The sequence below is a fragment of the Scyliorhinus canicula genome, chromosome 21, assembly GCF_902713615.1.
Source record: "Scyliorhinus canicula chromosome 21, sScyCan1.1, whole genome shotgun sequence".
NCBI classification, from domain to species: domain Eukaryota; kingdom Metazoa; phylum Chordata; class Chondrichthyes; order Carcharhiniformes; family Scyliorhinidae; genus Scyliorhinus; species Scyliorhinus canicula.
In genome coordinates, this window is record NC_052166.1 from 10,263,010 (window position 1) to 10,407,188 (window position 144,179).

At 49.5% G+C, this 144,179-nt stretch overlaps 3 protein-coding genes across 6 annotated transcripts; 1 reads left to right on the forward strand and 2 right to left on the reverse strand.

Annotated features, from left to right (window-relative positions):
* Positions 1-5,209: 5,209 nt before the first annotated feature.
* Positions 5,210-47,977, reverse strand: LOC119955555 (O-sialoglycoprotein endopeptidase). 4 transcript variants are annotated; one of them, XM_038781847.1, is made up of 12 exons: positions 47,826-47,977; positions 41,764-41,887; positions 40,802-40,921; positions 29,088-29,263; positions 22,849-22,944; positions 18,508-18,557; positions 16,642-16,720; positions 15,591-15,656; positions 14,996-15,086; positions 13,019-13,094; positions 11,098-11,196; positions 5,212-5,438 (listed from the first exon to the last, which is right to left on the reverse strand). In XM_038781847.1, exons 2-12 carry the CDS (start codon positions 41,876-41,878, stop codon positions 5,399-5,401), a joined length of 1,008 nt encoding a protein of 335 aa, XP_038637775.1. In that variant the 5' UTR covers positions 41,879-41,887; positions 47,826-47,977; the 3' UTR covers positions 5,212-5,398. The 4 variants fall into 4 exon arrangements, 1 of the variants encoding a protein (XP_038637775.1); XR_005458490.1 differs by lacking the exon at positions 47,826-47,977 and having other exon boundaries at positions 5,210-5,438; positions 11,098-11,222; XR_005458491.1 differs by lacking the exon at positions 47,826-47,977 and having other exon boundaries at positions 5,210-5,438; positions 13,019-13,089; positions 14,992-15,086.
* Positions 47,978-48,053: 76 nt separating this feature from the next.
* On the forward strand, positions 48,054-74,450 carry apex1 (APEX nuclease (multifunctional DNA repair enzyme) 1). Its single transcript, XM_038781846.1, has 4 exons — positions 48,054-48,338; positions 65,320-65,522; positions 65,668-65,860; positions 73,100-74,450. Exons 1-4 carry the CDS (start codon positions 48,284-48,286, stop codon positions 73,612-73,614), a joined length of 966 nt encoding a protein of 321 aa, XP_038637774.1. The 5' UTR covers positions 48,054-48,283; the 3' UTR covers positions 73,615-74,450.
* A 6,343-nt stretch (positions 74,451-80,793) lies between these two features.
* Positions 80,794-100,403, reverse strand: LOC119955921 (adiponectin-like). Its single transcript, XM_038782578.1, has 2 exons — positions 100,280-100,403; positions 80,794-81,471 (listed from the first exon to the last, which is right to left on the reverse strand). The coding sequence occupies exons 1-2, from the start codon at positions 100,401-100,403 to the stop codon at positions 81,071-81,073; spliced, it is 525 nt and encodes a 174-aa protein (XP_038638506.1). The 3' UTR covers positions 80,794-81,070.
* Between the last annotated feature and the right edge of the window lie 43,776 nt (positions 100,404-144,179).

Below are 144,179 nucleotides of genomic sequence, written 5' to 3' on the forward strand. Positions count from 1 at the left end.
GAATTGGACATATATCCACGTTCCTTTACTGTTGCAGGGTCAAAATCCTGGAACTTCCTAACTAACAGCACTGTGGTGGAGCTACACTACAGGCACTGCAATGGTTCAAGAAGGCAGCTCACCACCAGCTTCTGAAAGGAAACTAGGGATGACAAATAAATGCTGGTATAGCCAGCAACGCCCACATCCCATAAATAACTAAAAGCAAGTTGCACAGTGCTTGAAGTGTGACAAGGCAGCAGATAGCGCCAAAATTCATAAAAAACCTGGAGCCCTGAGCTCTTTCCTGGTTGACTCAGTTTTGCATATTCCAAAGAAATGGTGGACAGCAAAAGTTATCATCATAGCAAAACTCAGAAAAGAGCCTTGTATGCTTCCATACTTGAGAGTAGTACTGTGAGCAGGTCTGGGCACGCCACCATAGGAAGGATATTTTAGCCTTGGAGGAAGTGCAACATGGGTTTCCAGGAATGATATCTGGATTACATTATGAGGAGAGATTATATAAATTAGGCCTGTGTTCTATAGAATTTAGAAGGATAATAGGTGATCTGATTGAAGGCTTCAAGATATTAACAGAGAAAAACAGGATAGATAAAGATATGTGTTTGCAGTGGTTCGAGACTCTGGAATGAGGGGGCATAATCCAGATCATTCAGGGGAGATGTTCGGAAGCACTGACATAAAACATACAGTGCAGGAGGCCATTCAGCCCATCAAGTCTGCACTGACCCACTTAAGCCCTCCCTTCCACCCTATCCCTGTAACCCAATAACTCCTCCTAACCTTTTTTGGGGCACTAAGGGCAATTTATCATGGCCAATCCACCTAACCTGCACGTCTTTGGACTGTGGGAGGAAACCGGAGCACCCGGAGGAAACCCACGCAGACACGGGGAGAACGTGCAGAGTCCGCACAGACAGTGACCCAGTCGGGAATTGAACCTGGGACCCTGGTGCTGTGAAGCCACAGTGCTATCCACTTGTGCTACCCTGCTGCCCACTTCTGCACACAAAGGGCAGTAGACATTTGGAACTCGTGTTCACAAACGTTAATTGAGCATGGATGAGTTGTTAACTTTAAATTGAGATAAACATTTGTTAAGAAAAGATGTTAAGGGATAATGGGACAAAGGCAGGTATACTGAGTAAGGCCACAGATCAGCTATGATGTAGCAGGCTCCAGGGGCTGAATGGCCTATGCCTGTTGCTATGTTCCTATCTATTCCTTAAGATTCACAGCAGTGGAGAAAATCATTGTTCTTTTTCTCCACCCTAAATAAAAAGGAAGTCCCTCTTAACTGCGCCTGGTACCAGGTGTGCAACTCCTCCTCCTCCCGTTGCGAGGTCCGAATCTTCCGTTCAAGGAGGTGCACTTGTCCAGTGAGGCCTGCCCAGTAGTGGGTATTATAAACCCAATCCTGGACATACATATACTTACTATCCATTCACAATGAAAAGATGGTCCGAATTGCACTGACTAAACAAGTCAAATTCTCCTCTAATTACTAACTACTGTGATTCTGATCAGATATTTGAATCTCACAATTTTCTAGCTCAGGAATCCATTTACCAAGCGTACCATAGCCATCGCTCAATAAGCTATCCATCTATTGAGATCGATTAACATGCCATCAGAGGCCATGTTCTTCCCCAACCGTTAAAATTTGGAAATGTTCCAATCTTCCAAGAACAAGTCACAGCAAACTCGAGATCAGAGAAAAGGGCTGGTTTATTTCACCCACGAGTTGCAGAAAAGGGGTGAAACAAAGTCAGCCACTTTTGCATTAATACAATAAAAGAGGGATAAGAGAAAGAGCTCAGGAGCAGATCACAATAATACAATTATGGTTATTCATGAGTCCAGAATCAACAGTCTAAGCAAGAGCTCCTTCCAATGTTAGGCTGGTTGACTGTCGCAGGGTGAGCCATCTATTTCAGAAGTGAGACTTCCACGAGGTTAACATGTAAAGTTAAAATAGACTTCAAGGCACCAGTTCCAATGTTCCCCAAGTTCAGAGTACAGATGAAGGTCAGGCAATTGAATCTGGATGGAGCGCTTTCTGCTGTTATCTGTTTGATGGTAAGGTGGTGGTTATCAGTTTGCCAGGTTTACCATTTCTGTCGTAGATCAAAAATGCACAGAAGATAAGATACATGGTAGCACGGTAGCACAAGTGGATGGCACTGTGGCTTCGCAGCGCCAGGGTCCCAGGTTCGATTCCCCACTGGGTCACTGTCTGTGCGGAGTCTGCATGATCTCCCCATGTCTGTGTGGGTTTCCCCTGGGTGCTTCAGTTTCCTCCAGACTACTTAGAACTTGTGTGTGGGTTATTGTAGGGTTATACTAGCGATAAATTAGGTTAGTACAGGCTTACAAATATGAAAATTATTGATCGTAGATGATCAATAACCGGTCCAAAGATGTGCAGGTTAGGTGGATTGGCCATGATAAATTGTCCAAAAAGGTTAGGAGTGGTTATTGGGTTACGGGTTAATGTGGGTCACTCGATGGGCGGAATTGGCCTCCTTCTGCACTGTATGTTACCCAACCGCTTATTAATTTAAAGGAATTCAAACAGCTGAAGTTTGGGTCATGTGACAGAGTGGTTTCAGCTTGACTCACGGGGTTTCACAGCAGGTAATGGTCAGGCCATTAACCCCACATTCGATTTTAGGAGTCACAAACAGCCTTTGACATCAGGGACATGGGGCCTCTGGTGGCCAGAATTCTTCAGAAATGAAAAGAAACTTCACGCAGCTCCAGGAAGGGGCATTAGCGCTTAAGAAAATATATCGAGACTCTGTTGGTTTGTCAGGTTTGAAATACCACTGGTCAGAGTCATGGCTCGCCAGCATAAAACCTAGCACATTTTTAAGAATAAAAATGAGTACTTTACAGAGCAGCCTCGATTTATTGACCTTTATTTATTGGATTTTCCTTCTTGTTTCAATCAAGACACTCAAGTTTTTTTATTGTTTCCACCTCGGCAAGCCTTGTTTTGACTATGAATCATATTTTGGAATTAATTTTGGGGATGGTGCCGTTTCTGGCTCAGCCAGCATTTGTTGCTGTAGTCCGTCAGGTGTAGGCACACCCAAATTGCTGTTAGGGAGTGCAAGGGTCCTTCCTGTTTATTCTCTTATTTCCCATTTCTTTATTTTTGCCATTATCATTTTTGATCCATGAATGCTTGATTGGCAGCAGGGTAGCACAGTGGTTAGAACAATTGCTTCACAGCTCCAGGGTCCCAGGTTCGTTTCCCCACTGGGTCACTGTGTGTGCGGAGTGTGCACGTTCTCCCCGTGTCTGCGTGGGTTTCCTCTGGGAGCTCCGGATTCCCCCCACAGTCCAAAGACGTACAGGATAGGTGGATTGGCCATGATAAATTGCCCTTAGTGACCAAAAAGGTTAGAAGGGGTCATTGGGTTATGGGGATAGGGTGGAAGTGAGGGCTTAATTGGGTCGGTGCGGACTTGATGGGCCGAATGGCCTCCTTCCGCATTGTGTGTTCTATGTTCCATTAATGGACATTAATCCATTCAGTCAAGCAGCAGAGACAATGAGGAATTCAGAAGTTACGGGAGGGAACACTCTGCTAGTCTGAACAGGAAATTCTAAGCATTCGGCACCAGAGACAGATGGGGTGGGACTTGGCTTGATTGACTGATTGATTGGTGGCGAATGAAAAGGCCGTACTTTGCTTAGTAACATGTGGCAATTGCATCCTATCCCAGAGGGATGGTTCTCAGGGACCGGAGGGAGCAGTTGAGTAGCAACACCAAGATAAGGACCTGCTTTGTCTGCCTCTCCAGAAAGGATGTGAGTACTGTGTTACTGAAGCTGCAGAGATTGAATAAATCTACATGGAAACAATTACAGTCTGCAAACAGGGACAGTAACCTGCTCTTTATCTCTCCAGAAAGGCTGAGTGTGCTGTATTCCTGAAACTACAGAGACCTGAATTAGTCTAAGCCTCAAATTGAAAAAAAGGTTTGTGGATCAGTTAGATGCTAAAACCCACCATCGGAAACAAAAACTCTTATTTTTCCTTTCACTTATCAATTTTTACCCTTTTCTCCCCATCTGTTTGTCTGTCTTATGTGATTGGGTGCGTGTAGGGGAAACTTGGGGCAAGTTAAAACAAAGAATTAGGAATTAGATGATAGTTAACCAGTTGTATTTGCTGCATATTTAATTACAGTTCATGTTTACATTTACAACCCTGGTGACTGCAATTATTGGGCAGACAAGGACCAAAGATTTGGGGTATTTTTATAAGTATTATTGGTCACCACTTGTGTTGTGACTCTGGGCCAAGTGGGTCTGGAGTTGGACCGCACACTAGCCCAGGGTATTGTAACAGGGAGGGAATTCCAGGATTCTGACCCAGCGACAGTGAAGGGACAGCGATATAGATCCAAGTCAGGAAACCTCCAGGTGTGTTATCCCCATGTATCTGCTGCCCTTGTCCTTCTAGATGGCACCCCTCCCTCTCCAGTAGCCCAACAGCCCTCCCCATCGCTGTAACCTGCTTCAGCCCCGCCAACTCTCCCCATCTCTGTAACCAACCACAACCCGACAACCCTATTTTTGTAACCTCCTCCAGCCCTACAACCCTCCCTATTTCTGTAACCTTCTCTAGCCTCCACAGCCCACCTATCTCTGTAATCTCCTCCAGCCCTGAGAACCCTCCCTATCTTTGCATTCTCCTCAAGCCCCTACAGCCCTTCCTATCTCTGTAACCCCGCCTATCGCGTGCACCCTTCCCTATCTCGGCAACCTCCTCCAGCCCCTATGACCCTTCCCATCTCTAACCCCTTCCATCCCTCCCTGTCTCTATAACCTTCCCTATCTGTACTTACTCCAGTCCCTACCACTGTAACCTCTTCCAACCACCACAACCCTCCCAACCTCTGTAAACTCCTCCAGGCCCTACAACCTTCCCCATATTCCTCCAGCTCCTAAAAACCTTTCTTGTTTGTAATGCCATCCATCCCCTGCACCCCTCCCTATCGCTTCTGCACCTACAACCATCCCCATCTTTGCAACTACCTCCAGCCCCTACAACCCTCCCTACCCCTGTAACACAGTAAGAAGTCTTACAACAGGTTACCTCTGTAACCTCATCCAATCCCTACGACAGACAAGACAGCTGTGATTGACTGAATCCACAGTCAGTCAAGAAACTTTGCACTTATCTCATGGATCTGTCCTTCAAACTAAAACCTTGTTTTATTCATTGTTAAAAGTTCCACGGTTTGATTTTGAGTTGTTTGCTAAGAATCAGTCTGTGCCCACACGTGGAGAAGGTTAGGAAAATAAAGGTTTAAATCTTGGCGTCACTCCCAGACACTGCTGTTTTACAGGTTGACCCCTTGACCCTGGAGATCATCCTTTAACTCCGCCATGTAACCTCCACCTCATCTGTCCGGTACCTGCCGGTAAAGAACATGGGCAATCACTCATTGATGTAATTTATTATCATTAACACAAGGCTGATATCAGTACTGCTATTTTATCTTATCTGCTATGCCGACTGGATCTGGCCTACGTGATATTTAACTGTCCGCTGGAATGGCACAGCAAGTCACTCAGTTATATCAACCCCTACAAAAAAATTTAATATGAATTAAACAGTGCACATCACCCTAGGTACAAGAAAGAACAGCAGTAAACCCAGCATGCATTGCAATGTCCCAGACACCACTATCACCATTCCTGGGTATGTCCAGTCTCACTGGCAGGGCAGACCCAGCAGAGGAGCATCACAGTAGTATACAATCGGGAGGAAGTGTCTCTGGGTGTCCTGAACATTGACTCTGGGCCCCATGAAGTTTCAGGTTAAACATGGCCAATGATACCTCCTACTGGTTACCACGTACTGGCCACCCTCAGCTGATGAATCAGTTCTCCTCCATCACTGAGGGTGGCAAGAGCACAGACTATACTCTGGGCGGATGATTAAATGTTCATCGCCAAGAGTGGCTCAGTAGTGCCACCACAGACCAAGCTGGCTGGGTCCTGAAGGACATAGCTACCATTGGAACTGCAGCAGGTAGCGATAGAACTGACTAGAGGGAAAAACATACTTGACCTCATCCTCACCAAGCTGCGTGCCACAGATACATTGGCGAAAGGACTAATCACCGCACAGTCCTTGTGAAGTCAAAGTTCTCTCCTCACATTGAGAATATCCTCTATCGTGTTGTGTGGCACTACCATCATGCCAAATAGGATAGACTTTGAACAGATCTGGAAACTCAAGACTGGACATCCATGAAGTCCGTGGGCCATCAGCAGCAACAGAATTGTACTCAACCACAATCTGTAACCTCATGACCCGCCATATCCTGAACTTTACCATTACCACCAAGCCAGAGGATCAACCCTGATTCAATGCAGGAGGGCATGTCAGGAGCAACATCAGGCACACTGAAAAATGAGGTGTCAACCTGGTGAAGCTGCAATACAAGATTACTTATGTGTCAAACGGTATCAGCAGCAAGTGATTGATTGTCACACGTACCGAAGTACAGTGAAAAGTATTTTTCTGCGGCCAAGGGAACGTACACAGTAGACAAAAGAATAATCAACAGAGAACATTGATAAATGGTACATCAACAAATAGTGATTGGTTAGTGCGGAACAAGAGCCAAACAAAGTAAATATATGAGGAAGAGCAGCATAGGGCGTTGTGAATAGTGTTCTTCCAGGGAGAGTCATTGAGGAGTTTAGTAGCTGTGGGGGAAAAGCTGTTCACATCCTGTCTGGATGTGTGGGTCTTCAGACTTCTGTATCTTCTGCCTGATTGAAGGATCTGGAAGAGGGCAAAGCCTGGGAGGGAGGGGTATCTGACAATGCTGTCTGCCTTCCTGAAACAGCGAGAGGTATATACAGAATCAATGGGAAGCTGGCAAGCTTGTGTGGTGCATTGGGCTGAGTTCACCATACTCTGCAGTTTCTTGCGATTTTGGGCCAAGATATGATCCACCACAGTCGTATCATCTGCAAACCTATAGATCAAATTGGAGTTAAATCGTGCTACAGTCGTGAATATATAAGGAATACAGTCGAGGATTGAGCACAAATCCTTACAGGGCCCCGGTGTTGAGGACTATTGTGGAGGAGGTACTGAGGTACTGTTACCTATCCTGACAGATTACGGTTTGTTAGTGAGGAAGTCAAAGATCCAGCTACACAGGAAGGGGTCAAATCCAAGATTGCAGAGTTTGGTTATTAGTTTTGTCGGGATAATGGTGTTGAAGGCGGAGCTGTAGTCTATGCCCAGCAGTCTCACGTAGAATTCCTTGTTGTCGAGGTGTTCGAGTGTTGATTGTAAAGCCAGGGAAATAACATCTGCTAGGGACCATTTGCGGCATTAGGCGAACTGCAATGGATCGTCTTTGAGGCTGACGTTGATCCGTCTCATGACTAGCCACTCAAAGCATTTCACGATAACAGACATCAGGGTCACCTGTCGGTAGTAATTGAGGCACGCAACCTTGTTCTTTGGGTCTGGTATTATGGTGGTCTTCTTGAAGGAGGTGGGGACCTCAGAGCGGAGAAGTGAGTATTGAAGATATCTGCGAATACACTCGCCAACTGGTCTGCGCAGGCTCCAAGTGCTCACCCAGAGACTCCGCCGGGGCCCGTCGCTTTCTGCGGATTCACTTTCAAGAAGGCAGCTCTAACCTCTGAGGCTGTAATATATAACCATCCTCAGAATACTAGCATGTTGGTGTTATTTATTAATATAACCATCCTCAGCATATTAGAGTATGTCAATACAATTTATTAATAGAACCATCCTCAGAATATTAGCACGTGTTAATGTGATTTATTTATATAACCATCCTCAGAATATTAGCATCTGTTCATGTGATTTTTTAATATAACCATCTTCATTAGCACGTGTCAGTGTGATTTATTAATAAAACCATCCTAATTAGCATGTGTCAGTGTGATTTATTAATAAAACCATCCTCAGAATATTAGTGTGTCAATGTTATTTATTAATATAACCATCCTCAGAATACTAGCATGTTTGTGTTATTTATTAATATAACCATCCTCAGCATATTAGTGTGTCAATGTAATTTATTAATAGAACCATCCTCAGAATATTAGCGTGTGTTAATGTGATTTGTTTATAACCATCCTCAGAATATTCGCATGTTAAAATGTGATTTATTAGTATAATATACCAACGAATATTAGCGTGTGTTAATGCAATTTATTATTATAACCATATTCAGAATATTAGCGTGTTGATGTGATTTATTAATTTAACCATCCTCAGAATATTAGTGTCTGTTAATATAATTTATTAATATAGCTATCCTCAGAATACCAGCATGTTTTAGTGTTGCTTATTAATATAACCATCCTCAGAATATTAGCATGTGTTGTGATTTATTAACATACCCATTCTCAGAATATTAGCGTCTGTTAATGAAATTTTTTAAGATAACGATCCTTGGAATATTAGCATGTGTCAGTGTGATATATTAATAAAACCATCCTCAGAATATGAGCATGTTGATGTGATTTATTAATACAACCATGCTCAGAATATTAACGTGTTTTAATGTGATTTAGGGGCCTCACGGTAGCATGGTGGTTAGCATCAATGCTTCACAGCTCCAGGGTCCCAGGTTCGATTCCCGGCTGGGTCACTGTCTGTGTGGAGTCTGCACGTCCTCCCCGTGTGTGCGTGGGTTTCCTCCGGGTGCTACGGTTTCCTCCCACAGTCCAAAGATGTGCGGGTTAGGTGGATTGGCCATGCTAAATTGCACGTAGTGTAAGGTTAATGGGGGGATTGTTGGGTTACGGGTATACGGGTTACGTGGGTTTAAGTAGGGTGATCATTGCTCGGCACAACATCGAGGGCCGAAGGGCCTGTTCTGTGCTGTACTGTTCTATGTTCTATGATTTATCAATAAAACCATCCTCAGAATATTAGTGTGTCAATGTAATTTATTAATATAACCATCCTCAGAATATTAGCGTATGTTAATGTGATTTATTAATATAACCATCCAGAATATAAGGGTGTTAATGCGATTTATTAATATAACCATGCTCAGAATATTAGGGTGTTAATGTGATTTTTTCGGATAATAAACCACCGAATATTAGCATGTGTTAATGTGATTTATTAATATAACCATCCTCAGAATTTGAGCGTGACTTTATGGGATTTATTGATATAAGCAATCGTGGAATATTAGGATATGTTAATGTGATTTATTAAAATAACCATCCTCAGAATATTAGTGTCTGTTAATATAATTTATTAATATAACCATCCTCAGAATACCAGCATGTTTCAGTGTTATTTATTAATATAACCATCCTCAGAATATTAGTGTCTGTTAATATAATTTAATATAACCATCCTCAGAATATTAGTGTTGTGATTTATTAACATAACCATCCTCAGAATATTAGCGTCTGTTAATGTGATTTGTTAATATAACCATCCGCAGAATATTAGTGTGTCAATGTAATTTAACCATCCTCAGAATATTAGCGTATTAATGTGATTTTTTAATATAATGATCCTCAGAATGTTAGCGTGCGTTAATGTGATTTATTCATAGAACCATCCTCAGAATATTAGTGTGATAATGTGATTTATTAATAAAACCATCTTTAAAATATTAGCGTATGTTAATATGATTTATTAATATAACCATCTCAGAATATTAGTGTGTGTTAATCTGATTTATTAGTATAATATGCCAAGGAATTTAAGCGTGTGTTAATGTGATTTATTAATGTAACCATCCTCAGAATACTAGTGTGTGTTGATATGATTTATTAATATAACCATCCGCAGAACATTAGTGTATGTTAATGAGATTTATTCAGATAACCATCCTCAAAAAACTAGTGTCTGTTAATATAATTTCTTAATATAACCATCCTCAGAATACTAGCATATTTATTAATATAACCATCCTCAGAATATTAGCATGTGTTGTGATTTATTAACATAACCATCCTCAGAATATTAGCGTGTGTTGATGTGATTTATTAATATAACCATCCGCAGAATATTAGTGTGTGTTAATGTGATTTAATATAATATACCACTGAATAGTATTGTAACATGATTGATCAATATAACAATCCTCCGAATAATTGTGTTAATATGACTTATTAATACAATAATTCTCAGCATAATAATAAGTGTTAATTTGATATATGGATCAAATAAAGCTCTGAATAATGGCATGTGTTAATCTGAATCAATATAATATCGCTCAGGATATTAGAGTCAATAATTTATTAATGGTATCATCTGCCAAATATTAGATTGTTAGTATGATTTTTTAATATAATAATTCTCAGGATATTAGTGGGTGTGAATATAATTGGTAAATATAATAACCTTTGCGATATTAATGTCTTAATATGATTCATTAACATTATGATCCTCTGAATATTAGCGTGTTTAAGATTTATTCATATAGACATAGAATTTACAGTGCAGGAGGCCATTCGGCCCATCTGCACCGGCTCTTGGAAAGAGCACCCTACCCAAGATCAGCACCTCCACCCTATCCCCATAACCCAGTGACCCCACCCAACACTAAGGGCAATTTTGGACACTAAGGGCAATTTATCATGGCCAATCCACCTTTTTTTTTTAGAACAGTGCAGCACAGAACAGGCCCTTCGGCCCTCAATGTTGTGCCGAGCAATGATCACCCTACTCAAGCCCACCCTATACCAGTAACCCAACAACCCCCATTAACATTATTTTTTTAGGACACTAAGGGCAATTTAGCCTGGTCAATCCACCTAACCCGCACATCTTTGGACTGTGGGGGGAAACCGGAGCACCCGGAGGAAACCCACGCACACACGGGGAGGACGTGCAGACTCCGCACAGACAGTGACCCAGCCGGGAATCGAACCTGGGACCCTGGAGCTGTGAAGCATTGATGCTAACCACCATGCTACCGTGCTGCACATCTTTGGCATCAGAATATTAAGAGTGTTAATATGATTTAATTGAATTATCATCTATTCAGACGTTCTGTGGATCTCAGACAAGTTTTCAATGAAAGAGAATTGTATCGTTACCTCTGAGTGATCCACGAATCTTCCAGTGCAGTCACATGTCCTGCTCGGAACATCTCCCATCCAGCCTGTGCGATCATAGCGCCATTATCAATACAGAATCTGGGAATGAGTAGAGCTTTGGTCAGCTGGGGTGATAAGAAAGATATTAGAAGATGGGCATTTACACTTATCCAGGTTTATACAATTGAGGGAGGACATGTCAGCAGCACCAGGCATATTTAAAATATGAGGTTGAACTGATGAAGTGACAACACAGATTACTTGCATGTCGAAAAGCATAAGCAACAGGTAATAGGCAGGATTAAGCAATTACACAACTATCAGATCAGATCTAAGCTCTGCACTCCTGCCACATCTAGTAGTGGTAAACCACTAAACAATTCACTGGAGGAGGATCCACAAATAGCCCCATCCGTAACAATTGTGGAGCCCAACACATCAGTGCAAAAGATAAGGCTGAAGCATTTGCAACAATCGTCACCAGAAAGTGCTGAGTGGATCATTCATCTCAGCTTCCCCAGAGTCTCTCAAGCTGCTCAGCTCCTGACATTACAGCCTTGGTTCAAACATGGACAACAAAAACTCAACTCCAGAGGTGAGGTGAGAGATGCCTTTGACATCAAGGCAGCTTTTGACCGAGGACGGCAGCAAGGAGCCCTAACTAAACTGGAGTCAATGGGAATCGGGGAAAACTCTCCACCGGTTGGAGTCAGACCTGACACAAAGGGTTGTGGTGGTTGGAGGTCAGTTATTTCAGTTTCAGGACATCACTGCAGGAGTTTTTCAGGCCCAACCATCTTCAGCTGCTTCATCAATGACCTTGTTTCCATTATAAGGTCAGAAGTGGCGCTCATTGTTGATTGCACAATGTTGAGCATCATTCACGACTCCTCAGATAATCAAGCAGTCCATGTCTAAATGCAACAAGACCTAGACAATATCCAGGCTTGGCTAAAGTAGCAAGTAACATTCGTGCCACACAAGTGCCAGGCAATGGTTATATCCAACAAGAGAGAATCAAACCATCGCTTCTTATATTCAATGGCTTTATTATCGCTGAATCACCAACTATGAACATCTTGTGGGTTACAATTTACCAGAAACTGAACTGGACCCAAGCATATAAATATTATGGTTAGCAGAGCAAGTCAGAAGCTGGGAATCCTGCACGTCCTGACTCCCCAAAGCCTGTCCACCACCAACAGGACACAAGCCAGGCGTGGAATAGAATACTCCCCACTTGTCTTGATGAGTGCGGCTCCAACAACACTCAGGAAGCTCAGCATCATCGAGGACAAAGCAGCCCACTTGATTGGCACACCACATATCACCTTAAACAGTCACTCCCAAACCACCGACGCACAGTCGCAGCCGTGTGTACCATCTACAAAATGTACTGCAGCAACTCACCAAGGGTTGTTAGGCAGCACTTTCCAAACCCACGACCACTACAATGTAGAAGGACAAGAGGAGCAAATACCTGGGAACGCCACCTGTGAAGTTCCCCGCCAAGTCACTCACATCCTAACTTGGAAATATATTGGCCATTTCTTCACTGTCGCTGGGTCAACATCCTAGAACTCCCTCCCTAACAGCATGGTGAGTGTATCTACACCACATGGACTGCCGCAGTTCAAGGAGGCAGCTTCGCAAAGGGCAATTAGGGATGGGTAATAAATGCTAGCCTAGCCCGCGACGTCCACATCCCATGAATACATTTTAAAAACACACCGCATATACCGTCTTTCTTCACAGGCCTAAAATGTTTGCAATCCTGCACAGAGAAAAGTTACTGACACCCCAACTCAGGAACGAAGAAAAAAACAAAATCAAACATTAGAATCGTGGGTTGTAAGTGAGGAAAGTGTGCGGGAAAAAGGTTGACTGTCAGAATAAAATCGATGAAGACAATCAAACTGACCTTTCATCTGTGGCAAAGAGTTTGGCTCCTCGTGCGTCACACATTGCCGCCATCATTTCTTGCAAGCGCAGATTACCTAAAACAAGACACAGAACACTGTTATTCATCAGGATCACAGCCAATGGCAACTCCCAAATTTAATGCCTCTTCGCATGCTAATGGCTATGGTAAACAAATTCCTGTCCACCTCCCATTCATCATCCTGAGCATCAGTGAAAACACTCCCTATCCCTCTCTTCACTCTGTAAAAGCACCTTCAATATGTTGGTATTGTGCAAATCTGTGTCCAAATTTGCTATTCCACTTCTCAATGTCTACAGTCACCATCTCCAACCAGTGTCTGACTAATTACTGCCTGTTAGTAACACTGCACAGCTCAATCTATCTCTACAGAGATTAGTAAATAGCTTATACTCTCTCACTCTCATACTGCACCGACCAATCTATCTCTACACAGTTTGGGGACATTTTAAAATTATTTTTTAATTCATTTTACGGGATGTGGGCGTCGCAGGTTAGGCCAGCATTTATTGCCCATCCCCAATTGCCCTTCAGAACGTGGAGGTGGGTTGCCTTCTTGAACCGCTGCCATCCTTGAGGCCGAGGTACATGCCGGGTGGTCGGTCCAGTTTCATTTCTTTTTTGTGTTTTCATGGTGTTTGAATATAACTGAGTGGCTTGCTGGGCCATTTCAGAGGGCATTTAAGAGTCAACTACATTGCTGTGGGTCTGGAGTCACATGTAGGCCAGACCAGGTAAGGACGGCAGATTTCCTTCCCTAAACGACATTAGTGAAAGATGGGTTTTTGTTACAATCGACAATGGTTTCATGGTCATCATTAGACTTATAATTTCAGATATTTTATTGTTTAAATTTCATCACCTGGTGTGATGGGATTTAAACCCGATCCCCAGATCATTATCCTGGGTCTCTGCATTACTAGTTCAGCGACAATGCCACTATGCCACAGCCTCCCGCAGTCAACACTCTCGCACACTAACACTGCTCTAACCCATCAATCTATGTATGGAAATGGTCAACACCCACACTCACACTGCACTAACCCCATCAATCTCTATAGTGTTTGGAAATGGTCCACACTCTCCCACGCTCACACTGCACTAACCCCATCAATCTCTACAGCGTTTGGAAATGGTCCACACTCTCCCACACTCACACTGCACTAACCCCATCAATCTCTACAGAGTTTGGGAAATGGTCCACATCTCCCACGCTCACACTGCACTAACCCCATCAATCTCTACAGCGTTTGGGAAATGGTCTACATCTCCCACATTCACACTGCGCTAACCCCATCAATCTCTACAGAGTTTGGAAATGGTCTTCACTCTCCCACACTCACATTCTAATGTTGTCCAGTTTTCTGCCATTGATCTCGGAAATCTAAATCCTGAAGATCAGATCGTAAATAGAGAAATTCGAACATTCACATCCCGTCACCCCTGAACTCACCATGTCCTCTGGCGCAAATCCAATAAATCACCTTCACCTTGAAGTCTCTCCATTAATTCCATTTGACCCCAAGCCACATCACTAACGTTATTGCAGAGCAACCTCTCACCTGAATGAGCCCTCTGATCTGTGACCCATCCCCGACACGACAAACCTCCGCATACTCTGCCCGTCCAACTCTCCTCCCATCTCCAGCCATCGTATCAGATCCTCTGCCTCATCTACAAATATGGACAAATTTCCTCAGACCCTCACCCTCCACTGCATCCCTGACACACCACCCAACTCTCAAACTTCAGCCCTGCCCTTCAAATTCAGAACCTCCCCCCACTATCACCCCAAGAACTTTCCACCGACAAACTCTCCCTTTGCCACACAGCCAGACAAATATCCCCAACCCCCATGCCCAGAAATACCGGCCCACCTCATGCTCAGTACAACTTTCAACCGCACGCTCTAACCCCACCCCACACCCTCATCTGAAGCCCCTCCAATGTACATACATCCGACCCCTCCGACAATCATCACTTCTTCAGATGCACAATGTGCTATTGCCCGTTCTGTGGTCTCCACCAACATGGCAAACAGGGTTTCCTAGAAAGAAAGAGAGAGTCAATCAGCAGACTGGTATATCCTTCCATGAAGCTAGATGCTTACAAAGGATGATGGGTGTCATTCTGGACTCTTTGTATTCCCTGTGTATATCTCTCTCTCTGATATCTCTCTCTGTATTCCCTGTGTATATCTCTAACTCTCTTATCTCTCTCTGTATTCCCTGTGTATATCTCTCTCTAACTCTCTGATCTCTCTCTGTATACCCTGTGTATATCTCTCTCTAACTCTCTGATCTCTCTCTGTATTCCCTGTGTATATCTCTCGCTAACTCTCTGATCTCTCTCTGTATTCCCTGTGTATATCTCTCTCTAACTCTGTGATCTCTCTCTGTATGTGCTGTGTATATCTCTGATTGTGCGGATATTCTCCATCGTGGAATGGCCAGATTGAACTGTGAACTATTTTGATGTTCACACCATTTCCGTCTATAAGTAACACGGAACTGCGGAAAAGATGATTCTGGACGTTTCAAAGTTGGATTACCTGCAGCGAGAAGCAGAGGTCTTCAGGAGTGCATTCTTCAGCTGACAACATGCGATGTGCAACTTCCTAAAGAATATAAAAGATGCAAGACTAAACAAAACAGGGAGAATGATCAATCGGACACAGTCTGAGGGGGTCCGTTAATGGACACAGTCTGAGGGGGTCCGTCAATGGGACACAGTCGGAGGGTGTCCGTCAATGGGACACAGTCGGAGGGTGTCCGTCAATGGGACAGAGTCGGAGGGGGTCCGTCAATGGGACAGTCGGAGGGAGTCCGTCAATGGGACAGAGCCGGAGAGGGTCCGTCAATGGGACACAGTCGGAGGGGGTCCGTCAATGGGACACAGTCGGAGGGGGTCCGTCAATGGGACACAGTCGGAGGGGGTCTGTCAAAGGGACACAGTCGGAAAGGGTCCGTCAAAGGGACACAGTCGGAGGGGGTCCGTCAATGGGACAGAGCCGGAGAGGGTCCGTCAATGGGACAGAGTCGGAGGGGGTCCGTCAATGGGACAGTCGGAGGGGGTCCGTCAATGAGACACAGTCGGAGGTGGTCCGTCAATGGGACACAGTCGGAGGTGGTCCGTCAATGGGACACAGTCGGAGGGGGTCCATCACTGGGACACAGTCGGAGGGGGTCCGTCAATGGGACACAGTCGGGAGGAGTCCGTCAATGGGACACAGTCGGGAGGAGTCCGTCAATGGGACACAGTCGGAGGGGGTCCGTCAATGGGACACAGTCGGAGGGGGTCCGTCAAAGGGACACAGTCGGGAGGGGTCCGTCAATGGGACACAGTCAGAGGGGGTCCGTCAAAGGGACACATTCGGAAGGGGTCCGTCAAAGGGACACAGTCGGAGGGGGTCCATCAATGGACACAGTCGGAGGGAGTCCTTCAATGGGACACCGTTGGAGGGGGTCTGTCAATGGGACACAGTCTGAGTCTGTGGGGTAATGAGACGAAACACTGTTTGGATGAAACTGGCATGGTGACAGATGTGATGGCCTCTTGTGCTCTTCCTCTGCACATGGCACCAATTCATACCCTGCCCTCACCTCAATATAGGAGAGAATTCCGGAAAAGGAGACATCCATTCCTTTCACTGTGTAGGGCAAATCCACCAACTTACTTCCCCTAAAAGAAAGCGGTGAAGAGTTAGTGAGAATCGCAGCCTGTCCGTCAGAACGAGAAAGACAGGAGACAATCAGCCCGGTATAAACCTGGTGGAAACAGCGCGGTTATTCTCCAATACAGAAACCAGAATTACGACAGTACAGCGACTGGACATTTGCTGCATTCCAGTCCTGGTTCGGTGGATCCCCACCCAACTTGTCACTCCCATGACCATCACCATTCCCCTTTGTCCTCCCTCCCTGCTCACACTCACACTCCCTCCTGCTCCCCCTCACAGGCCCTCCCTGCTCCCCCTCACAGGCCTCCCTGCTCCCCCTCACAGGCCCGCCCTGCTCCCCCTCACAGGCCCGCCCTGCTCCCCCCACAGGCCCGCCCTGCTCCCCCTTACAGGCCCTACCTGCTCCCCCTCACAGGCCTCCCTGCTCCCCCTCACAGGCCTTCCCTGCTCCCCCTCACAGGCCTTACCTGCTCCCCCTCACAGGCCCTCCCTGCTCCCCCTCACAGGCCCGCCCTGCTCCCCCTCACAGGCCCGCCCTGCTCCCCCTCACAGGCCCGCCCTGCAGCCCTCACAGGCCCTCCCTGCTCCCCCTCACAGGCCCTCCCTGCTCCCCCTCACAGGCCCTCCTGCTCCCCCTCACAGGCCCGCCCTGTTCCCCCTCACAGGCCCTCCCTGCTCCCCCTCACAGGCCCTCCCTGCTCCCCCTCACAGGCCCTCCCTGCTCCCCCTCACAGGCCCTCCCTGCTCCCCCTCACAGGCCCTCCCTGCTCCCCCTCACAGGCCCTCCCTGCTCCCCCTCACAGGCCCTCCCTGCTCCCCCTCACAGGCCCTCCCTGCTCCCCCTCACAGGCCCTCCTGCTCCCCCTCACAGGCCCTCCCTGCTCCCCATCACAGACCCTCCCTGCTCCCCCTCACAGACCCTCCCTGCTCCCCCTCACAGACCCTCCCTGCTCCCCCTCACAGGCCCTCCCTGCTCCCCAACACAGACCCTCCCTGTTCCCCCTCACAGGACCTCCCTGCTCCCCCTCACAGGCCCCCGCACCCTCCCTCCGCGCTCCCCCTCTCAGGCCCTCCCTGCTCCCCCTCACAGGCCCTCCTGCTCCCCCTCACAGGCCCTCCCTGTTCCCCCTCACAGGCCCGCCCTGCTCCCCCTCACAGGCCCTCCCTGCTCCTTCTCGCCCTCCCTGCTCCTCCTCGCCCTTCCTCCCTGCTCCCCCTCGCCATCACCACTCCCCCTCCCTCCCCGCTCCCCCTCCCTCCCCGCTCCCCCTCCCCGCTCCCCCTCAACCTCCCTCCTCTTCGCCCTGCCTCCCTGCTCCCCCTCACCCTCCCCGCTCCTCCTCTCCCTCCCTGCTTCTCCTCGCGCCCTCCCTCCCCGCTCCTCCTCGCGCCCTCCCTCCCCGCGCCCTCCCTCCCCGCTCCTCCTCGCGCCCTCCCTCCCCGCTCCTCCTCGCGCACTCCCTCCCTGCTCCCCCTGCCCCCCCCTCCCAATCTCTCGCCCCACTCACAATTTCGCCCCACTCACAATTTCGCCCCACTCACAATTTCGCCCCACTCACAATTTCGCCCCACTCACAATTTCGCCCCACTCACAATTTCGCCCCACTCACAATTTCGCCCCACTCACAATTTCGCCCCACTCCCCCTCACAATCTCTTTCTGCTCCCCGCCACTCTTTCCCCATTCCTCTTCACCATCTCATCCAGTTCACCATCAGTCTGTCCCTGTTCCCAATCGCTGCCCTTCATGCTGGTGTCCTGTTAGACTCTCACCCTGTCCAATGGCTCACCTCTTAGCCATTTGTTCAATGTTGAAGCCAGGGCTGGGGTCATTGGAAATCTAATAGAAAATAAATCAGACATCAGAAAATGGCAGAAATCTGTCTGCCCCACTCCTCCTGACCAATATCTCAATATTGCCATTCTCTGTCTACGCGTGTCCCACTCCACATCATGTGCCGGTCACGTCTGTCCCTCTTCATAACCAGTCCCTGTCCCCCTTGTCCCTCTTCACATCCTGTCCCTGTGTCTGTCTCCGTACCTTGTCCCTGTCTCCCCCTGTCCCGCTCCACATCCTGTCTGTGTTACGTTCCACGTCCTGTCCAAGTCGCCCCTGTCCCTCTCCACATCCTGTCCCGGTCACCTCTCATCCCTCTCCCCATCTTGTCCCTGGCTCTCTCCACGTTCTCTCCCTTTGTCCCTCTCCACATCCTGTCTCCCCTTGTCGCTCTCCACATCCTGTCCCCGACTCCCCTGTCCCTCTCCACATCCGGTCCCTACCCCTCTCCACGCCCTCTCCTCTCTCCCCCCCCCCCCCCTCCCCCCGTCACTCTCCAAATCCTGTTCCTGTCTGCCCCTGCCCACATCGTATCCCTGTCTCCCCCGTCCCTCTCCACATCCAGTCCCTGTCCCTCTCCACGTTGACGGATTCATATTTATTGTCACATGTACCAAAGTACAGTGACAATTATTTTTCTGCAGCCAAGGGAACGTACACAATACGTACATAGGAGACAAATAAAAAATAATAATGCTAAAAAGTACATTGACAAATGATACATCAACAAATACTGATTGGAGAGCAGCAGAGGGAGTCATGAATAGTGGGCAAGATTCTCCGCAAATGGGGAGAATCGTAAAGGCTGCCGTGGGACAGGCCGTGACCCACGGCAGCCTTCACGCCCACTTCTGGGGCCGATACTCCCCTCCCGGGCGGGGCTAGGAGCGCGGCCCCGTGCGTCACGGCGGCGCGGCCTTGATGACGGTGGTCAAGGCCGCACATCAAGCGTCACGCCGGCTGATGCGGCCGATGACGTCGGTCGCGCATGCGCAGGTTGGACAACGCCAACCCGCGCATGCGCAGTTGTCGTCTTTTCCCTCAGCCGCCCCGCAAGACGTGGCAGCTTGATCTTGCGGGGCGGTGGAGGGAAAAGAGTGCATCCGTTACAGTGGGCACCGATCGCGGGCCTATGCCCCCCTTGGCATGGCCGTGGTACTGCCGTGCCAATCGGGCCCCCAGATGCCCTAAACGGGCATCTGGCACCCGTTTCACGACGGCAGCGAGCAGGTGTGTTTGCTGCCATATTGAAACGGACGTGAAGGCCCGGCCGCTCGGCCCATCGGCCTCGGAGAATCGCCGCTCATCTTAAAAAACGGCGAGCGCCGATTCGTGGCGTGGGTCGGGCGTGGGGGGGGGGAATAGCGGGAGGGCGTGAAAAATGTGGGGAGGCCCTCCCGCTATTCTCCCACCCGGCGTGGCGGGCGGAGAATCGCGTCCAGTGTTCTTACAAGGAACAGATCAGTCTGAGGGGGGAGTTGTTGAGGTGTCTAAGTAGCTGTGGGGAAGAAGCTGTTTCTATGTCTGGATGTGTTGGTCTTCAGACTTCTGTATCTTCTGCCTGATGGAAGGGTCTGGAAGAGGGGCCTCACGGTAGCATGGTGGTTAGCATCAATGCTTCACAGCTCCAGGGTCCCAGGTTCGATTCCCGGCTGGGTCACTGTCTGTGTGGAGTCTGCACGTCCTCCCCGTGTGTGCGTGGGTTTCCTCCGGGTGCTCCGGTTTCCTCCCACAGTCCAAAGATGTGCGGGTTAGGTGGATTGGCCATGCTAAAATTGCCCGTAGTGTAAGGTTAATGGGGGAATTGTTGGGTTACGGGTATACAGGTTACGTGGGTTTAAGTAGGGTGATCATTGCTCGGCTGTGCTGTACTGTTCTATGTTCTATGAAACGTGGGACGTTAAAAAAAAAAAAAAAAGGTCAAAGCCTGGGTGTGAGGGGTCTCTGACAATGCTGTCTGCCTTCCTGAGGCAGCAGGAGGTGTAGACAGAATCAATGGGAGGGTGGCAAGCTTGTGTGATGCGTTAGGCTGAGTTCATCATACTCTTTGCGATCTTGGGATGAGCAATTGCTATACCAGGCTGTGATGTAGCCGGATAGGATGCTCTCTATGGCACATCTGTAGACATTTGTGAGTGTTGATGCACACATGCCAAATGTCTTTAGATTCTGTAGGCAATAGAGACGTTGTTGGGCTTTCTTGACTGTTGCATCAGCGTGAGAGAACCAGCAGTCTACATCCCACCCCAGACAAAAGTGAAGAAAGCACTTGACGAACTACAATCCACCATCAACAACCACAAAACAGGGGCAGCACGGTGGCACAGTGGTTAGCATTGCTGCCTACGGCGCTGAGGACCCGGGTTCGAATCCCGGCCCTGGGTCACTGCCCGTGTGGAGTTTGCACATTCTCCCCGTGTCTGCATGGGTTTCACCCCCACAACCCAAAGATGTGCAGGATAGGTAGATTGGCCATTCCAAATTGCCCCTTAATTGGACAAAATAATTGGGTACTCTAAATTTTTAAAAAAAACAACCACAAAACAAATCACCCTAAAGCCCTGACAATCGTGGCTGGAGACTTCAACCTGGCCAACCTCAGGAAGGTCCTACCAAAACGCCATCAACGTATCTCCTGCCCCACCAGAGGTGCAAACACCCTGGACCACTGCTACCCGAGCATCATTCCCCAACAACACTTCAGAAAATCCAACCACAAGTCGTTCTCCTACTTCCGGCTCACAAACAGCAACTCAAGCGTGCTGAGCTAGTTAAGAAAACCGAGGAATCTGAGGATGTCCTCCGCGACTGCTTAGATTGGTCCATATTCAGGGCCGCAGCTGCTAACCTGGAGGAGTATGCAACCACCGTTACAGACTTTTTAATATCTGAGTGATGTGAGCTACTCTCCAATCTGCAGGACAGTTCCAGAGTCTATATCCCGGAAGATGACCACCAATGCATCCACTATTTCCAGAGCCACCTCCTTAAGCATTCTGGGATGCAGATTCTCAGGCCCTGGGGATGTATCTGCCTTCAACCCCATCAGTTTTCCCAGCACCATTTCTCTACTAATGTCGATCTCCCTCAGTTCTTCTCTCTCACTAAACCTTTCATTCTCCAACATTGCTGGGATCTGATTTGTGTCCTCATTTGTGAACACAGTAAGAACAACACCAGGTTAAAGTCCAACAGGTGTGTTTCAAACACGAGCTTTCGGAGCACTGCTCCTTCCTCAGGTGAATGGAGAGGTATGTTCCAGAAACATTTATATAGACAAAGTCAGAGATGCTGGACAATGCTTGGAATGCGAGCATTTGCAGGTAATCAATTCATTACAGATTTGTAAAGACAGAACCAAAGTATGTATTCAATTGCTCAGCCATTTCTTTGTCCCTTATTATGCATTCCCTTATTTCTGTCTGTAGGGGGCTTACATTTCTCTTTACCAATCTCTTTCTCTTCACATATAGAAACTCTTAGTGTCAGTCTTTATGTTCCTTGCAAGCTTCCTTTCGTACTGTACTTTCCCCTTCTTAATCAATCCCTTCTGAATTCCTTGCTGAATTCTAAACTGCTCCCAATCCTCAGACCTTGGTAAATCTGTATGCTTCTTCCTTGTATTGGATACTATTTTTAATTTCCTTTGTAATCCATGGATTGGCTCTATTACCCCCTTTGCTTTTGTGCCAGACAAGAATGAACAGTTGCTGTAGTTCCCCCATGCGTTCCTTGAATGTTTGCCATTGTGTATCCACTGTAATCCTTTTAAATCACTCTCCCCAATTTCCCTGTCCCTGTCTCCCCCTGGCCCTCTCCACATCCTATCCCTGTCTCCTCTGTCCCCTTCCATATCCTGTCTCCCCATTCCTCTCCACATCCTGTCCCTGTCTCCCCATCCTGTCCCTGTCTCCTCCTGGCCCTGCCCATATCCTGTCCTTGTCTTCCCATCCTGTCCCCAGGTCCGCCTGCCTGTGTAGAATGAGCTGTGGAATGTCAGCAAGTAGTTTCCCAGAAAGTGTTCCTGGTGGGAGTGACGCCCCAATCCATGTCAATGAGACAGGGGTGACGGATTGATCAAGTCTAGTGGGTTTCTGTGGTGAATGCTAACTCCGTAATTAATGCAAAGAAACTGAATAGTATAACTCCACAATTGCAATGATAATTGCTGCAGGTCACTTGCGAAGGCTCAGTATCGTTCACCTGACAACGAGATCGGCAAGGACAGCACAAATCAGGTAGTAAGGCTACATTAACAGCAACTACAAACTGGTCCTACAAAATACGTTCATACCTTCAGGACACGGGCAAATCGATCCAAACAATTTCCCACCGCAATGTCGATAGTTTCACCAAATATTCGATAACGATGTTCGGAATACGCAATCACCTGTGACAAACCAAACTTTGATCAGCGCATGAGTAAGATATCCTCTACACTGTCCTCAGGACAGGTACAGCACGGGGTTAGATACAGAGCAAAGCTCCCTCTACACCGTCCCCATCAAACACTCCCATGACAGGTACAGCACGGGGTTAGATACAGAGTAAAGCTCCTTCTACACTGTCCCCATCAAACACTCCCAGGACAGGTACAGCACGGGGTTAGATACAGAGTAAAGCTCCCACTACACTGTCCCCATCAAACACTCCCATGACAGTTACAGCACGGGGTTAGATACAGACTGAAGCTCCCTCTACACAGTCCCCATCAAACACTCCCAGGACAGGTACAGCACGGGGTTAGATACAGAGTAAAGCTCCCTCTACACTGTCTCCATCAAACACTCCCAGGACAGGTACAGCACAGGGTTAGATACAGAGTAAAACTCCCTCTACACTGTCCCCATCAAACACTCCCAGGACAGGTACAGCACGGGGTTAGATACAGAGTAAAGCTTCCTCTACACTGTCCCCATCAAACACTCCCAGGACAGGTACAGCACGGGGTTAGATACAGAGTAAAGCTCCCTCTACACTGTCCCCATCAAACACTCCCAGGACAGGTACAGCACGGGGTTAGATACAGAGTAAAGCTCCCTCTACACTGTTCCCATCCAACACTCCCAGGGCAGGTATAGCACGATGTAAGATACAGAGTAAAGCTCCCTCTACACTGTCTCCATCAAACACTCCCAGGACATGTAGAGCATGGGGTGGGCTGCAGTGTGCTTCTCCTGACATACAGTACTGTAGGGCTAACTGTATCTGTGTGTTTCTCTCATTGACATACAGTAATGTAGGGTTAACTGTATGTGTGTTTCTCACTGATATACAGTACTGTAGGGTTAACTGTATCTGTGTTTCTCTCACTGACATACTGTAGGGTTAACTGTATCTGTGTGTTTCTCACTGACATACAGTAATGTAGGGTTAACTGTATCTGTGTGTTTCTCACTGATATACAGTACTGTAGGGTTAACTGTATCTGTGTTTCTCACTGACATACTGTACTGTAGGGTTAACTGTATCTGTGTGTTTCTCACTGATATACAGTACTGTAGGGTTAACTGTATCTGTGTTTCTCACTGACATACAGTACTGTAGGGTTAACTGTATCTGTGTTTCTCTCACTGACATACAGTACTGTAGGGTTAACTGTATCTGTGTGTTTCTCACTGACATACAGTACTGTAGGGTTAACTGTATCTGTGTGTTTCTCTCACTGACATACAGTACTGTAGGGTTAACTGTATCTGTGTTTCTCGCTGACATATAGTACTATAGGGTTAACTGTATCTGTGTGTTTCGTTCACTGACATACAGTACTGTAGGGTTAACTGTATCTGTGTGTTTCTCACTGACATATAGTACTGTAGGGTTAACTGTATCGCTGTTTCTCACTGACATACAGTACTGTAGGGTTAACTGTGTCTGTGTTTCTCACTGATATACAGTACTGTAGGGTTAACTGTATCTGTGTGTTTCGTTCACTGACATACAGTACTGTAGGGTTAACTGTCTGTGTTTCTCACTGATATACAGTACAGTAGGGTTAACTGTATCTGTGTGTTTCTCACTGACATACAGTACTGTAGGGTTAACTGTATCTGTGTTTCTCTCACTGACATACAGTACTGTAGGGTTAACTGTATCTGTGTGTTTTTCACTGACATACAGTACTGTAGGGTTAACTGTATCTGTGTTTCTCGCTGACATATAGTACTATAGGGTTAACTGTATCTGTGTGTTTTTCACTGACATACAGTACTGTAGGGTTAACTGTATCTGTGTTTCTCGCTGATATATAGTACTATAGGGTTAACTGTATCTGTGTGTTTCGTTCACTGACATACAGTACTGTAGGGTTAACTGTATCTGTGTGTTTCTCACTGACATACAGTACTGTAGGGTTAACTGTATCGCTGTTTCTCACTGACATACAGTACTGTAGGGTTAACTGTATCTGTGTTTCTCACTCACATACAGTACTGTAGGGTTAACTGTATCGCTGTTTCTCACTGACATACAGTACTGTAGGGTTAACTGTATCTGTGTTTCTCACTGACATACAGTACTGTAGGGTTAACTGTGTCTGTGTTTCTCACTGACATATAGTACTGTAGGGTTAACTGTGTCTGTGTGTTTCTCACTGACATATAGTACTTTAGGGTTAACTGTATCTGTGTGTTTCTCACTGACATACAGTACTGTAGGGTTAACTGTATCGCTGTTTCTCACTGACATACAGTACTGTAGGGTTAACTGTATCTGTGTTTCTCACTCACATACAGTACTGTAGGGTTAACTGTATCGCTGTTTCTCACTGACATACAGTACTGTAGGGTTAACTGTATCTGTGTTTCTCACTGACATATAGTACTGTAGGGTTAACTGTGTCTGTGTGTTTCTCACTGACATATAGTACTTTAGGGTTAACTGTATCTGTGTGTTTCTCACTGACATAGTACTTTAGGGTTAACTGTATCTGTGTGTTTCTCACTGACATACAATACTGTAGGGTTAACTGTATCTGTGTGTTTCTCACTGACATATAGTACTTTAGGGTTAACTGTATCTGTGTGTTTCTCTCACTGACATACAGTACTGTAGGGTTAACTGTATCTGTGTGTTTCTCTCACTGACATACTGTACTGTAGGGTTAACTGTGTCTGTGTTTCTCACTGACATATAGTACTGTCGGGTTAACTGTATCTGTGTTTCTCGCTGACATACAGTACTGTAGGGTTAACTGTATCTGTGTGTTTCTCACTGACATATAGTACTGTAGGGTTAACTGTATCTGTGTGTTTCTCTCACTGACATACAGTACTGTAGGGTTAACTGCATCTGTGTGTTTCTCTCACTGACATACAGTACTGTAGGGTTAACTGTATCTGTGTGTTTCTCTCACTGACATACAGTACTGTAGGGTTAACTGTATCTGTGTGTTTCTCACTGACATATAGTACTGTAGGGTTAACTGTATCTGTGTTTCTCACTGACGTACAGTACTGTAGGGTTAACTGTATCTGTGTTTCTCACTGATATACAGTACTGTAGGGTTAACTGTATCTGTGTGTTTCTCTCACTGACATACAGTACTGTAGGGTTAACTGCATCTGTGTGTTTCTCTCACTGACATACAGTACTGTAGGGTTAACTGTATCTGTGTGTTTCGCACTGACATACAGTACTGTAGGGTTAACTGTATCTGTGTGTTTCTCACTGACATACAGTACTGTAGGGTTAACTGTAACTGTGTTTCTCGCTGACATATAATACTATAGGGTTAACTGTATCTGTGTGTTTCGTTCACTGACATACAGTACTGTAGGATTAACTGATTCTGTGTTTCTCTCACTGACATATAGTACTGTAGGGTTAACTGTATCGCTGTTTCTCACTGACATACAGTACTGTAGGGTTAACTGTATCTGTGTGTTTCGCACTGACATACAGTACTGTAGGGTTAACTGTATCTGTGTTTCTCACTGACATACAGTACTGTAGGGTTAACTGTATCTGTGTTTCTCACTGACATACTGTACTGTAGGGTTAACTGTGTCTGTGTTTTTCACTGACATACAGTACTGTAGGGTTAACTGTATCTGTGTTTCTCACTGACATATAGTACTGTAGGGTTAACTGTATCTGTGTGTTTCTCACTGACATACAGTACTGTAGGGTTAACTGTATCTGTGTGTTTCTCTCACTGACATACAGTACTGTAGGGTTAACTGTATGTGTGTTTCTCACTGACATATAGTACTGTCGGGTTAACTGTATCTGTGTGTTTCTCACTGACATACAGTACTGTAGGGTTAACTGTATCTGTGTGTTTCTCACTGACATATAGTACTGTAGGGTTAACTGTATCTGTGTTTCTCTCACTGACATACAGTACTGTAGGGTTAACTGTATCTGTGTGTTTCTCACTGACATACAGTACTGTAGGGTTAACTGTATCTGTGTTTCTCTCACTGACATACAGTACTGCAGGGTTAACTGTATCTGTGTGTTTCTCTCACTGACATACAGTACTGTAGGGTTAACTGTATCTGTGTGTTTCTCTCACTGGCATAAAGTACTGTCGGGTTAATTCTCCAGGGTCTAATAATCTTCATCCCAGAGTACTTAAGGAAGTGGCCCTAGAAATAGTGAATCAATTGGTGGTCATTTTCCATAATTCTGGAGAGTCTGGAATGGTTCCTAGGGATTGAAGGGCAGTGAATGTAGCCCTGCAATTCAAAAAGGGAGATAGAGAGGAAACAGGAAACTATAGACCAGTGTGCCTAACGTTGGTTGCAGTGAAGTTGCTGGAGACCATTATCAAGCATTTCATAACAGATCATTTGGAAGCAAATGAAAATCAGGCAAAGTCAGTATGGATTTATGAAAGGGAAATCATGCTTGACAAATCATAGAATCCTAGAATTTACAGTGCAGAAAGAGGCCATTTGGTCCATAGGGTCTGCACCAACCCTTGGAAAGAGCACCATACACCCCCGCCCTATCCCCATCACCCAACAGCCCCATCTAACCTTTGGAAACTAACGGGGAAATTTAGCATGGCCAATCCATCTAACAGGCACATCTTTGGACTGTGGGAGGAAACCAGAGCACCTGGAGTAAACCCATGAAGACACGGGGAGGAAGTGCAAACTCCACACAGTCACCTGAGGCCAGAATTGAACCTGGGTCCTTGGAACTGTGAAGCAGCAGTGCTAACCACTGTGCCACTGTGCGCCCCAAAATCTACGAGAATTCTTTGAAGATATAACTAGTAGACTTGGCCAGGGAAAACCGGTAGATGTGTTTTAATTAGAACATAGAACATACAATGTAGAAGGAAGCCATTCGGCCCATCGAGTCTGCACCGACCCACTTAAGACCTCACTTCTATCTCCGCAACCCAACAGCCCCTCCTAAACTTTGGTAGCAAAAATAGGGAAGGCAAATTATTATTGGAATGAGTGCAAATTGAGAGTGGTGGGTACTCAGCGGGGTGTCCTCGTGCATCAGTCACTGAAAGTAAGCGTGCAGGTACTGCAGACAGTAAAGAAGGAAAATAATGTTGGCCTTCGTAGCGAGAGGATTTGAGTATGGGAATGGAGATAGAACATAGAACATAGAACAGTACAGCACAGAACAGGCCCTTTGGCCCTCAATGTTGTGCCGAGCCATGATCACCCTACTCAAACCCACGTATCCACCCTATATCCATAACCCAACAACCCCCCCCCCCCAACCTTACTTTTATTAGGACACTACGGGCAATTTAGCATGGCCAATCCACCTAACCCGCACATCTTTGGACTGTGGGAGGAAACCGGAGCACCCGGAGGAAACCCACGCACACAGGGGGAGGACGTGCAGACTCCACACAGACAGTGACCCAGCCGGGAATCGAACCTGGGACCCTGGAGCTGTGAAGCATTTATGCTAACCACCATGCTACCCTGCTGCCCCTGCTGCCCACAGACCAGATGTTTTACTGCAATTGTATAGGGCATTGGTGAGGCTGTACCTGGAGTATTGTGTGCAGTTTTGGTGTCCTTATCTGAGGAAGGATGTTCTTGCTCTGGAGGGAGTGCAGCGCGTGTTTATCACGCTAATTCCTGCAATGGTGGGACTGTCATATGAAAAGTGACTAAATCGGTTAGGATAATAATCATTGGTGTTCAGAAGAGTAAGAAGGGGTTGCAAAGAAATTTACAAAATTCTAACAGGATTAGATGGGATAGATTCAGAAAGAATATTCCCGGTGGTGGGGGAGTCCAGAATTAGGGGCCATAGTTTGAAGAGAAGGGATAAACCTTTTAGGACTGAGGTGAGGAGAAATGTCTTCACCAGAGAGTGGTGAATCTGTGGAATTTACTGCCATAGAAAGTAGTTGAGGCAAAAACTACAAAACTAATTTTACGAACGAAATTAAATATACTCTTGGGGCTCAAGAATCAAGGGATATGGAGGGAAGCCGGGATTTGGGTGTTGAATTTGGTAATCAGCTGTGAATTGCAGAGCAGGCGCAAAGGGAGTCCTCCTGCTATTTCCTGTGTCTGCTTCTATGTACAGCAGGATTAACTGTACCTGAGTGTTACCACCGCTGACATACAATACTGTAGGGTTTTTTGCTCCTGTAATTAAACGGCCCATCTCAATGTGTCCGATACAGTGGTTAATCCCCAGGAGTGGTTTCTTCCAGAGCTGGGATAATGTTCGGGCAACGATAGCAACACAGACCAGAGGGGCTCCCATTCCAGGACCTGTCAAGACAAAGAAACAATCCAATAATCCCGAGCAGATAGGTCCCCAAAATACTGAGAGAGGCAAGGGAGGAAATTGCTGGGGCCTTGACAGAATTTCTTGCTATCCCACTGGCTACCGGGTGGCACGGCGGCAGGTTAGCACTGCTGCTCATGGCTCCAGGGACCCGGGTTCAATTCCAGCCTCGGGTGACTGTCTGTGTGGAGTTTGCACTTCCTTCCCGTATCTGCGTGGGTTTCCTCCGGGTGCTCCGGTTTCCTCCCAGTCCAAAGGTGTGCCTGTTTGGTGGATTGACCATGCTAAATTGCCCGTTAGTGTCCAAAAGGTTAGGTGGGGTTACATTTTTGAAAAATTCATTTACAGGATGTGGGTGTCGCTGGTTAGCCCAACATTTATTGCCCATCTCTAGTTGCCCTTCAGAAGATGGTGGCGTTGCCTTCTTGAACCGCTGCAGTCCTTCAGGTGTCGGAATACCCACTGGGCTGTTGGGTAGGGAGCTCCAGGATTTTGGCCAGCGACAGCGAAGGAACGGCGATATATTTCCAAGTCAGGGTGGTGAGTGACTTGGAGGGGAATCTCCAGGTGATGGGGCTCCCAGGTATCAGCTACTCTTGTCCTTCTAGATGGTAATGCTTGTGCGTTTGGAAGGTGCTGTCGAAGGAACCTTGGTGATTTACTGCAGTGCATCTTGCAGTTGGTACACAAGACTGCCATTGTTTTTCGGTGGTGGAGGGTTTGAATGTTTGTGGAAGGGGAGCAATCAAGCGAGCTGCTTTGTCCTGGATGGTGTCGAGCTTCTTGGCTGTTGTTGGAGCTGCACTCATCCAGGCAAGGGAAATGTATTCCATTACACTCCTAACGTGCTTTGTAGATGATTGACAAGCTTTGGGGGGGTCAGGAGGTGAGTTACTCGCCGTAAGATTCCTAGCCTTTGACCTGCCCTGGTAGCCACAGTATTAATGTGGCTAGTCCAGTTCAGTTTCTGATCAATGGTAACCCCCAGGATGTTGATTGTGGGGGATTCAGAGATGGAAATGCCACTGAATGTTAAGGAGCGATGTTAGATACTCTCTTGTAGGAGATGGTATTTGCCTGACACTAGTAATGCGCTAATGTAACTTGTCACTTGTCAGCCCAAGTCTGGACATTGTCCAGGTCTTGCTACATTTGAATATGGACTGCTTCATTATCTGAGGAGTCGTGAATAGTGCTGAACATTGTGCAGTCATCCGCAAACATCCCCATGTCTGACCTTATGATGGAAGGCAGGTCATTGATGAAGCAGCTGAAGATGGTTGGGCCGAGGTTACTACCCGGAGGAACTCCTGCAGTGATGTCCATGGGCTGAGACGATTGGACTCCAACCACCACAACCATCTTCCTTTGTGCCAGGTATGACTCCAACCAGCAGAGAGATTTCCCCTTGACTCCTATTGACTCCAGTTTAGCTAGGGCTCCTTGAGACCATACTCGGTCAAATGTTGCCTTGATAGAACAAAGAACAAAGAAAAGTACAGCACAGGAACAGGCCCTTCGGCCCTTCAAACCTGCGCTGACCATGCTGCCCGTCTAAACTAAAATCTTCCACACTTCCGGGCTGGTATCCCTCTATTCCCATCCTATTCATGTATTTGTCAAGATGCCCCTTAAATGTTACTATCGTCCCTGTTTCCACCACCTCCGCCGGCAGCGAGTTCCAGGCACCCACTAACCCTCTGTCTAAAAAACTTACCTCGTACATCTCCTCTAAACCTTGCCCCTCGCACCTTAAACCTATGCCCCCGAGTATTTGACCCCTCTACCCTGGGAAATAGTCTCTGACTATCCACTCTGTCTATGCCCCTCAAAATGTTGTAGACCTCTATCAGGTCCCCCCTCAACCTCCTTTCTTCCAGTGAGAACAAACCACGTTTATTCAACCTCTCCTCATATATAATGCCCTCCATACCAGGCAACATCCTGGTAAATCTCTTCTGCACCCTCTCTAAAGCCTCCACATCCTCTGGTAGCGTAGCGACCAGAATTGAACACTATAATCCAAGTGTGGCCGAACTAAGGTTCTGTACAGCTGCAACATGACTTGCCAATTTTTATACTCAATGCCCCGGCCAATGAAGGCAAACAACTAAGGTAGCCGATGGTCAGGACATCAAAGCGTGTAGTGAGGCAGTGGGGAAGGTAACACTGACAAAGGAGAGTACTTGCAGGCATGGAGATGGGTTGAAGTGTGTATACTTCAACGCAAGAAGCATCAGGAATAAGGTGGATGAACTTAAGACATGGATCGGTACTTGGGACTACGATGGTGGCCATCACGGAAACCTGGATTGAAGAGGGGCAGAAATGGTTGTTGAAGGTTCCAGGTTATAGACGTTTCAATAACATTAGGGAGGGTGGTAAAAGATGTTGGTGGGGGGGGGTGGCATTGTTAATTAGAGATAGTATAACAGCTGCAGAAAGGCAGTTTGAGGAGGATTTGCCTACTGAGGTAGTATGGGTCGAAGTCAGAAATAGAACATAGAACAGTACAGCACAGAACAGGCCCTTCGGCCCTCGATGTTGTGCCGAGCAATGATCACCCTACTCAAACCCACGTATCCACCCTATACCCGTAACCCAACAACCCTCCCCTTAACCTTACTTTTTTTTAGGACACCACGGGCAATTTAGCATGGCCAATCCACCTAATCCGCACATCTTTGGACTGTGGGAGGAAACCGGAGCACCCGGAGGAAACCCACGCACACACATGGAGGACTTGCAGACTCCGCACAGACAGTGACCCAGCCGGGAATCGAACCTGGGACCCTGGAGCTGTGAAGCATTTATGCTAACCACCATGCTACCGTGCTGGGAAAGAAGCAGTCACCTTGTAGGAAGTTTTCTATAGGCCCCCCAATAGCAGCAAAGATGTGGAGGAACAGATTGGGAAACAGATTTTGGAAAGGTGCAGAAGTCACAGGGTAGTAGTCATGGGTGACTTCAACTTCCCAAATATTGAATGGAAACTCTAGATCAAATAGTTTGGATGGGGTGGTGTTTGTGCAGTGTATCCAGGAAGCTTTTCTAACACAGTATGTAGATTGTCCGACCAGAGGGGAGGCCATATTGGATTTGGTACTTGGTAATGAACCAAGACAAGTGATAGATTTATTAGTGGGGGAGATAGTGACCACAATTCTGTGACTTTCACTTTAGTAATGGAGAGGGATAGGTGCATGGAACAGGGCAAAGTTTACAATTGGGAGAAGGGTAAATACAATGCTGTCAGACAAGAACTGAAGTGCATAAGTTGGGAACATGGGCTGTCAGGGAAGGACACAATTCGAATGTGGAATTTGTTCAAGGAACAGATACTACCTGTCCTTGATATGCATGTCCCTGTCAGGCAGTGAAGAGATGGTCGAGTGAGGGAACAATGGTTGACAAGAGAGGTTGAATGTCTTAAGAGGAAGGAGACTTATGTAAGGCTGAGGAAACAAGGTTCAGACAGGATGCTGGAGGGATACAAGATAGCCAGGAGGGAACTGAAGAAAGGGATTAGGAGAGCTAAGCGAGGGCATGAAAAATCTTTGGCGGGTAGGATCAAGGAAAACCCCAAGGTCTTTTACACATACGTGAGAAATATCAGAATGACTAGAGTGAGGGTAGGTCCGATCATGGACAGTAGCGGGAGATTGTATATTGAGTCTGAAGAGACAGGAGAGGTCTTGAACGAGTTCTTTTCTTCAGTATTTACGAATGAGAGGGGCCATATCGTTGGAGAGGACAGTGTGAAACAGACTGGTAAGCTCAAGGAGATATATGTTTGGAAGGACGATGTGTTGGGCATTTTGAAAAAGTTGAGGATACACAAGTCCCCCGGGCCTGACGGGATATATCCAAGGATTCTATGGGAAGCAAGAGATGCAGAGCCATTGGCAATGATTTTTTCGTCCTCACCGTCAACAGTGGTGGTACCAGTGGATTGGAGAGTGGCGAATGTCGTGACCCTGTTCAAGAAAGGGAATAGGGATAACCCTGGGAATTACAGGTTCGTTAGTTCTACTTCGGTGGTCGGCAAAGTAATGGAAAGGGTACTGAGGGATAGGATTTCTGAGCATCTGGAAAGACACTGCTTGATTAGGGATAGTCAGCACGGATTTGTGAGGGGTAGGTCTTACCTCACAAGTCTTATTGAATTCTTTGAGGAGGTGACCAAGCACGTGGATGAAGGTAAAGCAGTGGATGTAGTGTACATGGATTTTAGTAAGGCATTTGATAAGGTTCCCCATGGTAGGCTTGTGCAGAAAGTAAGGAGGCATAGGATAGTGGGAAATCTGGCCAGTTGGATAACAAATTGGCTAACCGATAGAAGACAGAGAGTGGTGGTGGATGGCAAATATTCAGCCTGGAGCCCAGTTACCAGTGGCGTACCGCAGGGATCAGTTCTGGGTCCTCTGCTGTTTGTGATTTTCATTAATGACTTGGATGAGGGAGTTGAAGGGTGGGTCAGTAAATTTGCAGACGATACGAAGATTGGTGGAGTTGTGGATAGTGAGGAGGGCTGTTGTCGGCTGCAAAGAGACATAGATAGGATGCAGAGCTGGGCTGAGAAGTGGCAGATGGAGTTTAACCCTGACAAGTGTGAGGTTGTCCATTTTGGAAGGACAAATATGAATGCGAACTACAGGGCTAACGGTAGGGTTCTTGGCAATGTGGAGAAGCAGAGAGATCTTGGGGTCTATGTTCATAGATCTTTGAAAATTGCCACTCAAGTGGATAGAGTTGTGAAGAAGGCCTATAGTGTGTTCGCGTTCATTAGCAGAGGGACTGAATTTAAGAGCCGTGAGGTGATTATGCAGCTGTACAAAACCTTGGTCAGGCTACATTTGGTGTACTGTGTGCAGTTCTGGTCGCCTTATTTTCGGAAGGATGTGGAAGCTTTGGAAAAGGTGCAAAGGAGATTTACCAGGATGTTGCCTGGAATGGAGAGTAGGTCTTGCGAGGAAAGATTGAGGGTGCTAGGCCTTTTCTCATTAGAACGAAGAAGGATGTGGGGCGACTGATGGGGCTTATAAGATGATCAGGGAATCTATAGAGTAGACAGTAAGCAAAATCAAATTCGCCATCCAAGGGTCAGACGACGGCTTCCACAGATCATGGGAGCCATTCACGCGAATGTTCCTGGACCTGTTTGTGGCCAACGAACAAGAGGAAGAATAGCCAGGTAGCCAAGAATCAGGGGAAATTAGTCAAGAATCAGGGGAAGGTAGCCAAGGCATGAAAGGGGGAGATAGACTTGGAGGGGGGGGGGGGGGGGGGGGGGGGGGGGGGGGGGGGAACGGCTAAACCTGAGGAAAGAAAGGAAAACCACGGTGGGGGAGGAGGGGGGTGGGGGGAGGCGGGGGGGGGGGGGGGGAGACAGCTAAACCTGAGGAAAGAATGAGGAAAAAATGGAGGGGGGGACGGGACAAGTGAGGAGAACCAGCTGGGTGGGGCGCCGGGGGCAGGGAAACGGGAGCCGGAAGGAAGGCACGGGATGCCAAAACGTGCATGACATCTCGAGGAGCGGCGAACAAGGAAAATAAAGATGGAGGACGGGGGAGGAGCAGCAGAAGCGGAGGCGAGCGTGGGGACGGCAGCGAGACCCCGTCCGGGAGAGAAGCAGGCGACAACAGCAACACAACACAGCCAAGTATCGCACACTGTAATTATCTCCCCGGCACCCAAATGTTCATCCTGGAGTTCAGTTACTAGTGGTGTACCGCAAGGATCTGTTTTGGGGACACTGCTGTTTGTCATTTTTATAAATGACCTGGAAGAGGGTGTAGAAGGATGTGTTAGTAAATTTTCAGATGACACGAAGGGCGGTGGAGTTGTGGATAGTGCTGAAGGATGTTATAGGATACAGAGGGACATAGATAAGCTGCAGAGCTGGGCTGAGATGTGGCAGATGGAGTTTAATGCGGAAAAGTGTGAGGTGGTTCACTGTGGAAGGAGTAACAGGAATGCAGAGTACTGGGCTAATGGCAAGATTCTTGGTAGTGTAGATGAACAGAGAGATCTCGGCATCCAGGTACATAAATCCCTGAAAGTTGCCACCCAGGTTAATAGGGCTGTTAAGAAGGCATATGGTGTGTTAGCCTTTATCAGTAGGGGGATTGAGTTTTGGAGCCACAAGGTCATGCTGCAGCTGTACATAACTCTGATGCGGCCGCTCCTGGAGTACTGCGTGCAGTTCTGGTCACCACAGTTCACAGTTCTGCCCTGCCTGCAACAGTAGTAGACTCACCAACTTTAAGGGCATTTAAGTGGTCACTGGATAGACATATGGATGAAAATGACTCCCCTGTGTGGAGTCTGCACGTCCTCCCCCTGTGTGCGTGGGTTTCCTCCGGGTGCTCCGGTTTCCTCCCACAGTCCAAAGATGTGCGGGTTAGGTGGATTGGCCATGCTAAATTGCCGTAGTGTCCTAATAAAAGTAAGGTTAATGGGGGTTGTTGGGTTACGTGTATAGGGTGGATACGTGGGTTGAGTAGGGTGATCATGGCTCGGCACAACATTGAGGGCCGAAGGGCCTGTTCTGTGCTGTACTGTTCTATGTTCTATGTTCTAAAATGGAATAGTGTCGGTCAGATAGGCTTCAGATCGTTTCACAGGTCGGCGCAACATCGAGGGCCAAAGGGCCCGTACTGCGCTGTAATGTTCTATATGTTCTAATCTCCGCCACCCCCGCCCCCCACCACCCCCCCGCCCCCCCACTACCCCGCAAACAGTCGCCTACTTACGTGGTGTAAATAATTTTGCCAGATGTACAGAGCTGCCGCTGTCAAGCTGGTGCACAATACCCCACCAGTTAGTCTATTTCATATTTTATTGTATTTTATGTTGGGGTGTGCCCTTCTCTTCTAAACATGTGTATATATATGTTTTTTATTCTGTGTACATAACGGTAATTATACCTTGTTCAAAAACCCAATAAAAACATTTATAAAAAAAAATAGTAGACAGTCAGAGACTTTTTCCCCGGGTGGAACAAACCATTACAATGGGACATAAATTTAAGGTGAATGGTGGAAGATATAGGGGGGATGTCAGAGGTAGGTTCTTTACCCAGAGTAGTGGGGGCATGGAATGCACTGCCTGTGGAAGTAGTTGGGTCGGAAACATTAGGGACCTTCAAGCGGCTTTTGGATAGGTACATGGAATACGGTAGAATGATGGGGTGTCGATTAATTTGTTCTTAATCTCGGACAAAAGTTCGGCACAACCTCGTGGGCCGAAGGGCCTGTTCTGTGCTGTATTTCTCGATCTTCTATGTTGTATGCCGTATGCCTTCTTGACTACCTTCTCCACCTGTGTTGCCCTTTCAGTGACCTGTGGACCTGTACACCAAGATCTCTCTGACTGTCAATACTCTTGCTCTTGATGTCAAGGGCAGTCACTCTCACCTCATCTCTGGCATTTCTGGGTTACGGGACAGGGTAGAGGCTTAAGTAGGATGCTCTTTCCATAATAGGAATCCAAAGGCCGGTGCACACTCGATGGGCTGAATGGGCTCCTTTTGCACTGTACATTCTACATGTATCTATATAGATGAGGTTCCAGTCAACTGGAGAATGGCTAATGTCATTCCTTTAAGAAGTAAGGATAATCCAGGAAATTACAGGCCGGTGAGCCTTCCATCAGTGTAGGGAAATTATTGAAGAGGATTCTTTAAATCAGGATTTAATCCCATTTGGAAGCAAGTGGACCTATTAGCAAGGGGCAGCATGGTTTTGTGATGGGGAGGTCATGTATCACTAACTTGATTGAGTTTTTGAGGAAGTGACGGAGATGATTGATGATAGGTCAGTGGATGTTGTCAGCATGGATTTTGATAAGGGCTGTGACAAGATCTCTCATGGCAGACTGGTTCAAAAGGTGAAGTCACATGGGATCAATGGAGAGCTGGCAAGATGGAACAGAACGGGCATGGTCATGGAAGACAGAGGGTAGCAGTGGAGGGGTGACATGATGGGTCTACAGGTCACTGTAAGTGGCAACACATGTGGAGAAGGTAGTCAAGAAGGCATACGGCTTGCCTTCATCGGCTGGGGCACTGAGTATAAAAATTGGCAAATCATGCTAATTTGGTCGCCTCATTATAGGAAGGACGTGGAAGCTTTGGAACGGGTGCAGAGGAGATTTACCAGGATGTTGCCTGGTATGGAGGGAAAATCTTATGAGGAAAGGCTGATGGACTTGAGGTTGTTTTCGTCAGAGAGAAGAAGGTTAAGAGGTGACTTAATAGAGGCATACAAAATGATCAGAGGGTTAGATAGGGTGGACAGCGAGAGCCTCCTCCCGCGGATGGAGGTGGCTAGCACGAGGGGACATAGCCTTAAATTGAGGGGTAATAGATATAGGACAGAGGTCAGAGGTGGGTTTTTTACGCAAAGAGTGGTGAGGCCGTGGAATGCCCTACCTGCAACAGTAGTGAATACGCCAACATTGAGGGCATTTAAAAATTTATTGGATAAGCATATGGATGATAAGGGCATTGTGTAGGTTAGATGGCCTTTAGATTTTTTCCATGTCGGTGCAACATCGAGGGCCGAAGGGCCTGTACTGCGCTGTATCGTTCTATGTTCTATGTTCTATGCTGCAGTTGTATAGAACCCAAGTTAGGCCACACTTGGAATACAGTGTTCAATTTAGGATGCCACCCCACTAGAAGGACGTGGAGGCTTTAGAGAGGGCACAGAAGCAGCTTACCAGGATGTTGCCTGAGGATTAGCTCTGAGGAGAGGTTGGATAAACTCGGTTTGTTCTCACTGGAACTTCGGAGGTAGAAGGGCGGCCTGATAAAAGTCTATAAAATTATGAGGGGCGTGGACAGAGTGGATAGTGAAGCTTTTGCCCAGGGTGGAATAGTCAATTACTAGGCAACACAGGTAGGTTTACGGTGCGAGGGCAAAGTTTAGAGGGAAGTGTTTTACACAGAGAGTAGTGGGTGCCTGGAACTTGCTGCTGGAGGAGGTGGTGGAAGCAGGTACGATGGTGACGCTTATGGTGTGTCTTGACAAATACACGAATAGGCTGGGAATAGAGGGATATGGGCCCCGGAATTGTGGAATGTTTTGGGTTAGACAGGCAGCACAGTCAGTACAGGCTTAGAGGCCAAAGAGCCTGTACTTTTCTTTGTTATTTGAGACTATCCCTCTTATCCCCAAACTCTCCAATCAAAATCCATCCCTCTTGTCCCCTACTGTCCCCTCACCGAACTTTCCTCCAATTCCCTAACCCTCCCATCGAAGACTTTCTAACCTCCTAACTCTCCCATCAATGTCCATCCCTCGAATCAACTAACCCTCCTGTTGAAGACCACCTCTCCAATCCCTCGACCCTCCCATTGAAGACCTTCCCGCACGGTAGCAGAGTGAGTAGCACTGTTGCACCACACTCCAGAGTCCCAGGTTTGATTCCGGCTTGGGTCGCTGTCTGTACGGAGTCTGCAATTTCTTCCCGTGTTTGCGTGGGTTTCCTCTGAGTTTCCTCCCAGAAGTCCCGAAAGACGTGCTGTTAGATGAATCGGACATTCTGAATTCTCCCTCAGTGTACCCGAACAGGTGCCGGAGTGTGGCGACTCGGGGTATTCACAATAACGTAATTGCAGTGTTAATGTCAGCCTACTTGGGACACTAATAAAGATTTTTATTAATGTTAATCCCCTAACTCTCCGGTCAATGCCAACCACTCCAGTCCCCATACCTTCCCATTGAAGACTATTAATCTAATCCCTTACCTCTCCCTGTAATCCCCTAATTCTCCCATCAATGTCCACCACTCTAAATCCAAACTCTCCCATCGAAACAACCCCTTCATTCCCCTTACTCTCCCATCGAAGACCACCCCTCCAATCCTGCAACTCTCCCATCAATATCCATGTCCACCACTCTAATCCCGTAACTCGCCCATCAAAATCACCTCTCCAATTCCCTAATGCTCCCATCGAAGACCACCTCTCTCATCCCATAATTCACCCAGTGAAACGACCCCTCTGGTTCCCTAACTCCCCCATCAAAGACATGCGATTTAATCCCCTAACTGCCCTCCACATAGATTATTTCTATAATCCCCGAACTCTCCCATTCAAAAAGAACCCTCTAATCCTCTAATATTCCCGACAAAGACCACCCCTCTAATCCCGTAACTCTCCCATCGATGACCACTCCTCCTATCCCAGCCCCATCCTTCACCCACCCTGACACCCAGACCCTCCTTCACCCAATCTGACACCCACACCAACCTTCACCCACCCTGAAACGCAGATCTTCCCTCACCCACCCTGACACCCAGACCCATCCTTCGCTTCCCAGACACCCAGGCCCATCCTTCACCTTCCCGCCCCCCTCCACCGCCGACAACCCAGTCCCATCCCTTCACCCCCCCAGTCACCCAGACTCAACCTTCACCCCCCCCCCCCCCCCCCCCCCCCAGACACCCAGGCCCATCCTGAACCCAACCTGACACCCAGACCAATCTTTCACCCCCACTGATACCCAGACCCATCCTTCACCGCCCAGACACCCAGACCCATCCTTCACACGGCCCTGGCACCCAGACCCATCCTTCACTTCCCAGACACCCAGGCCCATCCTTCACCCCCCCCCCCACCAACACCCAGTCCCATCCTTCACCCCCCAGATCCTTCAAACCCCCCCCCCCACCGACACCCAGTCTCATCCTTCACCCCCCAGATCCTTCAACCCCCCCCCCCCACCGACACCCAGTCCCATCCTTCACCGCCCAGACACCCAGACTCATCCTTCAACCCCCCTGAAACCCAGACCCATCCTTCACCCCCCAGAAACCCAGGCCCATCCTGAACCCACCCTGACACCCAGTCTCATCCTTCACGCCCCCAGACACCCAGATCCATCCTTCATCCACCGTGACACCCAGACGCATTCTTCACCCTCCCTGACACCAAGAACACATCCTTCATCCACCCTGACACCCAGACCCATCCTTCACCCACCTTGAAACCCAGACCCATCCTTCACCCCCCCGACACCCAGTCCCATCCTTCACCCCCCCAGAAACCCAGTCCCATCCTTCACCCCCCAGAAACCCAGGCCCATCCTGAACCCACCCTGACACCCAGTCTCATCCTTCACGCCCCCAGACACCCAGATCCATCCTTCATCCACCCTGACACCCAGACCCATCCTTCACCCACCTTGAAACCCAGACCCATCCTTCAGCCCCCCGACACCCAGTCCCATCCTTCACCCCCCCAGAAACCCAGGCCCATCCTTCACCACCCCGACACCCAGACCCATCCTTCACCCACCCTGACACCCAGACCCATCCTTCACCCACCCTGACACCCAGACCCATCTTTCACCCGCCCTGACACTCAGACCCATCCTTTACCCCTGACCCAGACACATCCTTCACACACCCAGACCCATCCTTAACCCACTCTGCCCTGCTCATCTTGTTGATGCCCCAGGTTTGTACTGTTCCACAGAGGCAGATTCATGTCACCCTTGGTTTGATTTTCATACCTTTTGTGTAAGCAATACAATCGATCTCCTCTGGTTTGATACCTGCCAGTTCCAAGGCATCACTCGTCACATCGAGAACACAAGCCTTGTGATGTTTGGCTGTGTCACTCGGCAGGAAACCTTCAACAAAGTACGAGATTAGACACCATTCCATAATTCACATCAGTTATCAGTTCATTCATACATAAACCCACACCCTCTAATGGATCCCCACTGGATGCCTTCATTAGATTCCAGCCTGTAATTCACTCCCGGGTATCTGATATTCCATATATAAACCATCCCGAACATCACGAATAGATTCCAGAATGTCACCCGCTCCCGGGTATCTGTTTTTAACCTTGTCCCTCGCCTAAGGTATGGTGCTCCTCAGCTTAAACTACCACCAGTCAGCTCTCCCCTCAAAGGAGAAAGCAGCCTGTGGTCATCTTTGACTAAGTCGACTCCACCTTACCTAATCTCTATATAAGCCACACAGAACCCATTGGTTTAATTCCAGTCTGTAACTCACTCCCAGGTATCTGTTACACGATATGTAAACCACACTGAACCCCTTGATTATATTCCAGTCTGTAACTCACTCCCGGGTATCTGTTATTCTATATATAAACCACCCCAAACCCCTCGATTAGATTCCAGTCTGTAATTCACTCCCGGGTATCTGTTATTCTATATATAAACCCCCCTGAACCCTTCGATTAGATTCCCGTCTGAAACTCACTCCCGGGTATCTGTTATTCTATATATAAACCACCCTGAACCCTTCGATTAGATTCCCGTCTGAAACTCACTCCCGGGTATCTGTTATTCTATATATAAATCACCCAGAACCCCTCGATTAGATTCCAGTCTGTAACTCACTCCCCGGTATCTGTTATTTGTTACATAAACCACCCGTTCTGCTGCATTGGATTGTTGACAATATCTCTGTGCCCTGTTTACGTGCGATCTCTGTTGCCTACCTTGCCCAGGTGGTGTAATGTAAGTCCTTCTCGGATTGGACAATACCACGCCATCCTTAATGATGCCAACACCAATTTTATTGGCACTGCCCTCAAATCCGATAACAATCGTCATGGCAACACCCTGAAGGGCAGATGAAAAAAAGGCTGACGGATTAGCATTTCAGCTACTTGCAGTTTGAGCTCCGGTGTCACTGCCATCTCCTGTAACTGAACTTTGTTCCCCTTTAACTCACGGCCAATTACAAGGGCAATGGAATATCAACGAAAGGAGGTTTTACTGGTTGCACAGAACCTTGGTGAGACCACATCAGAGTTCTGTGTACAGTTTTGGTCCCCGTATATGAAATAGGATTTAAATTCATGAGAAACAGCTCGCAGGAGGCCTACGAAACTCATTGGTGGGATAAAAGGGTTCGCCTTTATGTTGGATTTATAGCCAAAGAGATAGAGTATAAAAATAGGGAAGTGTCGGCGGAACTATACAAGGCATTGGTGAAACCGCACCTGGAGTATTGTGCACAGTTTTGGTCCCTTTTTTTGAGGAGAGATGTAGTTGCATTGAAGGCAGTTCAGAGGAGGTTCTGATTGATTCCACAGGTGAGGGGTTTGTCTTATGAGTAGAGAATGAGCTATTTAGACCTATACACTCCCACTATTAGAATAATGAGATGAGATCTAATTCACGTAAATAAGATGAGAAAAGATATTGTCAAAGTAGACACAGAGTGGATGCTTCCTCTTGTGGGGAAATCTAGAATGAGAGGTCATAGTTTTCGGATAAGGGCTGGCAGATTTAAACTGAGATGAGCAACGAACAAAGAAATGTACAGCACAGGAACAGGCCCTTGGGCCCTCCAAGCCTGTGCCGACCATACTGTCCGTCAAACATAAAACCTTCTACACGTCCAGGGTCCGTATCCCTCTATTCCCATCCTATTCATGTATTTGGCAAGACGCCCGTTAAACATCACTATGGTACCTGCTTCCACCACCTCCTCCGTCAGAGAGTTCCAGGCACCCACTAGCCTTTCTATAAAAAACCTTCCCTTGCACACTCCTCTAAACCTTGCCCCTCGCACCTTAAACCTATGTCCCCTACTGATCGACTCTTCCAACCTGGGAAAAGCTTCTGACTATCCACTCTGTCCATGCCTCTATTAATTTTGTAGACCTCTATCAGGTCGCCCCTCAACCTCCATCTTTCCAGTGAGAACAAACCTCATAGCTAATACCCTCCATAGCCGGCAACATCCTGGTAAACATCTTCTGTACCCTCTCCAAAACCTCTGTGGCAGTGTGGCGACCTTTATTCCAAGTGTTGTCTAACTTAGGTTCTATGCAGCTGCAACATGACTTGCCAATTTTTATACTCAATGCCCGGTCAATGAAGGCAATCATGTTATATGCTGCCTTGACTACCTTCTCCACCTCCATTACCACTTTCAGTGACCTGTGGACCTGTAGACCCAGATCCCTCTGCCTGTCAATACTCTTGAGGGTTCTGCCATTTACTGTTATTTCCCACTGTATTAGACCTTCCAAAATGCATTACCTCAAATGTAATCGGCTTAAAATCCTCTGTCATCTCTCCACCCAAGTCTCCAACCAATCGATATCTTGCTGTAGCCTCAGAGAGTCCTCATCGCTATCCACAATTCCACCAATCTTTGAGTCGTCCGCAAACTTACTAATCAGACCAGTTACATCTTCCTCCAAATCAACACTACAAACAGCAAAAGTCACAGCACTGATCCCTGTGGAACACCACTTGTCACAGCCCTCCATTCAGAGAAGTAGCCTTCCACTGCAACCCTCTGTCTTCTATGACCGAGCCAGTTCTGTAGTAAGGAGAAATTACTTCTCTCAAAGGGTCAGGAATCCCTGGAATTCATGACACCAGGAGTGTGGTGGATGCTGGGACTTTGAATTTAAGGAGTAGATAGAAAGATTTTAAATTAGAAATGGATTGAAGGGTCTCAGAAAACGGGCAGGACTGTGGAGTTGATGTCGAGAGGAAATCAGCCATGATGGTATTGAATGGCGGAGCAGGTTTGAGGGGCTGAATTGCCTGCTCCTAGCTCTGATGTTCTTGTGTATCTATGAGGAAAGGTTGAGCAGATTGGACCTTTAGCCACTGGAGTTTAGAAGAATAAGAGGTGATCTTATTGAAACAGGCAAAGATTCTGAGGGGGCTGGACAGGTTGGGGACTGGAAGGATCCTCTTATGGGGGAAACATGATCAGTTTAAATGAGTCTCCCTTTCACAATGGGAGATGAGGATAATTCTTTACGCTTGGCTGAGGAATTTCCTCCCCCAGAGAGCATGGAGGCTAGCTCATTGAATATGTCCATGGCTGAGTTTGACAGATTACTGATAGAAGGGAGTCCAGAGTCAGAGAGGACTGGCAGGAAGATGGAGTTGACAGCACAGCCAGATCGGTCATGACCTTACTGAAGAGCAGAAACGGGCTCAAAGGACTGAACCAACCTCCACCTGAATCCTATGTACAGCTGCCCAATTTCTAGATTAATGTCGAGATTGTAACCAACACACCATATATTGGCTAACAAAGGTAGAGATATATTTCTGTCATAAAACAATTTCATAGATACACATATAGAACAAAGAACAAGAACAAAGAAAATTACAGCACAGGAACAGGCCCTTCGGCCCTCCCAGACTGCGCCGATCCAGATCCTTTATCTAAACCTGGCTCCTATTTTCCAAGGATTTACTTCCCTCTGTTCCCCGCCCGTTCATATACCCGTCTAGATGCCTCTTAAATGATGCTATCGTGCCCGCCTCTACCACCTCCGTTGGTAAAGCGTTCCAGGCACCCACCACCCTCTGCGTAAAAAACTTTCCACACACATCTCCCTTAAACTTTCTCCCTCTCACCTTGAATTCGTGACCCCTTGTAACTGACACACCCACTCTTGGAAAAAGCTTGTTGCTATCCACCCTGTCCATACCTCTCATAATTTTGTAGACCTCAATCAGGTCCCCCCTCAACCTCCATCTTTTCAATGAAAACAATCCTAATCTACTCAACCTTTCTTCATAGCTAGCACCCTCCATACCAGAGAACATCCTGGTGAACCTCCTCTGCACCCTCTCCAAGGCATCCACATCCTTCTGGTGATGTGGCAACCAGAACTGCACGCAGCATTCCAAATGTGGCCTAATCAAAGTCCTATACAACTGTAACATGACCTGCCGACTCTTGTACTCAATACCCCGTCCGATGAAGGCAAGCATGCTGTATGCCTTCTTGACCACTCTATCAACCTGCGATGCCATCTTCAGGGTACAATGGACCTGAACTCCCAGATCTCTCTGTACATCCATTTTCCCCAGGACCCTTCCATTGACCATATAGTCCGCTCTTGAATTTGATCTTCCAAAATGCATCGCCTCGCATTTGCCTGGATCGAACTCCATCTGCCATTTCTCTGCCCAACTCTCCAATCTATGTATATTTATTTGTATTCTCTGACAGTCCTCCTCGCTATCTGCAACTCCACCAATCTTTGTATCATCTGAAAACTTGCTAATCAGACCACCTATACCTTCCTCCAGGTCATTTATGTAGATCACAAACAACGGTGGTCCGAGCACGGATCCCTGTGGAACACCACTAGTCACCCTTCTCCATTTTGAGACACTCCCTTCCACCACTACTCTCTGTTCTAGATCATGTATATGCTCCTATATTTTATGGATACACATATATATCATGCATACAATCCTATATTCTTTTACAGACACAAATATATTGCATACAATCCTATACTATTTTATAGACACATATATATATATCATCGGAGATCATATATTATTTTATAGACACATATATATAGTGTATACGAGCCTATATTATTTTATAGACACATGTACATTGTGTACATGAGCCTATATTATTTTATAGACACACATATATTGTGCATATGTGCTATATACAATGCCATGGATCTCTGTGGCAGGACATGAAAGCACACAAAGAAAGGGAATAGGAGCAAGAGTAGGGCTATTCAGCCCAACAAAGCAGCTCCTCCACTCGATACAATAATGGTTGATCTCGGGTTTCAACTCCATTTTTATGCCTGCTCCCGATATCCCTTAATTCTCACCAAAATTCTGCGTCCCTTAGTCTTAAGTGGATTCAACGAGGCAGGGCACCCACGACCCTCTGGGGAAGAGAATTCCAAAGATTCACAACCTTTTGAGTGAAGTAATTTCTCATCTCAGTCCTAAATGATCCATCCGTGGTCCTGAGACTGTGTATTAGATTCCCCGACCAGCGGGAACAATCTCTCAGCGTCGACCCTGCCAAACCACTTTAGAATATCATACTTTTCAATGAGATTGCCTCTCATTTGTCTAAACTCCAGAGAATATACACCCAATTTACACAACCTCTCATCAGATGAAAATACATATGAATTGGAAACGGGAGTGGGCCACTCTGCTCCGCGAGCGCTCCCTGCCATTCAATAAGATTGTGGCTGACCTGATTGTAACCCCATTCTTGCCTTCCCTGAGCTAGCTCTGCCTTAAATATGTTCAAAGACTCTGCTTCTGCTGCCTTAGGGGCTTGTTTAGCACAGTGGGCTATACAGCTGGCTTGTAATGCAGAACAAGACCAGCAGCGCGGGTTCAATTCCCGTACTGGCCTACCGAACAGGCGCCGGATTGTGGCGACAAGGGGCTTTTCACAGTAACTTAATTGAACCCTACTTGTGACAACAAGTGATTATTATTAATATTACTTTTGCGGAAGAGAGTTCCAGAGACTCACGACCCTCTGAGAGAAAATATTTCTTCTCAGCTTTGCATTCAATGGGCGATCCCTTATTTTTAAAGTGACCCCCCAGTTCTAGATTCTGACACATGGAAACATCTCCTCGATATCTACCCTCTCAATACCCCTCAGGATTTTAAAGATTGTGATCAAGTCGCCTTTTACTCTTCTAAACTCCAGCAAACACAACCCTGACTTCTCCAACCATTTCTCATAAGACAACCTATCCATTCCTGGTAGTGTATCTGGTAAACCTTCTCGGACCTGCCTCCAACACATTTAAATATTTCCGTAAATAAGGAGACCAATACTATACAGAATACTGCAGATGTGGTCTTACTAATGCCCCATGTAACTGAAGCATAAACTCCCACCTTTTATAATTACTGACTGTACCTGTACACTAGCCTTTTGCGGTTCATGCATTCGGACAGCCAGATTCCTCTGGATCTCAGAGTTCAAAATTCTCTTACCATTTCGATTAGTTTCTTTTTCATTCTGCATGCGAAAATGTACAATTTCGGGGGGGGAGGGGGTGAACAGCCAGCTGTCGTGGTGCACTATAGGTAAAAAACGGGACGAGGTCCTACAAGCTGAATTCAGGGAGATAGGAGTTAAACTAAAAAGTAGATCCTCAAAGGTAGTAATCTCAGGATTGCTACCAGTGGCACGAGCTAGTCAGAGTAGGAATGCCAGGATAGATAGGATGAATGCGTGGCTCGAGAGATGGTGCATGAGGGAGGGATTCAAATTCCTGGGGCATTGGAACCGGTTCTGGGGGAGGTGGGACTAGAACAAATCGGACAGTCTGCACCTGGGCAGGACTGGAACCGATGCCCTGGTTCGGTCACCACTATGTCACCATCTTCCCCTTACATAAAGCGAAAGCAATTGAGGTCCCAGCACTGATTCCTATGGGTCACTAATCATCACATCCTGACAACCAGGAAAAGACACATTTATGTTAACTGTGTTTGCTCTTCGCGAGCCAATTTCAATCCAGGACAATTAGTACCTGTGAGCTATTATTTTTCATAATAATCTTTCTAAGCACAGAGCATCAAATATTTCGCCCTTGTTCACAACAAGTGTTCATTGCTGAAAGACGGTCATTTAGTTATTTCAACATGCTTTCGCTTTGCCAAACCCTTGATAACTAGTCTGACTGGTTAATCATAGAAGAACCCCCTCACTCTCAAATCTCCTCCTCTACAACCGAATCTTTAACTTTGATTCCTTTTAAATTCATTTTCTCACCCGGCCTCCAGATCACTACCGGTGTCGGGGGAAGCCTTTCACCCGGGCGCCGTCTCTTCCGCCCCGTTAAATTTACTGCCCCGCCCCCTTCGCAGATTTCCGGTCCCTCCAGCTATCCGTTCCCCCTCCCCTCTCCGCTCAAAGGTATGTTTCCGGTCCGCTTCCCGGCCAAACTGAGCGTGCGCAGTTGCTCCCTGGCCCGTGCCTTCCTAGCCGCGGAGACCCCTTGTGCTCGTCTCCCCTGCCCGCCCCCGAGACCCACGGTCTCAGCGCGGAGCTCGCTCCCGCAGATCACGCTCCAGCGCGGAGCTCCGCCTGAGGGCCGCGAGTACCCCGGCTCCAGCTCGGAGCTCTGTGACTGCGGGTTGGTCCCAGCTCGGAGCTCTGTGACTGCGGGTTGGTCCCAGCTCGGAGCCCAGGCCTCGTGTTCGTTCTCTCTTTTTCTCGGGTTGTGGAAGATGCCGAAACGAGCGCAGAAAGAGGAGGCGGTGGAGACAGGACAACAGCAAGCGGGTAATAACCGGGAACAACCCCTCCCAGGGTGAACCCCCTCCCAGGATGAGCCTCTCCCCTCCCAGGATGACCCACACCTCCCAGCTCCAGACACCATGCACCAGGTCAAACATGGGGAAGGAAACCTGGAGTCCAGAGAACCCCTATAGCGGAGAAGGAGGCTATTTGGGCCATCAAATCTGTACTGACCCTCTGAAAGACCACCCTACTGAGTCCCCCTCCCCCTAGCCCCGTAACCCCACCTAACCTGCACATTTTTGGACTGTGAGGAAACAGGAGCAGCCGGGGAAACCCACGCAGTCAAGGGGGGATGTACAAAGTTCACACAGACAGACTTGCAGCTGGAATTGAACCTAGGTCCCTGGTGCTGTGAGGTAGCAGTGCTAACCACTTTGCCACCGTGCCAGGTCAGTTTAGCTCATATGTCTGGATGGCTGCTTTGTGGTGCAGAGCGATGCCAAGAGCGTGGGCTCAGTTCCCGTACCAGCTGAGGTCATGCATGCAGGTCCCTCTCCTGAGCTGTGATGACACTCAAGCTAAATCAGCACCAGTCGTATTACTCCGTAGCAGCCTATATTCCTCTGTGGATTAGAACATAGAACGTACAGTGCAGAAGGAGGCCATTCGGCCCATCGAGTCTACACCAACCCACTTAAGCCCTCACTTCCACCGAATCCCCGTAACCCAATAACCCCATCTAACCTTTTTGGCCACTAAGGGCAATTTATCATAGTCAATCCACCTAACAGTGGGGGGAAACTGAAGCATCCGGAGGAAACCCACTGTTATGGGCCAGGGTTTAGAGAACCCCAAAGTGTATCATGGAGTTCACCTGACCCACAACATTTAATAGATTGTGGTATGTGGAGCACACTGCCCATTGTACAGGTGTGGTACTGCAGAAATGGAAAAGAAACAATGTTTCTTCTATTAACTCAAGTAAACCTTTTTAAAACAAACAGTGAACATCTTAGCAACCATTAATTCAAATACAACCCCCAAAGAATACAGCAGTAAGTAATGCGTTCGCTGTCCTTTTAACATCCAGAAGACTTACAAAAAAAACTAACCTTCAGCAGAAGCACATCAGGTTAAAGTCACAACTCAGAACATTTATAATTCTGAATTCACCAAATGAGCAAGAGACAGTCTTTTCATGGCAGAGAGTACAGCTGCTTTGTCTGGCTTCAGCTCCAACACTGAAAACAAAACCAAAAAGACACAGACACACCCAAGCTTTTCTCAAAGTGAAACTAAAAAGTAGAGCCAGAGTCCAGCTCCACCCACACTCCGACATCACTAAAGTAACATGAGCAGCCAAACATAGAACAGCACAGAACAGGCCCTTTAGCCCTCGATGTTGTGCCGAGCCTTGTCCGAAACCAAGATCAAGCTGTCCCACTCCCTGTCATTCTGGTGTGCTCCATGTGCCAATCCAATAACCGCTTGAAAGTTCCCAAAGTGTCCGACTCCACTATCACAGCAGGCAGTTCTTCCATACCTTAACCACTCTCTGAGTAAAGAACCTACCTCGGACATCCCTCATATATCTCCCACCCTGAACCTTATAGTTATGCCCCCTTGTAGCAGCTACATCCACTCGAGGAAATAGTCTCTGAATATCCACTCTATCTATCCCTCTCATCATCTTGTAAACCTCCATTAAATCACCTCTCATCCTACTCCGCTCCAAAGAGAAAAGCCCTAGCTCCCTCAACCTTTCCTCATGAGACCTACCCTCTAAACCAGGCAGCATCCTGGTAAATCTCCTTTGCACCCTTTCCAGTGCTTCCACATCCTTCCTATAGTAAGATGACCAGAATTGCACACAATACTCCAAATGTGGTCTCACCAGGGCCATGTACAGTTGCAGCATAACCCCACGGCTCTTAAACACAAGCCCCCTGTTAGTAAATGCTAACACACTATAAGCCTTCTTCACGGCTCTATCCATTTGAGCAGCCACCTTCAGAGATCTGTGGACATGAACCCCAAGATCTCTCTGTTCCTCAGAACCCTGCCGTTGACCCTGTAATCTGCATTCAAATTTTTCCACCAAAATGAATCACCTCACGTTTATCAGGGTTAAACTCCATCTGCCATTTTTCAACCCAGCTCTGCATCCTATCAATGTCTCTTGGCAGCCTACAACAGCCCTCCACCTCATCCACTACTCCACCAATCTTGGTGTCATCAGCAAATTTACTGACCCACCCTTCAGCCCCCTCCAAGTTATTGATAAAAATCACATAGCAGAGGACCCAGCACTGATCCCTGTGGTACACCGCTGGTAACTGGTCTCCAGTCTGAAAATTTTCCATCCACCACCACCCTCTGTCTTCTATGCGATAGCTAGTTACTTATCCAATTGGCCAAATTTCCCCCTATCCCACACCTCCTTACTTTCTTCATGAGCCAACCATGGGAAACCTTATCAAACGCCTTACTAAAATCTATGTATACGACATGAACTGCTCTACCTTCATCTGCACACTTAGTTACCTCCTCAAAGAATTCAATCAAATTTGTGAGGCAAGACTTGCCCTTCACAAATCCGTATTGACTATTCCGGATTAAGCTGCATCTTTCCAAATGGTCATAAATCCTATCCTTCAGGACCTTTTCCATTAACTTACCGACCACCGAAGTAAGACTAACCGGCCTATAATTTCCAGGGTCATTGCTATTCCCTTTCTTGAACTGAGGAACAACATTCGCCACTCTCCAGTCCTCTGGCACTATCCCCATGGACCGTGAGGACCCAAAGAACAAAGCCAAAGGCTCTGCAATCTCATCCCTTGCCTCCCAAAGAATCCTAGGATATCTCATCTGGCGCAAGGGACTTGACGACCCTAAGGTTTTTCAAAATTGCTAATATATCCTTCCTCAGAACATCTACCTCCTCCAGCCTACCCGCCTGTATCACACGCTCATCCTCAAAAACATGGCCCCTCTCCTTGGTGAACACTGAAGAAAAGTATTTATTCAATGCCTCTCCTATCTCTTCTGACTCCATGCACAAGTTCCCACTACTTGTCTTGACCGACCCTAACCTCACCCTGGTCATTCTTTTATTTTTCACATAAGAGTAAAATGCCTTGGGGTTTTCCTTGATCCGACCCACCAAGGACTTCTCATGCCCCCTCCTCGCTCTCCTAAGCCATTTTTTAGTTCATTCCTTGCTACCTTGTAACCCTCAAGCAACCCAACTGAACCTTGTTTTATCATCCTTGCATACGCTGCCTTTTTCCTCTTGACAAGACATTCAACCTCTTTTGTGAACCATAGTTTCCTCACATGGCAATTTCCTCCCTGCCTGACAGGGACATACCTGTCAAGGTCACGCAGTATTTGTTCCTTGAACAAGCTCCATTTTTCATTTGTGCCTTTCTCTGACAGTTTCTGTTCCCATCTTATGCTCCCTAATTCCTGCCTAATCACATCATATCCCCTCCCCAATTATAAACCTTGCCCTGCCGTATGGCCCAATCCCTCTCCATTGCAATAGTGAAAGAATTGTGGTCACTATCTCCAAAGTGCTCTCCCACAAACAAATCTAACACTTGGCCCGGTACATTACCCAGTACCAAATCCAATGTGGCCCCACCTCTTGTCGGCCTATCCACATATTGTGTCAGAAAACCCTCCTGCACGCACTCTACAAAAACTGCCCCATCCGAACTGTTCGACCTATAGCGGTTCCAATCAATATTTGTAAAGTTAAGTCACCCATGGCAACTACCCTGAGACCTCCACACCTATCCATAATCTGTTTTGCAATTTCTTCCTCCGCATCTCTATTACTATTTGGGGGCCGATAGAAAACGCCTAACAACATGACCGCTCCTTTCCTATTTCTAACTTCAGCCCATATTACCTCAGTAGGCAGCCCCCTCTGGAACTGCCTTTCTGCAGCCGCTAAACTATCCTTGATTAACAATGCTACTCCTCCACCTCTTTTACCACCTTTCCTACTCTTACTGAAACATCTGTACCCCGGAACTTCCAACAACCATTCCTGTCCCTGTTCTAACCATGTCTCTGTAATGCCCACAACATCGCAGTCCCAATTACCAATCCACGCTCCAAGTTCACCTACCTTATTCTGGATGCTCCTTGCATTGAAGTAGACACACTTCAACCCACCTTTCTGTCTGCGGGTACACTCCTGCGACCTTGATACCCTCCTCAGTACCTCATTACTCTCAACACTGGCTTCTGGACTACAGCTCGTTTTCCCATCCCCCTGACAAATTAGTTTAACCCCCTCCCCCCCCCCCCCCCCCCCGAAGAGCCGTAGCAAATTTCCCTCTCAGGATATTGGTGTCCCTCTGGTTCAAGTGCAAACCATCCTGTCTGTACAGGTCCCACCTGCCCCAGAATGTGCTCCAATTATCCACGTAACTGAAACCCTCCTTCCTACACTTTTCTACACTTTACTTGACTGGCATGATAGCATAGTGGTTATGTTACTGGTCTAGTAATCATGGGGTCGGGAGTAATGTTTAGGTTGGTGCTGTGGATCAGATGGTTAAAGCGCCAGTCTTGTAAACAAGAGATTCTGAGTTCAAATCTCAGCAGTGCCTTCATCAAGAAGGTATACAGCATGCTTGCCTTCATCGGACGGGGTATTGAATACAAGAGTCGGCAGGTCATGCTACAGTTGTATAGGACTTTGGTTGGGCCACATTTGGAATACTTTGTGCAGTTCTGGTCGCCACATTGCCAGAAGGATGTGAATGCTTTAGAGGAGGTGCAGAGGAGGTTCACCAGGGTGTTGCCTGGTATGGAGGGTGCTAGCTATGAAGAAAGGTTGAGTAGATTAGGATTGTTTTCATTGGAAAGACAGAGGTTGAGGGGGGACCTGATTGAGGTCTACAAAATTATGAGAGGTATGGACAGGGTGGATAGCAACAAGCTTTTTTCAAGAGTGGGGGTGTCAATTACAAGGGGTCACGATTTCAAGGTGAGAGGGGGAAAGTTTAAGGGAGATGTGCTTGGAAAGTTTTTCACGCAGGGTGCCTGGAACGCTTTGCCAGCGGAGATGGTAGAGGTGGGCACGATAGCATAATTTAAGATGCACCTGGACAGATATATGAACGGGCGGGGAACAGATGGAAGTAGATCCTTGGAAAATAGGCGACAGGTTTAGATAAAGGATCTGGATCGGCGCAGACTGGGAGTGCCGAAGGGCCTGTTCCTGTGCTGTAATTTTCTTTGTTTTGTTCTTGTACACCATCCCTGCAGTCACGTGTCTATCTGCATTGTCTCCTTGTTCCTCAACTCGCTAGCACGTGGCACCGGCAACAAACCAGAGATGACAACATGATTTGTCCTGGCTCTCAGCTTCCACCCTAGCTCCCTAAATTCCTGTTTTAAATCCCTGTCCCTTCTCTTACCTGTATCGTTGGTACCGATGTGTACCACGACTTGAGTGTTCCTCCTCCCCCTTAAGGATTCTGAAAACATGATCCGAGACGTCGTTTCCTAAACCGAGATTCTCTTGACACCACGCAGACATAAGGAGAACGTGCTGACTCTCTGGAGGGCTGTTGTCGGCTGCAAAGAGACATAGATAGGATGCAGAGCTGGGCTGAGAAGTGGCAGATGGAGTTTAACCCTGAAAAGTGTGAGGTTGTCCATTTTGGAAGGACAAATATGAATGCGGAATACAGGGTTAATGGTAGGGTTCTTGGCAATGTGGAGGAGCAGAGAGATCTTGGGGTCTATGTTCATAGATCTTTGAAAGTTGCCACTCAAGTGGATAGAGCTGTGAAGAAGGCCTATGGTGTGCTCGCGTTCATAGCAGAGGGATTAAATTTAGGAGCCGTGAGGTGATGATGCAACTGTACAAAACCTTGGTAAGGCCACATTTGTGCAGTTCTGGTCGCCTCAATTTAGGAAAGATGTGGAAGCTTTGGAAAAGGTGCAAAGGAGATTTACCAGGATGTTGCCTGGAATGGAGAGTACATCTTACGAGGAAAGGTTGAGGGTCTAGGCCTTCTCTCATTAGAACGGAGAAGGATGAGGGGCGACTTGATAGAGGTTTATAAGATGATCAGGGGAACAGATAGAGTAGACAGTCAGACTTTTTCCCCAGGTGGAACAAACCATTACAAGGGGACATAAATTTAAGGTGAATATAGGGGGGATGTCAGAGGTAGGTTCTTTACCCAGAGAGTAGTGGGGGCATGGAATGCACTGCCTGTGAAAGTAGTTGAGTCAGAAACATTAAGGACCTTCAAGCGGCTATTGGATAGGTACATGGATTACGATAGAATAATGGAGTGAAGATTAATTTGTTCTGAAGGGCAGCACGGTAGCATTGTGGATAGCACAATTGCTTCACAGCTCCAGGGTCCCGGGTTCGATTCCGGCTTGGGTCACTGTCTGTGCGGAGACTGCACATCCTCCCCGTGTGTGCGTGTGTTTCCTCCCACAGTCCAAAGATGTGCAGGTTAGGTGGATTGGCCATGATAAAATGCCCTTAGTGTCCAAAACTGCCCTTAGTGTTGTGTGGGGTTACTGGGTTTAGGGTGGAGGTGTTGACCTTGGGTAGGGTGCTCTTTCCAAGAGCCGGTGCAGACTCGATGGGCCGAATGGCCTCCTTCTGCACTGTAAATTCTATGACATCTATGCAAAAGACAAGGCTGAGGCATTCACAATAATCTTCAGGCAGATGTGCTAAGTGGATGATCCATCTCGGTCTTCTCTGGAGGTTCCATGCATTATAGATGCCCAACTTTAGCCAATTTGATATGACTAAAGTGATGGAAGGAGATATCAACAGTGCTATCAAGTGGCGCTTACTTTGCAATCCCCTGCTCACTGATGCTCAGTTTGGGTTCTGCCAGGGTCATTCAGCTGCAAACTTGATTTCAGCCTTGGTTCAAACATGGACAAAAGATCTGAATGTCAGTGATGAGGTGAGAGTGAGTGCCCTTGATATTTGACTGAGTATGGCTGTCATGTGAGAGTCCCTTTAAGAAAGTTTTTTGTCTTACCTCATGGCTTCAGTGATGTCATTGTGCAGATGGAGCTGGCTTGTGGTTGTGAGCTGTTTTGGTTTCATTTTCAGTTTGGACTGCTGTGGACTCCAGAAGAAAGAAGTGTTCCCTGTCTTTCTCTATTTTCATTTTAAAAATAGTTGGGGAAAGCCAGTCTCATTCAAATGAGAAAGCAGAGTGCTGGACCCCGCCTTTGAAAAAAGGGATTTTTGATTTATTTGATTGTGTTTTTGAATTGGAACAGTTAAGGAGGAATTAATTAAGTGTTATGCATAGATTACTGTAGCTGGGTGGTATATTTATCTTTGTAATTGATAAAAATTCTTGCTGTGTGTTAATATATATATATTAACTAAGTTCTTAGAATATTGCTTCTCGGCCTTTTAGCTAAGATGAGCGTGAAGTCAGGTGCAGTTCCTGGATCTGGTGTGTCTCCATTGTGAGGACCGTGCATTGGATTCAATTTGAATTGGTTTTTGGAGCAGGCAAGGAGCTGGATTAGGGGTTTTCCACTGTCCACACTCTGAGCTCTGGTTTTGTAACTCTTATCAAGTTAAAAAAAACTAAGTACTTACAATAACGCTTGCTTTGATTTACCTGGAATGAAGGCTCATGTGCTCATCCTAGCCAAATTCAACATGAAGGTTGTAGGTCAGGTTGACTTCAGAATGTACTTTGGAGTTTCTAAGCCCTGGCCGATAACAATGGCACCCAGGAGCCCTAACAGAACTGAGTCAATGGGAATCAGAGAGAAAGCTCCCCACTGGTTGGAGTCATACTTGACAACAAGGAAGATGGTTGTGGTTGTTGGAGGTCAGTCATCTGAGTCCTGGGACATCACTGCAGGAGTTCCTTCGGGTAGTGCCCTAGGCCCAACCATCTTCAGTTGCTTCATCAATGACTTTCCTTTCATAAGGTCAGAAGTGGGAATGTTTGCAGATGACTGCATAATGTTCAAAACCATTCGCAACTCCTCAGATAATGAAGCAGTCCATGTCCAAATACAGCAAGACCTGGGCAATGTCCAACCTTCGTTGACTAGTGGATAGTTACAAGGGGCAGCACAGTAGCACAGTGGTTAGCACTGTTGCTTCACATGGCCAGGGACCCGGGTTTAATTCCCGGCTTGGGTCACTGTGCGGAGTCTGCACGTTCTCCCCGTGTCTGCGTAGATTTCCTCCTGATGCTCCTGTTTCCTCCCACAGTCCAAAGATTTGGTTAGGTGGATTGGTCACGCCAAATTGCCCCATTGTAACCAAAAGTTTAGTGGTGTTGCTGGGTTACGGGGATAGGGTGGAGGAGTGGGCTTATGTAGGGTGCTCTTTCAGGGGTCGGTGTAGACTCGATGGGCCAAATGGCCTCCTTCTGCACTCTAAATTCTGTATTTGCATCACACTACTGCCAGGCAATTTCCATCTCTTAAAGGAGAGGACCTAACTATCGTCCCTTGACATTCAATGGGCTTACCATCGCTGAATTCCCCAGGATTTTGATCGTGGAGAATACCATTGATCAGAAATTGAACTGGACCAGCCATATAGATATTGTGGCTACAAGAGCATGTCAGAGGCGAGTAACTCACTTCCCGATTCCCCCAAAGCCTGTCTACAAGGCTTAATTCTGAATTATGATGTAATACTCCCCACTTGCCTGGGGTGAGTGCAGCTCCAACATCACTTAAAATCTCAAAACCATCCAGAACAGAGCAGCCCTCTTTTTTTTTAAATTTAGATTACCCAATTATTTTTTCTATTAAGGGGCAATTTAGCGTGGTCAATCCACCTACTCTGCACATTTTTGGGTTGTGGGGGCAAAACCCACGCAGACACGGGGAGAATGTGCAAACTCCACACGGACAGTGACCCAGAGCCGGGATCGAACCTGGGACCTCGGCGCCGTGAGGCGGTTGTGCTAACCACTGGGCCACCGTGCTGCCCCAGAGCAGCCCTCTTGATTGGAACCCCTTCCACAAACATTCCCTCCCCCCATCACCGACGAACAGTGGCAGCCGTGTGTACCATCTACAAGATGGACTCACCAAGGGTCCTTAGGCAGCACCTTCCAAACCTACGACCACTACCATCTAGAAGGACAAGAGAAGCAGATACCTGGGAACCCTACTACCCTGAGGAACTCCTGCCTTGGAAATATATCCTCCATTCCTTCACTGTTCCTGGGTCAAAATCCTGGATCTCTCTCCCTAACAGCACATTGGGTGTAACTACACCACATGGACTGCAACGGTTCAAGAAAGCAGCTCACCATCACCTTTCCAAGGGCAATTAACAATGGCCAATAAATGCTGGCCTAGCCAGTGGCACCCAAATCCCAATGATGAATAATAAAAACTTTAACAGAATGTCAAGAGGGGCGGAGTCAGGGAACATATGTCAGAGGTGGCTAACCCATGGTCTTGTGCCTGCTTCCTGCGGGGACTGGAAGTGGGGGGTGGTCCGTACGGTGTTTGAACACCCACAGTGCTGTGAGGAAAGCAGTAAATGGTACACACGGCGAAGATTGGGCATCGATGATGGAGAGTGTGAATGTTTGTGGAAGGGGTGCCAATATAGCGCGGCTGCTTTGTCCTGGATGGTGTCAAGGCCTTGAGTGTTGTTGGAGCTGCACTCAACCAGGCAAGTGGACAGAATTCCATCCCATTCCTGATTCTATTCATTTTTGTGGGATGGGGGCTTCGCTGGCTGGGCCAGCATTTATCGCCGCAGGATAGTGGATTATTTGGTGATGATAATGCCATTGAATGTCAAAGGGCAGTAGTTAGATTCTCTCTTGTTGCCGATGGTCATTGCCAGCACTTTGTGGCGTGAATGTTACTTGCCACTCGTCAGCCCAATTCTGGATATTGTCCAGGTCTTGCTGCACTTACAAGTGGAATGCTTCAGTGCCTGAAGAGTCGCAACATTCCCACACCTGATCTTATGTAAACAAGGTCATTGATGAAGCAGCTGAAGATGGTTGGGCCTGGGACACGACCCTGAGGAACTCCTGCGGTGATGTCCTGGAGCTGAGATGATTGACCTCCAACCATCTTCCTTTGTGCCAGGTATGACACCAACCAGCTGAGAGCTTTCCCCCTGATTCCCATTGACTTGTTTTCTGCTCAGCCTCTTTGCCATACTCAATCAAATGCTGCCTTGATGACAAAAGCAGTCACTCTCACCTCACCTCTGGAATTCAGATTTTTTTGTCCATGTTTGCACCAAGGCTGGAATGAGATCAGGAGCTGAGTGACCCTGGCAGAACCCAAATTGAGTGTCCATGACCAGGTTATTGGCGAGTAAGTGCCACTTGAGAGCACTGTTGATGACTCCTTCCATCACTTGCATGATCAAGATTAAACTAAGTGGGTAGTAATTGGCTGGGTTTGATTTGTTCTATTCCTTGTGTACAAGATATACCTGGGGTAATTTTCTGCATTGCCGGATAGATGCTAGTGTTGTTGCTGGACTGGAACTGTTTGTCAAGAGGTGCAGCATGTTCTGGAGTACAAGTCTTCAATAGTATTGCCAGAATATTGTCAGGGCCTTTGCAATGTCCAGTGCCTTTAGCTGTTTCTTGATATCACGGGTGAATCAAATTGGCTGTAGACTGACATCTGCGATGCTGGGGACCTCTAGAAACCAAGATCTATCATCCACTCGGAACTTCCTCCTCCAGCGAGTTGTTTAATTGTCCACCGCCATTCACAGCTGGATGTGGCAGGACTGCAGAGCTTAGATCCTCCCCGTGTGTGCGTGAGTTTCCTCCGGGTGCTCCGGTTTCCTCCCAAAGTCCAAAGATGTGCAGGTTAGGTGGATTGGCCATGATAAATTGCCCTTAGTGTCCAAAATTGCCCTTAGTGTTGGGTGGGGTTACTGGGTTATGGGGATAGGGTGGAGGTGTTGACCTCGTGTAGGGTGCTCTTTCCAAGAGCCGATGCAGACTCGATGAGCCGAGTGGCCTCCTTCTGCACTGTAAATTCTATGATAATCTATGATTAATCTAGGACAAAGGTTCGGCACAACATCGTGGGCCGAAGGGCCTGTTCTGTGCTGTATTTTTCTATGTTCTATTGATTGTGGGATCGCTTACCTCTATTACTTGCTGATTATGCTGTTTGGCACAAAGGTAGTCCTGTGCTGTAGCTTCACCAATTTGACACCTCATTTTTCGACATGCCTGATGTTGGTCCTAGCATGCTCTCCTGCACTCTTCATTGAACCAGGGTTGATTCCCTGGCTTGGGGCTGTACTGGACCTGGTATTGGGGAATGAGTCCGCCAGGTGGTAGATAGAGTGGTCCTCGGTTGAATGTGCTAAATTGGGGAAAGGCTAATTATAACAATATCAGGCGGGAACTGAAGAACATAGGGCGCGATTCTCCCAAAACGGGAGAAATCGTAAGGCTGGCGTCAAACCCGGGCGGGTTTGACGCCAGCGCGCCCCTTCCCGACCGGGAACCGATTCTGGTCCCCGGTCGGGGCTAGCAGCCCGACGCCGTAAGCTCCGGCATCACGGGCTTAACGAATTTCGTTAAGCCCGCTTGCCGGAGTTAGCGCCGGCTGACGCGTCATATGACGTCAGCCGCGCATGCGCGGATTGGAAGACTCCAACCCGCGCATGCGCGGATGACGTCATTGCGTATTTGCGCGAAACCCGTGCATGCGCGGGCCGGGATGCCCCTCAGCCGCCCCGCGAATGGATACTGCGGGGCGGCGGAAGGAGAAATAGTGCGCGGGCCCGCTGCCCGCGATCGGTGCCCACCGATCGCGGGGCCATGGCACCCTTGGCACGGCCGTGGTACTGCCGTGCCAATCGGTGCCATGGTTATAAAAAGCGAGTTGTTCCCGCCGTTTTTACGAACGGTCAGACCAGGTCTGTTTGCCGTTCGTAAAAACAGCGTAAAGGGCTGGGACTTCGGCCCATCTATCAGCTGTGAATCGCTGCCGGCCGTAAAAAAAACGGCTGGCAGCGATTCGTGTCGGGAGTTGGGCGGGGGGGGGGGGAGAATAGCGGGAGGGCGGGAAAAATGTCGGGAAGGCCCTCCCGCTATTCTCCGACCCGTCGTGGGGGGCGGATGTTTGAGGGTAAATCAACATCTGATGTGTGGGAGGCTTTCAAATGTCAGTTGAAAGGAATTCAGGACCGGCATGTTCCTGTGAGGAAGAAGGATACTAAATGAATACTTTGCATCAGTATTCACCAAAGGTGGATGTTGAGTCTGGAGAAGGTTGTGTAGATAGCCTGGGTCACATTGAGATCCAAAAAGACGAGGTGGGCGTCTTGAAAAATATTAAGGTAGATAAGTCCCCAGGGCCTGATGGGATTTACCCCAGAATACTGAAGGAGGCAAGAGAGGAAATTGCTGAGGCCTTGACAGAAATCTTTGGATCCTCACTGTCTTCAGGTGATGTCCCGGAGGACTGGAGAATGGCCAATGTTGTTCCTTTGTTTAAGAAGGGTAGCAAGGATAATCCAGGGAACTACAGGCCAATGAGCCTTACGTCAGTGGTAGGGAAATTACTGGAGAGAATTCTTCGAGGCAGGATTTACTCCCATTTGGAAGCAAGGGGTCAAATTAGCGAGAGGCAGCACACTTTTGTGAAGGGGAGGTTGTGTCTCACTAACTTGATAGAGTTTTTCAAGGAGGTCACAAAGATTTTTTTAAATTTAGTGTACCCAATTAATTTTTTTCCAATTAAGGGGCAATCTAGTGTGTTCAATCCACCTACCTTTCACATCTTTGGGTTGTGGGGGCGAAACCCACGCAAATACGGGGAGAATGTGCAAACTCCACACAGAGAGTGGCCCAGAGCCGGGATCGAACTTGGGACCTCGGCGCCGTGAGGCTGCAAGGCTAACGAGCTACGCCACCGTGCTGCCCTGGAGGTCACAAAGATGATTGATGCAGGTAGGGCAATGGATGTTGTCTATATGGACTTCAGTAAGGCATTTAACAAGGTCCCTCGTGGCAGACATGGCAAAAGATGAAGTCACATGGGATCAGAGGTGAGCTGGCAAGGTGGATACAGAACTGGCTAGGTCATAGAAAGCAGAGAGTAGCAATGGAAGGGTATTTTTCTGATTGGAGGGCTGTGACTAGTGGTGTTCTGCAGGGATCAGTGCTGGGACCTTTGTTGGTCGTAGTATATATAAATGATTTGGAGGAAAATGTAACTGGTCTGATTAGTAAGTTTGCGGATGACACAAAGGTTGGTGGAATTGCGGATAGTGATGAGGACTGTCAGAGGATACAGCAGGATTTAGATTGTTTGGAGACTTGGGTGGAGAGATGGCAGATGGAATTTAATTCGGACAAATGTGAGGTGATACATTTTGGAAGGTCGAATGCAAGTAGGGAAATACACAGTGAATGGCTGAACCTTCAAGAGTATTGACAGTCAGAGAGATCTAGGTGGACAGGTCCACAGGTCACTGAAAGGGGCAACACCAGTGGAGAAGGTAGTCAAGAAGGCATAAGGCATGATTGCCTTCATTTGCCGGGGCATCGAGTATAAAAATTGACAAGTCATGTTGCAGCTGTGTAGAACCTTAGTTCGGCCTCACTTGGAATATCGTGTTCAATTCTGGTCACCACACTACCAGAAGGATGTGGAGGCTTTAGAAAGGGTGCAGAAGAGATTTACCAGGATGTTGCCTGGTATGGAGGCATTAGCTATGAGGAGAGATTAAATAAACTTGGTTTGTTCTCACTGGAACGACAGAGGTTGAAGGGCGAGCTGATAGAGGCCTATAAAATTATGAGGGGCAGAGACTGAGTGGATAGAGACTTGTTCCCAGGGTAGAGGGGGCAATTACTAGGGGCATAGGTTTAAAGTGCGAGGGGCAAGGCAAGTTTTTCACACAGCGGGTAGTGGGTGCCTGGAACTCGCTGCCGGAGGAGGTGGTGGAAGCAGGGAAGATAGTGACGTTTCAGGAACATCGTGACAAATACATGAACAGGTTGCGAATAGAGGGATATGGATCCCGGAAGTGTGGAAGATTTTAGTTTAGCCGGGGAGAATGGTTGTCGCAGGCTTGGAGGGCCGAAGGTCCTGTTCCTGTGCTGTACTTTTCTTTGTTCTTTGTGGTAATGATAGAGTGGGGGTTATGGCAGGCCATGAGGTTACAGATTGTGGTTGGGTACAATTCTGCTCAAAGTCTATCCCATTTAGCACAGTGGTAGTGCCACACAACACGATGGAGGGTATCTTCAATGTGAAGACGGGACTTTGTCTCCACAAGAACTGTGCGGTGGGCAGTCCTGACAGATACTGTCATGGGACAGAGGCATCTGCAGCAGGCAGGTTGTGAGGATGAGGTCAAGTATGTTTTCCTCTTGTTGGTTCCTCACCTCCTGCTCCAGTCCCAGTCTACAGCTGTGTCCTTTTAGACCCGCCAGATCGGTCTGTGGTGGTCCTACCAGGGTACATTCTGTGCCCACACCACCCTCAGTGCTTCCTCCAAGTGGTGTTCAACATGGAGAAGTACTGATTCTGCAGCTGAGGGTGGACAGTACGTGGCATCAGCAGGAAGTATCCTTTCCCATGTTTGGTCTGAAGCTAAGAGACTTCATGGGGTCTGGAGTCATGCCACAGTTGGGAATTCCGAATCTGTTAAATGTCCATGGTTTCCCCTCACCCTGACCATGTTCCGCACATCCAAGATCCCCCCTGTCCGTGTTTCATACCCTGCCCCCCCCCCTCTTCCCCCCCCCCCCCTGTCATCCTCTCCCCTCACCCTGTCATCCTCTCCCCCCACCCTGTCACCTTCTTCCCCCCCCACCCTGTCACCCTCTCCCCCCCCCCTGTCACCCTCTCCCCCCCCCTGTCACCCACTCCCCCCCTCCTGTTACCCACTCCCCCCCACCCTGTTACCCACTCCCCCCCACCCTGTCACCCACTCCCCCCCACCCTGTCACCCTCTCCCCCCCCCACCCTGTCACCCTCTCCCCCCACCCTGTCACCCTCTCCCCCCCACCCTGTCACCCTCTCCCCCCCACCCTGTCACCCTCTCCCCCCCCACCCTGTCACCCTCTCCCCCCCCCTGTCACCCTCTCCCCCCCCCACCCTGTCACCCTCTTCCCCCACCCTCCCCCACTCTGTCACACTCCCCCCACTGTCACCCTCCCCCTATCCTGTCATCCTCCCCCACCCTGTCACCCACTCCCCCCCACCCTGCCACCCTCTCCCCCCACCACCCTGTCACCCTCTCCCCCCACCCTGTCACCCTCTCCCCCCTACCCTGTCCCTTCTCCCCCCCATTCCCCTTCACTCTCTCCCCCCACCCTGTCACCCTCTCCCCCCTACCCTGTCACCTTCTCCCCCCCCCCTTTCACCCTCCCCCCCCACCCTGTCACCCTTTCCCCCCACCCTGTCACCAATTTCCCCCCCACCCTGTCACCCTCCCCCCACCCTGTCACCCTCTCCCCCCCACCCTGTCACCCTCTGACCCCCCACTCTGTCACCCTCTGACCCCCCACCCTGTCACCCTCTGACCCCCCCACCCTGTCACCCTCTGACCCCCCCACCCTGTCACCCTCTGACCCCCCACCCTGTCACCCTCTTCCCCCCCATCCTATCACCCTCCCCCCACCCTGTTACCCTCTTCCCCCACCCTGTCACCCTCTATCCCCACCCTGTCACCCTCTCACCCCCACCGTCACCCTCTGACCCCCCATCCTGTCACCCTCTGACCCCCCACCCTGTCACCCTTCCCCCCCCACCCTGTCACTCTCCCGACCTCCCACCCTGTCACCTCCCGGCCCCCCACCCGTCACCCCCGGACCCGACCCCCCACGATTCTGACCCCCCACCTTTGTCACCCTCTGACCCCCCACCCTGTCACCTTTCCAACCCTCGTGAACCCCCCCCCCTGTCACCCTCTTGACCCCCCACCCTGTCACCCTCTGACCCCCCACCCCTGTCACCCTCTGACCCCCCACCCTGTCACCCTCTGACCCCCCACCCTGTCACCCTCTGACCCCCACCCTGTCCCTCTGACCACCCCCTGTCACCTCTGACCCCACCCTGTCACCCTCTCCCCCCCACCCTGTCACCCTCTCCCCCCACCCTGTCACCCTCTCTCCCCACCCTGTCACCCTCTCTCCCCACCCTGTCACTCTCCCGACCTCCCACCCTGTCACCCTCCCGACCCCCCACCCTGTCACCCTCCCGACCCCCACATTCTGACCTCCCACCCTGTCACCATCTGACCCCCCACTCTGTCACCCTCTGACCCCCACCCTGTCGCCCTCTGACCCCCACCCTGTCACCCTCTGACCCCCACCCTGTCACCTTCTAACCCCCCACCCTGTCACCTTCTGACCCCCCACCCTGTCACCCTCTGATCCCCCACCCTGTCACCCTCTGACCCACCACCCTGTCACCCTCTGACCCACCACCCTGTCACTCTCTGACCTCCCCACCCTGTCAACCTCTGACCCCCCACCTGTCACTCTCTGACCCCCCACCCTGTCACTCTCTGACCCCCACCTTGTCACCCTCTACTTCCTCCCCCACCTCCTGTCCCCCCACCTCCTCTGCCTGACCTTCGCCTCCCCCTCACCTTGTCCCTCTTCCTCCTGTCCCTCCTCTCCCTCACCCTGTCGCTCCTCTACCTCACCCTGTATCTCCTCCTCTCCCTCACCCTGTCTCTCCTCCTCTCCCTCACCCTGTCTCTCCTCCTCTCCCTCACCCTATCCCTCCTCCCTCTCCCTCACCCTGTCCCTCCTCCTCTCCCTCACCCTGTCCCCCCTCCTCTCCCTCACTGCCCCCCTCCTCTCCCTCACCCTGTCACCCCCTCCCATTCACCCTTCCTCCCCTCCTCTGCCTGGCCCTTCCTCCTTGCCTCACCCGCTTCCCCCATCGCACTGTTCAATGACCACAGTAGTTTTCTGAGGTCACTGTAACTGGTCCCGCGACGCTCCCCAGACAATCTGTTTGGACTGGATTCTAACTATTTTCCTCGGCCCCTCAGAACCAGTGCGCAAGAAGACTAAACGTGGTGGGGGGAAGGCTGCTGATGAAGCTGTGAAGGATGGTGAGGCTCCTGCTGCTGCTGCCGCCTTTGAGGACACTCCAGACAACGTGTTGACAGGGGACGGAAAACAGAGCAACCTGAAGATCACCTCCTGGAATGTGGATGGACTTCGGGCCTGGGTGAAGAAGAACAGCCTTGAGGTACGGACCTCGTTCACACAGCCTGACCCTGACTGAACATCAGTGTCTCTTACCCATCACAGCAGTCCTCTTTAACCCCCCCCCCCCCCCCGCCCCTCAGCCTGTACCCTAACCAGTTATGATTGTGTGTTTGCCCCCCTTGCAGTGGGTGACTGCCGAGACTCCTGACATCATCTGTCTCCAGGAGACAAAGTGTGAAGAGAAACAGCTGCCCACTGACGTGAAGGACATGACTGAATACCCACACCAGTACTGGAGTTCATCCCGGGACAAGGGCGGCTACAGTGGTGTGGGAATGTTGTGCAAGATCAAACCGCTGGACGTCACCTTTGGAATTGGTAGGATTCCTCTCCCGCTCTTTACTCTGCGTATTCTCCACCGTCCCGGAAATGGAGATTCCTTTCAATCTCGTAGCTCGCGTGTTGTTAACAATTCCTTCGCTGGGATGGCCAGCTCTCGCTGATGGGCTTTTTAAAAAAATATTTTTATTGAGGTATTTGTAAAAAAATTTATAACAATAACAAAAACAATAACATTAACATGGTAGAATAAACATTTCCCCACCTGACCCAATCTTCACACGCCACAACCATCTAACACCCCCCCCCGCCCCAGAATGTGGAATGCTGCGTTCTGCTGACATTTTAATTTTCTCCGAGAAAGTCCACGAACGACTGCCACCTCCAGTAGAGCCCTAACCATGATCCTCTTAAGGCAAACTTTACTTTCTCCAGCTTGAGAAACCCAGCCATGTCACTGACCCAAGTCTCCACACTCGGGGTGGGGGGGGGGGCTTCGAGTCCCTCCACATTAACAGGATCCGTCTCCGGGCTACCAGGGAGGCAAAGGCCAGAACGTCGGCCTCTTTCACTTCCTGAACTTCCGGATCTTCTGACACTCCAAAGATTGCTACCTCTGGACTCGGCACCACCCGAATTGCTAGCACCGTGGACACTGCCGTCGCAAACTGCTACCAAAATCCCCTGAGCCTCGGGCATGCCCAAAACATGTGGACATGGTTCGCTGGGGTTCCCACACGTCTCACACACCTACCTTCTACCCTGAAAAACTTGCTCATCCTCGCCGCCGTCATCTATGCCCAGTGGAACTTAAATTGTATTTGGCTAAGCCTGGCACATGAAGAGGAGGAATTGACCCTGCTTAGGGCGTCTGCCCATAGACCCGCCTCTATATCTCCTCCAAGCCCGTCCTCCCACTTGCCCTTAAGTTCCTCCAACGGAGTTTCCTCCGCCTCCAACAGCTCGTGGTAGATATCCGACACCTTCCCCTCCCCCACCCAGGTACCAGAAGCTACTCTACCTTGTATCCCTCATGGTGGCAGCAGCGGAAAGGCCGGCACCTGCTTTCTCAGGAAGTCCCGCACTTGCAAATATCTAAAACCATGCCCTGGCAGCTGTTTAAATGTATCTTCCAGGGCAGCACGGTGGCCTAGTGGTTAGCACAACCGCCTCACGGCGCTGAGGTCCCAGGTTTGATCCCGGCTCTGGGTCACTGTCCGTGTGGAGTTTGCACATTCTCCCCGTGTCTGCGTGGGTTTCGCCCCCACAACCCAAAAATGTGCAGAGTAGGTAGATTGGCCAGGCTAAGTTGCCCCTTAATTGGAAAAAATAATTGGGTAATCTAAATTTATAAAAAGAAATTTTAAAAAATGTATCTTCCAGCGCGTTCAAGCTGGGAAAGCTCCCATCTATAAACAGATCCCCCATCCTTCTAATTCCTGCCCTCTGCCAGCTCTGGAACCCAGCATCCAGCCTGCCTGGTACAAACCTGTGGGTGTTACAAATCGGGGTCCACACAGACGCATCCTCCACCTTCTTATACCTCCCCCAGATCCTCAGTGAGGCCACCACGATCGGACTTGTGGAGTATCAGGCCAGCGAGAATGGCGGGGTACTGTTACCAATGCTCCCAGACTGGTGCCTTTACATGACGCCGCCTACTACCGCTCCCACGCCAACCTCTCCACCATTACCTACTTCCTAATCATGACTATGTTAGCTGCCCAGTAGTAGCTGCAGAAGTTCGGCAGTGCCAACCCACCCTCCCCCCGACTATGCTCCAGTCACATTTTCTTCAGCCGCTAGGTTTTATTCGCCCACACAAAGCCCGGGATGATCTTGTTCACCCGCTTGGAACAGGCCTTAGAGATGAAGATGGGGAGGCACTGAAAGACAAACAGAAATCTGGGAAGGACCGTCATTTTCACGGTCTGTACCCTCCCCGCCGGTGACAACAGGAGCATGTCCCAGCTCCGGAAGTCCCCTTCCATTTGCTCTACCAACCGGGATAGATTAAGCTGATGCAGTGCCTCCCATTTCTGAGCCACCTGGATTCCCAGATAGCGAAAGCTCTACCCTGCCATTCTAAGCGGCAGCTCTACCAGTCTCTCCCTCCTGCCCTCTAGCCTGAATCACGAACAGCGTGCTCTTCCCATATTCAATTTATACCCTAAAGAATTGCCAAATGCCCCCAAAATCTACATAACCTCCCCCATCCCCACCAACGGGTCAAAAATGTACAAAAGCAAATTGTCCGCATAGAGAGACCTGGTGCTCCATCCCCCCCCCCCCCCCCCCCCCGAACCAGCCCGTGCCAGTTCCGCAAAGCTCTTAGCACCATGGCCAGTGGCTCTATAGCTAGAGCAAACAATAATGGGGAGAGGGGGCACCCTTGCCTCGTCCCTCGGTGTAATTTAACATACCCCAACCTCAGCCGGTTCGTACGCATGCTCACTACAGGTGCCTGGTAGAGCAACCGCACCCAGCCAATGAAGTCCTCACCAAACCCAAATCTTCCCAGTGCCTCCCACAGGTACTCCCACTCCACCCAATCAAAAGCCTTCTCCGCATCCATCGTTACCACCACCTCCACCTTTCCTCTTTCTGAGGTGATCATAATAACATTTAAAAGACTCCGAACGTTGGCCTTGAGTTGCCTGCCCTTAACGAATCCCGTCTGGTCTTTGCTGATGGGCTTTTTTAACCAACTCCTGAACTTATCTCGCTGGGCCATGGGTAATTTCAACAGCAATTTGGTCCTGTCTTTGAAGAGAGCTTGTTTATAGAGTCATGGAGAGAAAGGCTGACGTCTGGGATTAAATTGGACAAGTCTTTTTCAAAGAGTCAATGCATGCATGATGGGCTGAGTGGTTTACATCTGTGCTGCTCAGATCTGAAGATTGGAAACCGTCTCTGTGTTTCACTCTCCTTTACCTCGGTGTGCTTCCAACCCTCTGGAATCTCTCTACTCCTCCACTACTGCCCTCCTGAGCATGTCCCGATTCACTTGCTGCCATTGACAGCCATGTGTTCAGCAGCTCGAGGCCCTGAGTGCTGTTCGCGCCGCTCTGAACCGCTCTGCTCCCCTCTCTCGCTTATCACTCCTCTCCCCCTCCCTTCTCATTCCCTTTCTCTCTCTTCTCCCTCCCTCTACCTTCTGCCCATTATTTCCCTTTCTTCCCTCTTTCCCTCCCTCCCTTTTTTCTCTCCCACCCACTTTTCCTTTTCCCCTTCCTTCCTTGCCCCTTCCCTCACTCCCTTCCCTCCCACCTTCCATCCAGCCCGGCCCTCTTCCCTCCTTCCCCTTCCCTACCACTCTCCCCCTTCCCTCCCTCGCCCTTCCTCCCCTCCCCTCCCCCCCCTCCCCTCCCCTCTCTTCCCGTTCCCTCCCGCCCTCCTTTCCATCCTTTCCTCCCTTCTTTCCCTCCTTTCCCTCCCTCCTTCCCTCCCTCCTTCCCTCCCTCCCTCCCTCCTCCTCTCCTCCCCTCCCACCCTCCTTTCCCTCCCACCCTCCTTTCCCTCCCACCCTCCTTTCCCTCCCTCCCTCCTTTCCCTCCCTCCCTCCTTTCCCTCCCTCCTCCTTTCCCCTCCCTCCCTCCTTTCCCTCCCTCCCTCCTTTCCCTCCCTCCCTCCTTCCCTCCCTCCCTCCTTCCCTCCCTCCCTCCTTTCCCTCCCTCCCTCCTTTCCCTCCCTCCCTCCTTTCCCTCCCTCCTCCCCCTCCCTCCTTTCCCTCCCTCTCCCCTCTCTTCACTTCCTGTCCTCCCTTATTTCCCCACCCCTCCCCTCGCCCATCCTCCACCTCTCCCCTCCCTCCTCCCCCCCCTCTTCCTCTCAACCCCCGCTCCTTCCCGCTTCCCCCTCTCCCCTCGCTTCTCTTCCCCTCCCTCCCTTCCCTATCTCTTTCGTCCTTCCATATCTCCCATCCCCTTCCCTACATCCCTTCGCTTTATTCCTTCCCTCTTCCTTCCCTCGCTCTACCGTCCTTCCCTACATCTCTCTTTCCATCCTCTCCATTCTGTCCCCCGCTCTTCTCTCTCGTCTCTATCTCTCCCCCTCCTCACTTATTCTCCGCTGTCTTTAACTTCCACCCACACGCGCTCTCTCCTCAATCTCTCGTCCCTTCCTCTCTCTCGTCCCTTACTCTCTCTCGACCCTTATTCTCTCTTGTCCCTTGCTCTCTCTCGTCCCTCTCTCTCGTCCTTTACTCTCTCTCGTCCCTTACTCTCTCTCGTCCCTTACTCTCTCTCTCTCGTCCCTTACTCTCTCTCTCTCGTCCCTCCTCTCTCTCTCTCTCTCTCGTCCCTTACTCCTCTCTTCGTCCTTACTCTCTCTCTCGCCCTTACTCTCTCTCTCGTCCCTTACTCTCTCTCTCGTCCCTTACTCTCTCTCTCGTCCCTTACTCTCTCTCTCGTCCCTTCCTCTCTCTCGTCCCTTACTCTCTCTCTCGACCCTTACTCTCTCTTGTCCCTTACTCTCTCTCTGATCCCTTACTCTCTCTCTCGTCCCTTACTCTCTCTCTGTCCCTTACTCTCTCTCTCTCTCGTCCCTTACTCTCTCTCTCGTCCCTTGCTCTCTCTCTCTCGTCCCTTACTCTCTCTCTCTCGTCCCTTACTCTCTCTCTCGTCCCTTACTCTCTCTCTCGTCCCTTCCTCTCTCTCGTCCCTTACTCTCTCTCGACCCTTATTCTCTCTTGTCCCTTGCTCTCTCTCGTCCCTTTCTCTCGTCCTTACTCTCTCTCTCGTCCCTTACTCTCTCTCTCGTCCCTTACTCTCTCTCTCGTACCCTTACTCTCTCTCTCGTCCCTTACCTCTCCTCGTCCCTTACTCTCTCTCTCGTCCCTTACTCTCTCTCTCGTCCCTTACTCCTCTCTCTCGTCCCTTAACTCTCTCTCTCGTCCCTTACTCTCTCTCTCGTCCCTTACTCTCTCTCTCTCGTCCCTTACTCTCTCTCTCTCTCCCTTTACTCTCTCTCTCGTCCCTTACTCTCTCTCTCTCGTCCCTTACTCTCTCTCTCTCTCGTCCCTTACTCTCTCTCTCGTCCCTTGCTCTCTCTCTCTCGTCCCTTACTCTCTCTCTCGTCCCTTACTCTCTCTCTCGTCCCTTACTCTCTCTCGTCCCTTACTCTCTCTCTCGTCCCTTACTCTCTCTCTGATCCCTTACACTCTCTCTCGTCCCTTACTCTCTCTCTCTCTCGTCCCTTACTCTCTCTCTCTCGTCCCTTACTCTCTCTCTCGTCCCTTACTCTCTCTCGTCCCTTACCTCTCTCTCGTCCTTACTCTCTCTCTCGTCCCTTACTCTCTCTCTCGTCCCTTACTCTCTCTCTCGTCCCTTACTCTCTCTCTCTCCCTTACTCTCTCTCTCGTCCCTTACTCTCTCTCTCGTCCCTTACTCTCTCTCTCGTCCCTTACTCTCTCTCTCGTCCCTTACTCTCTCTCTCGTCCCTTACTCTCTCTCTCTCTCGTCCCTTACTCTCTCTCTCTCTCGTCCCTTACTCTCTCTCTCTCTCGTCCCTTACTCTCTCTCTCGTCCCCTTACTCTCTCTCTCTCGTCCCTTACTCTCTCTCTCGTCCCTTACTCTCTCTCTCTCTCGTCCCTTACTCTCTCTCTCTCGTCCCTTACTCTCTCTCTCTCGTCCCTTACTCTCTCTCTCTCGTCCCTTACTCTCTCTCTCTCGTCCCTTACTCTCTCTCTCTCGTCCCTTACTTTCTCTCTCTCGTCCCTTACTCTCTCTCTCTCGTCCCTTACTCTCTCTCTCGTCCCTTACTCTCTCTCTCTCGTCCCTTACTCTCTCTCTCTCGTTCCTTACTCTCTCTCTCTCGTCCCTTACTCTCTCTCTCTCGTCCCTTACTCTCTCTCTCTTGTCCCTTACTCTTTTCCCTCTCTCTGTCTATTTTCTCACAATTTTACTCACTTCTCTCTCTTGCCCTCTCACCTCTCTGTCTCACCTCTCTCGTCTCCCTGTCTGTCCCGCTCCTCTCCATTAAGACACCCATTCAAACGGATCTCTTTGAATGAATACATGATCAGTTGTCCAAACCTCCCTTTTCAAAGTGTGCTGTTGTGTTTCTGGTTGATTCCTGCAAGGTTTTATTTTAATTTGTTTGTGGGATGTGGACATCTCTGGCTGGCCAGCATGTATTGCCCCATCCCTAATTCCCCTTGAGGAGGCAGTTAAGAGTCACCCACATGTGAGGGCAGTATAGTGGCGCAGTCACGGCACCAGGTTCGATCCCGGGTCTAGGTCACTGTCCGTGTGGATTTTGTAAATTCTCCCCATGTTTGCGTGGTTTTCGCCCCCACAACCCAAAAGATGTGAAAGTTGGTGGATTGGCCACGCTAAATTGCCCCTTATTTGGAAGAAATGAATTGGGTAAGCTAAATTTATTATTAAAAGATTCAACCACATGCCTGTCTGGTGCCACATGTAGGCCAGGCCAGGTAAGGACGGCAGATTTCCTTCCCTAAAGGACCCTAATTAGTGAACCAGAATAGTTTTTATCACAATCGGCAATGGTTTCATGGTCATCTTTAGACTCTTTGGGCAGCACGGTGGCCTAGTGGTTAGCACAACCGCCTCACGGCGCTGAGGTCCCAGGTTCGATCCCGGCTCTGGGTCACTGTCCGTGTGGAGTTTGCACGTTCTCCCCGTGTCTGCGTGGGTTTCGCCCCCACAACCCAAAAATGTGCAGAGTAGGTGGATTGGCCACGCTAAATTGCCTCTTAATTGGAAAAAATAATTGGATAATCTAAATTTATAAAAAAAAAAAATCTTTAGACTCTTAATTCCAGATTTTTATTAATTTTACCGTCTGCAGTGGCGGGATTCAAACCCAGGTCCCCAGAGCCCTGAGTTTCTGGTTTCTAGTCCAGTGACAATACCACTGGTGAAGTACATTGGCATCTTTTACTATGTAACTGAACTGACTGCTGTATTTATCCCCAATGGACCAATCAGTGTCCTTGTGTATAACCCTAATCGATTAATCACTGTCTTTGTTTATAACCCTAGTTGACCAATCACAGCCTTTGTTTATAGCCCGAGTGCTCCAATAACAGCCTTTGTTTATAACCCGAATAGACCAATCACAGCTCTTGTTTATAACCCAAGTGGACCAATCACAGCCTTTGGTTTTAACCCGAGTGGACCAATCACAGCCTTTGTTTATAACCCAAGTGGACCAATCACAGCCTTTGTTTATGACCCTAGTGGACCAATCACAGCCTTTGTTTATACCCCGAGTCAACCAATCCCTTTTTGTTTTTTTACCCTGGTTGCTAGGAGTGGAAGAACATGACAATGAAGGCCGGGTTATCACTGCCGAGTTTAACAAGTATTTCCTGGTCACTGTGTATGTGCCGAATTCTGGCCGGGGCTTGGTACGTCTGGATTACCGGAAGACGTGGGATGTGGATTTCCTCGCCTACATCAAAGGGCTGGAGAGTAAGAAGCCGGTGATCCTGTGCGGAGATCTGAATGTAGCTCATCAGGAGATCGACCTGAAAAATCCTAAAACCAACAAGAAGTCTGCTGGCTTCACTGCCGATGAGAGGCAGGGTTTTGGGAATGTCTTGGCCGAGGGCTTCATTGACAGCTATCGGCACCTGTATCCTGATACCTGCCACGCCTACACCTTCTGGACCTACCTAGGCAACTGCCGAGCCAAGAATGTGGGCTGGAGGCTCGACTACTTTGTGCTGTCCAAGGCCCTTCTCCCTCACCTGTGTGACAGCAAGATCCGCTGCAAGGCCCTGGGCTCTGACCACTGCCCCATCACCTTGTTGATGGCCATGTGAAGCTGGCACCTCGTGGCCGCTCCCCCTTTCAGTCCAGAGTGAGTCTGGGCCACTGATCCCCCCCCTCACCTCCCCCTTGACCCCTGTTCCTGGCTGCCCTGTGACCTGGTGGGGAGGTGATCTGAGAGGCTGGCTTGGTGGTCAGAAATCCAGATTTCTGTCACTGGTCCGGGAAACTTGGTCCTTTGCAAGTCACATTGGCTAGTGGTAAGGTGTCCATTTTCGGGTTGGGGGGGTGGGGGGGTCTGTTAGCTCCTTGATATGTTGAGGAATGTGGGGACGGTCTGTTGTCTGTTTGATGTTCTGCGAGGATGTGCTAGCCGCTCCTTAGGGTGGTGGGTCATTTAGATGCTCCTGGGGAGGAAGGAGGGGAGGTGTTTGGTTCTGGGTGTGCAGTTAAGCGCTTGCATTAATCCAGCAATTGAATCTAAACTCCCAGCATCCAAATCTCATCTCCACCCAGATGTAGTGAAAACTGCTTTCTCTTAGCTTTTATTTTCAGGATTTTTTAATTGTTAGACTTTTTTATTCACCATGTTCCTTTGTCCAGAATGGAGCCACCAAGTCATGCAGCTGGATCAGGTTTGCGGGGTGGTGGTGGGGGGGGGAAGAGAGAGCACAGAGGAAGGCTCCAGTCATTAGTGGAATCTTCGCAGTGAGGAGTCAGGTCTCTCACTGGGGTCTTTCCAATGCCACACTGACGCTGGGATCTGTGATTCCCATGTTCATGAGATGTACTGACAGCACTGAGACAAACGCTGCCTCCTTTAAAGTGCGTTGGTACAGCCCTGTGATCACCAATTCAATCTCAATAAAGCTCCTGGAACCAACTTAAACTTGTGTCCCTCTTTTTGTGTGGATGTCTCTGTTTGCGTCGCTGTGTAGCAGTGTGTATCGTGTTGGCCACTCGTGTGTGTGCGCGCTTTTGTCTGCGCCTGTGTTGTGTCTGCCTGTGTTTTCTTTGTGTTGATGGGATGTGAGCACCATTGGCTGGGCCCAGCATTGTTGTCCGTCCCTTGTCGCCTGTTGAGCGGGTGGTGGTGAGCTGCCTTGAACCACTGCAGTTCATGTGAGTGTAGATACACCCACTGTGCTGTAAGGGAGGGAGCTGAGGGGGGTGTGAGGTGAGGGGGTGTGGGTTGCGGTGGGTGAGGAAGAGGGGGTGGGCGGGGAGCCGCAACTAAGCAGGGCCTCACTTCCTCGTCAGCCGCTGAAATCCACCTTGGTGACTTCTCTTTCCTCCGGGCCACCAACCACATCCACTGCCCTCTGTTCGGGCAAGGTGAGGGGTGCAATTCTGGTTATCCCCCCTCAGGTCCCTACTGCTCCCGCTGGTTTTGCGCAGCCTTCTCTGGGGGGTGGGGGGGGGGGATTGCGGGGGAACATACAACGACACCATTAGACTGTCCAACGCACGCAGCCCAGGGGTTGGGTGGATGGTGGCCTCAGTGGTCGGGGCACTTGGCCATGGCGGCTGGCATGTGGGGCAGGGCGGGGTTTCAGCCGTCCCCCGGTGGGAAGGATCAGGTTACAGGTGTGTGGGATCTCTCTGTATCTGATCTATACGAGTGGTTTAAAAGTGATCTCAATCACTTGCAGTCTGGGATTTCCCTGTTCCTGATCAATGGGAGTGGTTTATAAGTGATCTCAGACAGTCCCCAGTCTGGATCTCCCTGATCCTGATGTGAAATGGTGAGATGGGAAGTTGGGAAATGTGGAGAATTTGCGAGATGGCGCTAACCCTCATGAAGCCCAGGGAGAGCACGCAGTTCATCACTCCGTGGAGCTCGTGGATTACAAGCTCCCCCACTGATGGACGGAGGCTTATTAACTTGGGCTCATTAAGTCAACCCTTAAATGCCGGCCCAGATTTAGATCAGCAAGAACGGCAGTCCTGGTTGGAACCTGCGTGCTGAGCACTGTATTGTAGAATTTGCTTTTGACTAGTAAGTAAAAGGATCACCTTCCATGGTGTCGTGAACATTTTATACTGGTGACAAGGATGGGACCATTGCTGCAATTCTGGACATTGGAACCGCTCTTGAATTTATCAACATGAGTGCAAGATGGAGATCATTTAAATGTGTTGCTTTTTGGAAGGCTTGTGGCCTTTGACACTGGCATGGCAATTGGGCCCAATATACCGAACGAGTATGGCATTTCTTCCAGGTGAGTGGTATTGGAGAAGATGACGGCAAAAGGTAATAGTCCTGACTGCCTGCGGAGTCCCAACTTTCAGTGTGATCAAACGGCTCACCTACAGTGGGCAGGAGAGGAGGTTGGGGGGAGTTGCCGTTTAGGGTAGTGGGAGTGAGCTTCAGGTATTTGAGCATTCATGTGGCGTGGGGACGGGAGCAGCTACATAAGCTGAATCTGGCTCTGTTGGTGGAGCAAATGCAAGGGGATTTTAGGAGGTGCAATGTACTCCTGCTGTCGTCGGGACGGGTGCAATTGGTGAAGGTGGTTCTCCTGACTGGGGAGTGTCTGAGATCACTTATTCGTTTTCTAGAATCACCCAATCTTTTTTTTTTTGGAAGGTGAATTCACTGATATCGAGGTTTATTTGGGCGGGTAAAGCCCTGCGGGTTAAGAAGGTGCAGCTTGAGCGGAGGCGATGAAGTTGTTAGTTGTTCCAAATTTGATGAATTATTATTGGGCGGCGAACATAACCTTGGTCAGGAAGTGGGTTGGGTAGTGGGGATTGGTCGCTATGGGAACTGTTGAAGGCAGCCTCTGATAAGGACTCTAGTTTGGGGGCAACAGCACCTCTACCGTTCTCACCAGCCAGGTACAAGCAGGTTGCTGTTGGCAGCCCTGAGGGTGTGTGGACAGGGGCGGCAACACCTGAGGCTCGAGGATCTGGGGGAATTATTGGTTTGTCTAGGGGAGCTGGGTGGGGATTGAGTGGTTTGGAGATCTATATGTTCCAAGCTTGAAGGGGTTGATGGAGCAGTTTGAGTTGCCCACCAGGAATGGATTTACAAGTGATGGATTTGGTCAGGAAGCAGATGCCAACCTTTCCCCACTGTCGTCCATGGGGCTGTAGGACAAGGTGGTGTCGAGAACGGGTAGGGGAGGGTAAAGTGTTGGAAATCTATAGAGTTAATGGACTGGGAGCCCTGATGGGGGTAGTGAAGCATAAATGAGAGGAAGAGTTAGGAAGGGAGGTGTAGGCTGGGCTGTGGGAGGAGGCTCTGAGGAGGGTGAATGCATCCTCTATGTGTGCTATGCTTAGCCTTATTCAGTTTAAAGTGGATCACAGGACACATGTGATTGTGACCAGGATGAGTAGGTTTTTTGAAGGGATGGAGGATAGTGGGTGGGCCTGATAATCATGTTCATATGTTTGGAGCCAGCCCGAAGCTGGAGGGATTCTGGCGGGGGTTTGCTGACGTTATGTCAGAGGTCTTGAGGGTGAAGGTGGTCCCGAGTCCAGGTGGCAATCTTTGGAGTGGCAGGACCCAGGAGTCCAGACTGCGAGAGAGGGCGATGTATTGGCCTTTGCCTCCCTGCTAGCCAAAGACAGATCTTATTGGGATGGCGGGGCCACTGAAAGCTGGGGTGTGGGTGAGCGATCTAGCAGAGTTCCTCAGGCCGGAGAAGATAAAGTTCACCTTGAGAGGGGCTGTGGAGGGGTTTGCCCAAAGATGGCAGCCGTTCATCGACGTCTTCGAAAATAGAAAGTAGTTAAGATGTCAGCAGTGGGTGGGGGAGGGGGGGGAGAGGAGGGATAAAAAGGAGGTTGGGGAGCTGGAGGCAGGACGATGGGGTGTTAGATATCCATTTGGTTTGATTATTTGCATTTCTGTTTGCCTCCTTTTTTATGGTTGTGTTTGAAATATATATATATATAAATGCCTCAATAAAATATTTTTTAAAAAGCCTCACCTACCCAGCAGCCCCAGATTCGATTGCAATGAGTTGGTAATGCTTTTTGCAGACCATTTATGACCCCAAAACATCAGTGATTGTGCAGAGGTACAGGTTCAACACAGGCGTGCAAACCCTAGGGGAATCGGTAATGGAATTCCTGACACGCCTTCACGAGCTGGAGGAGAATTGTGACCACGGGCCATCCCTCCCGGAGATGTTACGAGACCGCCTAGTGTGTGGCATTAATAACATAGTGACCCAATGGCAATTGTTGGCGGAACTGTCCTTGGATCTAAAAAGGGTCATCCCACTCACATGAAGATATGAGAAAGGGAGTCCGGGAAATCCAGAGCTCCATGGCATTGATGTGCAGAGTGTTACCTGCCCCCCCCCCCCCCCATTCCAGTGAGTATCGCCGCCCCCAAGACCCAATTGCCACCTGAGCACAATCGTGGTCAGACCCACTGGCCAAGAACCACTGCAGCCTAACGAGACATCTCCCTTGAAATCCAGGAAAAAGACTCGTAACAATGCTGTAGTTGTGGTCGCAGGATCCATGGGGCCTGGGAGTTTCAGAATTGACAGTGAATGTGGGGGTCCTGGTTGGGTGACACAACTACCCTGAGCCTGGGCTCTACATTTAACCCAGCCTGATGTAGATGATTGCATGCAACTAAATTGCATTATGGCACCAAAAGTAGCCACGATCAAAATAACTTTCCAGATGAATGGCCATCCCTTGGATATGGAAAGAGAAACATGGGCCACTATCTCGGTCATTGTACAACAAACGTACTGGAAAATTTGTTCGGGGATCCAGCACCTGAGCCTAAAGGGCAATAAGGCACGGCTGGTAACGAATGCCGGAGAACCATTAACTGTTATTGGGGCAATGACGACTCCGGTTACCCATGGCCAACAATCAGTTCGACTACCATTGGTAATGGTGCAGGGACCCGGACACAGTCATCTGGGTTGTAACTGGTTACAGAGGCTGTGCCTAGATTGGCAGCAGATCTTTAGAATAGGTACACGCAGATTGCATGAGGTCCTGGGAAAATACCCGGAGGTCATCCAAGTAGGCTTAGATGACAATGGCCAACGTTTATGTGGACCCAGAGGCCTAACCCAAGTATTTCAGGGCCCATCAGGTTCCATACGCCCGGCTGAGCAGGCTGGAGAATTTGGAGATTATTCACCCAGTTCAATTTGCAGAATGGGCAGCATCAGTGGTCCTGGTGCTGAAGCCTGATAAGACAGTCCACTTGGGTGGAAGACCGAGATGAGATGTTGGCTGGGGGCTATTGTTTCTCTAAATTGGACATGAACCATGCATACCTCCACCTAGGAAACATGTGACCCTGGCGCTGTGAGGCAGCAGTGCTAACCACTGTACCACTATGTCTCATATCCTTTAGGGAAGGAAACCTGCCGGCCTCATCCTGTCTGCTTCAATGTCTGTCACTCCTGTGTCACACCCAATGTAGGTGATTCTCAGCTGCCTCACGAATAAGCTACTCAGCTATCTCCAAGTGGAGATAGAGTTGAACCATCAATGTAGGCTAATGAACAACACCTACAGCATGGGCATAAATAACAGCTGACCCAGACATCAGGTGAGAAAAATCCCCATTGTTGGAGAGCGTTTGAAACCCCAAAGTCCCCTGTTCCCCGCACCCCTCGATCACGCTACATTCTCCACAATCCACGCCTTAAAGCACTCGTCTGTCAAATATTCTCAGAAAGGAATCCCTTGCTTTGACAGAATATGGGATTCACAGGTCGGCGCAACATTGAGGGCCGAATGGCCCGTACTGCGCTGTTATGTTCTATGTCGAAGGATGGGTGAGTAAATTTGCAGATGACACTAAAGTCGGTGGAGTTGTGGACAGTGCAGAAGGATGTTACAAGTTACAGAGGGACATAGATACGCTGCAGAGCTGGGCTGACAAATGGAGTTTAATGCAGAAAAGTGTGAGTTGATTCATTTTGGAAGAAATAACAGGAAGGTAGAGTACTGGGCTAATGGTAAGATTCTTGGTAGTGTGGACAAGCAGAGAGATCTCGGTGTCCATGTCCATAGATCCCTGAAAGTTGCCAACCAGTTTGAGAGGGTTGTTAAGAAGGCGTACGGTGTGTTAGCTTTTATTGGTAGAGGAATTGAGTTTCGGAGCCATGAGGTCATGTTGCAGTTGTACAAAACTCTGGTGCGGCCGCATTTGGAATATTGTGTGCAGTTCTGGTCGCCACATTATAGGAAGGATGTGGAAGCATTGGAAAGGGTACAGAGGAGATTTACAAGAATGTTGCCTGGTATGGAGGGAAGATGATATAAGGAAAGGCTGAAGGACTTGAGGCTGTTTTCGTTAGAGAGAAGAAGGTTAAGAGGTGACTTAATTGAGGCATACAAGATGATCAGAGGATTAGATAGGGTGGACATCGAGAGCCTTTTTCCTCGGATGGTGATGTCCAGCACGAGGGGACATAGCTTTAAATTGAGGGGAGATAGATATAGGCCAGATGTCAGAGGTAGGTTCTTTACTCAGAGAGTAGTAAGGGCGTGGAATGCCCTGCCTGCAGCAGTAGTGGACTCGCCAACATTAAACGCATTCAAATGGTCATTGGATAGGCATATGGACGATAAGGGAATAGTGTAGAGGGACTTTAGAAGGGTTTCACAGGATGGGGCAACATCGTGGGCCGAAGGGCCTGTACTGTGCTGTAATGTTCTATGTTCTATGTTCTCTATGAATAGCAGCACCATCTCTCAAGCGAGCTTGTTCAGTAAAGCACCAAAATGACTTTTCCCAAGATTGTTAGCCTGGGTCTATCAGGAGAGAGTAGGAGGGGAGCAGGAAGCCTACTTGTGGCAATAAAGATTATGATCTTATCTCCTCGGATTTCCCTCAGGGGCTTGAGAATTCCGGAGCAATGACCTCACTCTGCAGCCTCTTCCAACTCTCTGGCATATCTGTGCTCCCGGAATCCCAGCCTAGTTACCATCTCGGGTTGAAATCCCTCCACATTTGGCACCATCTGCCTTTGGCTACCAAGGCCCTGAGCTCTGGAATTCAGTCCCTGAATCTCTCTGCCTCTCCCTCCTCATTTGGAACTCTGTTTAATGCCGAACGCTTTGACCCAGCCTTTGGTGCTCTGTCCTTAATATTTGCTTTCGTGACTCACGATTAGATTGTGTTTAACAAAGCTCCTTTGAAGTGTCTCAGGATGTTTTTCAACGTGAAATGCTCAATATTAAATGCAAGTTGTTGAAAATAACGCGACAAAGGCACAACTCGACGCACAAACTGATGCTAAACCGATTCTTTTATTATTGATCCAGAATGAAAGAGTTTGAGAGATAGGGGAAACGTAAAGAAAACACACAATTCCACATTCCTGCTGTTTACACTTTCACAAATTGGATTGCGATGCTGCACAGGCCCAAGCCAACCCTGGACGAGAGAGCCATGTCCAACTCTTCAGATTGGCAGAGGGGAAGGGGAGAAAAGGGTGAGAGTGAGTGGACGGGAAAGATGGAGTGAATGCAGGCGCTGGGCCACAAAGCATGGTGGAGGAGCCGGCTTTAATCTGAGATCCGGTATCCAGTAAACTTCAAGGAACCGGGATTGTTCAGCAGGGACCCGACCTCCAGCATAACATACACGTTGTCCCCCTTCTGGAGGAGAATCAGCTCGCTGCGCTCGACCTGCTGGGTGCTTCCGTCAGGAAGGATGGTGTCGATGCTGCTGAGTCTGTCCCCATTCTTGAAGATGGCAACGGAGGTCTCCACGCCTTCAGCTGGGAGACAGCTGTAGGTGAAGAAGTACACGCCAGCAATAGGGCAGATGAAGACTCCAGTTGTGCTGTTATAGCCTTCCTCCCGGTTCAGAGAAACCTGGTTGTACACGATAGTGACTCCTGTTTGGACCACGTTATCCTGCGAGAGGGAAACAGCAAAGAGCGCAGCATGGTGGTCATGTTTCTCTGTGTGAGAGAGAGAATTGAAAACAGCAGATTAGCTACATTATAACAAAAAAATAACAAGACAACCAAGGCTGTGAAATGCTGTATGCATTCCAGGAGTCCACACGGAATATTCGCACAAAGAACAGAACAGCACAGACACAGGCCCTACGTCCCTCCAAGCCTGTACAGGTCATGATAACCTTGGCCAAAACTCTCAGCACTTCCTTGTGGTGTATCCCTCTATACCCATCCTATCCATGTGTTTGTCAAGATACCTTTGAACGGCGTCAATCTATCTGCTTCCACAGCCTCCCCTGACAACACGTTCTAGGCACTCACCACCCTCTGCGTAAAAAAAAACTGCCTCACACATCTCCTCTAAACGTTGCCCCACAGACCTTAAACCTATGCCCCCTGATGACTGACCCCTCTACTCTGGGAAAGAGTGCCTGCCCACCCATTCTATCCATGCCCCTTATAATCTTGTAGACCTCTATCAGGTCACCCCTCAACATCATTCTGATGAAATCAGTCCGAGTCTATTCAGCCCCTCCGCATAGCTAACACCCTCCACACCAGGCAAAATCCTCCTCTGCACCCTCTCCAAAGCCTCCACGTCCTTCTGGTAATGTGGCAACCAGAATTGTGCTCAATATCCCAAGTGCGGCCTGACCAAGGTTCTGTACAACTGTAGCATGACTTGCCAGAAATGGTCATCGTCAACCAGCAGATAATCGAACTGTCTTCCCTTGGCATTCGATGGCATTACCATCGCCGAGTCTCCCACTCTCAACATCCTGAGGGTTATCATTGACCGGAAACTGAACCGGACTCAGCCATATAAATAATGTGCCAGGTCAGAGGCTAGGAATCCTGCGGTGGGTAACTCACCTCCTCACTCTCCAAAAACCTGCCCACCAGCTCCAAGTCAGGAGGGCGATGGAATACACCCCACTTGCCTGGATGATAATGCCTCCAAAAACCACTGACGAAATTGAGCAGCGTCCGTAAGCAGCTCACTTGATCGGCCCACTTGATCGGCACCCTATACATTCACTCCCTCCACCACTGCTGCAAAGTGGCAGCAATGCGGGCCATCTTCAAGATGTCACAACTCATGGAGGCTGCTTTGGCAGCACTTTATACCCCCGGGGAACAAAGGAAAAAGCAGTGTGACGCGAAACACAGGGGACCACAATCACCACTGCAAATACTGGAAGGAGGAAAAAGAAAGGAAACTGATGTAGGTATTGAAATAGTTGGAGCCGATCTTTGTTTAAATAGTTTCAATTTTACTGCTTATTTTTTGCTTTCTCTCCTTTTTTATCTCCTAATGTTTGTTCATATTTATAACTGTTTTGTATACCAAAAATTCAATAAAAACATGTATGTAAAAAAAGGAAATATATCGGCCGTTCCTTCACTGTCGCTGGGTCAACATCCTGGATCCTTCTCCCTAACAACACAGGGGTGGACCTACACCACAGGGACTGCAGCCATTCAAGAAGCAGCTCACCACCACTGCCTCAAGGGCAATTAGGGATGGACAATAAATGGTGGCTTAGCCAGTGATACTCGTTTCTATGGCTGATGATGGGGGTCATGTTGAGAGTAGGATCTTTCTGGAACGAATTCCGTGTTTCATATAATTATAGAGGAATTACAAATTATAAGGAGGCCATTCGGCCCATCGAGTCTGCACCGGCTCTTGGAAAGAGCACCCTACCCAAGGTCAACACCTCCACCCTATCCCCATAACCCAGTAACTCCACCCAACACTAAGGGCAATTTTGGACACTAAGGGCAATTTATCACCGCCAATCCACCTAACCTACACATCTTTGGACTGTGGGAGGAAACCGGAGCACCCGGAGGAAACCCACGCAGACGCGGGGAGAACATGCAGACTCCGAACAGACAGAGGCCCAAGCCGGGAATTGAACCTGGGACCCTGGAGCTGTGAAGCAATTGTGCTATACACAATGCTACTGTGCTGCCCACTGACTCTCCATAGATCAGTGCAGTTTACTCCATTCCTTCATTCCCCTGCTCTATCCCAGTGGCTTTGCAGGTTGACTGGACACAATACTGTACCCTAACCAGAGGGTTATAGACATTCATCATGCCTGCTTTCGTACTCAGTACCTCTATTTTATCGGTGGCACAGTGGTTAGCACTGCTGCCTCACAGCTCCAGGGACCCTGTGGAGTCTGCACGTTCTCCCCAGTGCCTGCGTGGGTTTCCTCCGGGTGCTCCAGTTTCCTCCCACAGTCCGAAGATGTGCAGGTTGGTTGGATTGACCATGATAAATTGTCCTTAGTGCCCGAGAGGTTAGGTGTGGTTACTGGGTTATGGGGGTAGGGTGGAGGTGTGGGCTTAAGAGGAGTGCTCTTTCCAAGGGCCTGTACAGATTTGATGGGTCGAATGGCCTCCTTCTGCACTCCTGATTCTATGATTTACTAACCACTCTCTCAATTGGCCAAGCCACATTCAGGGCCCTGTGTACATGCACCCCCAGCTCTGTGTCATTAACTCTGTATTACCCCATGCAGCCCCTTCTGTCCAATTACATCATCTCACGTATCTCTGTATTAAATTCTACCTGTCTGCCAAATCTGCTAGTCGAGGATTACCCCGACTTCTCCAACCACGGAACCTATTGACTGAATTCCTGACAACCATTCTTATTATGGTGAAGAATTAAACCACAAAAAGTTGACTGTTTTTGCTCAATAGGGGTCAATAGACAAAAACAATTCTATCTCTGACATGTATTCCTTATTAAAGTTGCCTCTCAACAAATATTTAAGTTTTAACATTTTGTCATTTTTAATGGGAAGAAGTGATGCTGTTTATGGTCACAGATTCATTTAATAATAATAATATTTATTAGTGTCACAAGTAGGCTTAAATTAACAATGCAATGAGGTGACTGAAAAACCCCTAGTCACCACACTTCAGCACCTGTTCAGGTTGGATTGACAGAGGAGAATTCACAATGTCCAAATTACCTAATCACGTCTTTCAGGACTTGTGGGAGGAAACCGGAGCACCCGGAGGAAACCCAAGCAGACACGGGGAGAACGTGCAGACTCCGCACAGACAGATTCAAGCCGGGAATTGAACCTCGGACCATGGCACTGTGAAGCAACAGTGCTAACCACTGTGACTGGAGTGCTGCTGGAGAGAGCTCGATTCTCATATCAGACTCACACCCAAAGGAAGCACACACACTTTGGGCTGGATTCTCAGGTCAAACAGCTGTGTGTTTCTCGGCACGCAGCATTTGCTGACAGCAGGATTCAGTCTTCTTGCCGCTTGTCAATGGAATTTCCCATTGAAGCCACCACTCGCTCTCTGGAAACCCACGGGCAGAGGTGCGCTGCCGGCAGGGTAAGTGAATCGCAGCAGCTTTCATCTCTCATACATATTTTTTGTTCACATACAGTCTCTCTCTCTCACACACAATCTCTTACACACACACAGCCTCTATCTTACTCACACAGCTTCTCTCTCAGACACACACTCACAGCCTCTCAGACACACACTCACAGCCTCTCAGACACACACTCACAGCCTCTCAGACACACACTCACAGCCTCTCAGACACACACTCACAGCCTCTCAGACACACTCACAGCCTCTCAGACACACACTCACAGCCTCTCAGACACACACTCACAGCCTCTCAGACACACACACAGCCTCTCAGACACACACTCACAGCCTCTCAGACACACACTCACAGCCTCTCAGACACACACTCACAGCCTCTCAGACACACACTCACAGCCTCTCAGACACACACTCACAGCCTCTCAGACACACACTCACAGCCTCTCAGACACACTCACAGCCTCTCAGACACACACTCACAGCCTCTCAGACACACACTCACAGCCTCTCAGACACACACACAGCCTCTCAGACACACACTCACAGCCTCTCTCTCAGACACACACACACACAGCCTCTCTCTCAGACACACACTCACAGCCTCTCAGACACACACTCACAGCCTCTCAGACACACACACAGCCTCAGACACACACTCACAGCCTCTCTCTCAGACACACACACACAGCCTCTCTCTCAGACACACACTCACAGCCTCTCAGACACACACTCACAGCCTCTCAGACACACACACAGCCTCTCAGACACACACTCACAGCCTCTCTCTCAGACACACACACACAGCCTCTCTCTCAGACACACACTCACAGCCTCTCAGACACACACAGCCTCTCTATCTTACTCACACAGCCTCTCTCTCAGACACACACACACAGCCTCTCAGACACACACTCACAGCCTCTCTCTCAGACACACACACACAGCCTCTCTCTCAGACACACACTCACAGCCTCTCAGACACACACAGCCTCTCTATCTTACTCACACAGCCTCTCTCTCAGACACACACTCACAGCCTCTCAGATACACACACAGCCTATCTCCTTCACACGCAGCCTTTCTCTCCTTCACACGCAGCCTCTCTCTCCCTCTCACGCAGCCTCTCTCTCTCACACACACACATTCACACACAGTCTCTCTACCTCTCTCACATAGCTTCTCTCTCACTCACCCACAGCCTCTCTTGTCTTGATCTGCTGTGCACAATTCTGTATAGAGTTATCAATACAACTTCCGACCAGCATGTGGTGATAGAAATCTACCATGTGACTTGAGACATCGGCAGTTGGTAGTGAGTCGTACAAGAGGATAGCCGCACTTATAGTAGCTCGAGGAGGAGACATCCGGTGGCGGCATGTAGAGGGGAAGCCACTCGTTGGGTGGCTCCTGTTCGAGGCTTGTTTTTAAGAGTTTTAATGTCCAGTCCCAGGGGCAATTTGTGAATGTATGGGTGTAGGAAGGCATAAAGAAGGCGAAGAATGTCGAAGAGTCAAGAGGAAAACGACCGTGATGAAGGGAGGGAGTGAGGGATCATCGTCGAGTGAAAGGGCCAGCCCCGGAGGTGGCAAGATGGTGGAGTCTGGGTTGCTGGGTGGGGCTGCAATACTTACAGCAGAGAAGATGACTGAGGTGATGTCCTTGGAGTTGGAGATCAGGTTGCAAAGCATATGGAGCTGAGGAAGGAGATGGCGGTGGCATTGAAGGCATTGGTGGAGAAGGCAATTGCCCCGTTATGGGTGGCTATGGTGAAGACATCGGCCGAGGTGTGAGAGCTGGGCGATAAGATGAAGGGAGTGGAGGAGGCCATGTCGCAGCATGGCAATCAGCTCACCTCAATGAGGGATAAGTTACAGAGGGTGGTTGAGGCCAGTAAGGGGCTGCGAGCAAAGTTGGAGGACTTGGAAAACCATTCAAGGCGGCAGACTGTGAGGATTGTGGGCTTGACCAAAGGGGTGGAGGGCCCGAGGCTGATGGAGTACTTTGCCAAGATGTTGGCAGAGTTGATGGGAAAGGGAGAGAAACCTTCTTCGTATGAACTGGAGCGGGCTCATCGGTCGCTGAGGCCTAAACCAAAGGCGAATGAGCTGCCAAGGGCAGTGATCATCTGTGTTCACAGGTACCACATGAAGGAGAAGGTTTTGAACTGGGCGAAGCAGAAGTGGAAGGTACAGTGAGCTGGTGCTCCTGTGCGCATTTACCAGGGCTTGATGGTGGGGCAGCACGGTAGCACAGTAGCTAGCACAGTTTATTCACAGCTCCAGGGTCCCAGGTTCGGTTCCCGACATGGATCACTGTCTGTGCGGAGTCTGCACGTCCTCACCATGTCTGTGTGTGTCCTCCGGTGCCCCGGTTTCCTCCCACAGTTCAAAGATGTGCAGGTTAGGTGGATTGGCCATGATAATTTGCCCTTAGTGTCCAAAAAAGTTTAGGTGGGGTTAGTTTACGGGGATGGGGTGGAGGCGTGGGCTTGGGTTCTCTTTCCACCAGCCGGTGCAGATGCGATGGGCCGAATGGCCTCCTTCTGCACTGTAAATTCTATGATTCTTTTGAAAAAAACACAGGGCAGCACTGTAGCACAGTGGTTCGCACAGTTGCTTCACATCTCCAGGGTCGCAGGTTCGATTCCCGGCTTGAGTCACCGTCTGTGCGGAGTCTGCACGTTCTCCCCGTGTGTGTGCGTGGGTTTCCTCCGGGTGCTCCGGTTTCCTCCCACAGTCCAAAGATAGATCATAGAATTTACAGTGCAGAAGGAGGCCATTCGGCCCATCGAGTCTGCACCGGCTCTTGGAAAGAGCACCCCACCTAAGGTCAACACCTCCACTCTATCCCAATAACCCAGTAACCCCACCCAACACTAAGGGCAATTTTGGATACTAAGGGCAATTTATCATGGCCAATCCACCAGATATGCAGGTTAGGTAGATTAGCCAAGATAAATTGCCCCTTAGTGTCCAAAAATGGTTAGGTGGGGTTGCGGAAATAGGATGGAGGTGTGGGGATAGGGTGGAGATATGGGCTCAGGTAGGGTGCTCTTTCCAAGGCCAATGCAGACTCGATGGGCAGAATGGCCTCCTTCTGCACTATAAATTCTATGATAACTGGCAAGGAGGTGAACGGTTTTCGGCCGAAGAAGACATTGTACAACAGTGGGGTGTGGTTTGGAGAAGTGAATCCAGCAAAGTTGAGGGTGACCTACAACTCCAGAGACTTGTATTTTGAGACAGTGGAGTCAGCAGAGGCGTTTGTGAAGGCAGGAGGCTTGGGACGGAAGTAAGGAATGAGGCTGAAGATGAGTTTTGGACTGTGGAAGGGGAATTGAGAGAGTGTATAAATGCAGTTTTGGTTTATGTTTTTACTCCATGCTGTTATAGTGGTTAAGTTCTTTGTAGCGATGGTTCTTTCTAAGATGTGTATTTTGCTTGGGATATGCGGGGTTTTATTCTAGTTGTTTTTCTGGGACTGAGCACGATAAAGCTTTAGTCGGCTAGTGAACGGAGGTGTGGGAAGGGGCGAGATTACGGATATTGGGGCCTGGTGAGCAGGTTTCGATGAGACTAGAAGGGTAAACGGGAGAGGTGGGGGGGGGGGATGGGTCGATACTGGGTGGGGGGTTTTTTCGAGAGGGGGGAGGGGTTCAAAGTTAACAATGGATAGGGGCTGGTAAGGCCCAGAGGGCAGGGTCCGGAGTTATGATGATGGGGGATAGGAAGGAGGGGAGAGGGAGGAGACCTCCTGTGAGGCTGGAACGTGGAACGTGATGGGTTGGGAGGCCCAGTGACGATGTCAAGGGTGCTTAGCGGTCCTGAAGAGCTTGAAGGCGGACCTTATGATGCTGCAGCAGACTCACTTGAGGGCGAAGGATCGGTAAGGCTTGGGAAGGGCTGGGTTAGTCAGGTGTTTCACTCGGGTTTTGATGGCTGGGCATGGGGAGGGGGGTGGGTGGGGGGGTTACGGTCCTGGTTAGTAAAAGAGTGTGGTTCCAAATGGAGAAAGTGGTAGCAGATCAAGGAGGTAGGTGTGTGATAGTGACAGTGCATTGGAGGGGAGGTTGGTGGCGTTGGTAAGCATATTTGGCCCTGACCGGGACGATGTACGGTTTGCGAAGAAGGTGTGTGGGGCCATCCCCGACTTGCTTGAGTTGATAGTGGATGAAGACTGCAACTTCGTGCAGGAGACAAGATTGGACAGGTTGGGCCGCTCGCCCAATCGGGGGGCGAAGGCTTTGACTGGACTTCGGGAGGAAATGGGATGAGTGAACCCTTGGAGGCTTTTGCACCCAAGGGAGCGGGAGTATTTAGTTTTCTCTTTGGTCCATATGGTCTATTCGAGAATAGATTTTTTTTGTGGTGGGGAAGACGCTGTTGGGCGGGGTTAAGGGGTCGAAATATTCAGCAATTGCAATATCGGATCATGCACCACATTGGGTGGATGTGGTGTTGGATAAGGGGGTAGTGCAGAGGTCAGGGTGGAGATTGAATGTGGGGCTGTTGGGGGACTGAGGGTTTTGTGATAAGATTGGGAAAGTAATTGAGGAATATGTGGGGTTTAATTGTACAGGGGAGGTTTCGCAGCCGGTGGTAGGGAAGCTCTGAAGGCGGTGGTGTGGGGGGAGGTGATAATGTTAAAGACAAAGGTAGAGTAAGAGGAGAGGGTGGAGTGACAAAGGTTGATAGACGGGATGTTGGAGGTAGGCAGGAGGTATGCAGAGGATGTGGATCCAATACTTTTGGAAAAGAGGAAGGAGCTGCAGGCGAGTTTTGACCGGCTGTCCATAAGGAAGGCGGTGCGCCAATTGAGGCTGGCGACGGGGGCAGTTTATGAGTATGGAGAGATGGAGACTGTTGGCAGATCAACGTCGGAGGGAGGAGGTAGTGAGGGAAATTATTCAGGTGGGAGATAGGACGAGGAAGCCGGTGGTGGCCCCGGACCAGATTAATAGGGTGCTTGAGGTGTTTTCTGAGCGATTGTTCGGAGCCACCGGGGGATGATAGGGTGATGCAGGAATTACTGGATGGTTTGGAATACCCGAGGTTGGGGGAGGAGGATAGGGCCACATTGAGGAGGTCGGTAGGGGAGCAGGAGATAAAGGAAGAACATAGAACAATACAGCGAAGTACAGGCCCTTCGGCCCTCGATGTTGCACCAACATGGAAAAAAACTAAAGGCCATCTAACCTACACTATGCCCTTATCATCCATATGCTTATCCAATAAACTTTTAAATGCCCTCAATGTTGGCGAGTTCACTACTGTTGCAGGTAGGGCATTCCACGGCCTCACCACTCTTTGCGTAAAAAAACCCACCTCTGACCTCTGTCCTATATCTATTACCCCTCAATTTAAGGCTATGTCCCCTCGTGCTAGCCACCTCCATCCGCGGGAGAAGGCTCTCGCTGGCCACCCTATCTAACCCTCTGATCATTTTGTATGCCTCTATTAAGTCACCTCTTAACCTTCTTCTCTCTAACGAAAACAACCTCAAGTCCATCAGCCTTTCCTCATAAGATTTTCCCTCCATACCAGGCAACATCCTGGTAAATCTCCTCTGCACCCGTTCCAAAGCTTCCACGTCCTTCCTATAATGAGGCGACCAGAACTGTACGCAATACTCCAAATGCGGCCGTACTAGAGTTTTGTACAACTGCAACATGACCTCATGGCTCCGGAACTCAATCCCTCTACCAATAAAGGCCAACACACCATAGGCCTTCTTCACAACCCTATCAACCTGGGTGGCAACTTTCAGGGATCTATGTACATTGACACCGAGATCCCTCTGCTCATCCACACTACCAAGAATTTTACCATTAGCCAAATATTCCGCATTCCTGTTATTCTTTCCAAAGTGAATCACTTCACACTTCTCCACATTAAACTCCATTTGCCACCTCTCAGCCCAGCTCTGCAGCTTATCTATGTCCCTCTGTAACCTGCAACATCCTTCCGCACTGTCTACAACTCCACCGACTTTAGTGTCGTCTGCAAATTTACTCACCCATCCTTCTGCGCCCTCCTCTAGGTCATTTATAAAAATGACAAACAGCAACGGCCCCAGAACAGATCCTTGTGGTACGCCACTCGTAACTGAACTCCATTCTGAACATTTCCCATCAACCACCACCCTCTGTCTTCTTTCAACTAGCCAATTTCTGATCCACATCACTAAATCACCCTCAATCCCCAGCCTCCGTATTTTCTGCAATAGCCGACCGTGGGGAACCTTATCAAATGCTTTACTGAAATCCATATACACCACATCAACTGCTCTACCCTCGTCTACCTGTTCAGTCACCTTCTCAAAGAACTCGATAAGGTTTGTGAGGCATGACCTACCCTTCACAAAACCATGCTGACTATCCCTAATCATATTATTCCTATCTAGATGATTATAAATCGTATCTTTTATAATCCTCTCCAAGACTTTACCCACCACAGACGTTAGGCTCACTGGCCTATAGTTACTGGGGTTATCTCTACTCCCCTTCTTGAACAAAGGGACCACAAAGAGATTGGGAGGAAGCAGTCGGGAAATGTAGCAAGGCCAGATGGGTTTCCGGTGGAGTACTATACCAAAGTTCGGGATAAGTTGGCGCCGCTGGTGGTGGGGATGTTTGAGGAGGTGATAGGGAAGGGGGTGTTGCCACAGCCTTTGAGGCAGGCATCGATCTCCTTGCTGCTAAAGAAGGATAAGGATCCAACAGAGTCTCGGTCGTATAGGCCCATATCCCTCTTGCATGTGGATACGAAGCTGTTGTCGGGTAGGTTGGAGGAGTGCCTCCCAAAGGTGATAGGGGAAGATCAGATGGGGTTTGTGAAAGGGAGACAGCTCTTTTCAAATATTAGGTTATTTAATGTGGTTATGGCACCGGCGGAGGGGAGGGAGATGGAGGTAGTGGTGGCACTGAATACCAAGAATGCGTTAGACCGGGTAGAGTGGGGTATTTGAAGGCGGTTTTATTGCGGTTTGGGATTGGGCCGCGATTTGTGGAGTGGGTAAGATTACTGTGCAGTGAGCCAAGGGCGAGAGTCCGCATGAATAGCATGAGTTTGGGGTATTTTGCTCTGCACCACGGGACTAGGCAGGGATGTCCTAATTCCCTCTGTTGTTTGCGGTTGATCCTTTGGCCATCACGTTTGTCTCTGGGGCCCGCTTTGTGAGGCTGGAGGAGTGGGGGAGAAATATGCATTGGGGCAGGGGGAGCTATTTAGGTATATGCAGGCCCGAGATTTCGACAAGGTGGGTTACAGAGCTTTCCGATGGCGTCGGCCCCCACACTGTTGGAGGAGGTATTGACGACAGCGGGAATGGATGTGTCAGTGACTTATGGGTGATTCTGGGGGAAAACAAGGTATCACTGGAGGCGAAGTGGGAGGAAGAATTGGGGGAGGGTATGGAGGAGGGGTTGTGGTGTAAGGTGCTCAGGAGGGTGAATGCCATGTGCGAGTTTGGGGCTGATACAGTTGGAGGAGGTGTATAGAGCGCACCTCACGAGGACAAGGATGAGCTGACTCTTTGAGGGGGCGGAGAATGTTTATGAACGCTGTGAGGGGGGCCCTGCAAATCACGTTCAGATGTTTAAGATCTGTCCAAAACTGGAGGGGTATTAGAGGGTAGAATATGGCTTCACGGTAGAAGCCATATTCAGGGTGTCGGACCAGCCAGGGTTGCAGAGGCAGAGATGGTGCGGATCGCCTCGCTGATCGCCCGAAGGAAGGTGCTGTTGGGGTGGAGGTCAGTTTCTCCGCCCTGTGCTTCGGCGTGGCTGGGGAGTTCTTACCGCTCGAGAAAGTGAAGATCAAGTTGAGGGGAAAGATGGAAGGGTTCTACAATTCATGGACTTTGTTTATCATGCACTTTCAAGAATTGAATGACATCAAACATTAGAGGGGGGGGGGTTTGGAATGTATAGGTTACTGGTATTTATGTACGGAATGATAGAATATAGAACATAGAACAGTACAGCACCGAACAGGCCCTTCGGCCCTCAATGTTGTGCCGAGCCATGATCACCCTACTCAAACCAATGTATCCACCCTATACCTGTAACCCAACAACCCCCCCCCCCCTTAACCTTACTTTTTTTTTTATTAGGACACTACGGGCAATTTAGCATGGCCAATCCACCTAACCCGCACATCTTTGGACTGTGGGAGGAAACCCACGCACACAGGGGGAGGACGTGCAGACTCCACACAGACAGTGACCCAGCCGGGAATCGAACCTGGGACCCTGGAGCTGTGAAGCATTTATGCTAACCACCATGCTACCCTGCTGCCCCTAAATGATTGCGACTCTTTTTTCTTTCTTACTTTGTATTTAAAATGTTGGGGGTTGTTTGGAGGTGGGTAGGATAAAGGGGCTGTTCGCCGGGGGGGGGGGGTAAAGGGGCCCTTGGCCAGGGGGGTAAAGGGGCCCTTGGCCAGGGGGGTAAAGGGGCCCTTGGCCGGGGGGGGGGGGTAAAGGGGCCCTTGGCCAGGGGGGTAAAGGGGCCCTTGGCCAGGGGGGGGTAAAGGAGCTGTTGGCCAGGGGGGGTAAAGGGGCTGTTGGCCAGGGGGGGTAAAGGGGCTGTTGGCCAGGGGGGTAAAGGGGCCCTTGGCCAGGGGGGTAAAGGGGCTGTTGGCCAGGGGGGTAAAGGGGCCGTGGGCCAGGGGGGTAAAGGGGCTGTGGGCCGGGGAGGGGGGGGTAAAGGGGCTGTTGGCCAGGGGGGTAAAGGGGCTGTTGGCCAGGGGGGTAAAGGGGCTGATGGCCAGGGTGGTAAAGGGTCTGTTGGCTGGGGGGGGTAAAGGGGGGTAAAGGGGCTGTTGGCCAGGGGGGTAAAGGGGCCGTGGGCCAGGGGGGTAAAGGGGCTGTGGGCCGGGGGGGGGTAAAGGGGCTGTTGGCCAGGGGGGTAAAGGGGCTGTGTGCTGGGGGGGTAAAGGGGCTGTGGGCCAGGGGGGTAAAGGGGCTGTGGGCCAGGGGAGTAAAGGGGCTCTGGGCCAAGGGGGTAAAGGGGCTGTGGGCCAGGGGGGTAAAGGGGCTGTTGGCCAGGGGGATAAAGGGGCCCTTGCCCAGGGGGGTAAAGGGGCTGTTGGCCAGGGGGGTAAAGGGGCTGTTGGCCATGGGGGTAAAGGGGCTGTTGGCCAGGGGGGTAAAGGGGCTGTTGGCCAGGGGGTTAAAAGGGCTGTTGGCCAGGGGGGTAAAGGGGCTGTTGGCCAGGGGGGTAAAGGGGCTGTTGGCCAGGGGGGTTAAAGGGGCTGTTGGCCAGGGGGGTAAAGGGGCTGTTGGCCAGGGGGGTTGTAATGAACTCCAATTGGCTTTATTGGTTGGCCAATTGGAGTATGAGCTCCCTCAATGATAGCTCATTGAGGGGGCCCTTATAATCACCTGTGTAGGCTTTGTGAGCCAGTCTTAAGTTGACTGGACTGCTAGCAGCACTGTTTGTAGCTGCTCCTGTAATATCGTTATTGTAAATAAATATTGGTGTGGTGACGGAACTCCTGCCTCCCATGGATTACTACAGTGGCGACGAGGTAAACTACGAATTTTGCGGAGACCAGCTGCCGCACTCGGAGGGTAAGCCTTGCCATTTTAAAAATGCCGTTTTTTGGGAGGTTAGAGGCATTCGACCCGGCTATTGAGGACTGGTCCCAGTATGTGGAGAGAATGTGTTACTTCTTCCGGGCAAATGATATACTGACGGACGAAAGGAGACGGCTTATCCTGCTGTCGGCGTGCGGACCCTCCGCTTTCGCCATTATACGTAGTCTGACTTATCCCGATGCGCCGGACACGAAAACTTTCCAAGAAATAACGGAATTGGTGAAAGAGCACTACGACCCAAAACCACCCCTCATTCTGCGTAGGTACAGATTCTACACAGCGAAGCGGGAAGACAGGGAGTCAGTCATGAATTTCTTGACCCGCCTGAGAAGCCTGGCGGAAAAATGTGAGTTCGGCCCAACGCTAAATGAAATGCTTCGGGACCGGTTAGTGTGTGGTATAAATGACCTCACAATACAGAAACGCCTGTTGGCGGAAACGGAGCTAGACTTCAGGCAGGCGTTACAGCTCGCACTGTCCCTAGAAAAGGCAGCAAGTGGGGCGCAAGAACTACAGGGCACGCCAATGGAGGTAGATACCTGTGAGAGGGACTACCACAACGGGTCCTGCTACCAGATACCCGCTCTCAGGAAAAACCTGAGGAATAGAGGGAAAAAGGAAAACCCCAGAACTGCACCCAAGTCTGCCAGGACTAACTGGAGACAGAGGGAAGTACCGGCTGAGGCTCCCCCAACAGAGAAGGAGCGTTTCTGGCACCAGACAGAGTGGGGTAACAACGACAGAAACCCTAGAAGGAGGTGGCAAAAGAGGAATAGCAGGTGGGGACGCAGGGAAGTACACAACCTAGATGCCCCATCCTCCTCCGAAGGGGAACAATTATATAATATTACAACAAAGAAAGCAGAACCCATTAGGATTACCCCACGGGTGAACGGGCGGCCGACAATAATGGAAATAGACACGGGTGCGGCCGTATCAGTAATGGGAGTGGCAGCATTTAGAAAAATCAAAGATGGACTCCAGCCACTAACCCTAACAAAAACATCGACGAAACTTAAAACCTACACGGGGTACCCCTGGAAGTTCTATGCACGACTCATGTACCTGTGGAATATGAGAAACAATTGCTCAGATTACCGTTGACGATAATAGAGGGCTCCGGACCGAGCTTAATTGGACGGAACTGAAAGACCTGAAATTTGACTGGATGAAAATTTTCCAGAGTGGAAGCGGGCAGTTGAGTGGAGTACTCCAAAAATACCCGGAGGTCTTCCAGGAAGGTTTGGGGAAAATCATAGGCGCCAAAGCAACTTTGCACGTGGACCCAAAAGCCCTTCCGAAATTTTGTAAGGCCAGGTCGGTACCTTTTGCATTAAGGAAGAAAGTAGATGACGAAATAGAAAGGTTATGGCGCAACGGCATTATCAGACCAGTACAGTTCTCGGAATGGGCAGCGCCGGTGGTACCAATTTTGAAGCCAGACGGCTCGATACGTCTCTGTGGAGATTTCAAACAGACAGTAAACAAATACGCACTGCTGGACAAATACCCAATCCCGAAAATAGATGACCTATATGCCAAATTGGCAGGTGGGGTTTTGTTCACGAAACTAGATATGAGCCACGCCTACCTGCAGTTAAAACTGGACAAGGGCTCCCAGAAGTTCGCTACGATCAACACACTGAAGGGTCTTTTTCGTTATACTGGGCTACCTTTTGGAGTGTCATCAGCCTGCGCTATATTCCAGCGTACGATGGAAAATATTCTGCAGGGACTACCGCAGGTGGCGATTTATTTGGATGTCTTAATCACGGGTAGGACAAACAGGGAACCTGGAGGAAGTTCTCAGGCGTTTCGCAAAGGCAGGCGTACGGCTAAAAAGGGAAAAATGTGTTTTTCTGGCCCCACAAGTGACGTACCTGGGATATAAAGTAGACGAGTCAGGCTTACATCCATTAGAAGACAGAGTAAGGGCAATAAAAGAAGCCCCAGCTCCCACCACGGTCCAGGAGTTATGATAATTTCTAGGGTTGGTCACCTATTATGGAAAATTTATTGAAAATAGGGCATCCATCCTAGAACCCCTCCACCAGCTACTAAAAAAGGCGCAAGAATGGAAATGGTCCACCCGCCAAAACTGAGCATTTAGGGACATTAAGGAACAGCTGTCATCCGGAAATGTCCTAGAGCATTATGACCCAAGGAAGGAGTTGGTGGTCACTTGTGATGCATCCCCCTACGGGGTAGGAGCCGTCTTAGCCCAGAGAGGAAGGAATGCGGAAGAACGGCCAATAGCCTATGCTTCGAGGACCTTGGTGATGGCTGAGAGGAAGTACGCCCAAATCGAGAAGGAAGGACTGGCGGTGATATTCGCACTAAAAAAATTTCACCAGTATCTGTACGGGCGGAAATTCACCATAGTGACGGACCATAAGCCGTTATTAGGGTTATTAAAAGAAGACAAGTCAATACCTCAGATTGCATCAACTAGAATCCAACGCTGGGCGTTGCTACTGGCGGCGTATGGAGCACAGACCGGGAACGCGAGTAGCACCTGCAGATGCTTTGAGCAGACCCCCCTCCCGGACACTCCGCCGCAAATACCAAAAGTAGAGGAGACAGTAATGACTCTAAATTTTTTGGACACCCTACCAGTAGACGCACAACATATTCGGTTGTGGACGCAAAAAGACCCAGTTTTAGCCAAGATGAAGCATTTTCTGCTAACAGGGGAACTGGAAAGATCAGTGGAGCCCCAGATGCACCCATACTGGAGCAGAAGGGACCAAATAACCGTAGAAGACGGTATCCTATTATGGGGAGCCGGGTAATCGTCCCAGCTCAGGGCCGTCAGGCAATCTTAACTGAGTCACATCACGGACACCCAGGGGTGTCTAAAATGAAGATGCTAGCTCGAAGCTACGTTTGGTGGCCAGGTTTGGACACAGACATAGCAGCCTTGGTACGTCGGTGCCAGGAGTGCCAACAGGGGCAAAGAGTGCCACCAGCGGCACCATTGCACCCGTGGGAATGGCCAGGCAGACCGTGGACCTGCCTGCATATTGACCATGCTGGCCCTTTCATGGGCTCAATGTTTTTGGTGATAGTGGATGCCCACTCCAAATGGTTGGACGTCCACCGGGTAAACACGGCAAGCACAGCATCGACAATTGAAAAGCTCAGGGCCTCGTTTGCAACACATGGACTTCCGGAGGTATTGGTGTCGGACAACGGAACGGCATTCACGAGTGGGGAATTTGGAAAATTCCTGAAGGAAAACGGAGTCCGTCACATAAAAACGGCCCCTTACCATCCAGCGACCAACGGCATGGCAGAGAGAGCGGTCCAGACACTTAATGCGGGACTCACAAAGCAGCCGGCAGCGTCAATAGACACAAAGCTCTCCCGCTGGCTGTTTGATTACAGGACCACACCGCATTCCACAATGAGCATACCGCCAGCTGAACTCTTAATGGGAAGGCGGCTGCGAACGAGGCTGAGTCTCCTTTTCCCAAATTTAACGGGGAAAGTGGAGAAACAACAGGAGGCCCAACGCAGGGGGCATGATAATAGTCGGCAGCAGAGACATTTCCAGGTGGGGGCACCGGTTTGGGTCAAGAATTATGGGAATGGACCAACTTGGGTCAAAGGCACGGTAGAGTCCCAAACAGGGCCCATATCCTATGAGGTTTCAATAGGAGGGAAGGTGCTGAAGAAACACCTAGACCAAATAAGGGCAGCGGATCCACACCTGGAGGCAGGCGAAGCAGGACCGCCTCAAGCTGGGATAGCCCAGACAGAAAGGATACCCACACCCCAGCCCCGAGCAATTTCTCCAGACCCCGTCATCCAGTCATCAGAGTCGGAGATGGACACACTCGACGAGGCCGCCGCGACACCTCTCCACGAGGAGGAGGAAGAACAACTTCCAAGGAGGTCGTCAAGGAAAAGACGGGCACCTATAAGGTACATCCCGCCCACTTCGAGAACGACCGGCGGATGACACAGAGGTGACAGACCCAGACATGAGGAGTAGGAAGAAGCTCAGAGGAATGCCAGCTGGCAGGAATTCCTCGGACCTTGGGGGGGAGGGGTGTAATGAACTCCAATTGGCTTTATTGGTTGGCCAATTGGAGTATGAGCTCCCTCAATGATAGCTCATTGAGGGGGCCCTTATAATCACCTGTGTAGGCTTTGTGAGCCAGTCTTAAGTTGACTGGACTGCTAGCAGCACTGTTTGTAGCTGCTCCTGTAATATCGTTATTGTAAATAAATATTGGTGTGGTGACAGAACTCCTGCCTCCCGTGGATGACTACAGGGGTAAAGGGGCTGTTGGCCAGGGGGGTAAAGGGGCCCTTGGCAAGGGGGGTAAAGGGGCCCTTGGCCAGGGGGGTAAAGGGGCTGTGGGCCAGCGGGGGTAAAGGGGCTGTTGCCCAGGGGGGTAAAGGGGCTGTTGCCCAGGGGGGTAAAGGGGCTGTTGCCCAGCGGGGTAAAGGGGCTGTTGCCCAGCGGGGTAAAGGGGCTCTCCCTCACACACAGCCTCTCTCCCTCACACACCGCCTCTCTCCCTCACACACCGCCTCTCTCTCTTTCTCACACACACAGGGCTGGATTCTGCGATTCTGGGGCTTTGTCCCTATGTTGCCGTGGGAACGGTGATGTTTAATGCCACAAAAACTGGTACAAAACGACCGACTGATCCCCAATTTTTCTGGGGGCTAGCATGACAGCACCATAGAGCACCCGGCTCCAGCTGCCGATACACCACAGAGAACTGCCGGCTTTGTGGCCGCACATGCACACAGCGAAGGCAGTCGTGCCTTCCTGCATGGCGCGTCTTCCTACATGACCCGACCCACAAAACAGTTACCCCTTCGGCCGGCTCGCACACTCTGGACCCCCCACACAGTGTCCCCAGTCTCGAATAATGACCGCTCCTGCGCACGGATTGACCCTCCCCTAACTGTAGCGGTGCTGGACTGAGTCCAACGGGTGAGACCATGAGAGACCCAAGCCGTCGTGAACTCAGCCGGTCGGGGGCAGGGCATTAGTGGGCAGGCCTCAGGCAATGGCCTGAGCCTGTCAATACAGCACGTGGCGTTTTACTCAGTGTTCAATGTCCAAGTTATTTAAATATTGCTACTGAGCTATTTATTTGGCACCTCGACAATGCTTCTGAAAAATCCACAAGACAACATCCATCAAATTTCCTTTACCAACACTCCTCAAAAAGTTGAAGGATCATCTCCCTTTTTGGGGGTAGCACGGTAGCATAGTGGTTAGCACAGTTGCTTCACAGTGCCAGGGTCCTAGGTTCGAATCCCGGTCTTGGGTCACTGTCTATGAGAAGTCTGCAAGTTCTCCTCGTGTCTGCGTGTATTTCCTCCGGGTGCTCCGGTTTCCTCCCACAGTCTAAAGATGTGCGGGTTAGGTGGACTGGCCATGATAAATTGCCCTTAGTGTCCAAAAAGGTGGGGTGGGGTTATGGGGATAGGGTGGAGGTGGGGGTGTGGGCTTGGGTAGGGTGCTCTCTCCAATTGCCTTCTGCACTGTATGTTCTATGTTCTAAGGGCCGTGCAGACGCTAGGGGTAAATTCTATGATATGATTCAAAACTCCACACTGGATCTTCATATTGAGCCCCAGCCTAACCAAGAGATTATTGATTTAAGTTTTCCCTCATTTCAATTTCAAGAAACTTAACTGCCGATTACGAACTTCCTATGTTAAAATAATTCATTCACCTCAAACATGTGCATCATTACCAGCAAAACTCTGAAACAGGTTGTGAAACGGCGAAACACTCCACAGCAATATAAGCTGCACCTTCTTTTCCCATAATAATATGTGGTTCAATTCTCGAACTTACCCTCATGTTCCATATCTTCCAAAGCTGCGATTTGATCCACCAGTGCCTTTAGCAATTCTCGATCATCATCGGATGTAGCCTGCTGCACAGAGGAGAAAAAATCTGGTCGATACAACTTCTCCATGGATTCAGGTATGAGGAAGCATTCATGAGTAAACAGGTAAAGCACGGGGTTAGGTTCAGAGTTAAACTCCCTCTACACTGTCCCCATCAATCACTCCCAGGACAGGTACAGCACGGGGTTAGTTACAGCTCCCTCTACACTGTCCCCACCAAACACTCCAGGGCAGGTGCAGCACGGGGTTAGATACAGAGTAAAGCTCCCTCTACACTGTCCCCATCAATCACTCCCAGGACAGGTACAGCACGGGGTTAGTTACAGCTCCCTCTACACTGTCCCCATCAAACACTCCAGGGCAGGTGCAGCACGGGGTTTGATACAGAGTAAAGGTCACTCTACATTGGACCCATCAAACACCCCAGGACAGGTACAGCACGGGGTTAGTTACAGAGTAATGTTCCGCTACACTGCCCCCATCAAACACTCCCAGGACAGGTACAGCACGGGGTTAGATACAGAGTAAAGCTCCCTCTACACTGTCCCCATCAAACCCTCCAGGACAGGTACAGCACGGGGTTAGATACAGAGTAAAGCTCACTCTACACTGTCCCCATCAAACATTCCCAGGACAGGTACAGCACGGGGTTAGATACAGAGTAAAGCTCCCTCTACATTGTACCCATCAAACACTCCAGGACAGGTACAGCACGGGGTTAGTTACAGAATAAAGTTCCTCTTCAGGTTTAATCGTTCCTGAGCTGTCTGCAAGCTTGGAGGAAACAATGTTTTCTGCAAGATGATTTTGAAAACTTACCGGGGTCGGGTGACCCTCCACAGTTGAGTGAGTCAAACATTGGATGATGCCGAGGAACAGCAGCACCTCCTGAGGGAAAGGAAGAAAAGTCAGGGGACACACAAAACATTTTTGATCAATGCTGTGAAATTGTTTTGCAATGAACGGGTTATTGAAGAAAAAAGGTACTCACTTTCCCACAGATAAACATGTTAATAGCTGAAGGTCACTCTCCTCAGTTGGTTGACTCTGCTCAGTGTTTTTCCCTTGTCTGAATGTCTCACTCCATCAACACGGCCTGCTTTTGTACTGATGTGAATGGGTGGAGTCTGCTTTCTGTCATTCACCACCACTAAATCACTCACACCCTGTGACACTCAGAGAGGATAGTGATACCAAGGGGGAAGTCAGCTCTGTCACACCCTGTGACACTCAGAGAGTACAGCGACACACTGTGGGATTGTCACACACAGACTCAGTGAGGACAGTGACACTGGGAGACTGTCACACTGTGACACACAGTGAGGACAGTTACACTGGGAGACTATCACACTGAGGACAGTGAAACTGGGGGGCTGTCACACTGACACTCAGTGTGGACAGTGACACTGGGAGACTGTCACACTGTGACACTCAGTGAGGGCAGTGACACTGGGAGACTGTCACACTGACACTCAGTGAGGACAGTGACACTGGGAGACTGTCACACTGGCACTCAGTGAGGACAGTGACACTGGGAGACTGTCACACTGACACTCAGTGAGGACAGTGACACTGGGAGACTGTCACACTGGCACTCAGTGAGGACAGTGATACTGGGAGACTGTCACACTGTGACACTCAGTGAGGACAGTGACACTGGGGGGCTGTCACACTGACACTCAGTGAGGACAGTGACACTGGGGGCTGTCACACTGTGACACTCAGTGAGGACAGTGACACTGGGGACTGTCACACTGTGACACTCAGTGAGGACAGTGACACTGGGAGACTGTCACACTGTGACACTCAGTGAGGACAGTGACACTGGGGGGCTGTCACACTGACACTCAGTGAGGACTGTGACACTGGGAGACTGTCACGCTGACACTCAGTGAGGACAGTGACACTGGGGGCTGTCACACTGTGACACTCAGTGAGGACAGTGACACTGGGGGACTGTCACAGTGTGACACTCAGTGAGGGCAGTGACACTGGGAGACTGTCACGCTGACACTCAGTGAGGACAGTGACACTGGGGGACTGTCACACTGTGACACTCAGTGAGGACAGTGACACTGGGAGACTGTCACGCTGACACTCAGTGAGGACAGTGACACTGGGGGACTGTCACACTGTGACACTCAGTGAGGACAGTGACACTGGGAGACTGTCACGCTGACACTCAGTGAGGACAGTGACACTGGGGGACTGTCACACTGACACTCAGTGAGGACAGTGACACTGGGAGACTGTCACACTGTGACACTCAGTGAGGACAGTGACACTGGGAGACTGTCACACTGACACTCAGTGAGGGCAGTGACACTGGGAGACTGTCACACTGTGACACTCAGTGTCGGCAGTGGCACTGGGAGACTGTCACACTGACACTCAGTGAGGACAGTGACACTGGGGGCTGTCACACTGTGACACTCAGTGAGGACAGTGACACTGGGAGACTGTCACACTGTGACACTCAGTGAGGACAGTGACACTGGGGGCTGTCACACTGTGACACTCAGTGAGGACAGTGACACTGGGAGACTGTCACACTGACACTCAGTGAGGACAGTGACACTGGGGGACTGTCACACTGTGACACTCAGTGAGGACAGTGACACTGGGAGACTGTCACACTGACACTCAGTGAGGACAGTGACACTGGGAGACTGTCACACTGTGACACTCAGTGTCGGCAGTGACACTGGGAGACTGTCACACTGACACTCAGTGAGGACAGTGACACTGGGGGCTGTCACACTGTGACACTCAGTGAGGACAGTGACACTGGGAGACTGTCACACTGTGACACTCAGTGAGGACAGTGACACTGGGGGCTGTCACACTGTGACACTCAGTGAGGACAGTGACACTGGGGGCTGTCACACTGTGACACTCAGTGAGGACAGTGACACTGGGGGGCTGTCACACTGTGACACTCAGTGAGGACAGTGACACTGGGGGCCGTCACACTGTGACACTCAGTGAGGACAGTGACACTGGGAGACTGTCACACTGAGACTCAGTGAGGGCAGTGACACTGGAGGCTGTCACACTGACACTCAGTGAGGGCAGTGACACTGGAGGCTGTCACACTGACACTCAGTGAGGACAGTGACACTGGGAGTCTGTCACACTGTGACACACAGTGAGGACAGTGACACTGGGGACTGTCACACTGACACTCAGTGAGGGCAGTGACACTGGAGGCTGTCACACTGTGACACTCGGTGAGGAGAGTGACACTGGGGGCTGTCACACTGACACTCAGTGAGGACAGTGACACTGGGAGACTGTCACGCTGACACTCAGTGAGGACAGTGACACTGGGGGACTGTCACACTGTGACACTCAGTGAGGACAGTGACACTGGGAGACTGTCACGCTGACACTCAGTGAGGACAGTGACACTGGGGGACTGTCACACTGTGACACTCAGTGAGGACAGTGACACTGGGAGACTGTCACGCTGACACTCAGTGAGGACAGTGACACTGGGGGACTGTCACACTGTGACACTCAGTGAGGGCAGTGACACTGGGAGACTGTCACACTGACACTCAGTGAGGACAGTGACACTGGGGGACTGTCACACTGTGACACTCAGTGAGGGCAGTGACACTGGGAGACTGTCACACTGACACTCAGTGAGGACAGTGACACTGGGAGACTGTCACACTGACACTCAGTGTGGGCAGTGACACTGGGAGACTGTCACACTGTGACACACAGTGAGGACAGTGTTACTGGGGGGCTGTCACACTGTGACACTCAGTGAGGACAGTGACACTGGGAGACTGTCACACTGTGACACTCAGTGAGGGCAGTGACACTGGGAGACTGTCACACTGTGACACTCACTGAGGACAGTGACACTGGGAGACTGTCACACTGTGACACTCAGTGAGGACAGTGACACTGGGAGACTGTCACACTGTGACACTCACTGAGGACGGTGACACTGGGAGACTGTCACACTGTGACACACAGTGAGGACAGTGACACTGGGGGGCTGTCACACTGTGACACACAGTGAGGACAGTGACACTGGGGGGCTGTCACACTGTGACACACAGTGAGGACAGTGACACTGGGGGGCTGTCACACTGACACTCAGTGTGGGCAGTGACACTGGGAGACTGTCACCCTGACACTCAGTGAGGACAGTGACACTGGGAGACTGTCACACTGTGACACACAGTGAGGACAGTGACACTGGGAGACTGTCACACTGTGACACACAGTGAGGACAGTGACACTGGGGGCTGTCACACTGACACTCAGTGAGGACAGTGACACTGGGAGACTGTCACACTGTGACACTCAGTGAGGACAGTGACACTGGGAGACTGTCACACTGACACTCAGTGAGGACAGTGACACTGGGAGACTGTCACACTGACACTCAGTGAGGACAGTGACACTGGGGGACTGTCACACTGACACTCAGTGAGAAAAGTGACACAGGGGGGCTGTCACACTGACACTCAGTGAGGACAGTGACACTGGGAGACTGTCACACTGACACTCAGTGAGGACAGTGACACTGGGAGACTGTCACACTGACACTCAGTGAGGACAGTGACACTGGGAGACTGTCACACTGTGACACTCAGTGAGGACAGTGACACTGGGAGACTGTCACACTGACACTCAGTGAGGACAGTGACACTGGGGGACTGTCACACTGTGACACTCAGTGAGGACAGTGACACTGGGAGACTGTCACACTGACACTCAGTGAGGACAGTGACACTGGGGGATGTCACTCTGTGACACTCAGTGAAGACAGTGACACTGGGGGACTGTCACACTGTGACACTCAGTGTCGGCAGTGACACTGGGAGACTGTCACACTGACACTCAGTGAGGACAGTGACACTGGGAGACTGTCACACTGACACTCAGTGAGGACAGTGACACTGGGAGACTGTCACACTGTGACACTCAGGGACGACAGTGACACTGGGAGACTGTCACACTGTGACACTCAGTGAGGACAGTGACACTGGGAGACTGTCACACTGTGACACTCAGTGAGGACAGTGACACTGGGGGCTGTCACACTGTGACACTCAGTGAGGACAGTGACACTGGGGGGCTGTCACACTGTGACACTCAGTGACGACAGTGACACTGGGGGCCGTCACACTGTGACACTCAGTGAGGACAGTGACACTGGGAGACTGTCACACTGACACTCAGTGAGGACAGTGACACTGGGGGGCTGTCACACTGTGACACTCAGTGAGGACAGTGACACTGGGGGCTGTCACACTGTGACACTCAGTGAGGACAGTGACACTGGGGGCCGTCACACTGTGACACTCAGTGAGGACAGTGACACTGGGAGACTGTCACACTGACACTCAGTGAGGGCAGTGACACTGGAGGCTGTCACACTGACACTCAGTGAGGACAGTGACACTGGGAGTCTGTCACACTGTGACACACAGTGAGGACAGTGACACTGGGGACTGTCACACTGACACTCAGTGAATGCAGTGACACTGGAGGCTGTCACACTGTGACACTCGGTGAGGAGAGTGACACTGGGGGCTGTCACACTGACACTCAGTGAGGACAGTGACACTGGGAGACTGTCACACTGACACTCAGTGAGGACAGTGACACTGGGGGCTTTCACTGTGACACTCAGTGAGGACAGTGACACAGGGAGACTGTCACACTGACACTCAGTGAGGACAGTGACACTGGGAGACTGTCACACTGACACTCAGTGAGGACAGTGACACTGGGAGACTGTCACACTGACACTCAGTGAGGACAGTGACTGGGAGACTGTCACACTGACACTCAGTGAGGACAGTGACACTGGGAGACTGTCACACTGACACTCAGTGTGGGCAGTGACACTGGGAGACTGTCACACTGTGACACACAGTGAGGACAGTGATACTGGGGGGCTGTCACACTGTGACACTCAGTGAGGACAGTGACACTGGGAGACTGTCACACTGTGACACTGAGTGACACTGGGAGACTGTCACACTGTGACACTCAGTGAGGGCAGTGACACTGGGAGACTGTCACACTGACACTCAGTGAGGACAGTGACACTGGGAGACTGTCACACTGTGACACTCAGTGAGGACAGTGACACTGGGAGACTGTCACACTGTGACACTCACTGAGGACAGTGACACTGGGAGACTGTCACACTGTGACACACAGTGAGGACAGTGACACTGGGAGACTGTCACACTGTGACACTCAGTGAGGACAGTGACACTGGGGGCTGTCACACTGTGACACACAGTGAGGGCAGTGACACTGGGAGACTGTCACCCTGACACTCAGTGAGGACAGTGACACTGGGGGGCTGTCACACTGACACTCAGTGAGGGCAGTGACACTGGGAGACTGTCACCCTGACACTCAGTGAGGACAGTGACACTGGGAGACTGTCACACTGTGACACACAGTGAGGACAGTGACACTGGGAGACTGTCACACTGACACTCAGTGAGGACAGTGACACTGGGGGGCTGTCACACTGTGACACACAGTGAGGACAGTGACACTGGGGGGCGGTCACACTGTGACACTCAGTGAGGACAGTGACACTGGGGGCTGTCACACTGACACTCAGTGTGGGCAGTGACACTGGGAGACTGTCACCCTGACACTCAGTGAGGACAGTGACACTGGGAGACTGTCACACAGTGACACACAGTGAGGACAGTGACACTGGGCGGCTGTCACACTGACACTCAGTGTGGGCAGTGACACTGGGAGACTGTCACACAGTGACACACAGTGAGAAAAGTGACACAGGGGGGCTGTCACACTGACACTCAGTGAGGACAGTGACACTGGGGGCTGTCACACTGACACTCAGTGAGGACAGTGACACTGGGAGACTGTCACACTGACACTCAGTGAAGACAGTGACACTGGGGGACTGTCACACTGACACTCAGTGAGAAAAGTGACACAGGGGGGCTGTCACACTGACACTCAGTGAGGACAGTGACACTGGGAGACTGTCACACTGACACTCAGTGAGGACAGTGACACCGGGAGACTGTCACACTGACACTCAGTTTTGTCAGTGACACTGGGAGACTGTCACACTGACACTCAGTGAGGACAGTGACACTGGGAGACTGTCACACTGACACTCAGTGAGGACAGTGACACTGGGAGACTGTCACACTGTGACACTCAGTGAGGACAGTGACACTGGGAGACTGTCACACTGTGACACTCAGTGAGGACAGTGACACTGGGGGCTGTCACACTGTGACATTCAGTGAGGACAGTGACACTGGGAGACTGTCACACTGTGACACTCAGTGACACTGGGAGACTGTCACACTGTGACACACAGTGAGGACAGTGACACTGGGGGGCTGTCACACTGTGACACTCAGTGAGGACAGTGACACTGGGGGCTGTCACACTGACACTCAGTGTGGGCAGTGACACTGGGAGACTGTCACACAGTGACACACAGTGAGAAAAGTGACACAGGGGGGCTGTCACACTGACACTCAGTGAGGACAGTGACACTGGGGGCTGTCACACTGACACTCAGTGAGGACAGTGACACTGGGAGACTGTCACACTGACACTCAGTGAGGACAGTGACACTGGGAGACTGTCACACTGACACTCAGTGAGAAAAGTGACACTGGGAGACTGTCACACTGACACTCAGTGAGAAAAGTGACACAGGGGGGCTGTCACACTGACACTCAGTGAGGACAGTGACACTGGGAGACTGTCACACTGACACTCCGTGAGGACAGTGACACTGGGAGACTGTCACACTGACACTCAGTGAGGACAGTGACACTGGGGGCTGTCACACTGTGACACTCAGTGAGGACAGTGACACTGGGTGACTGTCACACTGACACTCAGTTTTGTCAGTGACACTGGGAGACTGTCACACTGACACTCAGTGAGGACAGTGACACTGGGAGACTGTTACACTGACACTCAGTGAGGACAGTGACACTGGGAGACTGTCACACTGACACTCAGTGTTGTCAGTGACACTGGGAGACTGTCACACTGACACTCAGTGAGGACAGTGACACTGGGAGACTGTCACACTGACACTCAGTGAGGGCAGTGACACTGGGAGTCTGTCACACTGTGACACTCAGTGAGGACAGTGGCACTGGGGGCTGTCACACTGTGACACTCAGTGAGGACAGTGACACTGGGCGGCTGTCACACTGACACTCAGTTTTGTCAGTGACACTGGGAGACTGTCACACTGACACTCTGTGAGGACAGTGACACTGGGGACTGTCACACTGTGACACTCAGTGAGGACAGTGACACTGGGAGACTGTCACACTGTGACACTCAGTGAGGACAGTGACACTGGGGGCTGTCACACTGTGACACTCAGTGAGGACAGTGACACTGGGAGACTGTCACACTGACACTCAGTGAGGACAGTGACACTGGGAGACTGTCACACTGACACTCAGTGAGGACAGTGACACTGGGGGCTGTCACACTGTGACACTCAGTGAGGACAGTGACACTGGGCGGCTGTCACACTGACACTCAGTTTTGTCAGTGACACTGGGAGACTGTCACACTGTGACACTCAGTGAGGACAGTGACACTGGGAGACTGTCACACTGACACTCAGTGAGGACAGTGACACTGGGGGCTGTCACACTGTGACACTCAGTGAGGACAGTGACACTGGGAGACTGTCACACTGACACTCAGTGAGGACAGTGACACTGGGGACTGTCACACTGACACTCAGTAAGGGCAGTGACACTGGGAGTCTGTCACACTGTGACACACAGTGAGGACAGTGACACTGGGGGCTGTCACTGTGACACTCAGTGAGGGCAGTGACACTGGGAGACTGTCACACTGTGACACTCAGTGTGGACAGTAACACTGGGAGACTGTCACACTGACACTCAGTGAGGACAGTGACACTGGGGGCTGTCACACTGACATTCAGTGAGGACAGTGACACTGGGAGACTGTCACACTGACACTCAGTTTTGTCAGTGACACTGGGGACTGTCACACTGACACTCAGTGAGGACAGTGACACTGGGAGACTGTCACACTGACACTCAGTGAGGACAGTGACACTGGGAGACTGTCACACTGTGACACACAGTGAGGACAGTGATACTGGGGGACTGTCACACTGTGACACTCAGTGAGGGCAGTGACACTGGGAGACTGTCACACTGTGACACTCACTGAGGACAGTGACACTGGGAGACTGTCACACTGTGACACACAGTGAGGACAGTGACACTGGGGGGCTGTCACACTGTGACACTCAGTGAGGACAGTGACACTGGGGGACTGTCACACTGTGACACTCAGTGAGAACAGTGACACTGGGAGACTGTCACACTGTGACACTCACTGAGGACAGTGACACTGGGAGAATTTCACACTGTGACACTCACTGAGAACAGTGACACTGGGAGACTGTCACACTTGACACTCAGTGAGGGCAGTGACACTGGGAGACTGTCACACTGTGACACACAGTGAGGACAGTGACACTGGGGGGCTGTCACACTGTGACACTCAGTGAGGACAGTGACACTGGGAGACTGTCACACTGACACTCAGTGTGGGCAGTGACACTGGGAGACTGTCACACTGTGACACACAGTGAGGACAGTGACACTGGGAGACTGTCACACTGACACTCAGTGAGGACAGTGACACTGGGAGACTGTCACACTGACACTCAGTGTGGGCAGTGACACTGGGAGACTGTCACACTGACATTCAGTGAGGACAGTGACACTGGGAGACTGTCACACTGACACTCAGTGACGCAGTGACACTGGGAGACTGTCACACGGTGACACTCAGTGAGGACAGTGACACTGGGAGACTGTTACACTGACATTCAGTGAGGACAGTGACACTGGGAGACTGTCACACTGACACTCAGTGACGCAGTGACACTGGGAGACTGTCACACGGTGACACTCAGTGAGGACAGTGACACTGGGAGACTGTTACACTGACATTCAGTGAGGACAGTGACACTGGGAGACTGTCACACTGACACTCAGTGACGCAGTGACACTGGGAGACTGTCACACTGTGACACACAGTGAGGACAGTGACACTGGGGGGCTGTCACACTGTGACACTCAGTGAGGACAGTGACACTGGGAGACTGTCACACTGACACTCAGTGTGGGCAGTGACACTGGGAGACTGTCACCCTGACACTCAGTGAGGACAGTGACACTGGGAGACTGTCACACTGACACTCAGTGTGGGCAGTGACACTGGGAGACTGTCACCCTGACACTCAGTGAGGACAGTGACACTGGGAGACTGTCACACTGACACTCAGTGTGGGCAGTGACACTGGGAGACTGTCACACTGTGACACTCAGTGAGGACAGTGACACTGGGGGACTGTCACACTGACACTCAGTGAGGACAGTGACACTGGGAGACTGTTACACTGACATTCAGTGAGGACAGTGACACTGGGAGACTGTCACACTGACACTCAGTGACGCAGTGACACTGGGAGACTGTCACACGGTGACACTCAGTGAGGACAGTGACACTGGGAGACTGTTACACTGACATTCAGTGAGGACAGTGACACTGGGAGACTGTCACACTGACACTCAGTGACGCAGTGACACTGGGAGACTGTCACACTGTGACACACAGTGAGGACAGTGGCACTGGGGGCTGTCACACTGTGACACTCAGTGAGGACAGTGACACTGGGTGACTGTCACACTGACACTCAGTTTTGTCAGTGACACTGGGAGACTGTCACACTGACACTCAGTGAGGGCAGTGACACTGGGAGTGTGTCACACTGTGACACACAGTGAGGACAGTGACACTGGGAGACTGTCACACTGTGACACTCAGTGACGCAGTGACACTGGGGGACTGTCACACTGACAGTCAGTGACGCAGTGACACTGGGAGACTGTCACACTGACACTCAGTGAGGACAGTGGCACTGGGAGACTGTCACACTAACACTCAGTGAGGACAGTGACACTGGGAGACTGTCACACTGTGACACTCAGTGAGGACAGTGGCACTGGGGGCTGTCACACTGTGACACTCAGTGAGGACAGTGACACTGGGTGACTGTCACACTGACACTCAGTTTTGTCAGTGACACTGGGAGACTGTCACACTGACACTCAGTGAGGGCAGTGACACTGGGAGTGTGTCACACTGTGACACACAGTGAGGACAGTGACACTGGGGGGCTGTCACACTGTGACACTCAGTGAGGACAGTGACACTGTGAGACTGTCACACTGACACTCAGAGAGGACAGTGACACTGGGAGACTGTCACTGTGACACTCAGTGAGGACAGTGACACTGGGGGCTGTCACACTGACACTCAGTGAGGACAGTGACACTGGGGGACTATCACACTGTGACACACAGTGAGGACAGTGACACTGGGGGCTGTCACTGTGACACTCAGTGAGGACAGTGACACTGGGAGACTGTCACACTGTGACACTCAGTGAGGACAGTGACACTGGGAGACTGTCACACTGTGACACTCAGTGAGGGCAGTGACACTGGGCGGCTGTCACACTGACACTCAGTGAGGACAGTGACACTGGGGGCTGTCACACTGTGACACTCAGTGAGGACAGTGACACTGGGAGACTGTCACACTGTGACACTCAGTGACGCAGTGACACTGGGGGACTGTCACACTGACAGTCAGTGACGCAGTGACACTGGGAGACTGTCACACTGACACTCAGTGAGGACAGTGGCACTGGGAGACTGTCACACTAACACTCAGTGAGGACAGTGGCACTGGGAGACTGTCACACTGACACTCTGTGAGGACAGTGACACTGGGAGACTGTCACACTGTGACACACAGTGAGGACAGTGACACTGGGTGACTGTCACACTGACACTCAGTTTTGTCAGTGACACTGGGAGACTGTCACACTGACACTCAGTGAGGGCAGTGACACTGGGAGTGTGTCACACTGTGACACACAGTGAGGACAGTGACACTGGGAGACTGTCACACTGACACTCAGTGAGGACAGTGACACTGGGGGGCTGTCACACTGTGACACACAGTGAGGACAGTGACACTGGGGGCTGTCACTGTGACACTCAGTGAGGACAGTGACACTGGGAGACTGTCACACTGTGACACTCAGTGAGGACAGTGACACTGGGAGACTGTTGCACTGTGACACTCAGTGAGGACAGTGACACTGGGGGACTGTCACACTGACACTCAGTGAGGACAGTGGCACTGGGAGACTGTCACACTGTGACACTCAGTGAGGACAGTGACACTGGGGGACTGTCACACTGACACTCAGTGTGGACAGTGGCACTGGGAGACTGTCACACTGTGACACTCAGTGAGGACAGTGGCACTGGGAGACTGTCACACTGTGACACTCAGTGTGGACAGTGACACTGGGGGACTGTCACACTGTGACACTCAGTGAGGACAGTGACACTGGGAGACTGTCACACTGTGACACTCAGTGACACTGGGAGACTGTCACACTGTGACACTCAGTGAGGGCAGTGACACTGGGAGACTGTCACACTGTGACACTCAGTGAGGACAGTGACACTGGGAGACTGTCACACTGTGACACTCAGTGACACTGGGAGACTGTCACACTGTGACACTCAGTGAGGGCAGTGACACTGGGAGACTGTCACACTGTGACACTCAGTGAGGACAGTGACACTGGGAGACTGTCACACTGTGACACTCAGTGACACTGGGAGACTGTCACACTGTGACACTCAGTGAGGGCAGTGACACTGGGAGACTGTCACACTGTGACACTCAGTGAGGACAGTGACACTGGGAGACTGTCACACTGACACTCAGTGAGGACAGTGACACTGGGGGCTGTCACACTGACACTCAGTGAGGACAGTGACACTGGGAGACTGTCACACTGACACTCAGTGAGGACAGTGACACTGGGAGACTGTCACACTGACACTCAGTGAGGACAGTGACACTGGGAGACTGTCACACTGACACTCAGTGAGGACAGTGACACTGGGGGCTGTCACACTGACACTCAGTGAGGACAGTGACACTGGGAGACTGTCACACTGACACTCAGTGAGGACAGTGACACTGGGAGACTGTCACACTGACACTCAGTGAGGACAGTGACACTGGGAGACTGTCACACTGTGACACTCAGTGAGGACAGTGACACTGGGGGGCTGTCACACTGTGACACTCAGTGAGGACAGTGACACTGGGAGACTGTCACACTGACACTCAGTGAGGACAGTGACACTGGGAGACTGTTACACTGACACTCAGTGAGGACAGTGACACTGGGAGACTGTCACACTGTGACACTCAGTGAGGACAGTGACACTGGGAGACTGTCACACTGTGACACTCAGTGAGGACAGTGACACTGGGAGACTGTCACACTGACACTCAGTGAGGACAGTGACACTGGGAGTCTGTCACACTGTGACACTCAGTGAGGACAGTGACACTGGGCGGCTGTCACACTGTGACACTCAGTGTGGGCAGTGACACTGGGCGGCTGTCACACTGACACTCAGTGAGGACAGTGACACTGGGGGCTGTCACACTGACACTCAGTGAGGACAGTGACACTGGGAGACTGTCACACTGACACTCAGTTTTGTCAGTGACACTGGGAGACTGTCACACTGACACTCAGTGAGGGCAGTGACACTGGGGGCTGTCACACTGACACTCAGTGTGGACAGTGGCACTGGGAGACTGTCACACTGTGACACTCAGTGAGGACAGTGACACTGAGGGGCTGTCACACTGTGACACTCAGTGAGGACAGTGACACTGGGAGACTGTTACACTGTGACACTCAGTGAGGACAGTGACACTGGGGGACTGTCACACTGACACTCAGTGAGGACAGTGACACTGGGAGACTGTCACACTGTGACACACAGTGAGGACAGTGACACTGGGAGACTGTCACACTGACACTCAGTGAGGACAGTGACACTGGGAGACTGTCACACTGACACTCAGTGAGGACAGTGACACTGGGGACTGTCACACTGACACTCAGTGAGGGCAGTGACACTGGGAGTCTGTCACACTGTGACACACAGTGAGGACAGTGACACTGGGGGCTGTCACTGTGACACTCAGTGAGGACAGTGACACTGGGAGACTGTCACACTGACACTCAGTGAGGACAGTGACACTGGGAGACTGTCACACTGACACTCAGTGAGGACAGTGACACTGGAGGCTGTCACACTGACACTCAGTGAGGACAGTGACACTGGGGGGCTGTCACACTGTGACACTCAGTTTTGTCAGTGACACTGGGAGACTGTCACACTGTGACACACAGTGAGGACAGTGACACTGGGAGACTGTCACACTGTGACACACAGTGAGGACAGTGACACTGGGAGACTGTCACACTGACACTCAGTGAGGACAGTGACACTGGGAGACTGTCACACTGTGACACACAGTGAGGGCAGTGACACTGGGAGACTGTCACACTGTGACACTCAGTGAGGACAGTGACACTGAGGGGCTGTCACACTGTGACACTCAGTGAGGACAGTGACACTGGGAGACTGTTACACTGTGACACTCAGTGAGGACAGTGACACTGGGGGACTGTCACACTGACACTCAGTGAGGACAGTGACACTGGGGGGCTGTCACTGTGACACTCAGTGAGGACAGTGACACTGGGAGACTGTTACACTGACACTCAGTGAGGACAGTGACACTGGGGACTGTCACACTGTGACACACAGTGAGGACAGTGACACTGGGGGCTGTCACTGTGACACTCAGTGAGGACAGTGACACTGGGAGACTGTCACACTGACACTCAGTGAGGACAGTGACACTGGGGGCTGTCACACTGACACTCAGTGAGGACAGTGACACTGGGGGGCTGTCACACTGTGACACTCAGTTTTGTCAGTGACACTGGGAGACTGTCACACTGTGACACACAGTGAGGACAGTGACACTGGGAGACTGTCACACTGACACTCAGTGAGGATAGTGACACTGGGAGACTGTCACACTGTGACACACAGTGAGGGCAGTGACACTGGGGGCTGTCACACTGACACTCAGTGAGGACAGTGACACTGAGGGGCTGTCACACTGACACTCAGTGAGGACAGTGGCACTGGGAGACTGTCACACTGACACTCAGTGAGGACAGTGACACTGGGAGACTGTCACACTGACACTCAGTGAGGACAGTGACACTGGGGGCTGTCACTGTGACACACAGTGAGGACAGTGACACTGGGAGACTGTCACACTGACACTCAGTGAGGGCAGTGACACTGGGAGACTGTCACACTGACACTCAGTGAGGATAGTGACACTGGGAGACTGTCACACTGACACTCAGTGACGACAGTGACACTGGGGGCTGTCACTGTGACACACAGTGAGGACAGTGACACTGGGAGACTGTCACACTGACACTCAGTGAGGACAGTGACACTGGGAGACTGTCACACTGACACTCAGTGAGGACAGTGACACTGGGAGACTGTCACACTGTGACACACAGTGAGGACATTGACACTGGGGGGCTGTCACTGTGACACTCAGTGAGGACAGTGACACTGGGAGACTGTTACACTGACACTCAGTGAGGACAGTGACACTGGGAGACTGTCACACTGTGACACACAGTGAGGACAGTGACACTGGGAGACTGTCACACTGTGACACTCAGTGAGGACAGTGACACTGGGGGGCTGTCACACTGTGACACACAGTGAGGACAGTGACACTGGGGGGCTGTCACACTGTGACACACAGTGAGGACAGTGACACTGGGGGGCTGTCACACTGTGACACACAGTGAGGACAGTGACACTGGGGGGCTGTCACACTGACACTCAGTGAGGACAGTGACACTGGGAGACTGTCACACTGTGACACACAGTGAGGACAGTGACACTGGGGGCTGTCACTGTGACACTCAGTGAGGACAGTGACACTGGGAGACTGTCACACTGACACAGTGAGGGCAGTGACACTGGGGGGCTGTCACACTGACACTCAGTAAGGGCAGTGACACTGGGAGTCTGTCACACTGTGACACACAGTGAGGACAGTGACACTGGGGGCTGTCACTGTGACACTCAGTGAGGACAGTGACACTGGGAGACTGTCACACTGTGACACTCAGTGTGGACAGTAACACTGGGAGACTGTCACACTGACACTCAGTGAGGACAGTGACACTGGGAGACTGTCACACTGACACTCAGTGAGGGCAGTGACACTGGGAGACTGTCACACTGACACAGTGAGGGCAGTGACACTGGGGGGCTGTCACACTGTGACACTCAGTTTTGTCAGTGACACTGGGAGACTGTCAGACTGACACTCAGTGAGGACAGTGACACTGGGAGACTGTCACACTGTGACACTCAGTGAGGACAGTGACACTGGGTGACTGTCACACTGACACTCAGTTTTGTCAGTGACACTGAGAGGCTGTCACATTGACACACAGTGTGGATAGTGACACTGGGGGCTGTCTCGTTGACACACAGTGTGGGCTGTGACACTGGGGACTGTCACACGCTGATACTCAGGGTTGTCTGACCCCCATACCCCTCTCCATCAGCTAGCCCTCTTCCTTGTCTGAGATATCTCTGGTGAAATCTTCTGCCATTCTTTTTTCTGCTCTACTGTCATATTTACAGGTCTCGTGATTGTGCTGCAGTCTCTTCGTGGTTTCGCTGTTCCCATACTCCATATACAGTCCGCAGTTTATCACACCTATTGAGAGTGCCTGAAGGCTGGTTTTGCAGCTGGTCTCATGGTTCAAACCTCCCTGCCCACACACGCCAGGGCTGCCATGAGGAACTTGAATCTTCACACTGTGAAAACCCTGGTCAGATTTGAAGAGCAGACGCCCCAGAACCACCACCACCCCCCCCCCCCCCACCCTCACCCCCGCCCTCCCCAATTTCCAATCCCCACCCAACTGAGTGATCATTGTCGCAGAGCCCTACCGTCACTGTCTGGGCTCGCCAGTGTAATCGGACAACCCCATTTAGCCCCTCGAACCCATTCCTCCATTTGGTCTGAACACAGCTGACCATCCAGATTTGCTCCATTCTCCCTTGATACCCTTGCGCAACGACAAGCTATTTTTCACCTTGAAATCTCCAATACACTCCCCCCCTCTGCACCCTCTCGAGAATTTGTGAGGTCATCATGACTTTGACATCGTGCCTGTGTCCACCAGGCAGATCCAGACATGAACCAGAAAGACTCCTAAACTGCGCCATGTGATCCTAAACGGTGAAATTCAAGGACACTCAACAGAGGACTTGAAGTCCTTCCTGTCTGAACATCAAGAATTCGGCAGGGAATAATAGCATCATCCTGTGAGGAGCCCGAGTGGTTGTATCTCTCCCTGGCCAGTACCCCATCTTAAAGGAGTTCCAGAGTGGTTGCCCAGGTGTCTACAAGATGTAGATGCTCGCCACGAGCTCTGTCTGGTGGCCCCGGCTTGATTCTGACATTGAACGTTTCTTTAAACAGTGCCTGTCATGTCAGGAGAATCAGAAGCTCCTGCCGTCGTCCTTGCTACACCCGTGAGAATGGCCATGCAAGTCTTGGGAACGGGTACACTGGACTTTGTCAGGCCATTTATGGAGTCAATGTTTTTGACCATTCTAAATGGATGGACAAACATCAGATGTCCTCCAAGTCTTGCAGCGGCACAATGGAAAAACTCCGGCAATCATTTTTCACTCATGGGATACTGGAGGTCATTGTATCCAACAACAGGAGTCCTCCATTCACCAGGAAGGAATTCCAGGCGTTTGCGAAATCCAATTGGATGAAGCACATTTGAGCGGCGCCGGACCACCCATCTTCTAATGGCTTGGCAGAGCTGCCGGTCCAAACGTTTCAAAATGATATGAAGAAACAAACCTCCGCTCGCTCGACACCAAGATGGTTTGTGTGATTAAAAGCATATGCATAGATATACGACCTCTGACCAGCAGGTGGGGACAGAGATCCACCAAGCGACTCCACAGATCCGGGAGTTGGTAGTGAGTGGTATTAGAGGGCAGTCACATTAGAAATAGCTCCAGGAGAATTCACTAATCATTACCATTTGTATTATAGTTACTTTAGTTATCTTTCCAAGTGTTCATTGTTAATAAAAGTGTTAATAAAATATCTTGCTTGTCAGGAACTAGACGTTCTGTGTGCATCTTTACCACGGCCACAACACAGGAAATAGCAGCTTGGTTCCTTTTCAACCATGGCACATGTGACGACAGAGATTGCTCCAGTCGAATTGCTGATGGGCCGACGCAGGGACCAGACTCAGACTAACCTAAGTTGGAATGTCAAAACAGGAGGCTTAAAAGAAAAGTTATGATACCTGACAATCCAACAGGACTTTCAGGCCTGGAAATTACATTTGTATTCGCAATTTCGGAGACGGGTCGCCTTGGATCCCGGGAGTGATAGTGGAGAAGACTGACCCCAGGATCATACAAGGTCAAGACCAGGGAACAGACTGTAAAAAAGCATAAGGACCATCTTCAGAATGAGGAACCCTCGACTGCAGAGACTACTTTGTGCGGGATAACGCCCTCAATGTCTTTGGAACTAAACCCATGGTACACATACGAGTTTTTCCCCAGGAGGATGAAGACTCAGGCTCCGACCAAGAAAGTGAGGTGACAGATCCGCAGCCAAAAATCAAAGTTGAGGTAGGACCCCATTAATGGCCCTTCGACACTCAACAAGGATGCAACAACCCCCGTACGCTATACCCCCCAGGTCCGACTTCTCTGACGATGGTCTCAAGACTGGACGCAAAGTGGGAAGGAGGCCTCTTGGTCACGGGAGCAAGGGGGAGGATCTGGACTGGGGGAGCGGGATGTAATAACCCTCATGAGGATCATGAGGAATCACTCACTGATCTTCCTGTGCGGCTCGTGGAGTTCGTGTTCCCATGGTAACAGGTTGAGGCCTGTCCAAATGGGAGTTATTATTGAGCCTTTTAAATACTGTCCCAGACTGGGATTCAGGGTTCCTGTTAGCACTGGGCTGGGATACTAGTGTTGTATGGCGCTGCTGCAACTTTACCTTTGAGTTGAAATAAATGTAACCTTTCTCTTTGTGTCTGCTGGATTATTACAGCGCCAATATCTGGAACTGAACTCACTCCAGACCATCAGTGCTGCATAGCCCCAGCAAGTGTTCATTTTCAGTCAAGTTCAGTCAATAGTCAAGTTGAACAGGATGTACAACAGGACCAAACTGTGCTGTGGGCAGGAGTGTCCGTGGGGGAGGGAGGGGGGTGGGCCTTATGCTTCGTTGTGTGGAGAGGTCAAATGGACTGTTAAAATTAATTTACAGGATCTGGGCACCGCTGGCTTGGCACAGCATTTCTTTGTTTTAATAAACATTTTATTGAGGTGTTTTGTTTGGCACTGCAACAGCAGCAATGTAAAACGTGCATGAAAAGATAAACATAGTGTAAATACCACCTCCCTCCCCAACAGGTCCCACCATTAATTAACCCCCGAATCTACACTAACCTGTGGACATGGTTTGCTGGTCCTCCCGCACATTCCACCCCAAAGAATCTGCTCATCCGGGCCACTGTGATGTGAGCCCAGTGAACGACCTTGAATTGAATCAGGCTGAGTCTGGCACAGGTCACGGTCACGTTGACTCTACTCAATGCATCCGCCCAAAGGCCCTTCTCTATTTCTCCCCTCTGCTCCTACACCCACTTTCGCTTCAGTTCCTCGGTCTGCGTCTCCTCCGACCTCATAAATTCTTATAAATGTCAGAATCCCTCCCCTCACCTATCCATCCTCTGGAAACTACCCTATCCTGAATCCCCCTTAGCGGCAGGAGTGGGAAGGTTGGTACCTGTCTATGCAGGAAGTCCCTCACCTGCAGATATCAAAATTTATTTCCTCCCGCCAATGCAAACTTCTCCTCCAGCGCCCTCATACTCTGAAAGCTCCCCTCTATAAACAAGTCCCCCAACCTCTCAATCCTCACTCTCCGCCATATTCGGGAACCCCCCCGTCCATCCTCCCTGGGGCAAACCAGTGATTATCGCAGATTGGGGACCAGACCGATGCTCCCACATATCTCTTCCATTGCCCCCAGACTCTCAACGCCGCCACCACCACGGGGCTGGTGGAATACCGTGCTGGCGGGAATGGAAGAAGCACAGTTACCAGTGTCATGTGAGAGTACCTTTAAGAAATGGATGTTTAAGCAATGTACCTTTAAGAAATGAAGCAGCTCATATTGCTGAAGTGATGTCAGCGTGTGGGTGGAGCTGGGGTTTTTAGCTCAGCCATTTTGCAGTGTTTAGGTTTCAGTTTTGCGAGAGCAGCTGAATAGTGCCTGGCTGGTTTGCTGTGAGCTGTTTTGAAAGGAGAAAGCTAGTTTGGAGGAAAAGAGCTTGGGTGTGTCTGTGTTTTGCAGGGAGCTGGATTTGCTATGATCTCTGCCATGAAAGACTGTCTCTGAATCATTTCGGTGATTTAAACTCATAATAGTAATGTCTTTAACGTGACGTGTTTCTGTTTAAAGCTGTTAAGTCTTTTGAAGGTTTGAAGGAACATTTTAAGGACTTATTTAGTGTTGTATTATTTTAAGTAAGGGATATTAAGGGATCCAATGTTTATTTAAGAAGGTTATGTTGAATTCATGGAATAAACATTGTTTTGTGTTTAAAATCCCACGTGTCCATAATTGTAATACCACACCTGGAGACCAAGCCGTGTGTTTCAAAAGCAACAATTCATTAAAGGGAGAGGTTGGATGAACTCCATGATACATTTTGGCGTTCTAAAAAAGCCGCTCCCATAACACCAGCACCCCCAAACTTGTGCCCTTGCAAGAAGCCACCTCCATACGCACCCTACCAATCTAAACGGTTGCCCTAGTCGCCTCTCCTGACCCCTCGCCTGGACCGCAAACATCTCGCTCTTCTCCATATTAAGCTTATACCCCGAAAACCGGCCGAATTCCCCAAAAATTCGCATGATTTCTTCCATCCCCTCAATTGGATCTGAAACATACAGAATCAGGTCATCCACATACAGCGAGACTCTGTGCTCCACCCCACCCCCCATTAACGAACCCCATCTGATCCTCCACAATAACATCCGGTACACAATCCTCAATCCTGGAAGACAACATTTTGGCCAACAGTTTGGTGTCTACGTTCAACAGGGAAATCGGCCTGTAAGACCCACATAGCTCCGGATTCTTGTCCCGTTTCAGGATAAGCGAAATCGTGGCCTGTGACATCGTCTGGGGCAGAACCCCTCTTTCCCTAGCCTCGTTAAACACCTTCAACTGCACCAGTCCCAATATCCCGGAGAACATTTTGTAGAACTCCATTGGGTACCCGTCCAGTCCCAGGGCCTTACCCGACTGCATGGCCTTCAAGCCCTCCACTATCTCCTCCAACCCAATCGGGGCCCCCAGCCCTTCTACCAGCTCCCCGTCCACCTTCGGGAAAGTCAGCCCCCCCAGGAATTGCCTCATCCCCTCCGGCCCCGCAAGGGGTTCTGACCTGTACAACCTGCTGAGAAATCCCTGAATGCCTTGCTCATCCCTACCAAGGCCCCAACTAAGTTCCCATCCCCGTCGATAACTTTCCCTATTTCTCTAGCTGCCTCCTCTTTCTGAGCTGCTGTGCATGCATCCTACTGGCCTTCTCATGATGCTCGTAGATCGCCCCCCTCGCCTTTCTGAGCTGTTCCACTGCCCTCCCTGTGGTTAACAAGCCAAACTCCACCTCTGCCGTACCCTTAAAAGCTCCATCTCTGGAGTCTCCGCGTACCTCCTGTCGACTTGTAGAATCTCTTTTACCAGTCGGTCCGTCTCTGCCCTATCCGTCCTGTCCCTGTGAACCCAGATTGAGATCAGCTCTCCTCTAACCACTGCCTTCAGCGCTTCCCAGACCACCGCTGCTGAGACTTCCCCCTATTCATTTACATGCAGGTAATCCTGTACGCATTTCCTCAGCCTCTCGCACACCGCTTCGTCGGCCAATAGCCCTATATCTAACCTCCATTGCGGCGCTGATTGCTATCTTTCCTAACCTGCAGGTCAACCCAGTGTGAAGCATGGTCCGAGATTGTGATTGCCGAGTCCCCCGCCAACAGGGCCCTAACCAAAACAAAGAAATCGATCCAAGAGTATACCGAGAGTGGGAATAGAAACAGAACTCCTTCACCCTCGGCTGCCTAAATCTCCATGGATCCACACCCACCCCCCCCCCCCCCCCCCCCCCCCCCCCCGCCCCCCATCTGCTCCATGAACCCTTTCAGTTCCTTTGCCATTGCTGGCACCCTGCCCATTTTCGAGCATGACCGATCCAGGCCGGGATCAATAACTGTATTGAAGTCCCCTCCTATGATCAGCTTGTGCGAGTCCAGGCATCTTCCCCAACATCCTCTTTATAAATTCCACGTCATCCCAATTTGGCGCATATACATTAACCAGCATCCCCTCCAGATTGCCACTAACCATAATATATCAAACCCCCACATCCAAAGCTATTCTTCCCACCTCAAATATCACCCGCTTATTAATCAAGACCGCAACCCCTCTAGTCTTTGTATCCAGCCCCGAGTGGAAGACCTGACTGACCCAGCCTATCCTCAATCTAACCTGGTCCCCTACCCTAAGGTGCGTCTCCTGCAGCATTACCACGTCCGCCTTCAGTCCCCTCAGGTGCGCGAACATACGTGCCCTCTTAACCGGCCCATTTAACCCTCGAACATTCCAGGTGATCAGCCTAGTTGGGGCCCCCCCCCCACCTCCGCCGATCAGCCATCCCCTTTCTTGGGCCCACCGCCAGCCCATGCGGCGCGCCTCCTCCAGCCCGCCCCCGCCCCCCCCGGCAGCATCCGCCACCGACCTCCTCTCTGCCCCTCAACCAAAGTCCCTCCCTCATCAGCAGAACGACTACCCCCCTCACCCCCCCTAGCAACACTGCTCTGAAACCTAACCCATACAATAAACTAAACATATGTATACCCCCCCAGTGCGCTTCCGTGAGCTAGCCCACCCAGCTAGCTTGGTGGCCCCTGCTTCAAAAAGTCTCCCACCTATTGTTCCCTCACTCCCCCCCACCCGCTCATACATTCCCTCATCTAACAATACCCACACAATCACCCAGCTGAAAAACAAACAAAATCCGAAACCCAAACAAGCAAGTCTCCATCCCAAAAAAGTACACATCAAAGGAAAAGACATTGTCAACATCAACCAAAACGAAAACCGGAAAATGACAAGACTTTTTCCCCCTCCCTTCTTAAACAGAACTCAAAAACAGAAGAGAATAAATAAAAAAGATACCCAATATAGGCCAACAAGTTGCATCAAAGTTTGAGAGTTCTCAGCCCCCCACCAGTCCTTTTCTTTTGCGAAATCCAGCGCGTCTTCAGGCGACTCAAAATAATGATGCTGGTCCTCATATGTGACCCAGAGACGAGCCGGATACAATAGTCCAAACTTCACTTGTTGCTTGAAGAAGATTGACTTAACGGTTGAAGCCTGCCCTTTTCCAGGCCACCTCCACACTCGGGTCCTGGTACACCAGCGGGATACTGTTGTCCCATTTACAGCTCTGCCTTCGCTTGGCCCACTGAAGAATACATTCCTTGTCCAGGAACCTGTGGAATCTCGCCACCATTGCCCTCGGAGGATCCCCCATTCGCGGCTTCCTCACATGCGCTCTGTACATCTTGTCCACCTCCAAGGGTCGGGAGAATGTCCTCTCCCCCAGCAGCTTTTCATACATACCGGCTACGTATGGCCCAGCATCAGCTCCCTCAGACCTCTCCGGGAGCCTGACAATTCTTAAGCTCTGCCGATGGGACCTATTCTCTGGGTCCTCCACCTTCTCCAGGAGCCTTTTCTGCTGGTCCCGCAGCATTCCCACCTCCAGCTCCACCACTGTTTGATGCTCCTCCTGCTCAGCCAGCGCCTTCTCAACTTTCTGGATCGCCCCATCCTGGGCTCCCAATCTGTGCTCCAGCCGTTTCTGCTTGGCAAAGCCATCCTGGATGACCTGCATCAACTGCTCCGTTGATCGCTGAGCCGACACACCAGGGGTCCGATCCTCGGCCATGCTGTCTCCTGCTGCAGCTTCAGCACAGCTCTCGCCTGTCTTCCTATTTCTGCCTTTTCGTGCACTTCTGATTCTCTTCTCCAAACACCGACACGTGGAAACGGTGCCCAATTGCCTCAGCCTTCGGAATTACCGTTTCAAACCAGAGAAATGCACGGGGGAAAAGTCCAAAAGTCCGACCAGAGCGGGAGCCACCAAATGAAAAATGAAAATGAAATGAAAATCGCTTATTGTCACGAGTAGGCTTCAATGAAGTTACTGTGAAAAGCCCCTAGTCGCCACATTCCGGCGCCTGTCCGGGGAAGCTGTTACGGGAATCGAACCGTGCTTCTGGCCTGCTTTAAAAGCCAGCGATTTAGCCCAGTGAGCTAAACCAGCCCCTCATGTGCGACTTACTCCTTCATAGCCGCCACCGGAAGTCGGCCCAGCATTTCTAATTTCCCTTGAGAAGGTGATAATGAGCTACCATCTTGAACCGCTGCAGTCCATGTGATGTAGGCACACCCGCAGTGCTGTTAGGGAGGGAGTTCCAGGATTTTGACTCAGCGACAGTGAAGGTTTTGCGATATATTTCCAAGTCTCTTGCCCATGTGGGCAGGCTGGGGACAGTTCCAATCCCCAGAGTCAGCATGTGTCCAGGAAGTGTCTCCAGTTACAGCTCCTGGAAGCTTGAGTTTCAGAGCTGGAGCGGCAGCCAGAGACACTTTGGACCATCTGCGAGTCGGAGAGCATCGTGGAAAGCATGTATAGAGAGGTGGTCACACCACAGGCTTAGACTTCGCAGACCGAAATATAGAACATACAGTGCAGAAGGAGGCCATTCGGCCCATCGAGTCTGCGCCGACCCACTTAAGCCCTCACTTCCACCCTATCCCATAACCCAATAACCCCTCCTAACATTATTTGGACACTAAGGGCAATTTAGCGTGGCCAATCCACCTAACCTGCACATCTTTGGACTGTGGGAGGAAACCAGGGCACCCGGAGGAAACCCACGCAGACACGGGGAGAATGTGCAGACTCCGCACATACAGTGACCCAGTGGGGAATCGAACCTGGGGCCCTGGTGCTGTCAAGCCACAGTGCTATCCACTTGTGCTATACCCACTAAGGGGAAGGGAATGGGTGACCAACAGACAGAGCAAGAGAGCGAGGCAGGTAGTGCAGGAATCTCCTGTGGCCATTCCCCTACAGAACAGATACACCATTCAGTATTTAGGAAGGACAGGCATAAAAGAAAAGGTGGTGGTGTGGCACTGTTGGTTATCAAGGAAATTAACACAGTTGTGAGAAAGGATATTAGCTCTGACAATGTGGAGTCGGTATGGGTAGAGTTGGGGGGGCAAAAAACATTAGAGGGCAGCAGGGTAGCATGGTGGTTAGCATAAATGCTTCACAGCTCCAGGGTCCCAGGTTCGATTCCCGGCTGGGTCACTGTCTGTGTGGAGTCTGCACGTCCTCCCATTGTGTGCGTGGGTTTCCTCCGGGTGCTCCGGTTTCCTCCCACAGTCCAAAGATGTGCGGGTTAGGTGGAGTGGCCATGCTAAATTGCCCGTAGTGTCCTAAAAAAAGTAAGGTTAATGGGTGGGGGGTTTGTTGGGTTACGGGTATAGGGTGGATACGTGGGTTTGAGTAGGGTGATCATGGCTCGGCACAACATTGAGGGCCGAAGGGCCTGTTCTGTGCTGTACTGTTCTATGTTCTATGTTCTAGGGTGTCATATTTCGAGCCCAAAACTGCAGTGGTGAGGTTGGGAATGGCATTCAAGATGAAATTAGAGATGCATGTAATCAGGGCATATCAGTGATCATGAGTGATTTTAATCTTCACATAGATTGGGCAAATCAAATTAGCCACAAAGCTGTAGAGGAGGAAATCCTGGAGCTTATACGGGGTGATTTTCTTGACCAATATGTGGAGGAACCAACTAGAGAGCAGGCCATCTTAGACTGGGTACTGTGCAATGAAAAGGGAGTCATTGCCAATCTGGCTGTACAAGACCCCTTGGGGATGAGCGACCATAACATGATAGAATTTTTTATCAAGTTGGAGAGTGAAGTAGTTGATTCGGAGACTAGGGTGCTGAATCTTAATACAGGGAACTATGAAGATATGAGGCGTGAGTTGGCCTTGATAGATTGGGGAGAGTTACATAAAGTGATGACAGTGGATACGCAATGGCAAACATTCAAGGGACGCATGGGGGAACTACAGCAACTGTTCATTCCTGTCTAGCACAAAAGCAAAGGGCCAATCCATGGCTTACAAAGGAAATTAGAAATAGTATCCGATCCAAGGAAGAAACATACAGATTCGCCAAGAAAAATAATAGGTCTAAGGATTGGGTGCAGTTTAGAATTCAGCAAAGAAGGACAAAGGGATTGATTAAGAAGGGGAAAGTACAGTACGAAAGGAAGCTTGTAGGGAACATAAAGACTGACACTAAGAGTTTCTATATGGGAAGAGAAAGATTGGCAAAGAGAACTGTAGACCCCTTACAGACAGAAACAGGGGAATGCATAATAAGGGACAAATAAATGGCTGAGCATTTGAATACACACTTTGGTTCTGTCTTCACAAAAGAGGACACAAATCAGATACCAGAAATGTTGGAGAATGAAAGGTTTAGTGAGAGGGAAGAACTGAGGGATATCATCATTAATAGAGGAATAGTGCTGGGAAATTGATATGATTGCAAGCGGATAAATCCCCAGGACTTGAGAACCTCCATCCCAGGATGCTTTAGGAGCTGGCTCTGGAAATAGTGGATGCATTGGTGGTCATCTTCTGGGATTCTATAGACTCTGGAACTGTCACTGCAGATTGGAGGGTAGCTCAAGTCACTCCAATATTCAAAAAGGGAGATAGAAAGAAAGCAGGGAATTATCGACCAGTAAGGCGAACATTGGTACTGGGGAAAATTCTTGAATCCATTATCAAGGACTTTATAACGGAACATTTAGAAAGCAGTGGCAGGATCAGTCAGAGTCAGCATGGATTTATGAAGGGAAATTCATGCCTGACAAATCTGTTGGAATTCTTTGAAGATGTAACCAGTACAGTTGACAAGGGGGAGCCAGTCGATGGTATATTTGGACTTTCAGAAGGCGTTTGACAAAGTCCCGCATAAGAGATTATTGTGCAAAATTAAAGCGCATGGCATTGGGGGAAATGTATCGGCATGGATAGAAAACTGGTTGGCAGAGAGGAAACACAGAGTCGGGATATATATCAATAATTTGGATATGGAAACAAAATGCAACATCTCAAATTTGCAGATGATACCAAGTTGGGTGGGAGGGTGACCTGTGACGAGGATGCAGAGATCCTACAGTATGATCTGGACAGGTTGGGCGAGTAGGCAAATCAATGGCAGATGAAGTATAATTTGGATGAGTGTGAGGTTATTCACTTTGGAAGCAAAAACATGAAGGCAGATTGGTTATAAATTGGGAGGGGAGAGTGTGCGACGGGACCTGGGTTTCCTTGTGCAACAGTCGCTGAAGGGAAGCATGCAGGTGGGAAAGAAGGTGAATGGTATGTTGGCCTTCAATGCGAGAGGTTTTGAGTATAGAAGCAGGGATGTGTTGCTGCAGTTATACAGGTTGAGGCCACACTTGGAATATTGTGTGCAGTTTTGGTCTCCTTCTCTGAGGAAGAATGTTCTTGCTCTCGAGGGAGTGCAGCGAAGGTTTACCAGACTGATTCCAGGGATGGCAGGACTGTCATATGAGGAGAGATTGATGAGGTTGGGATTGTTCTTGCTGGAGTTCAGAAGAGTGAGAGGGGATCTCATAGGGACTTATACAATTCTAATGGACGAGACGGGGTAGATGCAGGGACGATGTTACCAATGATGGGTGAGTCCAAAACCAGGGGTCACAGACTGAGGATTCGGGGGAAACCATTTCTGACAGATATAAGGAGACATTTCTTCACCCAAAGAGTGGTGAGCCTGTGGAATTCATTACCACAGGAAGTAGTTGATGCTTAAACATTGAATATATTCAAGAGGTGGCTGGATATAGCACTTGGAGAGAATGGGATTAAAGGCTATGGGGAGAAAGCAGGATTAGGCTATTGAGTTGTATGATCAGCCATGATCGAGATGAATGGTGGAGCAGGCTCGAAGGGCTAAAAGGCCTCCATCTGCTCCTATCTTCTATGTATCTATGTATGTCGGGGTGGTGACTTGGAGAGGAACCTCCAGGTGGTGGGGTTCACAGGTTGCTTGGGTAGCATCGTGGTTAGCACTGTTCCTTCACAGCGCCAAGGTCCCATGTTCAGGTCACTGTGCGGAGTCTGCACGTTTACCCTGCGTCTGCGTCGGTTTCCTTCGCGTGCTCCGCTTTTCTCCCGCAAGTCCCGAAAGACATGCTTGTTAGGTGAATTGGACGTTCTGAATTCTCCCTCTGTGTACCCGAACAGGCAGCGGAATGTGGCCACTAGGGGCTTTTCACAGTAACTTTATTGCAGTGTTAATGTAAGCCTACTTGTGACAAGAAATATTGTTATTATTGTCCTTCTAGATTGCAGTGGTCATGGGTTTGGAGGGTGCTGCCTAAGAAGCCATGGTGAGTTCCTGCAGTGCATCTTGTCAATGGTAAACATGGCTGCCTACTCTACGTCAGTAGTGGATGGAATGAATGTTTGTAGATGGGGCACAAATCAAGTGGGGTGCTTTGACCTGGATGGTGTCGAGCTTCCCCAGTGTTGGAAACGTACTCATACAGGCAAGTAGAGAGTAATCCATTATATTCCTCACTCGTGCCTTGTTGGTGGAATATGCTTTGGGGAGTCAGCAGGTGAGTTATTTGCTGCAGAACTCCTAGCCTCTGATTTGCTTTGGTAGCCACAGTGTTTATACTAGTCCAGTTTAGTGTATGGTCAATGGTAACCCCCAGGATGTTGGTACACTAAGATTTTGTGATACATATCTATATGCACACATATGTTCACTCTCTAAACATGGAGATTCATTACAGCACAGAGGAGGTCATTCGGTCCACGTCGGTCAACAAGACCTGACGATACTAATCCCATTTTCCAGAGCTGGGCCATTGGTGCCGGCAGTTACAGCAATGGAAGTGAGTATCTAAATACTTCTTAAATGTTGCAAGGGTTTCTGATTCAATCGTCATTCCAGGCAGTGAGTTCCAAACTCTCTCCATCCTCTGGGTGCCATGATGTGGAGATGCCGGCGTTGGACTGGGGTGAGCACAGTAAGAAGTCTTACAATACCAGGTTAAAGTCCAACAGGTTTGTTTCAAACACGAGCTTTCGGAGCACGGCTCCTTCTTCAGGTGAATGGAAAGGCTTGTTCCAGAAATGTTTATATAGACACAGTCAGAGATGCCCCGGAATGCGAGCACCTGCAGGCAATCAAATCATCAAAGATGCAGAGAGAGAGGTAACTCCAGGTTAAAGAGGTGTGAATTGTCCCAAGCCAGTTCAGTCGGTAGGCCTCTGCAAGTCCAGGCTTGTTGGTGGGGGCCGAATGTAATGCGACATGAATCCCAGATCCCGGTTGAGTCCGCATTCATGCGTGCGGAACTTAGCTATAAGTTTTTGCTCAGCAATTTTGCGTTGTCGCGTCTCCTGAAGGCCTCCTTGTAGAATGCTGACCCGGAGATCAGAGGCTGAATGTCCTTGACTGCTGAAGTGTTCCCCAACTGGAAGGGAACAGTCCTGCCTGTTGATAGTCGCACGATGCCCGTTTATTCGTTGTCTGCATGGTCTCGCCAATGTACCACGCTTCGGGACATCCTTTCCTGCAGCGTATGAGGTAGACTACATTGGTCGAGTCGCACGAGTATGCGCCGCGTACCTGGTGGGTGGTGTTTCCACGTGTAATGGTGGTGTCCATGTCGATGATCTGGCATGTCTTGCAGAGATTACCCTGGCAGGGTTTTGTGGTGTTGTGGTTGCTGTTCTGAAGGCTGGGTAATTTGCTGCAAACAATGGTTTGTTTGAGGTTGCGCGGTTGTTTGAAGGCCAGTAGTGGGGGTGTGGGGATGACCTTGGCAAGATGTCCATCCTCGCTGATGATGTGTTGGAGGCTGCGAAGAAGATGTCGTAGTTTCTCCGCCCCAGGAAAGTACTGGACGACGAAGGGTACTCTGTCAGTGGTGTCCCGTGTTTGTCTTCTGAGGAGGTCGGTGCGGTTTTTTGCTGTGGCGCGGTGGAACTGTCGATCAATGAGTCGAGCGCCATATCCCGTTCGTACGAGGGCATCTTTCAGCATCTGTAGGTGTCTGTTGCGCTCCTCCTTGTCTGAGCAGATCCTGTGTATACGGAGGGCTTGTCCATAGGGGATGGCTTCTTTAATGTGTTTCGGGTGAAAGCTGAAGAAGTGGAGCATCGTGAGATTATCTGTGGGCTTGCGGTAAAGCGAGGTGCTGAGGTGACCGTCCTTGATGGAGACGAGTGTGTCCAAGAATGGAACTGAATTTGGAGAATAGTCCATGGTGAGTTTGATGGTGGGATGGAACTTATTGATGTCATCGTGTAGTCGTTTCAGTGATGTCTCGCCGTGGGTCCAAAGGAAAAAAATGTCATCGATGTATCTGGTGTATAGCATCGGTTGAAAGTCTTGTGTGGTGAGGAAGTCCTGTTCAAACTTGTGCATGAAGATGTTGGCATATTGAGGTGCAAATTTGGTCCCCATGGCTGTTCCGTGCGTCTGGATGAAGAATTTGTTGTCGAAGGTGAAGACGTTGTGGTCTAGAATGAAACGGATGAGTTGCAGAATTGCGTCTGGAGATTGGCAGTTGTCGGTGTTGAGGACTGAGGCTGTTGCAGCAATGCCGTCGTCATGGGGGATGCTGGTGTAGAGTGCCGAGACATCCATTGTGACGAGGAATGTTCCTCTGGGTGAATAAGGTTCTCCTCAAATCTCCCATTGGCCTTAGTTTTCTATCTCTTAAATCCACTTGGCTATTGACCCTTCATACTAATGTAAGAGTTGCTTTTCTATCCATGCGTGGGTTTCCTCCGGGTGCTCCGGTTTCCTCACATAGTCCAAAGACGTGCGTTAGGTGGATTGGCCATGATAAATTGCCCCTAGTGACCAAAAAGGTTAGGAGGGGTTATTGGGTTATGGGGATCAGGTGAAAGTGAGGACTTAAGTGGGTCGGTGCAGACTCGATGGGCCAACTGGCCTCCTTCTGCACTGTATGTTCTATGTTGTTCTATGTTCAATCTATCTGTGCTGCTCATCATCTTATACACATCTATCATGTCCCCGCTCAACCTTCGCTTCTCCAAGGAATACAGCCACAGCCTAGCTAATCTCTCCACATTGCTTCAGACTCTCCAGCCCAGCCAGCATCCTGGTAAATCACCTCTACACCCTCTCCAGTGCAATCACATCCTTCCTATAGTGTGGTGATCAGAACTGTACACAATACTCCAGTTGTGGCCGAACCAACAACTCCAACATGACCTCCCTGCACTTGTAATCTGTGCCTCGACAAATAAATGGAAGTATCCCATAACCCTTCTTAACCACCTGGTCTACCCACCCTGCCACTTTTAGGGATGTGTGGATATGAATTGTAGGACCATCTGATCGTCAGTACTTTCCAGGGTCCTACAATTCATAGTGTAAACCTTTGCCTTGTTAGCCCTCCCCAAGTTCATTACCTCACACGTTTCTGGATTGAATTCCATTTGCTCTGCCCACCTTTTGATTTTTTCTTTTTTTCGGGGTGTGGGCTTCGCTGGCAGGGCTATCATTTGTTGCCCATCCCTAATTGCCCTTAAGAGGTTGGTGGCAAGCTGCCTTCTTGAACTGCTGCAGTCCATGAGGTGTAGGTACACCCACAGTGCTGTTGGGGAGGAACTTCCAAGATTTTGACCCAGCGACGGGAATATATTTCCAAGTCAGGGTGGTGAGTGACTTGGCGGGGAACCTCCAGGTGGTGGGGTTCCCATGGTTCAGCTGCTCTTGTCCGTCTAGATGGCAGTGGTTATGGGTTTCGAAGGTGCTGTCGAAGGAACCGTGAGTTCCTGCAGCGCATCATGCAGATGGTACACACGGCTGCTACTGTGCGTTGGTGGTGGAGAGAGTGAATGTTTGTGGAAGGGGTAGCAATCAAGTGGGGCTGCTTTGTCCTGGGTGGTGTCGAGCTTATGTAGTGTTGTTGGAGCTGCACTCATCCAGGTAAGTGGGGAGTATTCCATTACACTCCTGAATTGTGCCTGGTGGTGGACAGTCTTTCGGGAGTCAAGAGGTGAGTTAGTCGCCATAGGATTCCTAAGCTTTGACCGGCCCATGTAGCCACAGTATTTAATACGGCTAGTCCAGTTCAGTTTCTCGTCAGTGGTAACAACCAGGATGTTGATAGTGGGGGATTCAGTGATGGTAATGCCATCGAATATCAAGAGATGATGGTTTTGATGGAGGCATAGACTATCTTCTAAATGGGAAAAGGCTTAGGAAATCAGAAGCACAAAGGCACTTAGGGTCCTAGTTCAAGATTTGCTAAAGGTTAATGTGCAGGTTCAGTTGGCAGTTGGGAAGGCAAATGCAATGTTAGCATTCATGTCGTGAAGAGAGAATACAAGACCAGGGGTGTACTTCTGAGGCTGTACAAGGCTCTGGTCAGACCCCATTTGGAGTATTGTGAACAGTTTGGGGCCCCGTATCTAAGGAAGGATGTGCTGGCCTTGGAAAGGGTCCAGAGGATGTTCACAAGAATGATCCCTGGAATGAAGAACTTGTCATACGAGGAGTGTTTGAGGACTCTGGACTGTACTCGTTGGAGTTTAGAAGGATGACGGGGGGGGGATCCTATTGTAACTTACAGGATACGGAAATGCCTAGATAGAGTGGACGTAGAGAGGATGTTTCCACCAGTAAGAAAAACTAGAACCGAGGGCACAACCACAGACTGAAGGGATGATCCTTTAAAACAGAGATGAGAAATTTCTTCAGCCAGAGGGTGGTGAATCTGTGGAACTCTTTGCTGCAGACGGCTGTAGAGTCACTGAGTGTCATTAAGACAGAGATAGATAGGTTCTTGATTAATAAGGGGATCAGGGGTTATGGGGACAAGGCAGGACAATGGTAATGAGAAACATAGAAACATGGAAAATAGAAGCAGGAAGAGGCAATTTGGCCCTTCGAGCCTCCTCCACCATACATTATGATCATGGCTGATCATCAAATTTAATACCCTGATCCCGCCTTCCCCATATCCCTTGATCCCTTTAGCCCAAGTGCTCTATCTAATTCCTTCTTGGAAGTTACACAATGTCTTACCTACTTTCTAGGGTAGAGAATTCCTCTGATTCACCACTCTCTGGGTGAAGAACATAGAACATAGAACATAGAACGATACAGCGCAGTACAGGCCCTTCGGCCCACGATGTTGCACCGACATGGGAAGTCAAAAACTAAAGGCCATCTAACCTACACTATGCCATTATCATCCATATGCTTATCCAATAAACTTTTAAATGCCCTCAATGTTGGCGAGTTCACTACTGTTGCAGGTAGGGCATTCCACGGCCTCACCACTCTTTGCGTAAAAAACCTACCTCTGACATCTGTCCTATATATATTACCCCTCAATTTAAGGCTATGTCCCCTCGTGCTAGCCACCTCCATCCGCGGGAGAAGGCTCTCACTGTTCACCCTATCTAACCCTCTGATCATTTTGTATGCCTCTATTAAGTCACCTCTTAACCTTCTTCTCTCTAACGAAAACAACCTCAAGTCCATCAGCCTTTCCTCATAAGATTTTCCTCATAAGAAATTTCTCCTCACCTCAGTCCAAAAGGGTTTACCCCTTATCCTAAACTATGACCCCTAGTTCTGGACACCCCCGCCGTCAGGAACATTCTTTCTGAATCTACCCTGTGTAATCCAGTTATAATATTGTAAATTTCTATGACATCACCTGTCACTCTTCTAAAGTCCAATGAATATAATCAGAACCAACTTAGTCTCTCATAGATACATAGATACATAGACGATAGGAGCAGGAGGAGGCCTTTTGACCCTTCGAGCCTGCTCCGCCATTCATCACTATCATGGCTGATCATACAACTCACTAGCCTAATTCTGCTTTCTCCCCATAGCCTTTGATCCCATTATCCCCAAGTGCTATATCCAGCCGACTCTTGAATATATTCAAAGCTTTAGCATCAACTATTTCCTGTGGTAATGAATTCCACAGGCTCACCACTCTTTGTGTGAAGAAGTGTTTCCTTATCTCTGTCCGAAATGGTTTGCCCTGAATCCTCAGACTGTGACCCCTGGTTCCGGACACACCCATCATTGGTAACATCTTCCCTGCATCCACCCTGTCTAGTACTGTTAGAATTTTATAAGTCTCTATGAGATCCCCCCTCATTCTTCTGAACTCCAGCAAGAACAATCCCAACCTAGTCAATCTCTCCTCATATGACAGTCCCGCCATCCCTGGAATCAGTCTGGTAAACCTTTGCTGCACTCCCTCGAGAGCAAGAACATCCTTCCTCAGAGAAGGAGACCAAAACTGCCCACAATACTCCAGGTGTGGCCTCAACCTGTATAACTGCAGCAACACATCCCTGCTTCTATACTCGAAGCCTCTTGCAATGAAGGCCAACACCATTAGCCTTCTTTACCGCCTGCTGCACCTGCATGCTTACCTTCAGTGAATGGTGCACAAGGACACCCAGGTCCTGCTGCACACTCTCCTCTCCCAATTTACATCCATTCAGGCAGTAATCTCCCTTCCTGTTTTTCCTTCCAAAGTGAATAACCTCACACTTATCCAAATTATACTGCATGTGCCATTGATTTGCCCACTCACCCAACCTGTCCAGATCATACTGTAGGATCCCTGCATCCTCGTCACAATTCACCCTCCCACCTAATTTGGTATCATCTGCAAACTTTTGACATGTTACATTTTGTTCCCTCTTCCAAATCATTAATATTTATTGTGAATAGCTGGGGTGCCAGCACCGATCCCTGTGGTACCACTGGTTCCTGCCTGCCAATTTGAAAAGGACCCATTAATCCCGACTCAGTGTTTCCTCTCTGCCAACCAGTTTTCTATCCACGTCAATACATTTCCCCCAATCCCATTGCTTTAATTTTGCACAATAATCTCATATGCGGGACTTTGTCAAACGCCTTCTGAAAGTCCAAATATACCACATCGACTGGCTCCCCCTTGTCGTCTGTACTGGTTACCTCTTCAAAGAATTCCAACAGATTTGTCAGGCATGATTTTCCCTTCATAAATCCATGCTGACTCTGACTGATCCTGCCACTGCTTTCTAAATATTCCACTATAAAGTCCTTGATAATGGATTCAGGCATTTTCCCCACTACCAATGTTTGGCTCACTGGTCTATAATTCTCTGCTTTCTCTCTACCCCCCTTTTTGAATATCGGAGTGATGTGAGTTACTCTCCAATCTGCAGGGACAATTCCAGAGTCTATAGGATCCAGGAAGATGACCACGAATGCGTCCACGATTTCCAGAGCTACCTCCTTAAGCACTCTGGGATGCAGATTCTCAGGCCCTGGGGATATATCCACCTTCAATCCCATCAGTTTTCCCAGCACCATCTCTCTACTAATGATGATATCCCTCAGTTCTTCCCTCTCACTAAACCTTTCATTCTCCAACATTTCTGGGATCTGATTTGTGTCCTCATTTGTGAAGACAGAACCAAAGTATGTATTCAATTGCTCAGCCATTTCTTTGTCCCTTATTATGCATTCCCCTGTTTCTGTCTGTAGGGGGCCTACATTTCTCTTCACCAATCTCTTTCTCTTCACATATCTGTAGAAACTCTTCATGTCAATCTTTATGTTTCCTGCAAGCTTCCTTTCGTACTGTACTTTCCCCTTCTTAATCAATCCCTTCGTCCTTCTTCGCTGAATTCTAAACTCTCCTCATATGACAGTCCCGCCATCCCAGGAATTAGCCTGGTAAACCTTCGCTGCACTCCCTCTATAGCAAGAACATCCTTCCTCAGATAAGGGAACAATACAGTACTCCAGGTGTGGCCTCACCGGTATCCTATACAAATGCAGTAGGTCATCCCTTTTCCTCTACTCAAAGCCTCTTGCCTTCTTTACTGCCTGCTGTACCTGCGTGCTTACTTTCAGTGACTGATGCATGAGGACACCAAGGTCTTGCTAAGTATCCCACTCTTTCAATTTACACCCATTCAAATAATAATCTGCCTTTCTATTTTGCTACCAAAGCGGATAACCACACATTTATCCACATTATACTGCATCTGCCATGCATGTTTCTACTCACTCTGCCTGTCCAAATCCCACTGAAGCATCTCTGCATCCTCACAGCTCACCCTCCCACCCAACTTTCTCTTATCTGCAGTTTGGAGATAATACATTTAGTTCCTTCAGCCAAATCATTACTATATAATGTGAACAGTTGGGGTACCAGCACAGATCCCTGCGGTACCCCACTAGTCACTGTTTGCCAATCAGAAAAAGACCCATTTATTCCAACTTTTTACTTCCTGTTTGCAAACCAGCTTTCTGTCCATCTCAAGACACTACCCATAATCCCATGCTCTTTAACTTTATCAGCTATGATTGAATGGTGGGGCAGACTCGATGGACCGAATGACCTAATTCTTCTCCTATGTCTTATGATATTTTGCTTTGATTCTCTCTTATTGGACATAGTCATTGCCAGGCACATCAGTAATGGGAATGTGACTCGACACTTGTCAGCCCAAGCGTGGATATTAACCATGTCTTGCATTTTCCTGCATTTGCACATGAATTGATTCAGTAACTGAGGAATTGCGAATGGTGCAATCACCATCGAACATCCCCAAATCTGACCTTATGATGGAAGGGAGGTCATTTGTGAAGCAGCTGAAGATGGTTGGGCCTAGGACACTACCCTGAGGAACTCCTGCAGTGATGTCCTGGAGCTGAGATGATTGACCTCCAACCACCACAACCACCTTCCTTTGTGCCGGGTATGACTCCAACCAGCGGAGAGAGGTCCTCCTGATTCCTGTCAATTCAATTTTTTCTGGGCTCCTTGATGCCACACTCGATCAGATGATGCATTGACAGGTGGCACAATGGCCCAGTAGTTAGCACTGCTGCCTCACGGCGCCGAGGACCCGGGTTCGATGCCAGCCCGGGATCACTGTCCCTGTGGCGTCTTACTGTGTCTGCATGGGTCTCATCCCCACAGCCCAAAGATGTGCAGCGTAGGTAGATTGGCCATGTTAAATTGCCCGTCAGTTGGGAAAGAAATGCTGCCTTGATGTCAAGGTCAGTCACTCTCACCTCACCTCTGGAGTTCAGCTCTTTTGTCCATGTTTAAACAAAGGCTGTAATAAGGCCCTGAGCTATACCCAAATGAAATTAAATGAAATGCAAATCGCTTATTGTCACGAGTCGGTTTCAATGAAGTTACTGTGGAAAGCCCCTAGTCGCCACATTCCGGCGCCAGTTCGGGGAGGCTGTTACGAGAATTGAACCGTGCTGCTGGCCTGCTTGGTCTGCTTTAAAAGCCAGCGATTTAGCCCAGTGTGCTAAATCAGCCCATTGAGCAATCCTTTGATATCCTCCTCGCTGTCCACCACACTATCAATTCTCTTATCATCGACAAACTTCTTGATCTTATCTCCTGCATTTAAATCCAAATTATTAATGTACACTATGTTAGCAAGGGCCCCATATATATATATATATAAATCTGTATGCTCTGCATGTCCTTTCCACAATTACCCAGTGGACCCTCTCACACCCAGTCACCTTCACACCAGGGTTCCTGGTCCTGGAACGATGGCATGTGGTTTAAAGGGTTCCATGATGTACCTGGCTCTGAGTTCTTATTGCTTGAGAACACCTGTGCCAAATGTCAGAAGGAACATCGTTTGTGAGGAAGAAACATTAGATATCCCAACGAGGAAATGTTGGGACACCTGGAAACTCACCCACTTCACCACCACATAGAAAGAAGTCAGTCAGACTGTGCTGCATATCACATTTCCCATGTCTCCAGGAATTAGGGGTGGCTTCAGAAATGGTTTAGAATTGAGGTTGGACAGGATAAGTGGTGTAATTGGAGCGTCTCACTTTGTGACAAGATTATGTTATTGAGAAGCCAAAATGCCTCCCAGGCAAGGCAGTGACAGAGAGCGAGAGAGGCGGGGGAAATTATAGACAATCAATTGAAAGCAATCCAGGTAACACTGTCAGGTTGTGAGTGATAGTCAGCAACTGGCCCCTGACCAAATTCTTCCATATTATCCTGTGAAGGGTAAGACACAACTGGGGAAATAGTGGGACTCACACGTACACACCTCCTGAGACAGGAGATTGTGGGTTTCAGGTCCCCACTCCACCCAGTCAAACTCCACAATCCAAACACAGTTCCAGCACTGAGTGAGTACTACACTGTCATCGGTTCAATACTGAGAGCACCGCATTGTTGGAGGGTTAGTACTGAGGGAGCGCCACACAGATTGAGGGTCAATAGAGGGAGCGCCGCAGTCATAGGGTCAGTGCTGAGGGAGCGTTGCACAGTCATCAGTTCAATGCTGAGGGAGCGCCGCACTGTTGGAGAGTCAGTGCTGAGGGAGCGCCGCACTGTTGGACAGTGCTGAGGGAGTGCCGCACTGTAGGAGGGTCAGTGCTGAGGGAGCATTGCACAGTCATCAGTTCAATACTGAGGGAAGCACTGCACTGTCAGTGTGTCAGCACTGAGGTAGCACCGCACTGTCAGAGGGTCAATGCTGAGGGAGCGCCGCACTGTAGGAGGGTCAGTGCTGAGGGAGCGCCTCACTGTCGGTGGGTCAGTACTGAGGGAGCGCCGTAATATAGGAGGGTCAGTACTGAGGGAGCGCCGCACTGTGGGAGGGTCAGTGCTGAGGGATTGACGCACTGCAGGAGGGTCAGTACTGAGGGAGCACCGCACTGACGGGGAGTCAGTGCTGAGGGAGCGCCACACAGTCGAAGAGTCAGTGCTGAGGGATTGCCGCATTGCAGGAGGGTCAGTACTGAGGGAGCACCGCACTGACGGGGAGTCAGTGCTGAGGGAGCGCCACACAGTCGAAGGATGGGTGCTGAAGGAGCGCTGCACAGCTGGAGGGTTAGAACTGTCGGAAGGTTAGTTTCTGAGGCTTTATACTTATACATCAGCCCTCTCAGGAGTTTGTCAACGATGTTACACGCACTACTGGAAGATTACAGGATGGCGGTTCTCTCCGGATCCCTGGGTCAATATTTTCCTCTCAATCACCACCGCTCAGAAACTGCTATTCTGCCCCTCAACCAAAGTATAAGTTTTGGCAGAGTGTGGTGAATAAATTAACTTCTGTCAATCCTCCATTCCAATAATGGCCATACTTCAAATGTACAGCAAGTGTAATGGAATTGTTCAAGAATAGAGTGGTGGAAGAACAATTCCATCTTCACAAAAGTAATAAAAACATAGAATTCCTACAGAGACCATTCAGCCCATCGAGTCTGGACCAACCCTCTAAAGGAGCACCCTGCCTCGGCCCACTCCCCCGCCCTATCCTCGAAGCCCCCTAACCTGTACATGTTTGGACTCTAAGGGGCAATTTGGCATTACCAATCCACCTAACCCACACAGCTTTGGACACGAAGGGCAATTCAACATGGCCAATCCACCTAACCTTCACATCTTTTGACTGTCGGAGGAAACTGGAGCACCCGGAGGAAACACATACAGACATGAGGAGAAATGCAAACTCCACAGTCACCCAAGGCTGAAATTGAACCCAGGCCTCAGGCGCTGTGAGGCAGAAGGACTAATCACTGTGCCACCCACATTTCTCTGTCTCATTGATGGATCTCTGTGTCTATTCGGAACCCTGGATATGCGTTATGTCTTCTTAGTTCCCAAATAACAGAGATTCCAGACTGAACCCTGTTAGGGGTTTTCTATAGGCCTCCGAAAAGTTCAAGAGATGTAGAGGAAAGGATTGCAAAGATGATTCTGGATAGGAGCGAAAGTAACAGGGCCGTTGTTATGGAGGACTTTCCAAATATTGACTGGAAACGCTATAGTTTGAGTACTTTAAATGGGTCCGTTTTTGTTTAATGTGTACAGGAGGGTTTCCTGACACAGTACGTAGATAGGCCAACGTGAGGCGAGGCCACATTGGATTTGGTACTGGGTAATGAACCAGGACAAGTGCTAGATTTGGAGGTAGGTGAGCACTTTGGTGATAGTGACCACAATTCGATTACGTTTACTTTAGTGGTGGAAAGGGATAGGTATATACCGCAGGGCAAGAGTTATAGCTGGGGGAAAGGCAATTATGATGCGATGAGGCAAGACTTAGGATGCATAGGAAGGGGAAGGAAACTGCAGGGGATGGGCACAATTGAATTGTGGAGCTCGTTCAAGGATGTCCTTGATAAGTATGTACCTGTCAAGCAGGGAGGAAGTGGTCAAGCAAGGGAACCGTGGTTTACTGAAGTAGCTGAAACACTTGTCAAGAGGAAGAAGGAGGCTTGTGTAAAAATGAGATGTGAAGGTTCAGTTAGGGCGCTCAAGAGTTACAAGTTAGCTAAGGACCTAAAGAGAGAGCTAAGAAGAGCCAGGAGGGGACATGAGAAATCTTTGGCAGATAGGATCAAGGATAACCCTAAAGCTTTCTATAGATATGTCAGGAATAAAAGAATGACGAGGGTAAGAGTAGGGCCAGTCAAGGACAGTAGTGGGAAGTTGTGCGTGGAGTCCGAGGAGATAGGAGAGGTGCTAAATGAATATTTTTCGTCAGTATTCACACAGGAAAAACACAATGTTATCGAGGAGAATACTGAGATACAGGCTACTAGACTAGAAGGGCTTGAGGTTCATAAGCAGGAGGTGTTAGCAATTCTGGAAAGAGTGAAAATACATAAGTTCCCGGGGCCGGATGGGATTTATCCTAGGATTCTCTGGGAAGCTAGGGAGGAGATTGCTGAGCCTTTGGCTTTGATCTTTAAGTCATCTGTGTCTATAGTAATAGTGCCAGAAGACTGGAGGATAGCAAATTTGTTCAAGAAGGGGAGTAGAGACAACCCCAGTAACTATAGACCAGTGAGCCTTACTTCTGTTGTTGGCAAAGTCTTGGAAAGGTTTATAAGAGTTAGGATATATAATCATCTGGAAAGGAATAATTTGATTAGAGATAGTCAACAACGGTTTTGTGAAGGGTAGGTCGTGCCTCACAAACCTTATTGAGTTCTTTGAGAAGGTGACCAAACAGGTGGATGAGGGTAAAGCAATTAATATGGTGTATATGGATTTCAGTAAAGCGTTTGATAAGGTTCCCCACGGTAGGCTGTTGCAGAAAATACGGAGGCATGGGATTCAGGGTGATTTAGCAGTTTGGATCAGAAATTGGCTAGCTGGAAGAAGACAAAGGGTGGTGGTTGATGGGAAATGTTCAGACTGGAGTCCAGTTACTAGTGGTGTACCAGAAGGGTCTGTTTTGGGGCCACTGCTATTTGTCATTTTTATAAATGACCTAGAGGAGGGAGTAGAAGGATGGGTGAGTAAATTTGCAGATGACACTAAAGTCGGTGGAGTTGTAGACAGTGCAGAAGGATGTTACAAGTTACAGAGGGACATAGATAAGCTGCAGTGCTGGGCTGGCAGGTGGCAAATGGAGTTTAATGCAGAAAAGTGTGAGGAATTCATTTTAGAAGGAATAACAGGAAGACAGAGTACTGGGCTAATGGTAAAATTCTTGGTAGTGTGGATGAGCAAATAGATCTCGGTGTCCATGTTCATAGATCCCTGAAAGTTGCCACCCAGGTTGAGAGTGTTGTTAAGAAAGCATACGGTGTGTTAGCTTATATTGGTAGAGGAATTGAGTTTCGGAGCCATGAGGTCATGTTGCAGCTGTACAAAACTCTGGTGCGGCCGCATTTGGGGTATTGCGTGCAGTTCTGGTTGCCGCATTATAGGAAGGATGTGGAAGCATTGGAAAGGGTACAGAGGAGATTTACCAGAATGTTGCCTGGTATGGAGGGAAGATCTTATGAGGGAAGGCTGAGGGACTTGAGGCTGTTTTCGTTAGGGAGAAGGTTAAGAGGTGACTTAATTGAGGCGTACAAGATGATCGGAGGATTAGATAGGGTGGACAGTGCGAGCCTTTTTCCTCGGATGGTGATGTCTAGCACGAGGGGACATAGCTTTAAATTGAGGGATAGATATAGGACAGATATCAGGGGTAGGTTCTTTACTCAGAGAGTAGTCAGGGCATGGAATGACCTGCCTGCAACAGTAGTGGACTCGCCAACACTAAGGGCATTCAAATGGTCATTCGATAGACATATGGATGACAAGGGAATAGTGTAGATGGGCTTTAGAGTGGTTTCACAGGTCGGCGCAACATCGAGGGCCGAAGGGCCTGTACTGCGCTGTAATGTTCTATGTTCTATGAACTTTTTGGCAAAGTTATTTGAAACTGTATGTCAGCTTTTTTTGATCAATACAAAAATTTTAGAAAGTTCTAACTAGCCATGCAGCAAGCTAGTCAGATCGATTGTCTTTTGCAAATACAGTAGTTGAATTCAAAATACAATAATAGTTTGTGGTAATTTCTTCAAATCAAGATGCTCAGTACTACACAGCATGGTAGCACAAGTGGATAGCACTGTGGCTTCACAGCGCCAGGGTCCCAGGTTCGATTCCCCGCTGGGTCACTGTCTGTGCAGACTCTGCACGTTCTCCCCATGTCTGCGTGGGTTTTACTCCGGGTGCTCCGGTTTCCTCCCACAGTCCAAAGACGTTAGGTTAGGTGGATTGGCCGTGATAAATTGCCCTTAGTGACCAAAAATGTTTGGAGGAGTTGTTGGGTTATGGGGATAGGGTGGAAGTGGGGGTTTAAGTGGGTTGGTGCAGACTCGATGGGCCAAATGGCCTCCTTCTGCACTGTATGTACTATGTTCTAAAACGACAGTGATTTAAAACAAAAGAAAATGGCTATTTTGCAAAGCAAGCAGAATAGGTTTCAGAAAATAGGTTAGAGTGATTCCGGAAAATAAGTGTTTTCTCATCCCGACAACTGAACTTTTAAGAAGATTACTATCTTAAAGTTTCGCCCTCTTTACAGCTGTGATTGGCTTCAACTAATTTATAATTCGCTCAATTCGACCAAACTGTCTGCCTTTCAAATTTAATTTTCCATAACATTGTCTGAGCGAAACACATTTCGCACCAGGACTTATCACTATGGGCTGACTTGTCGTTACCATGGAAATGGAACTGGGATCTCAGCCCAGCTCTTTAACACAAAGGGTCTTTCTGCTATTTGACCTTGTAGAGTCTAGCAGTTTGCTCGACTTGCAAAATTTTAAAAATTCCAATTCTGATCAATTCCCAGCCATTCAGCTTTTCTCACTCTCATGGTTAAAATATTGATTTTGTTAATTACTCTTAAGGATTTAAGGATTTTTCCAACCAGGATTTCTTCATTAAACCTTTTATCTATCTTATCTACAGCTAACTCAAAAGTTGATTTCTATCAATTCTATCTATGGTTCTTCTAAAGATTAATAAGATGAATCAAAATAACAAATAGAAATTAAGGAAGAAATACGACAGGATGGAAGTAAGTGTGGAGAAAATTGCCTTTAATGGTTGAGAACAGCCTTCAACAATGGAGCGGGCATAGCTTTGCAAGCATTACAAGCATTCTG

Bases quoted from the DNA above. Each gene is read 5' to 3' on its own strand.
- LOC119955921 (XM_038782578.1), bottom strand. From the start codon at position 100,403: ATGGAGAAGTTGTATCGACCAGATTTTTTCTCCTCTGTGCAGCAGGCT. The intron at 81,472-100,279 runs GTAAGTTCGAGA...TCTCTCACACAG, and splicing joins GGAAGATATGGAACATGAGG to AGAAACATGACCACCATGCT.
- LOC119955555 (XM_038781847.1), bottom strand. From the start codon at position 41,878: ATGACGATTGTTATCGGATTTGAGGGCAGTGCCAATAAAATTGGTGTT. The intron at 15,087-15,590 runs GTAATCCAACTT...CTTTCTTTCTAG, and splicing joins ACCTCTGCTTCTCGCTGCAG to GAAACCCTGTTTGCCATGTT. The intron at 13,095-14,995 runs GTATGTACATTG...GTCTTGTTTTAG, and splicing joins GATTGTCGGAGGGGTCGGAT to GTAATCTGCGCTTGCAAGAA.
- apex1 (XM_038781846.1), top strand. From the start codon at position 48,284: ATGCCGAAACGAGCGCAGAAAGAGGAGGCGGTGGAGACAGGACAACAG. The intron at 48,339-65,319 runs GTAATAACCGGG...TCGGCCCCTCAG, and splicing joins GACAGGACAACAGCAAGCGG to AACCAGTGCGCAAGAAGACT. The intron at 65,523-65,667 runs GTACGGACCTCG...CCCCCCTTGCAG, and splicing joins TGAAGAAGAACAGCCTTGAG to TGGGTGACTGCCGAGACTCC.